Consider the following 144,179-nt stretch of genomic DNA (forward strand, 5'->3'; position numbering starts at 1 on the left):
ACTCATGCATGTTATAGACATTTTTGGGCACTAACCCCAATCAAACATGTCCATAAACCAAGGGCTCCTATGTCCCTAAAAGTGTTGTTCCATCCCCTAAAAGAACAAGGTCAGCTGATTACATCATCTCCCAGAAGTTCTCCATGAAAAACTACTCAGAACTGGTCAAAACTGGACCATCTCACCTGCTCCATGGTCAAAGTGTGATGCATCCCACCTAAATGCACACGGGAGGTGCGATGCATACTGAAAATCCCTTCTATGGGGTGCGATGGGTGAGAGTGGACAAATGGCAGAGACAGTTTGCGAGGTGGATGATCATGGAATCTTCCAGAAACTTCTCCTGTGACACTTGCCTCTCTGAATTCGCCCAGGGATGAGTAAGAGATCATCAATCTCCAAGTGGACTCAAGAACTATCAGAGAGAGGATACTAATCAAATCCCGGAAGTTGACTCACCCCCCTACAATCATCTATATATGTATCCCTCATCCCAGAGATCCAGGGGCTGGAATTTTGTATCTTGTAAGGAAGTGCTGTTGGTTTCTTGTTGGAATATCATAGTGTTTGGTGATCTAAGCTTTTCATGAGGTGAAAGAAGGGCTTTCATGCTGGAGGATGACGTTGGGTCAGAACAATTGGTTGTAATCCTCTTTGCTATTCTTGATTATTAATAAATCTATTCAAGTTTTCCTCCACATTCTTGTATTTTTGATGATATATGCATTTGTGTGGTCAATATATATCTGGTCCTATATTGTTTATGATTGTATCTATTCTTTGATAGTATTATGTTGCTTTGATTCCACAGGTGCTCTTTGAAGGTGGGTAGACGAAGGAGAAGCGGCAAGGATCTGTCCGAAAGGAGAGGAATCAAGCAAGGAACCAAGTGCAAGACTGAGGTTGGTGTCCTTCATTCCACTCTTATCTACTTTTCATAAAGGAAAACAAAAGTGGTTTTAGTTTGTTTGTTTCTAAGATAGCTACCAGTCTTAGTGGGACTAGCAGATCTGAGTGGACACTAGATTTCCCGATAACAAAATGGCGACTCCACTAGGGAGACAATAGATTGTTTGTTTGTCTATATTTGTTTGTTTTATAAACTTACAGACAGAGCCTGAAGTCAAGCAAGCTAGCCTTCGAACTGCATTTTCTATGAAAGTGCAAAGTAGATCAATGCTGCTTCAGTCTATCTCCTGGTTTTGTTTATAAACTGAACAATTGATTTGCAAACCTTCTAATTGCCCTAGTGGTGGCTCTATTAACCTCATTAGATCAGCCCCTATGATTTCTATTTACTGTACATCATTTGCTCGGCCTAAATCCCTGAATTGAGTTGCAAACTGTGACCAAGAGCCAAGTAAAGTCTCGTCCTGGTACCATCGCACCCTCTCTTCAAGGAAATCTAGATGCATCACACTTCCCGTGTGCAGTAGGTGGGATGCATCCTTGTTTCCCTGTGTTACAGGTGCGAAGATCAGAAAAGGCTAATTTTTTCCTCCAGGTCTTGGTTTTTCTTCACTCTTTCTAGATCTATTCTGGAGTTTTACTATCTGTGATCAGTATACCACTGTGGAAACCCCCTTCCTTTCCATCATTCCGCCTCCATTGTGCAAAGAACTATGAATGTTTTTATGTATTTTCCGCCATTTTCAGTTCTCTTTTACAAAGTAGTAGCATAGTCGAACTGTCGTCTTTTGGTTTGAAAGTGTTGCAAGTGTTGTTTTCAGTCAAAGAAAGGAATTCCATTGTTCTTGATGGTCGATTATACAGTTACTCTTGTATTTGATTTGAATTAGTAGTTTTTCAAGTGTTGAAAGCAGTTTTCAATTCGAAATATTAAAGTGTCGTCATTATCTTCCTTTCGTTTTTGAAGAGAAATCTGTTAGTACTATCGCTTTGAAAAGATAATTCAGATTTTTACTTAGCATTCTTCTTTTCGTTCACACATTAAGAAAGTTGAAAAAAAATACATGCATGTGCATTTGCATTTAGATTTCTTGTTGGTTTGATTTAGGATAGTGCATCTAGTGTGTGCTCTCTGCTCTATGTTGAAAGAATATCATCTCTCTTTCTTTAGTAGCTAGGATTTTCATTGCAAAAAGAAGATTAAACGATTGTTTATCATATTAGATTGCATTTTAGGAATTGTAAATCTACATCACGCGGTGAACCTGAAAGGAAAATTTCTTAAGAAAGATAAACTGTAAAATAAATTTAATGAACCTAAAAACGCTTTGGAACCTAATGCACAACATCTAGAAGTCTAGGCTAGAGACGTATTCTGGCATCGTAAAGCTTGGTAACTGTTGCTTTCACTATTGGTCGGGTGATTCCTCCTCTTTGAGACGACAAGTGCCAGTACAGACTTGGGCTCCCACGTACCATCGAGTATATATTGGGAGACCACAATAGACTATATCCTTTATCCATAGGAAGCTGTGTCTGCTGCCCTATCAAACACAATGCACTGAACACAACATTCGGGAAGATTGACTGTCGTACCGTAAAAAGTATTCTGCAGTTTTGCGATTGGTTTGGTAATCCCTCTGTCTAGATTTATAGAGTAGTATTTTTCGTTCCTTTTCAGACTCCTTAAAGGAAAAGGTCCATCTGAGCACTTGTCACTTCAGGCTCATTAAAAATCGAAGGCGACTAGAGTCATCTTTTGTTTTTTCTTGACTCTTAAAAATTGAAAAAACAAGTTGTGTCAAAGCGTCTAAAATTCATTTAATTCGGAAACATTTTCCCCTTTATTTTTAGTTGATCGAGTAATTTTCAATTGTGGAAGAAAGTCAATTGAAACCCCGTCGTTCACGGAGGCTTACAAGTCAACCATCTTTGTCCCCATAATCAAAACTATTCCAGACAAAACGAACTTGTTTAACAGGCTCAAAGTCCCCTGGTCCGGTTGGAACAAGTGTTCCGACACCCTCGAAGACTCCAGTTACTCCAAACATTTCTGGTACCCCTGCCTTTACAGAAGAAGTTCCACAGCCACAAGAGGATAGTAGAACTAATCCTAGTGTGGGGGTAAACGCTTCTATATTTGAACCGGCTCCATCCATAGCTGATTTGGAAGGTGTTGTTCCCCAAACATCAGTCGCTATAGAATCTATAACTTCTTCGGCACCGGAAATATTTTACGGACCTGATGGTCTACCTCTTCCACCCAGTTTGATTGCCATAGAATAAATTGTGGAGGATCCACCATCTAGTACTCCATAGCAATTTGGAGTAGGGGTCACTCTATATCCTTCTTCATCAAAAATTAGTCTACCATTATTAGAAGTTCCTGCAGAATCGCTAGGAAACCTTTTGGATAGATAGATATGTCTGAATAACTATCGACATCTAGGACTGTGTCATCTGACACAGCAGTGGCAGAACTCCCTTCCGCTACTCTGACAATGTTCGCTGGCGTACCTTCTGTCGCAACTAGTTCACAATCACTGGATGGGATCCATCCAAGGGCTGTTTCGATAGTATGGTCTGTTCCGTTTGTTCGTCCGGAATAATATCTGGAATCTCTTATGTTGAGTCTCAGCAAATTGATCCTTTGCAATGTCAATTTGGGCAATCCAGTCCTCAAAGGAAAATAATTCCCTTAAGCACCATATTACTGCCATATAGGGTGAAATATGCCCTTTTGTTGTCTCCTCCAGGAGGTAAAACATACAAGAGTTTCCAACAGAATTCAGGTTACGCTGGAATTACATCCAGTGGTTGGATGCCAATACTGCCTCAACAACCAGGAGTTGTGTACTCAATGCAACAAAGTTTGCCTATGTCAAATATCCCCACTACACCGGCTATTGTGACGATGTCGCAAGTACAAGCGTTACCTGTTGTATGCCAACCTCAAGTCTCTCAGGTCGCAATCCAACATCCCCTTGTCCCTCTGACACCACCATAATTATCGGTTAGTGGCTCCTTAACTGGAATGACACAGGCTCAAACGGGTACCATTACTCCTCATCTTGGTCAAACAGCCAGTATTGGACAACAACACATGGTCTCACAACCATAGCTGGTGCAATACCAACAACCACAATTCCAACAAGTTTACCAAGGATCGGAGCACCAAGTCTTTACAAGTAATGGGCAGCCGTATATTCAAAACGATCAATATCAACCATTTCATAATGGTTATGCCCATCAACCTTATCAAATTTATCAGCATCAAATGCACTATGCTGGTATGCAAAGACCCACTGCTCAAGCAATCCCATCTTATCCTGGGTATTCTTTGCCAAACTTGAATCAACAGCTGCCCTTTGTGGTGACTTTAGAGTTACCAGATCTAAATCAGCTAACAAACGATCCAATCGCTTACGCCCCTTGGTGGCCAGAGATTCCTCACAAAATTCCGTTAGATATTCCTAAATTTAATGGAAATCCGGGTGAAGACTTGTCGAATCATGTGATGACCTTTCACTTGTGGTGTTTGTCTAACACTCTAAATGATGATTTGATTAGGCTTCGCCTCTTTCAGCGAACTTTAACTGGTCCGGCGACAAAATGGTATATCGAATTTCCTAGGGCTTCGTTTGATAACTTCAGCGCTCTAGCCACAACCTTTTTAACCCATTTTCAGTTACCCATAAGGTACGAAATGGGAACAAAACTTCTTACCAATTTCAAGCAAATGACGACCACTCACATATCCGATCATATTCATGAGTGGCGACGTCGTCGTAGAATGGTAAAAACGTATGTTCCTGATCAGCTATTGGCTGAATGATTTATTAAGTCATTGTTACCTTATATTGTGGAAGATGCGGCAAAGGGAGGAGTCGTCACTGAAGAGCAAGTAATTTCTCGTGCGCAATATCTAGACTTGATCTATACTCAGTTTGACATGCTCTACGATAAAATCCTTGATGCTCCTAGACCAGAATTTTATGTTCCTCCATCTCCTAAATCAAACAAAGACTCTCATGTTGGGGACGGCGTGATAGGAACGACCAGCACAAAAACCGCAAAGGCTAAGTCGAAAAAGGCCTGTATGGTTTCAGGTCAAACTGCAAAAGAAGAACTTCTCACCTCAGAAGTAAATGCCGTATCGACTGACAAAGGCAAAGAAACCAAGCAACCAGGGGGCAAGAAGAAAAAGAAAGGGAAGAAGAATAAACAAGGAGAGTCGTCCCCCGAAAAATCTTCTACAAACCCTTCTGGAGACATGAAACCAAAAATTCCATGCCTAATATGTGATGAGGATCATTGGACAAGAGAGTGTCCGTATAAAGCTGAGCTTAGAAAATTCTTCAAGAATTCAAAATCCTCGGCAGTATTAACTGATCCGTTTCCAAATCCAGGAACAAATTTGGTTGCTAGTGACAATGCTTCCCTGTCCCAAGTGCTAAGGTTGTCAGTTTCGAAGCAACAAAATGATGCTTTGATATCGACAAGGAATAAATATTACGGGAATCCACAGCTGTCGGACAACAAGGCCAGTGATCAACCTAGTAGGTTGACAACAACTTCAACCGAAGTTGTGCCACCCATCATTCCTGAACTAACGATAAAGCCACCAAAGGGAGTGGTACACAAATCGACATTTAATCCTCATGCCAGAGTAGCACAACAGTATAATATAGTGGAGGATCTAGCCTAATTGCCATCCGCTATGTCGACACTTGAGGTACTGCAAAATTGCCCCTCCCAAAAGCAGGCTTTGTTATCAACAATAGGTGGGATTGACCCAACGGATTCCAATCTTGTGTCCTTTAATCACAAAGGATATGACCCTCAGTTACCAACTCAACTAGCTTTCCTCATTCAAGTGAAAGCCCTCAACAAAATTGTTCATTGAACAATTATTGATGGGGGCATCTACATGTATTATGTCGATGAGTTGCTAGAAAACTTTAGGATCTCCAACCTTGTCGCGATCTTTGATGACATTAAAAGCTTTTGATGGATGAACATACACACCTTATGGGATATTAAGTAACTTGCAAGTCGAACTGGGAGGCAAAACAGTAGAAATAGATGTTGAAGTAATTGATGGAAACCTCGATTACAACATCCTATTGGGAAGGCCCTGGATATATGCTATGGTAACCGTTGTGTCGACCTACTTCAGGAAGATTGCACTTCCCTTTCAAGGAGGAATTGCAATCGTCGACCAACAAGCTTTTCTCCCCAACAATTCACAAGTTACAGGAAGCATTCCGATGATCCATGGAAGCCCTCATTCACTTCAAAATATCGGAGTAGGCCTACTAAAAGACCCTATATTAATGGGGACTTTTGCCCTACTGCCTCCAATAAATCTGGTGGAAGTGGAAACAGTGGGAACCTGCAATATGATATCTTCTATTAAAAAGATCTCTGAAAATAATATTAACATGGATCATCTGCAGGTATTGCCTCCAAGCCCAATATAAATCTTGTAGCAATCAATGTTTCTAGCATGGGAGGCAAACCCAAATCAATGCTCATCAAGCGTTTAGATAGATAGGTCTAAGGAATATGGTACCCCTTCAGATCCTTGATCGCAAGTACATTATACAGATGAAGGAATTGTTCAGTCAATGATGATTCACTGGGCACCATGGGAAGATTACCACCATCGTTCCCATATTCTGAATTACAAAGAAGATACTCCTAGTGACCTTCATCATCCCTCAGTTTTTGATTTTCTATCAAATACTGTAAACACGGTGGATTCCGAGCGAAACTTGTCCAATATTGAAGAGACTATCGCCATAAATATCTCAACCAAAACATATGTTGTAGAGAATATTCATGTCGGCAAACTTTGTTCTCCTTCAGAACTGGAAATATATAGCGCTCTTTTTCACGAATTCAGAGATGTCTTTGCTTGGTCGTATAATGAAATGCCATGCATTGACTCGAGTATAGTTGAACACGAAATTAAGATGTATCCAAATGTCAAACCGGTACGACAACGGCTACGACAGGTGCACCCCAAGAAAGCCGCTGCCATCAAGGCAGAAGTTGAAAAACTTCTCCATGCTAGTTTTATTTACCCGGTTCCTCTAACCGATTGGGTATCGAATATTGTTCCTGTGATGAAAAAACAAGGAATGATTAGAGTGTGCATCGATTATAGGGATGTAAATCAAGCTTGTCCAAAAGAAAACTACCCTACACCCTTCATTAACTAGATAATTGATGAATGCGCCGGATGTGAAATCTTCTCATTTATGGATGGATTTTCCGGGTATAATCAAATAAATATCCGCCCACAGGACCAGTCAAAGACTGCATTTATTTGTCCGTGGGGCACATTTGCATATCGAAAGCTACCTTTGGTTTAAAGAATGTAGGGGCAACATTTCAGAGGGAAATGAATTATGCTTTCCATGACATCAAAAACATCATTCAACCATATCTCGACGATCTTCCGGCTCATTCGCAAAAGTGGACCGATCATCTGCAGCATTTGAGAGCGATATTTCTACGTTGCCGACGCTAAGATACGACTCAATCCACACAAATGTGTATTCTGTGTAAGTTCTGGTCGTTTACTTGGCTTTGTGGTCTCAAAAGACGAGATTCGTCTCGACCCATGTAAGGTTCAGGCAATCATTAATTTTCCTCCACCTTCAAATTTGCTTCAAATTCAGAAACTCCAAGGGAAAGCAAACTTTCTGAGGAGGTTCATTCCAAATTATGCCGAACTTGCTAAAGGTTATACTCGTCTATTGAAAAAATAAGTACCCTTTGTCTGGGACCAGTTTGCGCAAGCTTCCTTTGATGCTTTAAAGGAATCCCTAATAAAAGCATCATTAATGTACGATCCTGATTATCAAAAAGGCTTTAACCTGTATCTAGCCGCAGCGGATACAACCATCGCAATGGTTTTAGTTCAAGAAGACAATGGAATTGAACATCCTATATATTATTTAAGCAGAAACTTGAATGATATAGAAAGCAAGTACTCCTAAGTTGAAAAGCTGGCTCTCGCAGCTGTTCAAGCGATACAAAGATTTCGACACTATATCCTCTTTCGAAAAACTACCATTTTGTCAGATTGCAAACCCATGACTTATATATTGTCGCGACAGTTGCTGGGGGGAAAATATTCAAAATGGTAGCAATTCTACAAGAGTTTGATCTGGACTTTATAAAATCCAAATCAAAGAAATCCCTGGTTTTCGCGGAGCTACTATGCGATTTCCCATTGTTGTCCAACGATGTGACATCAGAAGAAACAATCGTGGACGAATCTTTGTTTCTAATATCTTCAAGAAATTCGTGGTATGGAGACATAATATTCTATCTCCAAACCCAAACATATCGGTCTAATACCTCACACTCGGAAAAACAACGCATTCGATACCAGGCAAAAGACTACATGATCGTCAGTGATACACTTTACCGTCATGGTGTCAATACAGTTCTGAGGAGGTGCGTCACCCACGAGGAGGCTGAAAAAGTCCTGAATGACTGCCATTCAGGCACGTGTGGGGGGCATCAATCTGGTTATGCCATGGTGCAAAATATTTTACGAGCAGGATACTTCTGGCCAACAATGTTTAGAGATTGCATAGCCGTAGTCAGAAGTTGCCGTGCATGTCAAATCTTTGATCGGAAAACCAGAATAACACCCGCACCACTGCGACCAGTAGTTTTTGTTGGGCCATTTGCAAAATGGGGCATAGATTTCATGACATGTAACCCCACCTCAGCCGGGGGGCATGGGTATATCATAGTCGTGGTAGACTATTTTACCAAATGGGCCGAGGCGATGCCTACATTAAACAACAGTAGCTAAATGGCTGCCCTCTTCTTTTTCAATCATGTAGTCTCCAGATTCGGCGTTCTACAGGCCATAGTCACAGGTCATGGATCACATTTCCACAATCACATGATGGTGGAGTTGGCTGCCAAGTTAGGGCTGTCCCGCGACAGCTCTACTCCGTATTATCCGCAGGCTAACAGACAAGTTGAGGCAATCAACAAGGTCCTAAAGCATATGCTACAAAGGATGATTGGAGTCCACAAAAGGAGTTGGCACCTGATCCTGTACTCAGCCTTGTGGGAATACTGGAGATCGGTGAGAAATGCAACTGGGTTTACACCTTTTTAATTGGTGTATGGCTTGGAAGCAATCTTACCAATTCAATGTGAAATCTCGTCCCTCAAATTCGCAGTCGACCTTCTCCCCAGAACTTTTGAAGAAGAGGCTCATTTCTTGGAACTAATCCAATTGGATGAAACCCATCGTGATGCAGAAATGAGTCAAGGCACAGTTCGACAAGAATGTCAAACCCTGTGTCTTCTCAGAAGGTGACTTGGTCTTACTTTACGACCAGGGATCCGACAAATTGGGAGCAGGTAAGTTCAAATCCTTATGGATGGGCCCCTATATTGTTAAACATGTATTAGAAAAAGGAGCTTATGAGTTAGTAGATTATGATGGGATTACTCTGGCGCAACCTCGCAATGGGTTGTACCTTAAGCGTTACTATGCTTGACTCAAGATAGTAACCCCTATGCTTTTGTTACATTTTTTTTTTCACTAAGGGTAATTGTTTTGGTTAAGTGATCCACTTTTACATCTGTTTCAAATGTCGGACCTATTGGAATCATTTGTTGGATATGCCGATGGAGTGAGTCATAGTTCGAAGAACCTATCTTTTGCGGCCTGGGCCATCTTCAATCCAAGCGGCGAGTTAGTGAGTTTCAAGGGGGTATGTATTAGTCGGTCAACGAACAATATTGCTGAATACAGTGTGTTGATAGAGCTCCTCTCTTATGCCATTACACGTGGCATACGCCGATTAGTCGTCAGGCTAGACTCACAACTCGTCATCCTACAGCTCATTGGTATCTACTCCGTACGGAATCCAACTATCTATCACATGTTCCTAAGGGTCAAGATTTTGGAAAGGCAGTTTGATTCTATTCAATATCAGCATATTTCTAGAAAACTAAACACATTAACGGACTCATTGGAAAATTATGTGTTAGATAGACATTTACAACATTTATAGAAGAAGCATTTCATCAAATGTTTGCATCAAGATCACGTAACTCAACCAAAATAAAGCTATGAAAATCAAAAATATAAATATAACTGTTTATGGTTCATACATAATATTATGTGACCAGGACAAAATCGGTCAAATGACCCAAAACTCAAAATGCTAGGGGGCACCCTAGTCTAATGATGCTGGTGATAACAAGTCATTGCTTGTGCAATCATGCGTAACAGCCTAGTCCATCGACTCGGCACGCCAGTAGTATGTGCTGCAACCTCAGGGGAAGCTCGTCAGTCCTCACATCCAGAATACCAAGAGTGAGGCCCTCGACCTGATCCTACAATGCTGAAATAGTCTCGGCCACATCAAGGTCGCGAAGGATAGCCCTCCCCACAGCCTCTCCGGTTGGAGCGGCAACTGGTACTCTTAGACGTACTACTGGTCTAACTGGTCCAACATCTGAATGAGCACATGAGTTTTGATTAGTCTTGATAGAAGAAAGCACAAGAACATTATAAAAAGAAATGATGAACAAAGATATGGTTAGAGAATTTACCAATAACACCCCACTGCTCACCAGCCGGCAGCACCAAATCTGGGTCACCCCGGAAATCCATACCAGCATATGGATACTCGGAAAAAACCATCTCCTAATGGTTGAAACACTTGAAAAAGGTATCAGAAAAGGAAACCTGGGATTGACCAGCATGTCGGGCCATAAGGTCGACCCATCTCTGCATCCGTGGCTCAGTCGGTGGAGGTAAGCCAAGTGAGATGTACTGCGGCTGCATTAGTGGGATCTTTTCCAAGGCAAAAGCGGTCAAAATAGAACCATAACCAAAGTTCTTCAATTTTCTGTTCTTTACCTTGGTCAGTTGTTCCTTCATCATAGGGAGTACTGCATCACACCAGTTGAACACCTTTGGTTCAAGGCATTCCAAGGTGTACTGCATAAAGGACCTGTTAGCTACGTGAGGAGCCGCACTACCAGCCAGTCTAGTAAAAGTGAACAGAATGGTCCTCAAGGATTGGTCATTGACATCTCGGATGTTGATCTTGCCATCCCTACTCAGCTGAGACCCTCTCTGCAATACCGGCGAATATAATATCTCATGGATTCGCCCCCATGGGCAGAACCTGATAATGAAAGAGGGGCACAACGCCTCGATAAACCGGTCAAAAAATAGATGTCTACAACAGTCAAGGGGATAGATTTGCCTATGATCTGAAACACCTGGTTGGTAGGATCCCATGCATAGAGAAGATATTACAACAAGTTGATTTGTTGCCTCATGCTAGAGATGCGGAAAAACTTGAACAAGTCGCAGTTTCGCAGTGTAGTTACTGTAACCGGATCATGTAGAGCAAGCATGTCCTCTTCTTCATGCTCTCTTTCTCGCCATGTAACAAATCAAAGTTCAAATGAAATGGTAAAATGAGGGGTAAAAAACCACTTTTAAATTACTTTTCACATAATTCGAGTAAAATATTAGTGTTTTAAACTCATTTTGAAACATATATTGTTCATTTCTAATTGGTTTGATGAAGCAATTGAACAGGCAGTACAACCTTTGAAGGAACAAAGTGATTAATGGTGAAATTAAATCAATGACCATTATCACGAGCAGATTTAACGCGAAATGCAAGCTCGTTACAAAATAAACATAAGAAATGAGAAAACGTTCTCCCAGAGTTTAAGCTCATTAAAAAATGAACCAATTCCCTGTAAATAACCATTGTGAATGCATTATCATCAGCTTTTGAGCCTTGGTCGTGTTCTCATCATCACCTCCACTCTGTTTTAGCCGATCATTCACCTCCATTTGATTGTTTACCCCTTTTGAGGAACAACTGCGAAGAGTGATCCTGTTAGCCATCCTTGTGACACTGCCGTGACTGGAAAATTCCAAACCTTACCTGGAATCAGCTACTACCCGAAAATTATCACTCGTTCCTCAAAAACGAGGCTCCTTTAAGCTCTTTTTAACTGACTCATAAAATATGAAAAGATTGTCGAGTAATTGGTCTCTCTAGCTCGTTAAAGTGACTGGAAGTGCTATCCCTCCTCTAGATTTTAATCTTTTTGGACCTGAGGGATTATTACACAAAAAGATCGAGCGCTTGTCTTGTTCGGCTCATTAAATTACCAAAAATTCATCCCTTTTGTTTTATTTTATACTTTTTCGGGCTTAAGGAATTATATGATGAAAAAGGATCATTGGAGTTTCCTTTACGTCCCTTTTTAGACTCTCTAAAATTGAAATGGACCGAGTTATCTTTGTTGTTAAACTCGCTAAAACCGAATAGCGACAAACTTGTCCGTACAGACAAGAACGAGTTTCACTGTCGCTAGGCTCGTTCAAATATAGTGACGAGTTTGCCCGAAGGGAAAATTATAGAAAAAGCATATGTTATCCTCCTCAAGCTTGACAAAAATAAAGAGGTACTGGTCAGCAATGACTGGGGAAAAATTGGGAAGAAAACTTGAAGAAACTTTATTGGTAGCAAGTCGCTCTTGAACATGACACTTTCACTCCGCATCTGAGTTGGGTTGGGTTGTTCCGTTCACTGGTCATATCACCATTGGTCCATCATGCCATCCACATTTGGGGTTTACGCTACCAATCCATCATGTCAGTGTCACCGATATGTTCAAGAGAAGTCACTCAGAGAATTCACCTGTGTCTCATCTGCTGCAATACATTCACGCTCCATTCTTTCATGACCGCCACCCTGAACCCTGTATCATCATACTGTTTTCACCTCCAAAATCATTTACTCCATTCCGTGTCGTAGATGTGGGATTCATTAAGGCCCTCCTATGGCGAGTCACTTCTTGTCGACATCAGCTCATTATCCAAGAAGTCGATTTAGGAACAACCCTTTCAGTACTTTGAAGCTTGCATGCCTCAATGGCAAGTTTCTCACTTCCGGCGACAGGTTTACATCAATGGCCTTCGACCGAAAGATTTTGTGTGGTGTTTGACACCAAGTCCCTTATTCAGACCCTGCGAATTGTACTGTAGTACCTTGAGGGTCATCATCATTATCTATGATTCCTCTCGCGCCTGTTAACAACTTACATCATTGGCTGGTAATCAGGCGATGTCTTTCCATGTTCGACTCTAGAACATCTTTCACATGGATCGACTTGTACTTTGAGTGAAGATTGAATGAGTTTGAAGACCCCAGATTTAGTTTCATACATCTGGGCTGCGATATATTCGGGAAAATAAAGACATAAAATGTACATTATTGCTGCACAGATGATCATCCGAATCAAAGGATGACGATTTTATTAGAATCATCAGCCTCCCACGCAGACGGTTTTCTGTCTTATGTACATGAAAATGAATTTATAAAGCTGAGCATGGGAATGCCCGCCTCAGCTAGATCATGAAAAATATTATGAAGATAATGTATTGTATTGTATCTTATTACAGGTCGCCTTCTAGCTCGATAAAACTTCGGATCCTCATGATAAAGCATTTCACCCGAAATCAAAAGATTAACGACCTCATGCTTTAGGGGGCAACTGTTATAGACATTTTTGGGCACTGCAACCCCAATCAAACATGTCCATAAACCAAGGGCTCCTATGTCCCTAAAAGTGTTGTTCCATCCCCTAAAAGAATAAGGTCAGCTGATCACATCATCTCCCAGAAGTTCTCCATGAAAAACTACTCAGAACTGGTCAAAACTGGACCATCTCATCTGCTCCATGGTCAAAGTGCGATGCATCCCACCTAAATGGACATGGGAGGTGCAATGCATACTGAAAATCCATTCTATGGGGTGTGATGGGCGAGAGTGGATAAATGGCAGAGATAGTTTGTGAGGTGGATGATCATAGAATCTTCCAGAAACTTCTCCTGTGATACTTGCCTCTCTGAATCTGCCCAGGGATGAGTAAGAGATCATCAATCTCCAATTGGAATCAAGAACTATCAGAGAGAGGACACTAATCAAATCCCAGAAGCTGACTCACCCCCCTGCAATCATCTATATATGGATCCCTCATCCCAGAGATCTAGAGGCTGGAATTTTGTATCTTGTAAGGAAGTGCTGTTGGTTTCTTGTTGGAATATCATAGTGTTGGGTGATCTAAGCTTTTCATGAGGTGAAAGAAGGGCTTTCATGCTGGAGGATGACATTGGGTCAGAAAAATTGGTTGTAATCCTCTTTGCTATTCTTGATTATTAATAAAGTTATTCAAGTTTTCCTCCACATTCTTGTATGTTTGATGATATATGCATTTGTGTGGTCAATATATATCTGGTCCTATATTGTTTATGATTGTAGATATCTGTTCTTCGATAGTATTATGCTGCTTTGATTCCACAGGTGCTCTTTGAAGCTGGGTAGACGAAGGAGAAGCGACAAGGATCTGTCAGAAAGGAGAGGAATCAAGCAAGGAACCAATCACAAGACTAAGGTTGGTGTCTTTCATTCCACTCTTATCTACTTTTCATAAAGGAAAATGAAAGTGGTTTTAGTTTGTTTGTTTCTAAGATAGCTACCAGTCTTAGTGGGACTAGCAGATCCGAGTGGAAACTAGATTTCCCGATAACAATGCAAAGACATCCATATATGGATGGAAGAGTGCCAGAGAGGTTGACATATTAATGCATGATGCTAGAGATAATGTGGATGCACCCACATCACAACACAAGTTGAGGAGGTCACAAGATCAGTACAATGGCTACATAGCTTGGATGAGTGAGAGTGTCGAGATTGAGCCATCCTGATTCTTGGAAGTAGTGTAGAAACCAGTATGGGTTGATGCCATGGCAAAGGAATATGAATCCATTATAAAAAATATTTTTTGGGAAGTGGTCCCAAGACCAACAGACAAGTTAGTGGTGAGTTCCAGATGGATTTAAAATGTAAATAAATCACCAAATGGAAGTGTGGAGAATCCCAAGGTCATATTTGTGGCAAAAGGGTTCTCTAATGTGGAGGGAATCGATTATGAGAAGAAATTTTCTCTAGTAACAAGGTAGTCTTCAATAAATCTATTCTAACACTTTTAGCACAGGTGGGCTGGAAGATACATCAGATGGATGTGAAAACAACATTCCTCGATGGTGTGGTTGAGGAAGAGGTGTACATTGAGTAGCTAGAAGGATTTGAGACCTTCAACAGACAGTAGCATGTGTGCAGACTCAAGCGAGCACTGTGTGGATTGAAACAAGCACCCCATGCATGGTATACCAAGATGAACAATTATTTCACCAGGTTGGGCTTCACAAAAAGTGAAGTAGATGCAAATATTTACCATATTGTGGTTGAAGGTAATTTTTTGATTATAGTATTATATGTTGATGATTTAATTCTAACAAGTGATGAGAAGCTGGTAAAATCTTGAAAAGAGGATATTACAAGAGAATTCGATATGAAGGACCTGGGGCTCATGCATTATTTCCTTAGTATGGAAGTATTGAAAATAGATGAGTAACTGTTTGTCTCTTGGGGAAAGTATGTCAATGAGACATTGAAGAAGTTTCACATGGAGAGAAACAAACCCATGGATACTCCTCTAGAAGGAAATTTGAGGAAGGAAGATGTTACTTAGGTGACGTAGTGGAGGCTACTATTTAGAGGAAGCTTGTGGGTTCACTTATGTATTGGGTGAACACACAATCGAACATATGTTTTATAGTTAACCAAATTAAACAAGAAATGGTTAAGCCAACACAAATCTATTAGAAGGAAAGTAAACATGATTTGAGATACCTCAGAGGAAACACTCAGTTTGGGATTTGGTACAAACGGACAGAGGGATTGATGCTTCAAGGCTTCACAGATGCAGATTGGACAGGGAGTCCATCCGACAGGAAGAGAACATCAGGGGGAATCTTCAGTATTGGGTCAGTAATAATTTCTTGGTATAACAGGAAGTAGAGATTATTTGCACCCAATTCGACAGAAGCAGAGTACATAACTACTAATCAAGCAGCTTGTGGGGCCATCTCGATGAGGAAGATCCTTGTTTGGTTATTTAGTCAGTAGATGGAACCTGCAATGATTTACTATGATAGTTAGAGTTGTATCCAACTCTCTAAGAATCTAATTTTTCATGATTGGTCCAAGCACATCGACACATGGTATCACCATGTATGAGATTGTGTTTAAAGGAGAGTCATGGGTTTGAAGTACATTCCTATAGAGGAGCATGATGCAAACATATTGACTAAGACATTGTCAAGAGTCAAATTTGAGTTCCATACAGGGAGAATTAGGGTAGCAGTTAATCCTTTTCTTATTAAGAGGGTGTGTTGAAAATGCAAGAAGAAAATCATAATTTAATTTTTTCCTTGAATTAAATTAGGAATAAAATTGTAATCCAACATCACATGACAACTTGTATTAGTTAACTAAGTTAATTTGACTTAGTTGGATCATTTAATTTTAGTTGAGGGTCTAACTTGAGTCATGTAGAGTGTCTCCTACATTATTGGAGCCCTGGTTGAGTTTGTTTTGAGTTTTAATTAATTAATTTAGTTTAACCAAGCTAAATTCAGTTAAACTAGTTCCAACAGATGGAGGAACTTGTAGGAGGTCAAATAATGGGGTGTTGCTTCATGTGTTCAACCAGTTAACTGATGATTCACTCATAAATAACTCATACATTTCAGATCTTAGAGTTACATAGTTGAGATTGGAGTTAAGGGACAATGTACTCTCAGTTGTATAATCATTCGAATTGTATAGGTGGTGCATGCAGTCAGAGGAAGGTCTATGAGAATTGTGCAATTCCAATCGAGGAATTTCCCTAATTAATAGGGACTAATTCCTAAGGAAAAATCACAAGGAAATATGGACTTGGCAAGCCAAAACTTGTTTAAGTATTGTCCTAGGCTTGTCTAGGAAACAATGAGGCAAATAAAGATAGTGCAGAGGTTGATTGGGCTTGAGAAAATAATTGTAACCTTCTCATATTTTCTGACTAATGCAATATACAGATAGTAGGGGTTTTCAGTTATAGATTTCCCTAGGAAATTATTGTGTAATGTGTTGATTGAATTATTTCCCTTTTATGCTTTGTGATTTCATAATTGTTTAATTGTTTCTACTGGTGAGTAGAGTAGATTCAAGCCTATTGTTTTAGTAGATTACAATTAGAAGTTTGCATCTACAAGGAATTTCTACATGGTATCAAAGCATAAATCACTCTAGAAGAGGAGAATAAGAGTTTTTCTTATGTAGGTGAAATCGAATTTACAAATCATACTTCAGAGCCCGCGAGATGTCATTCTCCTGATATAGACTCAAATATGCCTTTGAGGGTAGTTAGAACTATATTGCTTAGAAGGACAAGATGTAGTGTTGGAAGATAATGGGCTTAAGGAATTCATAGAAAAAGATATTCCTAAGCCTTTGACAACTGATGCTCAAGATTTGGCAGAGTGGAGAAAATGTGTTGCAAAGGTGAGAAGGATTATCCTAGAAGGAGTTCGAGATCATATTGTCTTGAACCTCCATGGTAAGGAGATGTTGATCTAAAGATGATCTGAGGTTGTCATTGATGTCATCCCAAGAAGCACCAGGGGCTAACCTGATCTTGCAAGGGAATTTTGACTTGAAAAATTACTCTATTTTGAGTCAAGGATCTTCTAGATAGACTCTACTCATCGAGATGTTTCCGTTGATATATGGCAGACCAAGTAATTCTTCACGGTTTGAGAGATACTGATGTTTGAAGTTAGTAACCCCTATTAGTGGGCTAAACCCCAATGGGGTTGTTGCATGGCACTCATAATTGGTTTTGGTCATTGAATAGTCATTAATTAATATTATTTTAAGCTCCTAAAATCCCTCCAACATTCTCTATAGAAGCCCCTCTCAACTCTATAAAAAGAAATCTCATATATCCTCCAAATGTAGTGATCTTGGAATTTTCGCGATAACTTCATTTATGTGAAGTATTAGATTCTGAGACTAAAACCCATTTGATTTGAAATCCTGATGAACATCATGACCAAATTTCATATCCTGTTTCGCTATATTTTCGGAGATATGATATGTGGAAGTTAGGGTTTGTGCATGGTTCCGAATTTCATCTCAAAGAAGTGACCTTGGGAAAATCATCATAACTCTCTTTGAGAAGAGGATTGCAATTCTGTAAAAATTGGTGGATATTTCACGGACTGTAGTTTTTTGTATATCAAATTTAGAGCCGACGGAGGAAACAATGACCTGTGGCACGCCGTGCAAGTTCGCTCTACTGAACTAGTCCATAATTAGGTCATTGTGAGAGATTGGGCATAACTTTGCCTTGAAGAGTACAAATCAGGTTAGACCCGTGGCATTGGAAAGAAGACATAGAGGGCTTCTATAGGACCAAAGATCACATGTTAGGGATCTGAAATCGCAAAGATACATCATATTAAATATCGTGCTCCTAGAAGGCAAGAAAAACTAGATCAAGTGTTGTCAAGGGGTGCAAAGGACCGGACTTTCTAGGGTAGCAAAGAGTAAGGTGCAACAAAACGATGCAGTAGAGGTAAGCTATAGGTAAGTATCTTCTGTATATGCATGCTCATATCTTACTTGCATTAGGTTCATTGTATTCTAATTTGTTGTTTTTTTTAGCACTGACATATGCTCTACAGGATGAGGTAAGTTTTGTTATTATCATGTCATGGGTATTTCCTTGAAGGATTTTTACAGCTATTATATATTCATCAAGATAAGAATCAATGCATAATATAATGTTCTAAAGAATGAGAAAGGGTAGCATGACAAGAGTAGCAATAAAGGTGTAGAATAGCAGTAAGAAGTTCACCACATGAAGTCTTCAAGTGGGCAGCACTGCATACAAACATTGTAAAAGTATCAATGTACAAAGTCATTGTAAAAGCATCTTTGTAAAAATTGTACAAGTGTCTATCTGCCAAGAGTTGAAGAGGTAGTTTCGAGAGGTCTAGGATCATCATTAGGTGGTTGTGTCATAGTTGGGGTTATGGTCTAGTCTGTCGTCTTCTTCTACATCATTCTATATCATTGTAAAGTGGACCATTTTCCCTGGTAGGGGAGTCCATTGTTCTTTTATTCTTCTACAGGGTGGTAGGGTGGTGCTAGGGTGAGTTGTAGCTCATTGGGTGTTGGGGCATCTGTTTAGTTGACTACTAAAGAATCCCAGGCATTGGAGCATCCATCCAATGGGAGCTGGAGAAGAATGCTTTTCCAGATTCTAGGAAGTTGGAGCTCTCTTTTCAGTTGGAGTTGAATATTAAAGAATTATTAGAAAAGCGTTCGGTGGTTTTTGACCTGGAGGGGGTTTTCCACCTAAAATTTTTGTGCCTCCTATGTTCTTTTATTCATTGTTGTTACTACATAAACATTAATGATAATTGAAGATTAACTAATGCTGTGAAAATATTTAAAAGTGCTAATTGATAAGGAATACTAATTCACCCCCCCCCGCCCCCCACCTCTCAATATTTTCCAATAATTGGTATTAGAGCCTGGTTCCTTCAATAGCAGTTTAACAATTCGAAGGAGATCATGGAGCATACCAAGAATGGTGTACCTCTATTCAATGAAAATAACTATGCACTTTGGAAAGGAAGAATGGAGGTCTATCTCTTGGCACAAGGTTATGAAGTATGGGACATTGTTCAAAATGGATTTACACCAACCGTGGATGAGCAAGGTAAGAATAATTTGGTAAATGATGCAAAAAAAAGAATATTATTATCAGTGAACTTATTGAATCTGCTTATCATAAGGTGTTGGCTTGTACAACCACCAAAAATGTATGGGACAAGCTTGAGTATATATAATCAGGTGACTCAAATGTCAAAGAAGAAAAGCTTCAAATCTACAGAGCAAAATTTGAGCAACTCAGAATGAAAGAAGATGACAACATTGCTGCATACTTCCAACACGTTGATGAAATAACCAACACTTTGGAAGGATTGGGAGAGCCTGTTGATGAGAAAACTATTATATGAAAGATTCTTAGAACACTACCAGGAAGATTCAACCCAAAGGTATCGGTCCTAAAATACAGTGCAAATCTGGACAAACTCAGCAAACAGTAATTACATGGAGTTCTCATAGCATATGAAATGAGACTTGATGAAGAAGAGGGTACTTGACATCTAGAAACTGTGTTCGCTGCATCTAAGAAAGCCAATAAGGACAAACAATGTTCAAAGGAAAAGACCTGCACGTGCACCTGCAAGTGTGATGAAAAGGAAGATGATGAAGAAGGTTTTTCCGATGGAGAATATGCTTACCTTATGAGAAAACTAAAAATTGGTAAGGGAAAATTCAAAGGTAAACTTCCATTGATATGTTTCAGTTGTGCTGAGGTTTGGCATTTCACAACAAAATGTCCAAACAGAAGTGATGGAAACTCAAAAGGAAAGAAAGACTTTAAGAAATTCAACAAGAAAGGCAAGAAGAAAGGATTCAAAAGGAACTTTCTCTCTAAAGAAGATAGCTCATCATCCGATGAAGACAGTGACAGTGAAGAAGAAGCCAATGAGAGAGTATTGTTTATGGCCAAGCACAATAAACAAGAGGTATCAAACAATGAAGAAGAAGGGTTGAACATAGAAGAATTTTGTAAGGAGGCAATCAAGCTTATAAAAGAGCTCAAGGTTGAGAAGATCCATTCCAACGCTCTTGAAGAACAAGTTCAAGGTCTCAAAATTGAAGTTGAAGAACACAAATGTATTGAAGAGTCACTTCAAAAGAAGTTGGAAGGAAGCAACCGAGAAAGGGAACCATTAGAAGCCAAAGTAGTCTTGCTATGTAAGGAAGTGAAGAAGGGAAAAACTATCCAAAACTATGCCAACAGCTCAAGGGTGTTGGAAGAACTCATCAACAATCAACAATCTTACAACGACAGAACTAGCCTTGGTTACAAAGAAGAAGAAGTAGGACCTTCTACAACAAAATACAATGAACCTATGAGATCTGACAGGCATGTAGACTTCATTGGACAAGATTCAAAAGAACAGCCTTGGAAGACAATTCCCCGATGAAGATTTCCATCCAGGTACTAACATATTTTTCATGGCTATTGTTATTCATGTGGAAAATTTGGTCATAAAGCTGTAGAATGTCACACGTACCCTAGGAACCAATACAATTCCAGGAGATCTGTCAAATATGAACCTCCCAGGGCTCAACGAAACATTAATAGGTTTGAACATTTAAGAAGTAATTTTTAATGTTACAAATGTGGAAAATTTGGACACATAGCCAGAGACTGCAGACTTGAAAATCCTCTAGAATAATCTTTGAAGCCACAGAATGAACGAACATGGAAGAAGAAGAACATTGATAATTGTGCTCTCGCTCTCAAGGCTCAAAACAACAAATATGTGTGGTATGTTGATAGTGGTTGCTCAACACATATGACTAGAGATAGAAATAAATTTGTATCTTTGAAAGAGAAGAAGGATGGAACTGTTTCCTTTGGAAATGATGGATCTTCAAATGTTATAGGATCACGTACCGTCAGTCTCAGAAGAAAAGATGCTCTAGCCAAGAATGTTCTATTGGTTGAAAACATGAATCACAATATGCTAAGTGTTGGAAAAATGTGTGATCAAGGACACACAATGCTATTCAACTCCACAAAATGTGAAATTAGGAAAGGCAGATATGGTAAAATTGTGGCTACAACAAGTCAAGCTCCAAACGACATATATGTTCTGGATGAAGCAACTAAAGCTTGTCTACTAGCTAAAGAAGATGAAAGCTGGTTATGGCACAAACAAATGGGTCACATAAATTTTGACAATCTTGTCAGGATAAGCCAAAAGGAAGCAGTACGAGAAATTTCGAAAATCTCAAAACCTTCGAACACACTATGTGAGGCTTGTTGGCATGGCAAGCCAACAAAATGCAAATTTAAAACACAAGAACACTTTGCATCACATCCAATGGAATTAATACATACTGATCTATGTGGTCCATTGGGAACAAAAGGCTTAGATGGAGAATTATATTTCATGTTATTGATAGATGACTATACCAGGATGATTGCCATCAGTTTCCTAAAGAAAAAATCTGAAGTATTTGAGTGATTTAAGATCTACAAGGAGTTGGTTGAAAATGAAAATGATTTAAAAATAAAGTATCTAAGATTAGATAATGGCGAAGAATTCACTTCCAAATTATTTAAGTAATACTGTGACGAAAATGGAATAAAAAGACAATTTTCAATAGCATGAACACCTCAGCAAAATGGAGTTGCTGGAAGAAAGAATAGAACCATACAGGAAATGGGTAGAACAACGCTGAAGGACTCAAAATTGGATGAAAAAATCTGGGTTCGAGCAATTGATACGACACTCTTCATTATCAACAGAAGTATTTTCAGAAATAATTGTAATAAGACCCCATATGAATTATGCACAGGAAAACCAACTAATGTAAAATATTTCAGAATCTTATGAGGAAAATTTTATATCAAAAGAGAAGATCAAAAGTTGGGAAAGTTTGAATCGAATGTTGATGAAGGTATTTTTGTTGGTTACTCACGCAAAAGAAAGGCCTATAAATGCTATAATCTAAGATGAAAACATATAGTGGAGAGCATAAATGTTACATTTGATGAAGATAGTGTTCTAACGAATATTGATGAGGATCTAGAATCTTGGAAACTTGAGACAGAGGTTGAAAAAGGTATAGAGAAAATTCTAGAACAAGAATCAACTGTTGTTAAATTGGCAACTAGGGCCAAAATCCATGTGGATCGGTTTATTTATGGCAGTTGATATTTTTATTGGATCCCTCTCATCGAGAGGTGTAGGATTGATCCAAAGATCATCTGATTCCGATAAGTATTTATGGAGATATGAATTTATTTTGTTTATGTAATTATTATCAAGCCGACCAGCCCTTATGTAGGCCCTAGAAGCCCAGCCGATGTGTCTATTCAACCTCTACATTTTTAGTATAAATAGAGGAGGATTTGAAGTCATTTGGAAACTCACTTCAAGTGATCTCCTCTCCACGTCTTGGGTTTTTGGAGAAGGAGATTCACACTAGATTACGCCGGCCTAGTATGATGCCCTAACAGAGAGCACAGTCATGAACTTATACGCTGTTCTAAGCAACCCTAATCGCAGTTAATGGATGCCTTTATATAGAGGATCATATACACTGTTCATAAAGGATTATATACGTTGTTGTCAAAGCACAGTTCATAGAGTATCTTACACGCAGATAATGATGACACGCAACCATACGCTGGGAACGCAATATATATATGCTTCGCTGTAGAAATATTATGGAGCACAATATATATATATATATATATATATATATATATATATATATATATATATATATATATATATATATATATCTATATATATATATATATATATATATATATGCGTTGTTCTCAAGGAACTTACACGCTGTAAGATAAATGGTGGACGCTGTAATAAAGGACACAGTCAACCGCAGTCATAATTCCACAGTCCTGAGGTGTAGCTGGAGTTATGTATACGCTGTGCAATCATACGCTGGGCAGTCATGTCATACATTGCAGTTATGGTTATATACATTCGCTGGACAGTCCTGTACACATCGCAGAGGTTATATATATACACGCAGAGGTCCTGTACACATCGCAGAGGTTATCTATATACACGTAGAGGATGCCAAAGACTCTTATATATACTCACAGATGTCTATTATGTATATTCGCTGAGGCCGCAGAGGTTTTTCGCTTTGGTATATGGTCTCGCATTTGTCTCTCTAATGTGGTATGGCATTCGCATGATATCCCTGGTTATAATGGCATATGATCACAATACTGTGATGGTATATGATATTGCTCTGGTGTGTAAACTGATACAAAGATGTATGGCATCAACGTTATATAACAGGTTCTCAATATGTATGATCTTGCTCCAGTTGTATATAGGGTCTTAATATGTATGTGGTCTTGATATGTATGGTCTTTATATATATGCTAGACTGTACATACGATGGGCAGTAATCGCTGGACAATATACGCTATAGTACATAAGTTATATATATACGCTGGACACATATATATAACGTAGTCTTGGGAAGCAACATGATATATTGTGGATGGGTTGTACAACGAATACATGGAGCATGGGCAGTAGCATGATGGGCAGCACTATGAGATCATGTGCATGGGCAGCACAATGATACATTAGCAGGGGCAGCAACATGATGATGATGCACATAGTTTGAGCAGTGTTATGATGGATAAGATCATGGACATGGACAACCGCATGAGGTAGTATGCAAGTGGTGCATCTATAAGACCAAATGCAACACGATGATAGGTGAAGGAGTCACCTTGAGAATCAGTTGAAGCAGAATGTCTTCAAATGATCTCATCGCTATACGAAATGATCTAAGCTAGATCTAGATAAGTCAAAGTGTTGACTTCTGTTGTAAATGTACTATCTCTCTCTCTCTCTCTGCTGAACTTTGAAGATAAAAGAAGATTTGATCAAAGGGTTTCCCCACACATTGTGGGGTTTGTCCCTGGCTTGCGCCATATCTTGTGTCCTCTTGCCTTGGCTTGTCTTCTGTGTTTTATATTTATGTTCTATCTGCAGTTTATCGTAATGCTGATGTGATTGCTAACTGTGAAAATTTAAATAAATTGCTCTAGCATAGAACATACCTAAACTTAACAACTATCAACCACGAAGAAGTAAATAATGATCAACAAGATATACAGGAATAACAACAACAAGCTCCTCCAAAGAGAACAAAAGAATGGATTCAAAAGAACCATCCATCAAATCAAATCATTGGTGACATAAATGAAGGAATTGGAACAAGAAAAGGTCAACAACTTCGTTCATCACAACAAGCTCACATTGCTTTTCTAGCAACCTTTGAGCCTATTAGTTTTGAGGAAGCCAACCAGAATGAACATTGGGTAGCAACTATGAATGAAGAATTGGATCAAATTGAGAAGAATAACACCTGGGAATTAGTTCCACGACCAAAAGATAAAAATGTCATTGGGACTAAATGGGTGTTCAGGAACAAATTGAATGAAGATGGACAGGTTACCAGAAACAAAGCAAGATTGGTTTGCAAAGGCTATGCACAAGTGGAAGGAATTGATTTTGATGAAACATTTGCACCAGTTGCTAGAATGGAACCCATCTAGATGTTTCTTGCCTATGCATGCTCAAGAAAAATAAAGGTCTACCAAATGGATGCTAAGTCAACATTTCTGAATGGAGAATTAGAAGAAGAAGTTTACATCGAACAACCTGAAGGTTTTCTACTATCAGAAAAATAAGACTATGTTTGCAGGTTAAATAAGGCTTTGTATGGTCTCAAGCAGGCTCCCAGAGCATGGTATGCTCGTCTTGATGGATATCTACGTCAACAAGGGTTTAAGAAAGGTACCGCTGATAGCAATCTTTATGTACAAATAGATAAGGATAATTTAACAATCGTTGAGGTATATGTGGATGATATAATCTTTGGTAGCAATGATGATCGACTAAGTAAGAACTTTGCTATAAATATGCAAAGTGAGTTCGAGATGTATTTACTTGGTGTGTTGACATACTTCTGAGGGCTTCAAATATCTCAGCAAGAGAAAGGAATATTTATATGTCAAGCCAAGTACATCAAGGAAATGCTCAAGAAATCCAAAATGGAAGATTGCAAACCCGCCCTTACTTCGATGGTAACAGGTTGCAAATTGAGCATAGATGACTCATCTAAGGATGTGAATTAGAGGTTGTAAAGATCTATTATTGGTAGTATTCTATATGTAACAACCTCCTGACTAGATGTTATGCAAGCAGTTGGACAAGAAGCAAGATTCCAAGCAGCACCAAAAGAATCACATAATATTGCCATCAAAAGAATTCTTCGATATCTAAAGGGCACAATAGAATATCGCCTATGGGATTCCAAGGGCAACAATCTCATTATTCAAGCCATTATAAATGCATATTGGGTAGGAAGCATTGATGATCGTAAGAGTACTAGTGGAGCAACATTCTATCTTAGTGGTTGTCTCGTATCATGGTTGAGAAAAAAGAAAACCTCAATCTCGTTATCTACAACAAAAGAATAATACATTGTAGTGACAACTTATTGTACTCAAGTCCTTTGGATGAAACAAATTTTGCAATATCTTCAAGTACAATTCAGTGAGCCTATTCCCATCTTCTATGATAACATCAGTGCCATCAGCATCTCTAAGAATCCTATCATGCCTTCAAAAACAAAACACATTCCGATAAAATATCATTTTGTTAGAGAACAAGTCGCTGAAAAGAATATAAAAATTGAATATGTTGGTACAAAAGAACAAATCACTGATATCTTCACTAAACCTTTACCTCGTGAAGCATTTGAATATCTTCACCAAAAGCTTCAGATTCTCCCAAGTTCTCATTAGATTTTCCTTATTCAGAAAATGAAGGGGGAGTGGAAGTGTGTATAGGTCTGCTAGATGGTTGTGCGTCAGGGGGTGTTACCCTTTTCCATTGATTTCAAAGGAGGAGAGAAGGCAGTAGGAAGAGGTTCCTTGATCGCAGGGGGAGAACTTGTGTTTCCATCAATGCCAAAGGGGGAGATTGTTGATCTAAATATGATCTGAGGTTGTCATTGATGTCAACCCAAGAAACACCAGGTGCTACCATGATATTGCAAGGGAATTTTGACTTGATAAATTACTCTATTTTGAGTCAAGGATCTTCTAGATAGATTCTACTTGTCGAGATGTTTCCGTTGATATATGGCATGCCATGTAATTCTTCATGGTTTGAGAGATATTCGTGTTTGAAGTTAGTAACCCCAGTTAGTTGGCTAAAACCTTATGGGGTTGTGGCATGGAACTCATAATTGGTTTTTGTCATTGAATAGTCATTAATTAATAATTTTTTAAGCTCCTAAATCCCTCCAACATTCTCTATAGAAGCCCCTCTCAACTCTATAAAAAGAAATCTCATATATCCTCCAAATGTAGCAATCGTGGAATTTTCACAATAACTTAATTTCTATAAAGTATTAGATTCTAAAATTAAACCCATTTGCTTCACAATTCTGATGAACGTCATGATCGAATTTCAGATCTTGGTTCACTACATTCTCGGAGATATGATCTGTGGAAGTTAGGGTTTTTGCAAGCTACTGAATTTCATCTCAAAGAAGTGACCTTGGGAAAATTGTCATAACTCTATCTATGAGAAAAGGATTGGAATTATGTCAAAAGTGGTGGATAGTGCACATAATTTAGTTTTCTGTGTATCAATTTTAGAGCCGAAGGAGGAAACAGTGACACATGGCACGTCATACAAGTTCGCTCTACTGAACTAGTCCATAATTAGGTCATTGTGAGAGGTTGGTCATAACGTTGTCTTGAAGAGTCCAAATCGGGTCAGACCCGTGGCATTGGAAAGAAGACTCAAAGGGCTTCAATAGGATTGAAGATCACATGTTGGGGATCTGAAATCACATAGACACAACGGATTAAATATCATGCTTCTAGAAGGTAAGAAAAACTAGATCAAGTGTTGTCAAGGGGTGCAAAGGACCAGACTTTCTAGGGAAACAAAGAGCAAGGTGTAGAAAAATGATGCAGCAGAGGTAAGCTACAGGTAAGTATCTTCTGTATATGCATGTTCACCTCTTAATTGAATTATGTTCTTTGTATTCTAATTTTTTTTTTTTTTTTTTTTTTCGTTTAGCACTGACATATGCTCTGCAAGATGAGGTAAGTTTTTCTATTATCATGTCATGGGTATTTCCTTAAAGACTTTTTACAGGTATTATATATTCATCAAGAGAAGAATCAATGCATAATCTAATGTTCTGAAGAATGAGAAAGGGTAGCATGACAAGAGCAACAATCGAGGTGCAGAACATCAGCAAGAAGTTCACCACACGAAGTCTTCAAGTGGGCAGCACTGCATACAGAAATTGTAAAAGTATCAATGTATAGAGTCATTGTAAAAGCATCTTTGTAAAAATTGTACAAGTTTCTATTTGCCAAGAGTTAAAGAGGCAGTGTCGGGGGTCTAGGATCATCATTAGGTGGTTGTGTCATAGTTGGGGTTATGGTCTAGTGTGTCATCTTCTTCTACATCATTCTATATCATTGTAAAGTGGATCATTTTCCCTGGTACGAGAGTCCATTCTTCTTTTATTCTTCTATGGGGTGGTAGGGTGGTGCTAGGCTGGTGCATGAAGTCACCAATAAGTTCAAGCCTGTGAAAACTTCAGGGTGGTAGGGTGGTGCTAGGGTGAGTTGTATCTCATTGGGTGTTGGGGCATCCGTCCACTTGGCTACTGAAGAATCTTGGGCGTTGGAGCATCCATCCAGTGGGAGATGGAGAAGAATTCTTTTCTAAATTTTATGTAGTTGGAGATTTCTTTTCAATTGGAGTTGAATATTAAATAATTATTAGAAAATAATTTGGTGGTTTTTGACTCGGAGGGAGTTTTCCACCTAAAATTTTTGTGCCTCATGTGTTCTTTTATTCACTATTCTTATTGCATAAACATTAATGATAATTGGAGATTAACTAATTCTCTGAAAATATTTAAAAGTACTAATTGCTAAGGAATACTAATTCACCCCTCCTCTCAGTATTTTCGAACAGGAGACTCAATATGTAATGTGGAAGTCCTTGACATACCTATTTCAGAACAATAGTGACCACATCAATCAGCATTGAAGGACAAGCTCAGGAAAATCAAGATGGAGAAGGGTGACACAATACCCAAATACTTGACCAAGTTCATCGAATACCGAGATGAGCTTGGAAGTGTTGGTGTTACAGTTCTGAAGATGATCTAGTCACCCTAGCACTTATAGGCCTTCCTAAGAGTTGACACAACTACTAGGATTCAGTAATTGGTAGGGAGAAGCTACCATAGTGGGAGAGTTTGTGGTTTGACATGGTGTAAAGAAGATATTTGGCAGAACACCAGAGATGGCTCCTCATCCAAGCATGATGATGACGAGAACTGTGACTTAGATGGAAACCCAAAGAAAGCAAAAGGGAAGTCATCCCATTCCAAATCAGATTCTAGTTAGGGCAGCAAGAAGAAGGAATTGTTGAAGATTAAATGTTTTCATTGTCATGAGCTGGGACACTATGCCACGAAGCTTGCACACAAGAAGACTGACAAGAAGCCCTCAAGAGGAGCAGGAGGTGAAGCTTTAGATTCACAATTCAAGTTGGATTTCACCCTCGTCACTTGCATGATGACATAGATGATGGGTAGTGTCTGGTATCTATATCATTCCATATGACCAACAACAAAGAATTATTCAGTGACTTGGAGGAGAAGGACCTCTAGATGCACATCAAAATAGCAGATGATGGAAGGTAAAGTGCGACCTATTACCGCTAAAACTAGTAGGGGACCTAAAGGGGATTCCTAAAGGGTCAAATGCTAGTCCGAGGGAAACAAATGGAGAATTAGCCCATTGTCACCTTAGCTAAGGCTTCCTACTATTTACAGACTTTCATCGATGGGAGAAGACCCAGTATATATGGAGTCACAAATGAAGGATAAATCAACAAGTGGATATCAAGTAACCCAAATAATCCATTTCCAGAATAGGGTCAAGAATGGAGCTTGCTTGCTTTCTAAGCAAGGTACAATGTATTCTAGGGGAAGGATGTGGGGATTTGAGGGTTAGATTTATGGAATATGACTTGTTAAATAGTTTCTCAATCCCTAAAATCCTTATTTAAATTGATGTCCCCAAATGGTTCTTAAAGAATTATGTTTTCAAAGAAATGGGACCACATGGGACTAAGTGGACATAACCTAGGTTAAGGGACAATAATTTAGCAACAAATGATGTTCTTAACCCAGAAAAGGATGGGGAAATATCAAAGCAAGAATTTTTAATTAAAGGTGTCAAATTGATCATATGAGGCACCAACCTTGGGGATACTAGGGTAAAGTTTGACTCAAAGCTAGGGCTTGAGTTTTTTCATGATTCCACTGTTGAAATGGCTTCAAAATTGGAGTAAGCCTAGAGGAAATACCAGGGCATGAGAGGCTAGGAGATCAAACTTTTTGATGGGATACTTTGTCAGGAAAATGATGACCTAGGTGATCCAACTCAGCTAGACCTAGAAGTTGGTAAGAGTTGATTTTTGAGTGACCACCTCTTGGTAGATAAGTGCCTTAGTCTTGGGATATTGGAGTCAAGGATAGATATGAATGAGGACCTTTGTTTCTTAGTCAAGGAGGCCTTAAGACTACCTCACTAGCCTTCTAGGGAAAAGGGAAGTAACCTTACAACTTTTATGCTTCAAATTGCAAAAGGTGTTGGATTATCAAGATGAGTTAGTTTATAGACTTATCCATGGGAGATTTCATTCAAATTTTCATGGACCATACATTGAGAGATGCTATATAGAGACAAAATTCCACAATAAAAGCAATAAATGCATGCAACAATTAGCCCTAAAAATAGTGAAATTTCCAATCCAATGAATATGACAAACTAAAAAAGAATAGCATTAAAAACATGTACGTACATGTAATAGAACATGTCCAACCATCCACAATTTGACAATAGAGAAGATCCATGACAAGATAAACCAAATCCAAACATCAAAATTCATCCATAAAGCTCCAATTCATCCTCCAAGAAAAAGTGTGAAATTCTCGAGAGAAGAGATCCAATCCAAAGTGATGATGATAAAATGAACTCGTATCACTTGTATTTATACACTAATGAGGAGTTAGAATTAGTCTCCTAGGCCTACATAGGCGCCAAAAATAAAATAATGTGTTAATAGCCTAACTTTTAGTGAGAAACCCACCAAACTAGCTCACAAATAAAATAATAAGCCTCTTAAGAGGTCAAATGAAAATAAATACATGTCGCAAGACCCTCCTAGAGGCCTGATGAGGTACATAGGCACCATAATGAAGAATAGGACCCTCAAAAGTGATAGACAAGGGGTTGTCCCCTTTTTATGCAAACAATAAACATGTGGTACTCTCAGTGGGTGTGGGGGCACAATAATAACCTCACAGGTCTCCAAATGTTTTGAAAATGCCTATATCATCTATAAAGGCTTTGATGATGTTGTAGGTGATGCCACATCATCCTATAAGTCCTGGGTCAGCTATCAAGTGCATGGTACATCTATGGGGCTGACTGGGCAAAGGTGAACCAGGTGCATCTTCCTCGTCCAATAGGTGAATCTCGAGCAATCTCTGAACATCCTCAGGGATCCATGGTGTGATGTGTACTACTATGGAGGCCCATGGATCTCAAAACACACCCTACATGTGCCAATTTATCTCTCTGGAGGGTTAGGACCCTATATAGGGAGACCAAACTCATGATGGAGACCATGTTCAATCATGCATAAGATCAAATGCGTCCCCTAGCCTTCCAGTGCAACAAGTCATTAGAGAAATAGAGTTAATAAGCTTACCAATCATGGACCATAGGTGGGGATTTCATAATCGTCTACCCTTTCATAATGGGCTTTGGGATGTGCCAATGTCTACCAAACTCCAAATGGGGTTAACCAAGTATCATATTAGGTGGTTTCTACTTCTAAAGGGGATAATATGTTCAAGGTACATCCTTTAAAAGGTGGTGGTATGTGATAGAGAAGTGAGTGAAGTAAGGATGAGAAGGATCAACCTTGTGCCACATGCTGGGGTGCAAGGGTAGCTAATAAAAGGGAATCCCATAATTGGGTTTATAGGGGGGGGGGGAATCGTGGTACATGAGTTACCCTGACCTTGATTTTTCCACCCTTCTTTATATGCTTTTTTCCTTTTTATGATTTTTCTTTGACTAACTGCTTGGGACTCAAGGGGTAAGAGCATGATGTGTGAGATATAGCATCGAATACCCTTTTTAAAGGTAGGGAGATTCGTTTCCCACCAGGGGTTTCAATAATCATGGGTTCCTATATGATGAAGGAAGCTCATAGAAGCTGTAGGAACTAGGGTGATGGCTGTGATGATGGGGTAGAGATCATGTATTGGATTTTTCCCACATGCTAAATGTGTTTTTCATGACCATTTTTTGAATTTTGTGGTACATTTTATTTTTGAATGTGGCCAATTATGATTTTATCTTTTTATTCAGCTGCATCAGCCTCCCGGACATCATTCCAGGCCTAACCCAACGTGTGGGCAAGGGGAAGGGGAATGTTAACCCTATGTGGACCTAGTTATGGAATGTGGACCCAAGTGGGAGAAATGATGAATGGGGTAATAATGAGTCGAAAGGGGGTAATATATGCGGATAAAGAAGTAGGACCACACAACCAAATCATGGTTTCCCTTGAAATACCATCCCTAACGCCGAATGGTCAGTAAAAGAGATCACACGGGACTAGAATCCAAGGTTAATATCCAAAAGGGGTCTAGCGTACAAGAGCATAGACCTAGCCCATTCTTTTCACTGGATCCCCCCATTAATCCATGCCCATAAGTGTCCATGATAAGAAAACTACAAAACTCAATTGCCAAATGACAAGGCATACCTTTAGGTTCGGGAAGTCCACCTTCAAACATACAATCATGGTAGATGGGTGAGGGACCACATGAATGGCTCATGCAATAGAGAAATAGAATAATGATCTAGTTGGTGGTTGCTGGCTACCAGTTGAGGACCATCTTGGAGAAAAAAATTTCTCCTAGGGATATCACAGACAAAATGGTGGGTAACATCTGGGTCCAACTGGGATGCGATATCTCAAAGAAGTGGACGAAGCTACTCGTATGGGAGGTCACGAGAACTCCAAAACTTTCTTGGTTATTGAAGAACTGTTACCTACACATATAATAGATGAAAAATACAGTGAAACATTCTTTTGTGACGTCTCATGATTGCACATGCTAAATGTTAGGCCATAAAATCAACAAAAAAAATATTCAAAGGTGCATCTATTCTACCATGCGAAATATCACATGACTTTAGATCTAATGCAAAAATAAACATGTAATGAATGCTACTTTACTATGATACAATGTCAAGTGGCCTCACAATAATACTCCTTTAGGAGTTGTCCGTTTACGGGGAGGGGAACAAACTCTCCATCTGGAGTTTCTAAATGATATGAGTTTATTCCCGCCACATAAATTATCTTGAATGGACCTCTCCTAAGGTTGTCCCACTTCTTGTGCATGCCAGGTTTTCCTCTTATTTTGTCCCAGAAGAGCACTATATCACCAATTTTGAATGCTTTGTGCTGGTTATGTTTAAAGGCATCTTTCATTTTATCATGACTACGACCAATTTGGTTAAAATATTTAAATCTATTTTCACCATTTTCAATTATTTGATCGATTCAAGATTGTATGTCATCTTGGTTATCGGGGAAATATTTCAGGAATTAAAGGATGGGTAGCTGCATTATGATAGGTAATTTGGTCTCAGAACCATAGGTTAAAACCAGTGGAAGCCTTCCCCGTTGTTCAGTTAACCCATAGGGCATACTCGATCTTGGTATCCCAATCCTTTTTATTATTGCCAATAGTTCTTTTGATAATTTTTATGAGGTTCTTATTGCTTGACTCAACCTGCCCATTTCCTTGAGGGTAACAGTTAGAAGAGTGTTATAATATTATGCCAATATTGTTACACAGGGATGTTACAGCCATGGATTCAAAAACTTTGGCGTTATCAGTGATAATCTTGGTGGAACACCGAAACTAGTAATAATTTTATCCTTAAGGAAATCCATAACCACCTAGTTAGTTGCTTTCTTTGTTGGTATTACTTCAACCCACTTGGTGAAATAGTTAGTAACCATGATGATCCATCTATTCCCGTTACTAGAATTTCCATTCAATTCACTGATAAAATATAAACCCCACTATTGGAAAGGTGCATCGGTAACGACATTTTTCAATGGCATATCTGCAAGGTGCTACTTCCTAGCAAATAGTTGGAAAGGTTGGAATAATTTTACAAAGTTGAGGGTGTCAACAAAAATGGTGGGCCAGTAATAACCTACCCTCAAAATATTATGAGTAGTGCTTCGGGCGACATAATGCCCACCACAAAAATCAGTATGGAATTTGTTCATCAATTTTTCAGAGTCTTCCTTGCTAATGCATTGGAGGATCACCCATCAGGACTCATCCATCCAAGGCCATATTGGGTCAAGCAAAACTTGAATGCTTTTAGTCTCAAAGCTCTTCTCTTGTGATCAATGAGGTTGGGGGGGGGGGGGGGGGGCAGATAGATTGCGTAAATAATAAACAATGTTTGTGTACCAGTCATTATTTTCGAGCTTAGTGGATGTATCACACAACTACTCCTCCTCCCTCCTCCCCTTCTTTAATGGCTTTGTTGTTACTTTCAGTAAGCATTTCAACCAAGCCTTGTCCCTTGATGACCTTCTTAGGGTGGATATCAAGGTCATATTCTTGGATTTTGGACACCCATTTTCCCCTAGACCCGAGACAATCAGATTGTGATAGCACATCCCTCACAGCAGGGTAAGGGACATATGCATATATCTTGTTGTACCCTACATAAGCCCTAAAGTACTTAAGGGATTTGACAAGAGCATATGCTTGTTTTTCAGTGATAGTATATCTTGTCTCAACATCCCTGAGAGGCTTACTCATGAAGGCCATAGGTCTCTCCCCTCCTTCATCATCCTTTTTCATGAGGATGCCAATGATAGTTTCCTTGGATGCAAAGTAGTATATGATGAAATACTTGGATTAATCGGGGCTAACAAGGATGGGAGCAAATACAATTATTTCCTTAATTTCTTCGAAGGCCTTATTTTTCATTTGGTTCCACAAGTAGGGAGTATCCTTCTTTAGGAGTTCATTCATAGGTTTAACAATTTCATCAAACTTTGGCACAAATCTTCTTACAAAGTTTATTTTACCAAAAAAGGATCTTAAAGTGCTTTGATCCTTAGGAGGGGGAATGCCTTTAATGGCTTGAATTATTTGAGGGTTAATGCTAATTCCATCCTTGGAGACTATGTTCCCTAATAGTTTACCTTTTTCATCACCGAATATTGACATCTTAGGATTCAGGGAAATGTTGTATTGCCTACATTTCTCAAATACATTTCTCAGGTTCTTGCAATGATCATGTCTTTGTTTAGAAGTGATGGTCAAATCATCTTGATAGATCTTAATGATTTTTCCAAAGAGGTGTCTAAAAGAAAAATCCATGGCTCTTTGGAAGGTAGATCCAGTATTGAGGAGACCAAACGACATCCTAAGATGAATGTATGTTCCCCATGGTGTGGTGAAGGTAGTTGTTAGGTGACCTTCACCCTTTACAATGAATTGGTTGTATCCCGAAAAACCATCAAGGAATGACATCATTTGGGATCCCGTTTTTCTTTGCAGGAGATTATCCATATTAGGAAAGGGGTAATTGTCCTTTCGACACACATGATTGAGATCCCTAAAGTCAATACACATCCTAATGTTTCTAGTCTTTTATTGGGTGATCACTGGATTAGAGATCCAAGATGAATGTTGTATAGGGGCTATTATTCGTGCATCGACCATTCTTTGGAGCTCTTCCTTGATGAAAGGCGCAAGCTCGGGGTTAATCCTTCTTAGTTTTTTCTTAACAACCTTGGCACTGATCCAAATTTAAACATGAATAAAAAAAATTATAGATATAACCATAAATATAGAGATGCAACAAAAATAACTCTATCTTTCATTAATATGAAATAATGAAATATGCTTACAAACAGAATGGAAATGAGACTAGCTCAGGTGATGGTAGCTTATCTCTGAGAAGCGATGTGGTGGTTACATGCCTTTGAACTGAGTTACAATGCAGCTCGAGGGCATTTTTATTATTGAACAATAAGAGAAAACCCTAAACAGCCAAAACCCTAACTTGAGGAGATGTAACACCAAGAGTTTATGGGCCCCGTTGGGTTTAGTTGGGCAACCAACTTCCCAAGGTCGTAACTTGGTCATATTATCTTTGTTTGATGCACAGATACCTCGTTGGAAATATATCTATAAGGAATACAATTGAAAACATGATTTCATTGTAATCACTTTAAGGAATATTTCCAAAAAAACGTCGTTTAGGGCCTCAAAACGACTCCGGAAGTTCAGGACCTGAAAACTGCCAAAAATAGTAAACTATGCTATAATTAAGGAAACTAAAAAACTGAAAGAAACAATGGTGGGGATCCATGTGGAATATGTGGGTGGCCACCAATATCCACCTAGATCAATCCTCCCCCCTTAGGAAGCAATGGTCTCCATTGCATTGAGTTCCTGCATGAGATGAGGAAACTTCTGCTGAACTTGGTCCCTAGTGAGCCATTTTCCTTGCTGCAGGAGTTGGCTAGATTTGACAACTCGATACAATTGGATCTTCTGCTAATGAGTGTTTTTGATCTACGTTTCCATGATCTGATTAGTTCCAGCTTGTTCCATGCAGTCCGGATTTAACTCTGTTGGTGTGAGTTGTTTTGCAATGTCAGATGTGTCCAGTAATGGTGGAAAGTATGGCCGAAGGCGATCCAAATTGAACACCAGGTATAGGCCAAGGAATGAGGGAATGCTGAGCTTGAAAGAATTATCTCCCAAAACCTTGGTGATGGTATATGGCCCATATCGAAGCGGGAAAATCTTGCGGCGGGGCCCAATGAGGCGCTCCTTCTGCAAATGTAGCCAAACTTTGTCGCCCACCTGGGACTTGTGTAGCACCCGATGTTGATCATGTCGTTTCTTGTACTTAACATTGGCTTTTTACAATATGTCATGGACCTATTGGCGAATGTGTTAAATGTGCTCAATGAAGTTATTTGCCTTGTCGGCTTTGGACTGGACATGAGCCGAATCTACTTGAGTCATTGCAAATGGTATGGCCACATCAATGGGACATAGTGGCTAGAATCCCAATCCCAACTGAAAGGGTTGTGGCCAGTCGAGCTGTGGAGAGCTTAGTTGTAGCTGTGCTAGACATAGGGGAGGCTCTCATCCCATGTGTGTGGATGCTTTGAGTTGTACATGCGCATAATATGTACGATCTTCCTATTGACAACCTTTGTCTTGCCATCAGTTTGGGAGGGAAAGTTGTGGACTTAGTGAGCTTGGTGTCCAGCATTGACCAGAGACTGCACCAAAATGTACTGAGGAACCTGCTATCCCGATCTACGATGATAGACTGTGGGATCCCAAAGTGTACCCACACTCGTTCAAACAAGAGTTTAGCAGTGGCTTCTACTGTGATACTCTTCTTGCAGGCCACCATAATGGCCATCTTTGAGAATCTGTAGACGACCACAAAAACATAATCGTTTCCATGCTTAGTAGAAGGAAGGCCTGACATGTAATCCATGGAAATGGATTCCCAAGGTTGACTAGGGGTAGGCAGTGGAGTGTAGAGACCTTGCTTCTTGATGGTCGGTTTGGCAATGGCACATGCAGTGTAGTATCTGATGTACTTCCCGACATCTTGTTGAAGATTCGGCCAATAGAAATACTTCTGCAGTATTTCCATTGTTTTCTCGACCCCGAAATGCCCAATGACCCGACTATAGTGCACTTCCAAAATCATCTTTGGATTCTCGCTTGAAGGAACACAAAGGTGTCCTAGGTGGCATAACATAGCATCCCGTAGGTAAAAATCTAGAACTTGCTGACCCTCCAAGGGTGTATTGTATGTGTGGCCAAATTTTGGGTCACTTTTGTAGAGAAGTGTCAAATCAGAAGTCTCGTGCCCATAAGAGTTAAGCACTGTGGTTAACGCCATGATTGGTGGTCGGCTGAGGTAGTCTGCAACATTATTTGTGTTTCCCTTCTTGTACTTGATATTCAAATTGAACTATTGTAGGTATGTGGACCACTTCTGATGGCGATCATTCTACAACTTCACTTGTGTTTTTATGAACTGAAGGGGTCGATGGTCTGTGTGGATGACCGTTTCCTTCCCCAAAATGTAATGCTTCCATTGTTGGCAGACCTGCACAATGAAATACATCTCTTCGTCATAAGTGGGATACTTTGGGACTGTGTCTGAAAGTGTCTCATTATGATATGCCACTAGATGCCCCTGTTGAGTAAGGACTACCCCAATAACATAGTTAGAGGCATCTATCTCGATCTCAAATGGTTGTTGCTAGTCTGGTAATGTGAGCACTAGTGCAGAGCAAAGGCAATGTTTCAACTCTACGAATGCCTTCTGTTGAGATTCAGACCAAAATAATTTTTCTTTCGCTCCTCCTTTGGTGACTTGACTCAAGGGCCGAGTGATATGAGAGAACCACAACATGAACCTGTGGTAGAAATTGGCAAGACCCAGAAAATTGTTGAGCTCCATCAGAGTGGTTGGGGCTAGCCAATATCAAATGACTTGGACCTTTGTTGGATCCAAATTTACCCCCCATTCATCAATAATGTATCCAAGATACTGAACCTGGGTCATGCCAAAAGTGCATTTCTCCAAATTGGCACATAGCTTGTGTTGCTGCAGTGTTTATAGAACTTGTTGGATGTGGTGGAGGTGCTCTTCCCAACTCTGGCTGAAGATTAAGGTGTCATCCAAGTATACCACTACAAATGAGTTGGTGAATGGCTGTAAGATCTCATCCATAAGCCTCATGAAGGTTGCAGGAGCATTCGTCAACCTGAAAGGCATAACCAACCATTCAAAAAGGCCCTCCTTGCCTTTGAAGGCGTTATTCCACACATCAGAGGGTTCGATTGGTACTTGGTGATATCCGTCGATATTTTTGAAATATTTTCCCCCCTTGAGCTGGTCCAGAAGGTCATAAATCTGCATGATTGGGTATATATTCTAGATAGTGATCTTGTTCAGATCCTAATAGTCAATACAGAGTCTCCAAGTCCCATCCTTCTTCTGTACCAACACAATCGGGCTCCCGCAGGGTGATGAACTCAGCCGAATGTGACCTTTCTATAACAACTCCTGAATTTGCCTCTTGATTTCATCGTTCTCCAGAACAAAGTGCCGATAGATTGGTCCATTGGGTAATGATGCACCTGGGGTCAGATCGATGGAGTGCTTGACCTGACAGTGTAGAGGCACCCCTGCGGGGGAGGTGAAGATGTCCTCGTACTCCTCCACGACCTTGTCCATCTATTGTTGCTGTGTGGAGGGGCCCTGCCTGGAGGTCGTGGCCACTTTCTTCTTCTTTCCTTGAGGGCATATCATCAGGAAAACAAATTTCCTAGTTTTTTGAAATGAGCTTACTGCATTGTTTTGCAGTAACCAAAGAGATGGTAGTAGGCGGTGCTACCTCCGGTATCCTGTACAACTTATTACCCAATGTAGCAATAACAACGCGAGGCCTTGAATCATACACAACATGTCACTTCCACAAGTATGGTTAGCTTAATAATACATCACAAACATGAAGGGGAGCAACATCACATAATACCTCATCCATGAAGGGCTTGATGCTGTATGGAAGGTGACATTTGGCTCATGCGCAGATCCCATCCTTGGTGAAGCCACCAGATGGTGTATGGTTGTGGGTGTGCTATGGTTGGTAAGCCCAACTGCTTCAAGACCTCTATTGCAATGAGGTTCTTTTGGATCTTGCTGTCGACAATGAACTGTAGCAATGAACCCTTTACCCACATCTGGGAGTGGAAGAGACACTCCTCCTCCTCTGGATCTTCGCGTTCCTCCTTCTCGATCTTTGTGGTGGCGATGGTGGCGTTGTGATCCACATCAATAATCTACTTCCCTTTGTCATTCCCATTCTTGGGTTCTCCTACTCCCTCGTCTTTCTTTTCTTTCCCCATGGGAGGCCATCAGGATCTCTGAGGCTGGTCTTGCAAAGGTTCGACCAGTTCAAGCCCTAACTCCTTGTATCCCGACCTTGTTGGGGACATGCAAAGAAAAATAGAGAAAGAGAAGACTGCTATGATACCACTTATTTAAATTTAAACATGAATGGAACAAATTATAGATATAATCATAAATATAGAGATGCAGCAGAAATAACATTATCTTTCATTAATATCAAATGATGAAATATGCTTACAAACAAAATGGAAATGAGACTAGCTCAGGTGATGGTAGCTTATCTCTGAGAAGAGATGTGTCAGATACATGCCTCTGAACTGATTTACAATGAGGCTCAAGGGCCTTTTTATTATTCAACAATAAGAGAAAACCCTAAACAACCAAAACCCTAACCCGAGGAGATGTAACACCAAGAGTTTATGGGCCCTGTTGGGTTTAGTTGGGCAACCAACTTCCCAGGGTCGTAACTTGGTCATATTATATTTGTTTGACACACATGATACCTCATTGGAAAGATATATATGGGGACTACAATTGAAAACGTGGTTTAGGTCCTCAAAACAGCTCCAAAAGTCTAGGGCCTGAAAAATTGCCAAAAATAATAAATTGTGCTATAATTAAGGAAACTGAAAAACTGAAAGAGACAATGGTGGGGGTCCACGTGGAATATGTAGGTGGCCACCAATATCCACCTGGAATAGGCACCCTCCTTGAAAGGAATGGTATGTTGGATGACCTCAAGGCTATAAGTTTTCAAATCATCATAGGACCAAGAAAAGACGTCCTTGAATTCCCTTAACAATTTCTCGAGCTCACTCTCTTCTTATTTGGATAAGCTTTTCCCGATTTTGACCATTTGAGGAGAGGTTTCAGATCCAAGGTTGAGGTCTAACGTGTCAGGTGATTCTTGGTCATCATTTTTAGTGATAGTAACAACATTCCTATAAAAGTGTTGTTCATTTACCAAACATTTAGTTTTCCTATCAGGATCTTCATGGTCTTGAAGGAAATTGGCTATGTCTTGATCATCTTCAAAAACAGGCCAATGTTCCTCATAGTCAGGGACAAAGGGTCGGGTGAATCAAGCCAGCTATATGCTTCCCTCTCTTGGCGATATCACTGCAAATGATTCTGGATTTCGATGCAACTATGGCTAGGGCATTGGCCATGTCATTGAGTCAACGATAAAGGGCCATGATGTGCAGCTCTTTAAAGCCTTTGATCATGCTAATGATTCTTTCCCTATAAGGTTTCAACTTTTCATCCTTCATTTCAAAAGCCCCCCCTATTTGTGAGATAACAAGGTCAGAGTCTCCAATTATGATTAATTGTTGAATCTCCCTTGATCAGGCTACCTCAAGTCCTAATAGGAGGGCCTCATACTCAACGATGTTATTGGTGCAAGTGAATTAGAGTCTCAAAGAAAATAACAAGTACTCCTAAAAACAGGATATGATGACAATGCCAGCCCCCGATCCAGCCCTAGAGTGTGCTCCATTAAAATACATTACCCACAAGCCATGGAGAGGGGACGTATTGATATGCTCATTTTTGAAAATCCTCCATTTTCCAAGTTTATTATCCTTTTATTCTAAGTCATTATCAGATTCTTGAGAGGTAACAATCATTGGGGTAGAGCATTCTTGTCCAGTGATGAATACATATGAGTTTTCTTCCCAAGGGATGTATATAGTGGAACTATCCTCACTGATGGACAAGTTAATATCTTAAATGATTTTTTTGATAGAATCATGCCCCAAGTTGGATTTGTTTTGACAATGATAATGTTTATAGAGAATTATTTCTTGGGATATGTATGGAAAAAGGTGCTTCTATATTTTACCAACCCACATACCCTAAATTCTTCATAGCTTAAAATTACCCTACCCAATCACTTCTTTGATAAGGTGATCCCAATATCTTTCATAATACTCAAGGGAATGATATGGATAGGACTCCCTGAGTTTAAGATGTAATTTCTCAAAGTGTGCCCGTTTATCCCCATAGTTACATAGAAAGGGTCAATCATTCTTAGAATCAATATTAGGGGAATTCTTGAAGTGGGGTCAGGAGGTTCCTTTGCCTAATTTCTTATTTCTTAGAACATGATTCCTTTGTTAGGGGGTATACCTTCACTTGAGAGAGGAGGCTCATCTTGGATTTGTATTATATTGATGGAATTATGCCTCATGGCTTCGTCAATGTCAAGCATCATGTTTTGACCTTGGAAGAGGCTAGAGGGTTTTTGTTTTGGACAACAAAGACTAACTTCCCTTTGAAGGCATTGAGGTAAGCTGTCATGGCTACTTCCTTTTGGGGGAGACATTTCTTGAGGGATAAAATGGATAATCATATTGAATCTTCGGTTGAACTCAACAATGGTTTCATCTTCTCTCTTTTCAATAGACAAGAGGTCTTGGTCTATTTGGAGCATGACCTTTTTAGGAAACCACATTTTTCTAAAGATTCAGACAAATCCCTCCCATGTCAATATGGAGGATGAAGGAAGGTTGAAATACCAATCCCAGGCATTTCCCATTAAGTTTGTAGCAAAGGAAATCATTCGGCTATACTCGTTGTATAAATCATCACATGTCTGATATTCAAATTTCATAAGATTTTCTTGGGGGTCTTCTTCCCTTTTGAACACAGGCTTTTCGGGGTCTTTGAGTACTATGAAAAACAGAGCCCTTTTCATAGAGGAAAGGTATAGAGTTCTAAATATCTTGTGCTTTTTTCTCAACTGGTTGACCCTTTTGTTAAAAAATGGAATATAAGGTTCATCATCTCTCCTTTGATGGTAACTCATACTCTCGGGATTCTCCATCTAGGAAAGAGAATTTGGAGTCATTATAGGAATGCTTTATAGATGTCATCAATGAATCAATTCCTCAATGATTCACTAGGGAGGTATGCCTTCTTTCTCCTCAGAAACAACACCAAAAACGTTATCGATCAAACTAGCAAGGGACCTAAAGGGGATTCCTATAGGGTCAAATGCTAGACCAAGGGAAACAAATAGATATTTAGCCCACTATCACCTCATCTAAGGCTCCATACTATTTATGGAATTTCACTGATGGGAGAAGACCTGGTACATATGGAGACACAAATGAAGGATAAATCAACAAGTGGATATTAAGTGACCCAAATAATCCCTTTCCAGAAGAGGGTCAAGAATGGAGCTTGCTTGCTTTCTAAGCAAGGTACAACGTATTCTAGGAGAAGGATGTGGGGATTTGAGGGTTAGGTTTATGGAATATGACTTGTGAAAGAGTTTCCCAATCCCTAAAATCGTTATTGAAATTGGTGTCCTAGATGGTTCTTGAAGAATTGTCTTTTCAATGAAATGGGACCATATGTGACCAAGTGGACCCAACCTAGGTTAAGGGGCAAGAATTTAGCAAAAAATGATGTTCTTAACCGAGACAAGAAGGGGGAAAGGATCAAAGCAAAATTTTTTACTTAAAAGTGTCAAATTGATCCTATTAGGCACTAGCCTTGGGGATACCAAGGAAAAGTTTGATCTCAGAGATAGGGCTTGATTTTTCTCACAAATCCACCATTGGAATGGCTTAAAAATTGGAAAAGGCCTAGAGGACACACCAGTGTAGGAGAGGCTAGGAGATCAAACTTTTTGGAGGGCTACTTTGTTGGGAAAATGATGCCCTAGGTGACCCAACTCGGCTAGACATAGAAGAAGGTGAAAAAGAGTTGAATTTTGAGTGACCACCTCTTGGTAGATCAATTCTTTAGTATTGGGAGAATGGAGTCAAGGATATATATGGATGATGACCTTTGTTTCTTAGTCAAGGAGGCCTTAAGACTACCTCGCTAGCCTTCTAGGGTAGAGGGAAGAAACCTTACAAATTTTATACTTTGACTTGCAAAAGGTGATGGCCTATCAATATGAATTCATTGATAGAATTATCCCTAGGAGATTTCATTCAAAATTACATGGCACATACATTGAGAGATTCCATATAGAGACAAGATTCCACAATTTAAGTAGTAAATGCATGCAACAAATAACCCTAAAAATAGTGAAATTCCCAATCCAATGTATATGACAAAGGAAAACAAGAATAACATTAAAATAATGTACTTACATGTAATAAAACATATCCAACCATCCAAAATTTGACAATAGATAAGATCCAAGACTAGATAAACCAAATCTAGACATCAAAATTCATCCATAAAGCTCCAATTCATCCTCCAAGAAAAAGTGTGAAATTCTCAAGAGAGAGAAGAGATCCAATCCAAAGTGATGATGAGAAAATTAACTCATATCACTTGTATTTGTACACTAATGAGGAGTTCAAATTAATCTTCTAGGCCAACTTAAGCCCCAAAACTAAAATAATGTGCTAATAACCTAACTTTTGGTGACAAGTGCACTAAACTAGCTCAAAAATAAAATAATAGGCCTCTTAAGAGGTCAAATGACAAATAATATGTCACAGGAACCTCCAAGAGGCCTGATGAGTTGCATAGGTGCCATATTTAAGAATAGGACCCTCAAAGGTGATGGATAAGGGGTTGGCCCCTTTTTCTCCAAACAATAAACCCGTGTTGCTCCAAGTGGGTGTGGGGGTAGAATATGAACCTCATGGGTCTCCAAATGAGTTGAAGATGCATGTAGATCATATGTAAGAGTTCTGATGATGTTGTAGGTGATGCCACATCATCCTACAAGTCTTGGGGCAACTTCCAAGTTCATGGTACATCCGTGGGGTTGACTGGACAAAGGTGAACTAGGTGCATCTTCCTCGTCCAATAGGTGAATCTCAAGCAATATCTAAACATCCTCGGGGATCCATGGAGTGTTGTTTACTATTGTGGAGGCCCATGGCTCTAAACACACACCCTACATGTGGCAATGAAAACCTATGGGGGGTTAGGACCCCGTATAAGGAGACCAAACCCAAGATGGAGACCATATACAATCCAACATAAGATCCAATGTGCCCCCTAGCCTTCTAGTGCAACAAGTCATTAGAGAAATCAAGTAAATGAGCTTACCAATCATGGACCATACGTGGAGACTTCATAATGGAATGCCCTTCCATAATGGGCTTCGAGATGTGCCATTGTCTCCCAAACTCCAAATGGGGTTAACCAATTATCCTATTAGGTGGTTTCTACTTCTAAAGGGGATAATATGTTCAAGGTACATCCTTTAAAAGGTGGTGGTATGTGATAGAGAGGTGAATTAAGTATGGATGAGAAGAGGCAACCCTGGGCCACATGGTGGGGTGCAAGGGTAGCTCAGGTGGCAGAGAAATGAGAAAATGAGCTAGCTGGTAACTACAAGTGGTTACTCGCTATCAACTGAGGACCATTTTGGGGAAAATGATTATCCTAGGGATATCACCCACAAAATGGTGGGTAACATGATTGACATTGGTATTGTTACTTTTTAGAGGGATTCTGGTTCTCCTCTCACATTCAAAGATGTCATGTATGTTCCGAGTTTGAAGAAGAATTTGGCTTCAATTACTATGTTGGAGGACCATGGCTACAATGTGAAGTGTATTCAAGGTTCGAGCGAGGAAGCTATACAAGCTGGATGTAGAAGATTGTACTGCTTTGAGCACAAAATAAGAGAAGGTGTAGAGCCGAGACATCGGTGAGTTGTGGCATAGAAGAGTGGGTCAGTTTAACCACAAAGATTTGAAGATAATGTAGTATATTTCTACAAGACTTCCTAAGGGTGCACTATAATAGAGAGATACATGAAAATTTTGTACATTGGGGAAGTAGACCAAAGCCACCCTTCATTATAAGTACAGTTGAGCGCAAGCAATCCTTGAAAGAGTTCACTCAGATGTGTGTGGACTGTTCTCGATAGCTTCCACGACAAAGCACCTATATTATGTACTAGTTGTAGATTATTTCTTAGGTAAGTGCTAGATTTTCTTCATGTAGAAAAAATATCAGAAGTTCTCTAAATTTTGTGAATTTAAAGCACTTTTTGAGAAAGACATTGGTAGGAAAGTGAAGGCTCTCATGAGCGATAATGATGGAGAATATGTGTAGAATTAATTCAAGAAATTCTCTGCATCAGAAGGCATTCAACAAGAGTTAATAGCACCCCATAAACTGTAATAGAATGGGGTGGCTAAAAGGAAGAAAAACAGGGCTTACCGTTGCACTTGTTGTTGGAAATAATACTGAGAGGGGGGGTTGAATCAATATTATCAAATTATTATCAATCTATCTTCCTTATTTATACTTTGAATAATTCTTCAAATATTGATCATTACTTTGTATGTCAGTATCATAAAATAATGAGCAGGAACAAGAAAAGCAAATAGTCACACAAAATAACACCAGATATAAGGTGGAAACCCAATGTGGGTGAAAACCACCTGCTGCAATATGTCTCTATCTTCTTTCAATTAGAAACTCCTTTTACAATGATTTTGTACTGGTGCAGTCCTTTACCAGTACGCAGGCTACAACCTGCAGAGAGCTACAACCCTCTCTCATTCTCCAGCTTCTCCTGGAAGGGAGCTACAACCCCCTTAGCTCTTGTACTAGCCAAGATACTAGTACGTAGGTGCTAGCCTACTGAAGGCTACAACCTTCTCTTTCTTCCAGGGACCACGTTTCATAAATTTTCAGACTGGATCCATGAACATCAATTTATCATCAAGTATATCTGCATCAAACAATCTCCTTTTCCCAATTAGCACTGAATCAAGTAAACACTTCTCTGACAACTGTACCCAGAACACAGTAACAATAACCACACACCAAATTCTGAACCCAGAATACTGCAGCAATAGACAGAGGCAGCTAGATCATAATTTAAAGATATACGCTACTTCAACAACTTGAAACCTGCGTGCAGATCTATAAAGGATAATTCATTCTTTCAAATATTCAGACACTAATTAACCCAGATTGTCAGATTTATAGATCAAGCATGCGCCTCATATAACAGATCAAAATCATGCAAAGATACTATTATTCAAGCATAAATATTATGACCCATCAAAATAACTTATCCTTCTTTATGCGCTAAGGTTCCTCCTTCATTCAGATCCAGATTTGCACCATAACCCAATCACAAATATTTCAGATCTAGCACTTATTAGATATTCAATTCATTCCATGATCCTTTGCCAAATGATCTCCTTCCTCTTTTATAGTCTTAGGCCTTCCACAATATCACGGTCCAAAACCATAGGATCAAAAAACTGTTGGACTAATACCATGAACCAACCATGAAAGTGCGTGAGATCAACACTTTTGGATGCAATACCATGAGCCAAAACCATAAGATCAAAAATTGTCGGACTAATACCATGAACCAACCATGAAAGTGCATGAGATCAACACTTTTGGATGCAATACCACGGACCAAAACCATAGGATAAAAAACTGTCGGACTAATACCATGAGCCAACCATGAAAGTGCGTGAACTTTTTCTCTACATGAAATAAACTTTTCTCTGCATAAAAGTGCGTGAACATTTCTCTCCATGAAATAAACTTTTCTCTGCATAAAAGTGCGTAAACATTTCTCTACATGAAATAAAATTTTCTCTACATAAAAGTGCGTGAACTTTTCTCTACATGAAATAAACTTTTCTCTGCATAAAAGTGCGTGAACTTTTCTGCACTATAATTTATCATCTGAGATGAGTGGGTTGCCATCAAGTACAACATATGTATCATAATGCCAACAATCTCCCCCTTTGGACTTGATGGCAACAACAACAACCAATCACTCTCCCCCTTTGACATCAAGGGCAAAGGGTTCTGCTCCCCCTAAGAACATGCTCCCCCTGACTATAAACCAGATTTGCAAAGAAGAATTATAATCCATCAAACACCATAAATGACCATGAAAGAGATAGAGACATATTGCAACAATATTGAGACCAGCATCCATGATCTCCTTCTGTACTTCCTCCATAATGCCAACAATGCATGATATGCTCCCCCTGAACCTGTGCCATTCGATCTTTGACCAATCCGCAACCCAACACATGTACGCATATACTTCAGATGAACCTTGCATACAACCAACAATCCGAAGAGATTCAACAACAAGATGATGCATCAACAACCCCCAACTTTTGCCTGAGGTATTCAAAGGTCTCCCTAGGCAATGGTTTAGTGAGTATATCAGCAACCTGTTCCTTAGAAGGAACATACTCCAACTTGACCTTTTGTTCAAGCACTTGTTCCCGGAGAAAGTGATACTTGATTGGTATGTGCTTGGTTTTTGAATGCATGACTGGGTTCTTTGAAATACTGATTGCACTTGTATTATCACATAAGATGGAGATGGGTGGTTTACAAGTGATTTGAAAATCCTACAAGGTCTGCATCATCCAAAGGAGTTGAGTGCAGCAAGATGCAGCAGCAACATATTCTGCTTCAGCTGTAGACAAGGCAATCGAACTCTGTTTCTTGCTGAACCAAGATACTAATCTGGAACCCATAAAGAATGCACCACCACTTGTGCTCTTCCTGTCATCCACGCTTCTGGCCCAATCTGCATCAGTATAAGCATGAAGTGTGAGATATGTATCTCTAGGATACCATAAGCCATAATTTTGAGTCCCTTGAAGATATTTGAAGATTCTCTTTACTGCCTGAAGATGAGTTTCCTTTGGATTTGCCTGAAATCTTCCAACTATTCCCACTGCATGCATGATTTCTGGTCGGGTACCTGTCAAATAAAGTAGACTTCCAATCATAGATCTGTAGGTTGGTTGATGTACTACTGCTGATTCATCATTTGCACTGAGGCTACATCCTGTGACCATGGGTGTACATACTGGTTTTGCATCTTCCATGCCATATTTCTTCAAAATCTGCTTGAGATACTTGGTGAGAGACAAGAAGATCCCTCCTTCCTTTTGTTGGATTTGCAGGCCAAGAAAATATGTCAATTCTCCAAGCAAGGACATTTCGAATTCTTTCTGCATCACCAAGGCAAAGCTTTGACTCATATATTCTTCATTGCTGCCAAAGATAATGTCATCTACATACACAACAAGTATCAGCAATTTGTCATTTTCAATTTTTATATAAAGATTGCTATCTACTGATCCTTTTGAAAAACCTTGTTGATGAAGATATTTGTCCAAACGATAGTACCAAGCCCTTGGAGCTTGTTTAAGACCATAGAGAGCCTTTTTCAATCTACATACAAGATTTGGATCATTTCCAAGAATGAAACCATCTGGCTGCTCAATGTATACTTCTTCTTCTAAGCCTCCATTCAGAAAGGCTGATTTCACGTCCATTTGAAATACTTGGAACTTTTTAAAGCTTGAGAGAGCAAGGAACATTCGGATGGCCTCAAGTCTTGCAACAGGAGAAAAATTTTCTTCAAAATCTATTCCTTCTTGCTGCGCATACCCTTTACAAACAAGTCTGGCCTTGTTTCTAATTACTTCCCCATTTTCATTCAACTTATTTTTGAAGACCCATTTTTTCCCTATAACATTCTTATCCTTTGGTCTAGGAACCAACTCCCAAGTGTTGTTCTTTTCGATCTGCTCAAGTTCTTCATCCATTGCTTTGACCCAAAATTCATCTTTGCATGCCTCTTTTACATTTTGTGGTTCAGTGGATGACAGTAATGCCAAATAGCTTGAAGCTTCTGCAATTGTTCTTCTTGTTTGTACACCTGCTTCTTTTTGCCCCAAAATCTGAGATTCTAGATGATTCTTCTGAACGTACCTGGATGGAGTCTTCTCTTCTACCCTTATCTTTTCCTCTGGTGCTTCTTGAGGTTCTTCTTCATCATTCTGTCTTTGAGGGTAGTCTTCATCTTTTTCGACATTTTCATGATTTACTTGCCTAGGAATGTATCCTTTTTCATCAACCACTACATCAATGCTGTCAACAATTCTTCCAAGTCTTTTATTGTAGCACTCATATGCTTTGCTATATGGAGAATAACCAAGAAGAATGCCTTCATCTGCTCTAGGTTCAAGTTTGCCAAGTTGCTCATCAGTATTCTTAATATAGCATTTGCTCCCAAAGATTTTGAAGTGTTTTACCGAAGGAGTCTCACCATACCAAGAGTTCATGAGGAGTTTGAGTGCTGTTCACTCGGACATTTGTTTTATTGAGAATAACAACCGCAACATATGCAACTTCACCCCAGAAAGTTTCGGGAGTTCCGGACTCATCAAGCATAGCACGGGCCATTTGTTGGACTGTTCTGTTCATCCTTTCCACCACTCCATTTTGTTGAGGAGTTCTAGCTATAGAGAATTCCCTTCTTATCCCATGTTCTTCACAGAAATCGAAAAATTCATTTGAGGTAAACTCCCTACCTTTGTCGGACCTGAGGCACTTAATTTTGTAACCTGATTCATTTTCAACCAAGGCTTTGAAGGATTTGAATTTTTCGAATGCTTCGTCTTTGTGCTTCAAAATTCCTAACCAAACAAACCTGGAGAAATCGTCAATGAATAATATCAAGTATTCTTCTCCTCGAGGTGACCTCATCTTGAAAGGACCACATACATCTGTATGGACTAGTTCAAGAGGCTTGCTGGCTGATCCTTCCTTCTCCGGGAAGTTGGTTCTGGTTTGCTTACCAAACTGACATGATTTACATATAGTGTTGTCTGGAATTTTGATATCTGGAAGACCACGAACTACCTGATATTTGCATGCCTTCCTTATTTGTGAAAAGCTTAGATGCCCCAACCTCCAGTGCCATAACCAATGTTCATCATCCTTGCTCAAATAGCATTGTTTTTGTCCTTCTTCAAATATGTATAGATTATTTGGAGTTCTTCTACCTTTGATCACTGTTTTCCCTGTATCAAGATCACGAACACTACATCCATTTGATCGAAATATTACCTCGGTTCCTTGATCGCACATCTGACTGACACTTAGAAGGTTATGCTTCAAGCCATCAACATACAAAACATTTCCATCTTTGACCTTTTCTTTTAACTGAGCTGTGCCTTTTCCTTTTATAGCTGCTGGAGTATCATTTCCAAAAGAAACTTTCTTTCCCTTTTCTAAAGCAGAATATGATTCAAGTTTTTCTTTATCACCTGTCATATGCTTCGAACATCCACTGTTGACGTACCATAGATTTTCCTGTCCCTCTGCATAAAAGGCTATCCCACATCTTTCTATTTGTGGTTCCTTTATTCTCCATGTTCTGGTGCTTGAGGCTTGTTCCTTTGTCTGCTGAAACCTGCTCCTGCATTCAGAATCTTCATGACCAAAGTTATTGCAAATAGAACATTCAACTTCATTTTCAAGAGCCGAAAAGTTGTTATAGGTCCTTTTTGTAATCCCGATCATACTTCTTTGTTTTTGAGCTTCTCTAGTCATGATTGTTTTATATGCAACACATTGAGCTGCTTTGTGACCAAAGTTATGGCAAGAGAAACATTGCCCATTGAAGAAACTTCTGCGATTATGAAATCTACCGGCCAAATGATTGTAATTTCTATTATCATCCATTCTTGAAGCAAATTGAGAAGATTTTACCTGTGGTTGGTTGTAGCTTTTGTTCATCCTTAAGACAGATTGCCCCTGGTTTACCTGATAGTCTTTGTTAATTCTTGATGTAATTCGTCCCTGCTTTACTTGGTGATCTCCATTGTGCTTTTGCTCATTCCTTCTTGCTGCATCAAGATAACTCTTTGAGGTGGATGCTTGAGATGTTTCTCCAATATACCCCAGACCTGTCTTGTTTAGCGGAGAACACTGTACATTGATGATCTCATCCAGAGTTTCAGATCCTTTGGCAAACTTAAGATTAATAGCCTTTTTTTTCTCAATTTCTTTTCTAAGGCCAACAATTTCACCTTCTAACTTTTCAAGATATTTTTCTTTTTCATCAATTTGAAATTGTAGAGTATCAATGATCATATTCTTTTCTTCTATACATGTCTTAAGTCTAGAAATCTCTTCATAAAAACTATCCACATCTATAGCATCCATGTAATCATCATCTTCAAATTCCATTAAAATTTTATAGTCATTACCTCGTTCATCTTCATCACTATTTGATGGACCATCACTGTCTTCATGAGTGTAGTAGCTTTTCTTATTTGCATTCTGTTTCTTGTTCCATCTGGTAGGTTCCTTTCCTTTGTCAATCTTATCCTTATGAGGACATTTGGCAGCATAATGACCTACTCTTCCACAAGAAAAACATTTAAAAGGTAGCTTACCTCTGAACCTTCCAGTACCCCGTTGAAGATTTCTGACAAAATTTGATTCTTCTTCTTCTTCTGGCACGTGACTTGATTCATAGTAGTCTCCTTTGCCTGAAGCCTTAAAAGCAGCTTCTCTCCTGTCTGATAGACCTCCTTTTCTCATTTCATAAGTAGTTAGAATTCCGTGTAGCTGAGACATAGTAAGAGTTCGTAGCTTTTCCTTTTCTTCTATTGCAGACACTTTAGATTCAAACTTGGGGGATAATGATCTTAGGACATTTTCAACCACAACAACCTCTTTTATTTCTTCACCCAAGTTTTTCATACAATTAACAATCTCGTCTACCCAAAGGAAATAGTTAGCCACACTTTCATCATTATACATTCTGAGATTCTCATACTGAATCCTGAGGGTTTGAATTTTTGCACGTTTTACCTATTCATCTCCTTCGTAGCTCAAAACAATCTTGTCCCATATTTCTTTTGCGGATTTATATTGCATAACCTTCACAAATTCAAATTGAGATCGACATCCTAGAAGAGTATTAACTGCCTTTGCATTTGTTTCATATTTCTTCTTCTCAACTGAATCTGTAGGAGTAGCTGATGGAAAAGTATACCCTGTTTCTATAATGTCCCATACTTCTGTACCCAAAGATTGAAGATAGGTAGTAACTCTTACCTTCCAATATACGAAGTTTGTTCCATCAAAAATCGGTGGCCTGATTGATGCTTCCCTCTCGTAGTTGCTCATGATGTTAGATCTTCCTTCAAGCGGTCAAGCTTCTTCAGAAGGACCTGCTCTGATACCAATTGTTGGAAATAATACTGAGGGGGGGGGGGGGTGAATCAGTATTATCAAATTCTTATCAATCTATCTTCCTTATTTATACTTTGAATAATTCTTCAAATATTGATCATTACTTTGTATGTCAGTATCATAAAATAATGAGCAGGAACAAGAAAAGAAAATAGTCACACAAAAGAACACCAGATATAAGGTGGAAACCCAATGTGGGTGAAAACCACCTGCTGCAATATGTCTCTATCTTCTTTCAATTATAAACTCCTTTTACAATGATTTTGTACTGGTGCAGTCCTTTATCAGTACGCGGGCTACAACCTGCAGAGAGCTACAACCCTCTCTCGTTCTCCAGCTTCTCCTGGAAGGGAGCTACAACCCCTTTAGCTCTTGTACTAGCCAAGATACTAGTACGTAGGTGCTAGCCTACTGAAGGCTACAACCAATCTTTCTTCCAGGGGCCACGTTTCATAAATTTTCAGACTGGATCCATGAACATCAATCAATCATCAAGTATATCTGCATCAAACAATCTCCTTTTCCCAATTAGCACTGAATCAAGTAAACACTTCTCTGACAGCTGTACCCAGAACACAATAACAGTAACCACACACCAAATCCTGAACCCAGAATACTGCAGAAATAGAGAGAGGCAGCTAGATCATAATTTAAAGATATACGCTACTTCAACAACCTAAAACCTGTGTGCAGATCTATAAAGGATAATTCCTTCTTTCAAATATTTAGACACTAATTAACCCAGATTGTCAGATTTATAGATCAAGAATGCGCCTCATATAACAGATCAAAATCATGCAAAGATACTATTATTCAAGCATAAAGATTATGACCCATCAAAAGAACTTATCCTTCTTTATGCGCTAAGGTTCCTCGTTCATTCAGATCCAGATCTGCACCATAACCCAATCACAAATATTCCAGATCTATCACTTATTAGATATTCAATTCATTCGATGATCCTTTGCCAAATGATCTCCTTCCTCTTTTATAGCCTTAGGCCTTCCACAATACCACGGTCCAAAACCGTAGGATCAAAAAACTGTTGGAATAATACCATGAACCAACCATGAAAGTGCGTGAGATCAACACTTTTGGATGCAATACCACGAGCCAAAACCATAAGATAAAAAACGTCGGACTAATACCATGAACCAACCATGAAAGTGCGTGAGATCAACACTTTTGGATGCAATACCACAGACCAAAACCATAGGATCAAAAACTGTCGGACTAATACCATGAGCCAACCATGAAAGTGCGTGAACTTTTTCTCTACATGAAATAAACTTTTCTCTGCATAAAAGTGCGTGAACTTTTCTCTCCATGAAATAAACTTTTCTCTACATAAAAGTGCTTGAACTTTTCTCTACATGAAATAAACTTTTCTCTTCATAAAAGTGCGTGAACTTTTTTGCACTATAATTTATCATATGAGATGAGTGGGTTGTCATCAAGTACAACATATGTATCATAATGCCAACACTTGTGGGCTGAAGCATGCAACACAACTAGATATGTGCAGAACAAGAGTCCTCATCAGATTCTCAGGATGAGTACACCAAAAGAAGATTTTTCAGGTAAGAAACATGATGTGGCACACTTTAGGATCTTTGGTTGATTATTTTACTGTTATGTTACCAAGGATGCAAGGAAAAAGCTAGAGACAACATTTGAGTTGGGCATATTTGTGGGGTACACTGATACATGTCACAACTATTGGGTGTACCTATCATCTCAGAGGATGGCAATGGTTTGTAGAGATGTGAAGATCGATGAAGAGAAGGCCATGAGATGTTCCCTTGAGAGGGAGCTTCATTTATATGAAGATGAGGATATTTTAGCTCCAAAGTAAGAACCTCAGGATGATATGGAGCTATGACATGCAGAGGAGCAGAGAGTGGAAGCACCTACTCATGCAAAGACTTCTAGAAATGGAAGGAAGTAAACCAGAGAGGTTGAAATATTGATGCATGATGCTAAAGGGAATGTGGATTCACCCACATCACAACACAAGTTGAGGAGGTCACCAGATTAGTACATTGGCTACATGGCTATGATGAGCGAGAGTGTATAGATTGAGCTATCCTCATTCGAGGAAGTAGTGCAGAAACCTATATAGGTTGATGCCATGGTAGAGGAGTATGTCTCCATTGTCAAATTTTTTTTTTGGGAAGTGGTCCCAAGACCAGTAGACAAGTCAGTGGTGAGTTCCTGATGGCTTTACAAGGTAAAGCAGGCAACAGATGGAATTGTGGAGAAACACAAGGCCAAATTTTTAGCCAGAGGGTTCTCTCAGGTGGAGGGAATTGATAACGAGGAGACATTTTCTCCAGTAGCAAGGTACTCTTCAATCAAATCTATTCTAGCACTTTCAACAACGATGGGATGGAAGATATATCAGATGGATGTGAAGACAACATTCCTCAATGGTGTGGTTGAAGAAGAGGTGTACATTGAGTAACCAAAAGGATTTAAGACCTTAAATAGAGAGTCACTTGTGCGCAGAGTCAAGTGTTGTATGGATTGAAAAAAGCACCCCGTGCATGGTACACTAGGATTGAAAACTATTTCACTAGGTTGAGTTTCACCAAAAGTGAAGTAGATGCAAACCTTTACCATATTGTTGTTGAAGGTAATTTTTTGATTTTAGTATTATATTTCGATGATTTAATTCTGACAGGTGATGACAAGTTGGTAAAATCTTGTAAAGAGGATATTGCAAGAGAAATCGAGATGAAGGACATGAGGCTTATGCATTATTCCCTTGGTATGGAAATATGTGTTAGAGTAGGTTAGTTTTTCAAGTTGAAAGGTATTTCGAAATTAATTTTTTTCTGTCTTAAAGGAATTCAAATCAATAAACATGTTCACTATCATGATTTGATCTCTCATTGCCTAAAGAGTCATCACGAGTTGGGTCATCACTCTGGCCATCAAATTAATTTATTAGGAAGGAGATGTCTATGTATGGGAAGCTATTGAAATAAACCACTGAGTCTAGGTATTAGGTAATGATAGGATGGTTATATGTTAAAGGTGTTTGCAGTCGAAGGAAAGATCTCAAAAGTTCCTAATCATAAATGTCCCAATATATTCCCCTGTCAAACATTCTATTTACCCCTTTGCCTATCCCCTAGTTCCCTCATCCTCCAATTATTTTTCCCTTATTCCCCAATGTTTGCATGATTCCTATTTCTTATTTTAGGCCTACACATTCACCCCCATTTTATCCTAACTACAAATCCCTAGGCCTAAATACCCCTTCCCTAAGCACCATCACATACTATGATTGACTCTTGTCCTTTTTCACCTCCAACGAACTTTGGTTACAATTCCATCATTTCTAAACTTTTCGCCATCATACAATACTCAAATAAATGATCACCTTAATATGTGATTTTCAAGTGGAACACGAGTTAACTGTGTTGGAATTATGATTCTGGTTTGGCTCTATGGTACAGGTGTTGTACTTGATGGCAACTCACTCAAGTGGCAAAATTCTGTTCAGGCTCTCAAAATGATGGAAAATAAGAGGTTCGTACGTGCATTGTTCAAAAGGTGCGGACCCACAGGTTCGTCATCCAGGAAGTGCAGACATACTCGCAGGTTATCCATTCATAAGGTGCGGTCCCCTAGTTCACTCACTCCAATGCAGAGAAGCGCACTCTCATGGGGTCTCTTATGTTTGGCCCTTGGTATTTAGCCCGTTGTTCATGATCCTATGGTTTTGGCCCTTGGTATAGGATCTAAATTATTTGAACCCCTGTTTGGATCCCTTGTATTGGTTTTCGATGGTTTTGTCCCATGGTTTGAATAAGGGCTTGCCTATAAAAAAGGAAAAGAGATCACTTGGTTATACACTTGTGAAAATTTGAATATCTTAAGATCTGAAAGTTTGGGTGATTGGTTTTAAAAGCTAGATCTAAATCAAGAAGAAAATTTAAGGCGAATCTATTGATAAGTCGTGATCTCTCGAGCGCATGATCAGATCTGTGGATCTGACTGACTGTCGTACATTGGAGGACTATTAATTTGGCCCTAATCAGAGGTTCGCAGGTGATCCACGGCGTGAGTGCGGGGCTACGCATCGCAGGAGAAGGCACAGTGCGGAGGTACACAACACAGCAGAAGGCGCAATGCGAGGTACACAGCGCAGGAGAAGGCGTAGTGTGGAGGTACGCAGGGAAACAGAAGAACAAGTCGCGGACGTACGCTGTCAGGCGAGCAGTTCAGGTGCGGATCTGAGCAGGGGTACGCAGGGAAGTAAAACGAGTGGTGCGGAGATACGCAGAGTAGTAGATCGACCAGGTGCAGATCTGCGCAGTTTAGACACAGAAGAGCTACGGGTATTCGCAGGCCACTATTGGTGAAGTTGCGGACCTATCTTGAAACATTTATTGGCTGTATTTTATCTATTGCTGCAGAGTTATGGGTTTAGATTTCTGGTATTACTTTTCTGTTTACAGCATTCTGAGAAGTTGGGTGATTCATTGATTGATTGTATAAGGATATTGGGTGATTTGCATGTACTTGATGATTATTTGATCTTCTTGGATCCAGTTTGAAAATTAATGAAACGTGGTCCCTAAAGAAGTAAAAGAGAAAAGGGGGTTGTAGCTCCCTTCCAGGAGAGACTGGAAAATGAGAGAGAGTTGTAGCTCTCTGCAAGTTGTAGCCTTCGTACTGGTAAAGGACTGCACCAGTACAAAATCCTTGTTAAAGAAGTTTCTAATTGAAAGAAGATAGAGACATATTGCAGCAGGTGGTTTTCACCCACATTGGGTTTCCACCTTATATCTGGTGTTCTTTGGTGTGCTCATCTATTTTTCTTGTTCTTGTTCATTATTATATGGCATTGACATACAAAATAATGATCAATATTTGAAGAATAAATTAAAGTATAAATCTGGAAGGCATATTGAAAAGAATTTGATAATACTGATTCACCCCCCCTCTCAGTATTATTTTCAACAATTGGTATCAGAGCAGGTTCTTCAGAAGAAGCTTGATCGCTTGAAGAAAGATCTTTCATCATGAGAAACTACGAGATTGAAGCATCAATCAGGCCATCGATTTTTGATGGGACAAACTTCGTTTATTGGAAGGTAAGAGTTACTGCCTATCTTCAATCTCTTGGTACAGAAGTCTGGGATATCATAGATACATGGTATACTTTTCCATCAACAACTCCTACAGATCTGGCTGAGAAGAAGAAATATGAAACAAATGCAAAGGCGGTTAATACTCTATTAGGATGCCTATCTCAATTAGAATTTGTTAAGGTAATGCAGTTTAAATCTGCAAAAGAGATATGGGACAAGATTGTTCTGAGCTATGAAGGAGATGATCAGGTAAAACGAGCAAAACCTCAAACCCTGAGAATTCAGTATGAAAATCTCAGGATGTATAATGATGAAAGTGTGGCTAACTATTTTCTTCGTGTAGATGAGATTGTTAATTGTATGAAAAATTTGGGTGAAGAAATAAAAGAGGCTGTTGTGGTTGAAAAAGTTTTAAGATCTTTGTCCCTTAGGTTTGAATCTAAAGTTTCTGCAATAGAAGAAAAAGAGAACCTACAAAGCCTTAAAATGTCACGGTTGCATGGAATTCTAACTGCTTATGAAATGAGGAAAGGAGGTCCATCAGATAGGAGAGAAGCTGCCTTCAAGGCTTCAGGCAAAGGAGAGTACTATGAGTCAGGACACGTGTCAGAAGAAGAAGAAGAATCAGATTTTGTCAGAAATCTTCAATGGGGTACTGGTCGTTTTCGAGGTAAGTTACCTTTCAAATACTTTGCTTGTGGAAGAGTCAGTCACTATGCTGCCAAATGTCCTCACAAGGATAAGATTGACAAAGGGAAGGAACATGTTAGATGGAACAAGAAACAGAATGCAACTAAGAAAAGTTACTACACTCATGAAGACAGTGATGGCCTATCAAATAGTGACGAAGATGAACGAGGTAATGATTATAAACTTTTAATGGCCTTTGAAGATGATGATTACATGGACGCTATAGATGTAGATGGTTTTTATGAAGAGATTTCTCGACTCAAAATATGTTTAGAAGAAAAAGATATGATCATTGATACTCTGCAATTCCAACTTGATGAAAAAGAAAAATCTCTTGAGAGGTTAGAATGTGAAATTGTTGGCCTTAGAAAAGAAATTGAGAAAACGAAGGCTCTTAATCTTAAATTTGTTAAAGGATCTGAAACTCTGGATGAGATTATCAATGTACAGTGTTCTCCACTAATCAAGACAGGTCTGGGTTATAATGGAGAAACATCTCAAGCATCCACCTCAAAGAGTTATCTTGATGCAGCAAGGAGGAATGAGCAAAAGCCCAATGGAGATCACCAGGTAAGGCAGAGACAAAGTACATCAAGAACAAACAAAGACTACCAGGTAAACCAGGGGCAATCCATCTTAAGGGTGAACAAAAGCTACAACCAGCCACAGGTAAAAACTTCTCAATTTGCTTCAATAATGGATGACAATAGAAATTACAATCATTTGGCTAGTAGATTTGATAATCGCAGAAGTTTCTTCAATGGCCAATGTTTCTCTTGCCATAACTTCGGTCACAAATCAGCTCAGTGTGTTGCTTATAAGACAATCATGACTAGAGAAGCTCAAAAACAAAGAAGTATGACTGGGACTACGAAAAGGACCTATAACAACTTTTCTGCCCTTGAAAATGAAATTGAATGTTCTATTTGTAATAACTTCGGTCATGAAGATTCTGAATGAAGGAGTAGGTTTCGGCAAACAAAGGAACAAGCCTCAAGCACTAGAACATGGAGAATAAAGGAACCACAAATAGAAAGATGTGGGATAGCATTTTATGTAGAAGGACAAGAAAATCTATGGTACATTGACAGCGGATGTTCGAAGCATATGACAGGTGATAATGAAAAACTTGAATCATATACTGCTTTAGAAAAGGGAAAGAAAGTTTCTTTTGGAAATGATACCCCTGTAGCCATAAAAGGAAAAGGAATTTCTCAGTTGAAAGAAAAGGTCAAAGATGGAAATGTTTTGTATGTTGATGGCTTGAAGCATAATCTACTAAGTGTCAGTCAGATGTGCGATCAAGGAATAGAGGTAATATTTCGATCAAATGGATGCAGTGTTCGTGATCTTGATACAGGAAAAACAGTGATCAAAGGCAGAAGAACTCCAAATAATCTATACATATTTGAAGAAGGACAACAACAATTTTATTTGAGAAAAGATGATGAACATTGATTATGGCACCAGAGGTTGGGGCATCTAAGCTTTTCACAAATAAGGAAAGCATGCAAATACCAGGCAGTTCGTGGTCTTCTAGATATCAAAATTCCAGACAACACCATATGCAAATCATGTCAGTTTGGTAAGCAAACCAGAACTAACTTCCCTGAGAAGGAAGGATCAACAATTAGGCCTCTTGAACTAGTCCATACAGATGTATGTGGTCCATTTAGGACAAGGTCACCTCGAGGAGAAGAATGCTTTATATTATTCATTGACGACTTCTCTAGGATGGTTTGGTTGGGAATTATGAAACACAAGGACGAAGCATTCGAAAAATTCAAATCTTTCAAAGCCTTGGCTGAAAATGAATCAGATCAAAAAATTAAGTGCCTCAGGTCTTACAGAGTTGGGGAGTTTACCTCAAATGAATTTTTCGATTTTTGTGAAGAACATGGAATAAGAAGGGAATTCTCTACAGCTAGGACTCCTCAACAAAATGGAGTGGTGGAAAGGATGAACAGAATGGTCAAACAAATGGCTCGTGCTATGCTTGATGAGTCTGGGACCCCCGCAAACTTCTGGGGTGAAGCTGCTTTTGCTATGGTTGTTATTCTCAACAAAACAAATGTCTGAGTGAACAACACTCAAACTCCTCATAAGCTCTGGTATGGTGAGACTCCATCGGTAACGCATTTCAAAATTTTTTGAAGCAAATGTTATATTAAGAATAATGATGAACAGCTTGGCAAACTTGAACCTAGAGAAAATTAAGGCATTCTCCTTGGTTATTCTCCCCACAGAAAATCATATAAGTGTTACAATAAAATACTTGGAAGAATTGTTGACAGCATTGATGTAGTGGTTGATGAAAAAGGATACATTCCTAGGCAAGTAAATTATGAAAATATCGAAGAAGATGAAGACTACTCTCCAAATCAGATTGATGATGAAGAAGGACCTCAAGAGGCACCAGAGGAATAGATAAGGATAGAAGAGAAGACTCCATCTAGGTACGTTCAGAAGAATCATCCAGAATCTCAGATTTTGGGGCAGAAAGAGGCAGGTGTACAAACAAGAAGAACAATTGCAGAAGCCTCAAACTGTTTGGCATTACTCTCCTCCACTGAACCACAAAATGTAAGAGAGGCATGCAAAGATGAATGCTGGGTCAAGGAAATTGATGAAGAACTTGATCAGATTGAAAAGAACAACACTTGGGAGTTGGTTCCTAGACCAAAAGATAAGAATGTCATAGGGACAAAATGTATCTTCAAAAATAAGTTGAATGAAAATGGGGAAGTAATTAGAAACAAGGCCAGACTTGTTTGTAAAGGGTATGCTCAACAAGAAGGAATAGACTTTGAAGAAACTTTTTCTCCCATTGCTAGATTTGAGGCCATCCGAATGTTCCTTGCTCTCTCAAGCTTCAGAGGTTCAAAGTATTTCAAATGGACGTAAAATCAACCTTTCTGAATGGAGACTTAGAAGAAGAAGTGTACATTGAGCAACCAGATGGGTTCATCCTTGGGAATGATCCAAATCTTGTATGAAGACTAAAAAAGGCTCTCTATGGTCTTAAACAGGCTCCAAGGGCTTGGTACTACCGCTTGGACAAATATCTTCATCAACAAGGTTTTTCAAAGGGATCAACAGATAGCAATCTTTATATAAAAATTGAAAATGAAAAATTACTAATACTTGTTGTGTATGTAGATGATATTATCTTTGGCAGCAATGAAGAAGCTATGAGTCAAAGCTTTGCCTTGGTGATGTAGAAAGAATTCGAAATGTCTCTGCTTGAAGAACTGACATATTTTCTTGGATTGCAAATCCAACAAAATGAAGGCGGGATCTTCTTGTCTCAAACCAAGTATCTCAAGCAGATTTTGAAGAAATATGGCATGGAAGATGCAAAACCAGTATGTACCCCCATGGTCACAGGATGTAGCCTTAGTGCAAATGATGAATCAGCAACAGTGCATCAACCAACCTACAGATCCATGATTGGAATTCTTCTTTATTTGACAGATACCTGACCAGACATCATGCATGCAGTAGGAATAGTTGGAAGATTTCAGGCAAATCCAAAGGAAACTCATCTTCAGGCAGTGAAGAGAATTTTCAAGTACCTTCAAGGAACTCAAAACTATGGTTTATGGTATCCTAGAGATATAGATATCACACTTCATGCTTATACAGATGCAGACTGGGCCGGAAGCGTGGATGACAGGAAGAGCACAAGTGGTGGTGCATTCTTTATGGGTTCCAGATTAGTATCTTCGTTCAACAAGAAACAGAGTTAGATTGCTTTATCTACAGCTGAAGCGGAATATGTGGCTACTACATCTTACTGCACTCAACTCCTTTGGATGATGCAGACCTTGCAGGATTTTCAGATCACTTGTACTCCACCTATCTCCATCTTATGTGATAATACAAGTGCAATCAGCATTTCAAAGAACCCAGTCATGCATTCAAAGACCAAGCACATACCGATCAAGTATCACTTTCTGAGGGAACAAGTGCTTGAACAAAAGGTCAAGTTGGAGTATGTTCCTTCGAAGGAACAAGTTGCTGATATACTCACCAAACCATTGCCCAGGGAGACCTTTGAATACCTCAGGCAAAAGCTGGGGGTTGTTGATGCATCATCCTGTTGTTGAATCTCATCTGTTTCAGAGATTGTTGGTTGTATGCAAGTTTCATATGGGGTATACGCGTATATTTTCTGGGTTGTGGATTGGTCGAAGATCGAATGGCACAGGTTCAGGGGGAGCATATAATGCATTGTTGGCATTATGGTAGAAGATCTTGGAGGAAGTACAGAAGGAGATCATGGATGCTGATCTAAATAGTGATGCAATATGTCTCTATCTCTTTCATGGTCAATTATGGTGTTTGGTGGATTATGGTTCTTCTTGAAGAAGTTTCTTTCCTTTTGCAGATCTGGTTTATAGTCAGGGGGAGCATGTTCTCAGGGGGAGCATAACCCTTTGCCCTTGATGTCAAAGGGGGAGAATGACGTTGAGGATCTTGAGGTTGCCATCAAGTCCAAAGGGGGAGATTGTTGGCATTATGATTCTGGTTTGGCTCTATGGTACAGGTGTTGTACTTGATGGCAACTCACTCAAGTGGAAAAATTCTGTTCAGGCTCTCAAAATGATGGAAAATAAGAGGTTCGCAGGTGCATCTTTCAAAAGGTGCGGACTGTTACCGGGAAAAGTGTCTATTTAGAACTGCTCTATCCCACTAAGGTGTGACAGCTACCTTAGAAAAAAACAGAGAAAAACTACTTTTGTATTTCCTTTATGAATTATAGATAGTGAGGAATAGAAAGAACCAACCTGTGTCTTGCACTAATCCTTTGATCCATTCCCTCTCTTCTTTGATAGTCTCCAGCTATCTGCTCCCTTGCTTACCCAACTTCACAAAGTATCTGTAAGATCACAGAAGAAGAGCACTATACAAAGACATGGATCTATATTCATAAACAAATTAGGATTAGATTTAAGTTAACCATACAAATGTAACAAGCATCAATGATACAAAAGCATGGAGGAAAACCCAAATAGTTTTTATTGATAAACAAGAAAAGATCCAGGAGGAGTTACAACCAGTGGTTCCGACCCAACATCAACCTCCCAGCAAAGAAGCCCCTCTTCACCTCAAACAAAGCATAAATCACCCAACAATCTGATGTTTGTCTCTAGAAACCAACAGCAATTCCTTACAATATGCAAAATTCCAGCCTCTGGATCTCTGGGATGAGGGATCCATATATAGATATCTGTAAGGAGGATGAGTCAGCTTGAGATTTGATTAGTGTCTTCTCTCTGTCAGTTCTTGCTTCCACTTGGAGACTGAGGGCCTCTTACTCATCCTTGGTCGAATTCAGTGAGGCAAGTGTCACAGGAGAAGATTCTGGAAGCTTCCGTTGCCTTTCCACCTCGCGGAATGACACTGTCATTTTTCATTTCTCACCCATCGCACCCTACAAAAGGGAGTTTTGAAATGCAACGCACCCTCACAGTGCATTTGGGTGAGATGCAACGCACCTAGCCAGTGGAGCAACTGCAATGATCCTATTTTGACCAATTCTGAGCAGTTTCTGGTGGAGAACTTCTAGGAGAAGCTGTAATCCGTTGACCTTGTTCCTTTAGGGGTTAGAACAACACTTTTAGGGACTTAGGAGCCCTTGGTTTATGGACATTTCATGCTTGGAGTTGTAGGGCACAAAAATTTCTATAACAATTGCCCCCTAAAGTATGAGGCCGTTAACCTTTTGGTGTCGGGTGAAATGCTTTATTATGAGGATCCGAAGTTCTTTCAATGCTGGGAGGAGACCTGTAATAAAATACAATACAATACATTATCTTCATACTGTTTTCATGATCTAGCTGATGCAGGCATTCCCATGCTCAACTTTATAAATTCATTTTCATGTACATAGGACAGACAATCGTCTAAGTGTAGACTGATGATTCTGATAGAGTCATCATCCTTTTGCTAGGATGATTATCTGTGCTGCAATGTTGTACATTTAATGTCTTTATTTCGATGAATATATATCGCATCCCGGATGGATGAAACTAGATCTGGGGTCTTCAATATCGTCCGATCTTCACTCGAAGTACAAGTCGATCCATGTGAGAAATGTTCTGAAGTTGAACATGGAAAGACATCGCTTGATTACCAGTCAATGATGTAAATTGTTAACAAGCGCGAGAGGAATTACCGATAATGATAATGATCCTCAAGGTACTGCAGTACAATTCACGTGGTGTGAATAAGGGACTTGGCGTCGAACACCACGCAAAATCTTTCGGTCGAAGGCCATTGATGTAAACCTGTCGCCGGAAGTGAGAAACTTGCCATTGAGGCATGCAAGCTTCAAAGTACTGAATGGGGTGTTCCTAGATCAACTTCTTGGTTAATGAGCTGATGTCGACAAGAAGTGATCCATCACAAGAGGGCCTTAATGAATCCCACATCAATGACACGGAACGGAGCAAATGATTTTGATGGAGGTGAAAACGATCTGGTGATATAAGGTTCAGGGTGGCGGTCATGAAAGAATGGAGTATAATGTATGGTAGTGGGTGAGACACGAGTGACTTCTCTGGATGACTTCTCTTGAACATATCGGCGACACTGATGTGATGGATTGGTAGCATTAACCCCAAATGTGGATGGTATGGCGTGACCATGGTGATGTGACCGGTGAATGAAACAACCCAACCCGACTCGGACACGGAGTGGAAGTGTCATGTTCAAGAGCGACTTGCTACCAACAAAGTTTCTTTGAGTTTTCTTCCCAATTTTTCCCCAGTCATTGCTGACCAGTACCTCTTTATTTTTGTCAAGCTTGAGGAGGATAACATATGCTTGTTCTATAATTTTCCCTTCGGGCAAACCCATCGCTGTGCTTTAACGAGCCTAGCGATAGTGAAACTCGTTCTCGTCTAAAGACAAGTTTGTCGCTATTAATCTTTTTAACGAGTTTAACGACAAAGATAACTCAGTCCTTTTCAATTTTAGAGAGTCTGAAAAAGAACATAAAGGTAACTCCAAAATTCCTTTTTCGTCATCTAATCCCTTAATTCTAAAAAAGTATAAAACAATACAGAAGGGATGAATTTTTGATAGTTTTAACGAGCCAAACAAAACAAGCGCTCGATCTTTTTGTGTAATAATCCCTCAGGTCCAAAAAGATTAAAATCTAGAGGAGGGATAACACTTCCTGTCCCTTTAACGAGTTGGAGAGGTCAATGGCTCGGCAATCTTTTCATATTTTACGAGTCAGTTGAAAAGAGATTAAAGGAGACTCGTCTTTTGAGGAATGAGTGATAAAACGGGTAGCAGCTGATTCCAGGTAAGGTTTGGAATTTTCCAATCACGACAGTGTCACAAGGATGGCTAGTGAAATCACTCTTCGCAGCTGTTCCTCAAAATGGGTAAACAATCAAATGGAGGGGAATGATCGGCTAATGAAAAAGTGGAGGTGACGGTGCAAACATGACCAAGGCTTTAATGGCTGAAGTACTACATTCACGATGGTTATTTACCGGGGAATAGTTCATTTTTTAACGAGCTTAAACGTGGGTGGAAACATTTGCTCATGTCTTATGTTTATTTTTTTTTAACGAGCTTGAACTATGTGCTAAAACTGCTCGATGCGGGTTTATTTTTTAACGAGCTTGAACCCTGCGGTAACACTGCTCGTGGTGGTTTTATTTTTTAACGAGCTTGAACCCTACAGTAACACTGCTCGTGATAAGTTTGCATGCCCCTAGCATAATAACACAAATCGAGGTGCATGTCCCCCAAGCTTCATTCATTCAACTTGGTGGTTGGAATGAAGGTTTACCTCCGAGATCTTTGAAAGACTCGACTTTGATTTTACGAGATCGTAATCAAAGACTCGATTTGGAAAGTGAGTCGTTTCATTTTTTAATGAGGTTGACACAATAAAAGAACTATCCTCATGACTCCTTGTTTCATTTTTTAACGAGGTCGACACAAGATAAGAACCGTCCTCGGAATCCACCGTATTTACAGTATTTGATAGGAATTCAAAAACTGAAGGATGATACAGGTCATCTTGATTATCTTCTCCACACTCCGGAAGAAGGGAACAATGGTGGGAATCATTCCATGGTGTCCCTTCAATTACCATAGATTGGACAATTCCTTCGTCGGTGACATGCACTTGCGACCAAGGATCTGAAGGGGTACCATATTCTCTGGACCTATCTATCCAAACGCTTGATGAGCGTTGATTTGGGTTTGCCTCCCACGCTAGGAACATTGATTGCTACAATATTTCCGTTGGGCTTGGGGGAAAAACCACTGCATGATCCATGTCGATATCGTTTTCTGAGATCTTTTTAGAAGATATCATGTTGCAAGTTCCTATCGACGCTACTTCCGCCAGATTGATTGGAGGTGGAAGAGCGACAGTTCCCATTAGTATAGGATGTTTTAGTAGGCCTACTCCGATATTCTGAAGTGAATGGGGGATTCCATGGATCATGGGAATGCTTCCAGTAACTTGAGAACCATTGGGGAGGAAGTTTTGTTGATCGACGATTGTAACCCCCCCTTGAAAGGGAAATGCAATCTTTCTAAAATAGGTCGACACAACAGCGGCCATGGCATATATCCATGGTCTTCCTAGTAGGATGTTTTAATCAAGATTCCCATCGATGACTTCAACATCTACTTCTATCGTTTTCCCCCCTAATTTGACTTTCAAGTTACTTAGATACCATATGGGGTATATGTCCTTCCGTCGAATGCTTTTAATGTCGTCGAAGATCGCGACAAGGTTGGAGATCCTAAAGTCTTCCAGCAACTCATCGACATAATGCATGTAGATGCCCCCTCATCAATAATCGTTCGATGAACAATTTTGTTGAGGGCTTTCACTTGAACAAGGAAAGCTAGTTGAGCTGGTAATTGAGGATTGTATCCTTTATGATCAAAGGATACAAGATTGGAATCCTTTAGGTCAATCCCACCAATGGCCGATAATAAAGCCTGCCTTTGGGATGGGAAATTTTGTAGTACTTCAAGAGTCGACATAGCGGATGGCGATTGGGCCAAATCTTCCACTATGTTATAATGCTGTGCCGCTCTAGCGCGGGGATTAAATGTCGACTTGTGTACTACACCCTTTGGCGGTTTTATCGTCAATTCAAGAATGGTGGGTGGCGCAACTTCTGTCGAAGTTGTTGTCGAACTACTTGGTTGATCTTTATCTTTGTTGTTCGACAGCTGTGGATTCCCATAATCCTTGTTCCTTATCGATATCAAAGCATCATTTTGTTGCTTTGAAACTGACGACATTAGCACTTGAGACGGGGAAGCATTTCCACTTTCAACCAGATTTGTTCCTGGATTTGGAAACGGATCAGTTAATACTGCGGAGGTTTTCGAATTCTTGAAGAATTTCTTAAGCTCAGCACTGTGTGGGAAATTCGCGGTCCAATGATCCTCATCGCATATAAAGCATGGATTTTTTGGTTTTCTATCTCCAGGAGGGTTTGAAGAAGATTTTTTAGGTGACGTTTCCTCCTGTTTCTTCTTCTTCCCTTTGCCTTTCTTCTTGCTTCCTGGTTGTTTGGTTTCTTTGCTTTTATCTGTCGATACAACATTTAATTCCGAAGCAAGAAGTTCATCTTTTGCATTTTGACTTGAAATCTTACGGGCCTTTTTGGATGTAGCCTTTGTCGATTTCGTGTCTGTTGTGCCAATCACGCCATCGCCGACATGAGAGTCGTTGTTTGATTTAGGAGGAGGAATTGAGAATTCCGGTCTAGGGGCGTAAGTTATTTTATCGTAGAGTGTGCCAGACTGAGTATAAATCAAATCCAGATATTGCGCACGAGCGATAACTTGCTCTTCTGTTACGACTCCCCCTTTCGCCACATCTTCCGTGATGGAAGGCACTAATGACTTGATAAACCATTCAGCTAATAGTTGATTGGGGACATACGTTTTTACCATTCTACAACGACGTCGCCACTCATGTATATGATCAGATATGTGAGTGGCCGTTGTCTGTTTGAAATTGGTAAGAAGTTCTGTTCTCGTTTCGTACCTTATTGGTAATTGAAAATGGGTTAAAAAGGTTATGGCTAAGGTATTGAAGTTGTCGAACGAAGCTCTAGGCAATTTGATGTACCATTTTGTCGCTGGACCCATTAACGTCCTCTGAAAGAGGTGAAGTCTTATCGAATCATCATTTAGGGTGTTTGACGAACACCATAGATGAAAGGTCATCACGTGATTCGATGGATCTTCACCCAGATTTCCATTGAATTTAGGAATATCTGATGGAAGTTTATGCGGAATCGCTGGCCACCAAGGGGCGTAAGCAATTGGATCGTTGGTTAACTGGTTTAAATCAGGTAACTCCAAAGTTGCCACGAATGGTAACTGCCGATTCAGGTTAGGTGAAGCATACCCAGGGTAAGATGGGATTGCCTGAGCAGTTGGTCTTTGCATACCGGCATAATTCATTTGATGCTGGTATGTTTGGTAAGGTTGGTGGACATGACCATTGTAAAATGGTTGGTTTTGACCGTTTTGAATGTACGGCTGTCCATTGTTAGCAAAGATTCGTTGCTCAGAACCTTGGTATACTTGTTGGAATTGCGGTTGTTGGTATTGCACCAGCCATGGTTGTGAAGCCACGTGCTGTTGCCTGATACTAACAGTTTGACAAAGATGAGGGGTAATTGTACCTGTCTGAACCTGTGTCGTTCCACTAGTCGGCGATTGTGGTTGAGTCGCAGGGTCAAGGGGCTGTTGCATTACAGCCTGAGAAACTTGAGGTTGGCCTACAACAGGCAGTGCTTGAACTTGCGACACCGTCACAATAGCTGGCGTAGTCGGGATATTCGACATAGGTACGCATTGTTGCATTGAGTATACAACTCTTGGTTTTTGAGGTAGTACAAGTACCCAACCACTTGAGGTAATTCCAGTATAACCTGAATGTTGTTGTGAACTCCCGTATGGATATCCTCCCGGAGGGGATAATGAAAGGGTATATTGCCTCCCATACGGTGGTAATCCAGAACTCAAGGGAATTGTTTGCCCTTGGGGACCGGACTGCCCGAATTGACCTCCAAATGGATCAATTTGTTGAGACTCAACATAAGAGTTTCCGGATATTATTCCAGATGAACAAACAGGAACAGACCATACTGTCGAAATAGCCCCTGAGTGGGCTCCTTTTAGCGGCTGAGAGCTAGTCAGGACAGATGGTATACCGGTGAACATTGTCGCAGTGATAGCAGGGAGTTCTGCTGTCGCTGTGTCAGACGACACAGTCCTAGATGTTGACGGTTGTTCAGACATTTGTAGTCTATCCAAAAGATCACCTAGCGATTCTACAGGAGCTTCCGCTGGTGGTAGACTAACTTCTGACGAAGATGGATATAGAGTGATCCCGACTCCAAAGTGCGTTGGAGTACTTGTTTGAGGATCTTCTACAATTTCTTCTATGGCAATCAGACCAGGTGGAAGGGTAAGACCGTCAGGTCCGTAAAATATTTCTGGTGCCGAAGAAGGGGTGAAATTGTCAGCAACAGATGTTTGAAGAGCAAGACTCTCCGAACTGGTTGTAGATGGAACTGGTTCGGTAACGCAAGTGTTTACTCTCAGACTAGGATCAGTATCACTGTCCTTCTGTGGCTGTTGAACTTCTTCTATAAAGGTAGGGATTCCAGAAACGTTTGGAGTAACCGGAGTCTCTGATGTCGTTGGAACACTTGTTCTAACTTTAATAGGAGATTTGGAACCGGTTAAATGAGTTCGCTTTGTCCGTACTGGCTTCAATTCCAGAGACAAAGACGGTTGACTCGTAAGCCTCCGCGAACGATGGGGTTTCAATTGACTTTCTTCCACGATTGCGGATTACTCGATCAACTAAAATAAAGGGGAAGTATGTTTCCGTTCAAAATAAATTTTTAGACGCTTTGACACAACTTATTTTTTCAGTTTTTAAGAGTCGAGAAAAAACACAAGATGACTCTAGTTGCCTTCGATTTTTAATGAGCCTGAAGTGACAAGTGCTCAGATGGACCTTTTCCGTTAAGGAGTCTGAAAAGGAACGAAAGGGACTACTCTGGAGATATAGGTAGAGGGAGTACCAAACCAATCGCAAAACTGCAGAATACTTTTTACGATACGACAATCAATCTTCTCGAATGCTGTGTTCAATGCATTGCGATCGATAGGGCAGCAGACACGCTTCCTAAGGATAAAGGATTTAAGCCTATAGGGGTCTCCCAAAATATACTCAACGGTACGTGGGAGCACAAGTCCGTACTGGCACTTATCGTCTCAAAGTGGAGGAATCACCCAACCATCAGTGAAGACAACAGTTACCAGGCTTTACGACGCCGAAATATGTCTCTAGCCTAGACCTCTAAATGTTGTGTGTTAAGTTCCAAAGCGTTGTTAGATTCATTGAATTTATTTTAAGTTGATCTTGTTTATGAAGTTTTCCTTTCGGGTTCACCACTAGATGTAGATGTAATTCCTAAAATGCAATCTAAATATGATAAACAAACTTTTATCTCTTTTGTGCAATGAAAATCCTAGCTACTAGGGGAAAAGAAAGACAGAATCTTTTCACAGAGAGCAAAGAGCACACTGTAAATGCACTTTCCTAAATCAAGCCAAACAGACTGTCTATATGCAAATGCACATGCATGTATTTGTTTTCGACTTTCTTAGTATTGATGCTAAAAAGAAAGTTGATGTACAAATCTGAATTTCTTTTCAAGCAACAAATATAAACAAGCTCTTTTCGAAATAAAAAACAGAGATGATTACGACACCTTACGATTTTGAAATGAACACTCGTTCTTGACACTAGAAAATTGCAAATTCAGACCAAAGGCAATAGTAACAGTATAATCGACCATCAACAACAATCAAACTTTCTCCTATGATCGAAATCGACACTTGCGACAGTTTCAAATCAAAGGACGACAGTACGATTATTCTACTTTTGCAATGGAAAACTGTAAACGACTCAACAAACACACAAAAACATCTACAGTTCTTTTGTACAAATGAGGCGGAATAACAACAAGGAAAAGAGGTTTCAAACAGACATATACTGATCATAGGCAGCAAAATTCAGGGATAGAAATGGAAAGAATGAAGCACAAGAACCACAACTGCACAGAGCCAGTCTGATCAACGCACCTGTAACACAGAGAATCTGAAATGCAGCGCAGGTTTCCCCTTCGGGAAGTGCGCTGAAATTCAGGATCTCTGAACAGTACCTGCGCTGGGCCAGAAATGAGACTCTATCCGGGTTCCGGGTCACAGTTTGCAGTTCAGTCCTGGGTTTTTGGCCGAGTAAAAAGCAATCAGTAATGCAACAATCAGGCGTAGATCTAAGGAGGATCTAAGAGCTATCACAAGGGCAATTAGATAGTTTGTGAATCAGCTGTTTAAACCATAAACAGATCCAGTGAATGGATTGAAGCAGTAGTTATCTACTTTGCATTTGTTATGGCAAATGTAGTTCGAAAGCTACTTATAAGTTTATGAAACAAACAACAAAGAATGATACACAAACAAACTAATTAGACATTCCCCAGCGGAGTTGCCATTTTGTTACCGGGAAAAGTGTCTATTTAGAACTGCTCTATCCCACTAAGGTGTGACAGCTGCCTTAGAAACAAACAGAGAAAAACTACTTTTGTATTTCCTTTATGAATTATAGATAGAGAGGAATAGAAAGAACCAACCTGTGTCTTGCGCTAATCCTTTGATCCAATCCCTCTCTTCTTTGATAGTCTCTAGCTACTTGCTCCCTTGCTTACCTAGCTTCACAAAGTATCTGTAAGATCACAAAAGAAGAGCACTATACAAAGACATGGATCTATATTAATAAACAACTTAGGATCAGATTTAAGTTAACCATACAAATGTAACAAGCATCAATGATACAAAAGCATGGAGGAAAACTCAAATAATTTTTATTGATAAACAAGAAAAGATCCAGGAGGAGTTACAACCAGTGGTTCCGACCCAGCATCAACCTCCCAGCAAAGAAGCCCCTCGTCACCTCAAACAAAGCATAAATCACCCAACAATCTGATGTTTGTCTCTAGAAACCAACATCAATTCCTTACAATATGCAAAATTCCAGCCTCTGGATCTCTGGGATGAGGGATCCATATATTGATATCTGTAAGGAGGATGAGTCAGCTTGTGATTTGATTAGTTTCTTCTCTCTGTCAGTTCTTGCTTCCACTTGGAGACTGAGGGCCTCTTACTCATCCTTGGTCGAATTCAGTGAGGCAAGTGTCACAGGAGAAGATTCTGGAAGCTTCCATTGCCTTTCCACCTTGCGGAATGACACTGCCATTTGTCATTTCTTGCCCATCTCACCCTACAGAAGGGAGTTTTGAAATGCAACGCACCCTCACAGTGCATTTGGGTGAGATGCAATGCACCTAGCCAGTGGAGCAGCTGCAATGATCCTATTTTGACCAATTCTGAGCAGTTTCTGGTGGAGAACTTCTGTGAGAAGCTGTAATCTGTTGACCTTGTTCCTTTAGGGGATAGAAAAACACTTTTAGGGACTTAGGAGCCTTAGTTTATGGACATTTCATGCTTGGAGTTGTAGGGCACAAAAATGTCTATAACACGGACCGCAGGTTCCCCGTCCAGGAAGTGCGAACATACCCGCAGGTTATCCGTTCATAAGGTGCGGTCCCCCATTTCACTCACTCCAATGCAGAGAAGCGTGCTCTCGTGGGGTCTCTTATGTTTGGCCCTTGGTATTTAGCCCGTCATTCATGATCCTATGGTTTTGGCCCGTGGTATAGGATTTAAATTATTTGAACCCCTGTTTGGATCCCTTGTATTGGTTTTTGATGGTTTTGTCCCATGGTTTGAATAAGGGCTTGTCTATAAAAAAGGGAAATAGATCACTTGGCTATACACTTGTGAAAATTTGAATATCTTAAGATCTGAAAGTTTGGGTGATTGGTTTTAAAAGCTAGATCTAAATCAAGAAGAAAATTTAAGGCGAATCTATTGATAAGTCGTGATCTCGCGGGTGCATGATCATATCTGTGGATCTGACTGACTGTGGCACATTGGAGGACTGTTAATTTGGCCCTAATCAGAGGTTCGTAGGCGATCCACGACGTGAGTGCGGGGGTACGCAGCACAGGAGAAGGTGCAGTGCAGGGCAGTGCAGGGGTATGCAGCGTAGCAGAAGGCGCAGCGTGAGGTACGCAGCGCAGGAGAAGGCGCAATGCGGAGGTACATAGGGAAATAGAAGAACAAGTCGTGGAGGTACGCTGTTAGGCGAGCAGTTCAGGTGCGAATTTGAGCAGGGGTACGCAGGGAAGCAGAATGAGTGGTGCGGAGATACGCAGAGCAGTAGACCAACCAGGTGCAGATCTGCGCAGTTTAGACACATAAGAGCTGCGGGTATTCGCATGCCACTATTGGTGAAGTTGCGGACCTATCTTGAAACATTTGTTGGCTGTCTTTTATCTATTGCTGCAGAGTTCTGGGTTTAGATTTATGGTATTACTTTTCTGTTTACAGCATTCTGAGAAGTTGGGTGATTCATTGATTGATTGTATAAGGATATTGGGTGATTTTCATGTACTTGATGATTATTTGATCTTCTTGGATCCAGTTTGAAAATTAATGGAACGTGGTCCCTAAAGAAGTAAAAGAGCAAAGGGGGTTGTAGCTCCCTTCCAGGAGAGACTGGAAAACGAGAGAGAGTTGTAGCTCTCTGCAAGTTGCAGCCTGCGTACTGGTAAAGGACTACACCAGTACAAAATCCTTGTAAAAGGAGTTTCTAATTGAAAGAAGATAGAGACATATTGCAACAGGTGGTTTTCACCCACATTGGGTTTCCACCTTATATCTGGTGTTCTTTGGTGTGCTCATCTATTTTTCTTGTTCTTGTTCATTATTATATGGCACTAACATACAAATTAATGATCAATGTCTGAAGAATAAATTAAAGTATAAATCTGGAAGGCATATTGAAAAGAATTTGATAATACTAATTCACCCCCCTCTCAGTATTATTTCCAACAAACTGTCCAACTCATTACATCAACGACTTATTTGAAATCATTGCAAAAGCCGCAAATTTTCTTCATGACTGATCACAGGTGATGGGATCATTCTTCCTACAGGAAATGGGTAAATTGGTGGTATTATGATTCAAAGGTCATAGAGGATTCATGCATTGTGTTGTGTTTTTCTACACAGAGTGGGATTGTGTCACAGGCCAGCTATCAATGCGCAAGTTCGACTTCGAGGATTGGAGAGGTAGGAATTTAGTCACCTTGCCTAAATTCTCACCCCTACATATCCTTATTACTGCTGTCGAAACAATGTCTTTTCCTACTGAAAACATTATGCTGCACACACTCTATTTGGCCTAGAAAATACATATTCACTCCTAGAATTGTTGTTGCATGCCATAGATATGAAATGATGTCATTAAATGATTGTTGAGGGGTCCAAGTTAGTTGTTTTATAATTATAAAATTTTCCTGATTTCATTTGTCCCTATGAAGTCTCTCTGTCACTCTAGCTTTGTCATAGCTGTTGAACCAATTTTGCGCTATCACCCTTGATGAAGTTTTTTTTTTGGGTCTGTACATGTAACCCTATCTTAAGTCAAATTCATTATGCCAAGTAGTGAGATAGGATGGCCCCTACTTACAGTAAAAAGGGTGGAGACCTTGTACGTACAAAGCCCAGTACTTTGAGCTTGCTAAACTCATCCCCTGCCATTAGAGTAACATTTGAAAATGTAGGGTGTATTCCTTCTGTCAAAGGGTCCAAAAAGTAGGTTACAATACTAGATTTGCAAGTTTGTTTGATCCTAATTTCCAAGATGGCAGAATAAAAATAGGTGACCTGGAGATTCTATTGACTGAGAAATTTATTGTTGATGCAACCAGCCTCCCTATAGCAGGGGAGAAGTGGTTTAAAGGTGATGAATTAGACATTTTGGCTTACAAACAGTTTGTAAAGACAGAGTTCCTAGACAAGTTTGCCTCCACTTTCACAAGTATTTATCTTTAAGAGAAGTATGTCAACCTTATAAAAGTTATTCAAAGATACTTCAACTATGAATGCATGTTCAGTAGGATTTATCAATACCATCTCAGGTTATTATGGAATTTTACAGAGAACAAGCGAATGAATATCCCTTATTTTTTGCTCAAGAGTTTAGAAAGAATGGCTACCAAAGTACAAATTCCAAAAGACAATCATGCTTCAAGTATTTTTCACTTCTCTTTAATCAAAATCTTAGTTAAGCATGCATTTGAGAGGAATAAAATGTTTTGGTATGATTTCCTTGCTAGTGTTGATTTGTTACCACAAACTAGGTCACCATCAGTGAAGACAGATAAGGAAGAGCCCAAGTAGAAAACCCAAAAAAGGAAAGAATACATTCAACCATGCAGATGAAACCTATAAATAAGGAAGGTGAGAAGCCAAGAAAGGTAACTGTAGGCAAACTAAGCAAGAAAGCTAAAGCGCAAAGTATGAATTTTGACAAGGTAGTCAAAGAAGTAAAAGAGCAAGTGACATCAGCTCAACATGCCAAAGTTAAAATCAAATTGAAGACACAGTGCAAGATGAGTTTGTGATGAGACCAAGGATAAGGTCTAGAGTCAAAAAGTCCCAGGAAGAGGCAGCCCTTCAAGCAATAGTGGAGATTTCTGAAGACAAGCAAGTAGATGTGCAAGTTTATGACAAAGTGGATGAAGTTAAGGGCCCTAAAACAATACAGTGAGACCATGAGGAGGACATAGCACAACCTGAAACAAGTGCTATGCATTATGAAGAGAAGGACCCTAAAATGAAAAAGATGAAAGAGGCGATTTTGAAATATCAAATGAGAATAGCCTTTTTGAAGAAGAAGAACAAAAATTTAAAGGAAGCAGTTAAGCCAACAATGGACAAGTCAAAGTCACCTACAACAGTTTCCAAGGGAAAGGAGAAACATGTAGCTTTTGCTGAGCAGGCTAAGAGTGTTGCAGTAGAGCCTAGTGGCTTAACATTTAGGGCTTTCAAGTCTAAGTTCAAATATGTGCAACAAATAAAGTAGATAGCTTGGGATCCTAGAAGACCCCCCTTTAATCAATGGAAAGAGTATCAAAGGTGCTTGGAGGAGTTAGAGGAAACTAAAGACCAGGTGAACCATTTCAGGCAGTAGAATTTGGAGTATAAAAACTCCATTCAAGATATTCTTGAGAACTGTGACTATGAAGTCACAGAAGCATTTGTCAGGTAAAATTGATTCAGGGTTTGAGTCAAGTTTGACCTGGTTAAATAGTAGTGGTTTTGGGCACATGGTATAGTGTACCCATGGTATTATGGTTCGTGGTATTGCATTAAATGGAGCCTATAAAAGGTTGTGAATACTTCATTGTAAGAGAGGTAGGGAGGTGAGTGGTGAAGGCTCAATTGGTCGGATTGGCCAGGGTTTTGGCCAATGCTAATGAGATCTCATTGGGTTGGGTTTTTCCCAGGATTTGGAGTTTTCCTGGATAAATATTATGTGTATAATATTTATGTGTATTGTTTCTGGTTATTTTATTATTCATCTCTGTAAATATTGGTAAATCTCGGTAATAGTTTATCTCTCTATTGTAAATTTCTTAACAACTAGTATCAGAGCTATGTTGTCTTCAGAAGGATGTTTTTTGTTGCCAATGGTTTGTATTGGCATGGTAGATAGAGAGATAATTGAGTTTTTCTTGCAAATTTGGATGAAAAGCCATAGGTTGTGAAGCAAAGCTGCACACTATTGGGTCATGAGAGATTCAGTGGATGAGGAGGATATGTGCAGGTGGATTAATTAATTGATGAACCATGTACCTAAAAAGAACACCTAGATAAATGGCGGTTACAACAGTGGGTGACCCATGTAATCTGATAGATGGGTTCTATTTATATGGACATTATGTCATATGTACAAAGACAACAACGAGGGTAAACAAAAAAAATAAATCATTATAATGGAGTGAAATTTTTAATTTTCATGTAAATGGGCATACTGCGGTAAGACCTGGTAAGGCATGTGTACCCCTAGGTAATTACCGGTAAAGTCTGGGTTAGACCTAGGTAATAGGGGGATGTCAGGTTAATAAATCCTTGGTAAATTTTTTGAAGGGGGTAAGGGCTAGAGTGAGTAGGATTGTCTCACTTAGTAGCTTTTGGCTGGATTTAGTCAAGGAACCCCAAGTCAATTTTAAGGGGGGAATTTTGAGGTAAAATTGACTTGGGGTTTGAGTCAAGGTTGACCTAGTTAAATAGTTATGGTTTTGGGCACATGGTATAGTGTACCCATGGTATTATGGTCCATTGTATTGTATGAAATGGAGCTTATAAAAGGATGGGAATACTTCATTGTAAGAGAGCCTGGAGGTGATTGGTGAAGGCTCATTTGGCCAGATTGGCCAGTGTTTTGGCCAATGCTAATGATATCTCATTGAGTTGGGTTTTTCCCCAGATTTGGGGTTTTCTTGGATAAATACTATGTGTATAATATTTATGTTTATTGTTTTTGGTTTTTTATTATTCCTCTTTGTAAATCTCCGTAAATCCCAGTAATAATTTATCTCTCTGTTGTAAATTTCTTAACAACATCCAAATCCCTTGACAAGAGAAAACAATTTGTCAATTGGTCCCAAATGATTAGGAGGCAATGCAAGACTTTATATGCTAGAAACTTAGTCTTGAATGCTCCATTGAGAAGTATGAATCAAAGCTTGGAGGAGGCATGAAGATTGATAAAGAGATATGAAGGAGCAACTGTGATACCTCCTCTTGAAAGGTTGCCTAAATTGGATTCCAAACTCATGACTAAAGTCAAGCCCACCATGTCAGCACCTGTTGAACAACATCACTTTACTTCTCAGACCCCTAACACTAAGGCTTCCAGTAGTAAAGTGTCAAACAAGAGAAAAAGGAGGTGATCAAGCCTCATTTCTTATTTTCAAGTTTTGTGTTAAGTTTATGGTATTTTAATATTATGGATTTGATATGTTGAGCAACATAGAGTATCATGATGGTATTCAGGAGGACTGGGAGGCACTCAGTGAACAATTGCAGAAAATTCGCTGCGCAACCACTATGCAGGCCACACTCAGACCATCACACGCATGCTGGATGGTAGCCACCTATCAGGTTTTAAAGAGGCTGACGTGGGGTACATGTGGTGTCCAACTCATCTCCCTAGTAGCTTTCCACGTGCCATTTCTAGAAGGATGAAGTTTCAGGTGCTGCGCAGCTGCTACAGAGGCTTTTTGAACAATCAGAAAAAAAACTTTTGGTTTTTTACTATTTTTAGTCATGATGATCAGTTCGAAGACATATTGATTTATTTTGTATTAAAAAGTTTGTTTTTTGTGGACAAAAGATACTTTATTATTTATGTATTGAGGAAAGGCATTTAGAAAAACAACAATTTTATGTTTTTTTTAGTTTTGGACTAATCCTCTCTTCGATCGAAGATGCAGGGAACTTAGACATATTTTCATCCTATATATTGATTATATATTTGATGAATGAATATAGAAGAGGTTGTTGTTGGTTTCACTATTGTCGGGAAAATTATTGTAGTTTGTTCTTGTGATCTAAATTAATGCATTTGCTTGAATGTCGAAGAGATTCCAGTTGAGTTGCAGAGATACTTATGGTATGCATGTTTTAGAAAAGTTTTCTTCTTAGTTTATATGTCATCCTGTTGTTTTATATTCTTAAACTGATTTGAAGGTGTATGGAACTGTTGCACTTGAATTCATTTCATATGCTCATGTCTGACTGTACCTAATATTTTAGTTTGCAAATGGAATATGTATGCCTTTAAAAGTTTTGTGTTTTCTTCTTGATAGTCATTTATCTAATTTGCAACAATGAAGTGTCACTTATTTTGCTAATTCCGATGAATGTCTTGATACCCCAGGCTATATGGATGAGGAAGATCCTTGTTGGGTTATTTGGTCAATAGGTGGATCCTACAGTTATTTACTGTGACAGTCAGAGCTATATCAAACTCTCTGAGAATATAGTTTTTCATGATTGGTCCAAGCATATCGACATCTGGTATCACCATCTACGAGATTGTGATACCACTATAAAAGGTGGCTTGGATCTTAGTGGGTCTGTATTACATTCCTATAGAGGAACATGATGCAAACATATTGACTAAGACACTATCAACAGGAAAATTTGAGTTCCATACAGGAAAGATCGGGGTGGAAGATAATCCCTTTCTTATTGAGAGGGCGTGTTGAAAATGCAAGAAGAAATTCCTAATTTAATTTTTTCCTTGAATTAAATTAGGAATAATATTGTAATTCCACATCACATGACAACTTGTATTAGTTAACTAAGTTAATTTGACTTAGTTGGATCAATTAATTCGAGTTGATAGTCTAACTTAGTCATGCAGAGTGTCTTCCACATTAGAGGAGCCTTGGTTGAGTTTATTTTGAGTTGTAATTAATTAATTTAGTTTAACTGAGTTAATGTCAGTTAAACTAGTTCCAATAGATGAAGGAACTAGTAGGAGGTCAGACAGTGGGGTGTTGCTTCATGTGTTCAACCAGTTAACTGTTGATTCACTCATAAATAACTCATGCATGTTAGATATGAGAGTTACATAGTTGAATTTGGAGTTCATGGATAGTGTACTATTAGTTGTATAATCATCCAAATTGTATAGGTGGTGCACACAGTCAGAGGAAGGACTATGAGGATTGTTCACTTCCAATTGAGGAATTTCCCTCATTAATAGGGGCTAATTCCCAAGGAAACAACACAAGGAAATAGGGACTTGGGCAAGACAAAATTTGGTTAAGTATTAGCCTAGGCTTGTCTAGGAAGCAGTGAGACAAATAGAGATAGTGTAGAGATTGCTCGGGCTTGAGCAAAGCATTGTAATCTTCTCATATTTTCTGACTAATGCAATATATAGATAGCAGGGGTTTTTAGTTATAGCTTTCCCTAGGAAATCATTGTGTAATGTGTTGATTGAATTATTTCTCTTGTATTCTTTGTGATTTCGTGATCATTTAATTGTTTCCACTGATGAGTAGAGTAGATTCAAGTTTATTGTTTTTGTAAATTAGAATTAGTAGTTTGAATCTACAAGGAATATCTCCACATAGCAATGCTCTAATTCATGAGAACTAGGCACAACAATATAGAATAGTTCTTATGAATAATTCAACATCACAAACCATTCAAATCTAGCAAATGAGATGGATCCTTGCCCAGACTTAAGCTATTAGAGGAAATTTGATTTTAAAAGGTTAACATTGAATTTCCATGTCATAATGTGTAAGCCAATAAAAATCTTTTAAAATTCAAAAGAGATACAGGTGTGACTAGGCTCTCACAATTATTTTAATAATATAATTTACCTATCTTAAGCATGAATGGTGCCCAAGTGACCCAAAGCTACATTAAATATTAAAAATAAAATTAATATCTTATTCTATAAAAGTTATAGTATCGATAATATTTTTAATGATGCGTAAGTAATTTAAATTTTAAATTCACTTTTTTAATTAAATTTTATTAAATCTTGTGTAAAAAAAATAATTTAAATATAAAATATATATACTATTTTTTTCCCCTAGGAAAAATCGTAATTTCATGAGTAAAAAGAAATTACATTTTGTAGATGCATGTGAGCATATTCCAGAACATAACAGAGACTTGTCTGTCATCATCAAAAATTGAGATAGGAGTTCAAATTTTTTTTACCTTTGTTCCACGCAGGGAGGTAACAATGACTGTAATATACTATAAGGAAATCGACTATATATAAAAACTGAAAAGTCTATCAACAGAAAATTAAATAGTGATATCCATGAAAGGTCGGTGGTAGTATTGATAGTGTTCCCCATCTCACTGTTCCCAAATCATCTAGATGCCCGAATCCCTGTTCGCTGCTTCTTTGGAAAGGTTGTCAGCAGCTGTGTTCCGCTCCCTGAAAATGTGTTTGCATGCAAAAGAGTCTAAGGATGAAATCAATCTCAGTGACTCATCCAGTATATGTCTCAAAGTAAAAGCAGAGCATCTAGAGATTCTATTCAGCCAATCACAAATAATTTTAGAATCCCCAAATAATTGTATATCTCTATAGTTTTTCTCCAATGAAAATTGTATGAGGAATTTAGCAGCTAATAATTCTCCAAAGTTATTAGTGCCTCTTCTAAATCCCATGAGTATGTTGTATGAATGGTGTGGGCTGATATGTAGAATGGCCCCCCCACCACATCTAGTCTCCTGTGCAGCCCCATCGAAAAAGGTCCATGGCTTGATGTGATCAATTGATTAAGGAATTATACGTCTATTCCTCGGGGGAGATGGATCCTCTGGAATGAGGGAGTAGTCAGCCAAGACCTTGGCCGCGATAACAGTCCAGTGAGGGGGAAGGTTTTGGAAAATCTATTTATTTCGGGCGATCCAAATGGCCCAACCGAACAAAAGAGGTATGTTACGCTGCTTGGTGGCTATGACGGAGGTAAACCAATTCTCCAGGCCTCTGAGATAGATGCACTAGTCTAATTAATTTGTGGAGTAACATCAGGTAAAATAATATTCCATAGCTTATGTGATTCAGAGCATTCGAGGAACAAGTGTTTCACTAATTCATTGTTGCATTTGAATAGGTAGCACTAGTGAGGTCCAAACTGTGAGCGCTTGAGTAAGTTATCACCAGTTGGAATTTTGTTCCTCAGAATAGACCCATAAGTAGCCTAGTCCTGGGGGGGGGGGCTTAAGCTTCCAAAGATGTTTCCACCATGCTTCAATGGTCTGTGGTTTTCGAGATTCTGTCAGCATTAAATATCCATATTTGGGAGTGTACCTCCCTGTTTTTGAGAGGGCCCATATGATCTCATCTTCTCCCTCAATAAGATGTGTGCTTCAGTAAGTGCTTGAGTATAATCATCCCAGAGTTGTGCCCATTGAGGTGGGATATTTAATTGGTGAGCAGATTTCTAGGCCTGATGTAGAAAGGTGGAATTTTCTCCATCCGCAATATGAGCCAGATGAGTGATATTATTATCCTGTAGATGATTTGTGAGTTTAACAGGCAGTTTGTGCATGTTCCCACATCCGATCCATGGGTCTATTCCAACTCGTACTTTATCTCTTGAGTGGATTCTCCAAATAAGTCTAGCTCTGATGGGATCCAAATCCTTAATCACAGCCTTCCAGATAATTGAAATCCTTGTAGTGCTTCTTTGGGGCCTCCTAATCCAATCCAATATTTGCATCAAGACAATGTATTTTGATGTGGTCACCTTTGACCAAAGGTTGTCAGAAGATACTAAATGCCATCCAAGCTTAGCAGCCAGAGCATAAGAGAAATCGTCAAGTTTCTTTATACCCCATCCCCCCCATTTTTTTGGAAAATTAAGGGAATCCCATTTGACCCAAGCAAAAATCTTTCCCGGCTAGCTTCCCTTCTAGAGAAATTTGCAGCAAAGGGCTTGTATTCTGGTGAGAATACCCCTAGGAATCCAAGCCAGTGACATCCAACAGACAGGAGTGTCTTCCAAGACACTCTTAATGAGAGTGAGTCAGCCAGCTCGAGATAGGTATTTGAAATACTAGATATTGATTCTTTTCTCCATTTTAGGGATGAGCCATTTCCAGTCTGCTATCTTGTAGCCCAAGGGCTTCAAGTTATACCCCAGGTATTTCAGGCCATATTCAAGACTCAGATGAGTGAACCGGAAGTGATGAAGTGCGAAATGGATCTCATGTTGTGTACATTCAATTGTAGTTAGAGTTGATTTAGTATCATTAATCAACATACCTATTGCCACTTGAAATAAGGAGAAAGTGGCTTTAATATTAGTAAGATCTACAATACTGCCATTGAGAAATATCAGAACATCATCCAAAAAAATAAGACGTGTGAGCATACAATCATTTGAAATTTTAATCCCCTGTAGTCTGCCTCTTCTATGCTCATCCTTAGTAAGCCTACTGAGTCCCTCCATGACAAGGAGAAAGAGTAATGGTGAAAGCGGACAGCCCCGTCACAAACCTCTTTCAGAAAAGAAGAAAGGGGATGCACTTCCATTTATCAAGACACTAAAGGGAATGTTAGTTATACAACTCATGATCCATTTGATATATATGAAGGGAAAACCCAGGTGGGTTAATAAAATTCTAATGTATAACTAATTAACTCTGTCAAATGCCTTATATAAATCAACTTTAAGGATCATACCTTTGCATTTCCTGATATGTAGGGTATGTAATACTTCCTGTGCAGTGCCCACAACCTCATGAATCTGTTGATCTTGGAGAAAGGAAAATTGTTCTGGAGAGATGTGTTTGGAAAGTATGGGCCGCATTCGGTTGGCAACAATCTTTGCTATAATCTTGTAGATGTAGTTGCAAAGAGAAATAGGGCGATATTCATCATAGGAGGATGGGTTATTAGATTTAGGGATGAGCGCAATAAAGGTAGAGGTGATGGATGCCTTTCTATTTCCACTGTTCCTTGTGTCCTCGATGACTCTTAGCAGATCTTCACCTATGGTTTCAAAAAAGTCCAAATACAACTCAATTGACCATCCATCAGGTCCAGGTCTCTTGTCTCTTTTAAACCACTTCAACGTGGCCTCCAGCTCACCCAATGTAACCTCTTTAATTAGATCTCTTTCCCCTTCTTGCTCCACAAACCGTGGAAAACGTTGTGCAACTCATATGATGTTTGCTAGATTTGCTCCCCGAGGGGCACGATAAGATCTTTTGAAATGAGAGGTTGCCAATGAAGCCAGTTGCAGAAAGGTGTTGACAACTTGTCCCTGTTCATTCTGAAGCTTCCATATTGTAATTATTGCTTTCCTTCCATTTGCAAACTTGTGATAGAATTTGGTGTTTGCATCCCCATCCTGCATCCAAATTTCCCTACTTCTCAATCTCCAGACTTCTTCATGATCCTTAAGGATTTTCCCTCTAGCTATGTATAGGGATGTAATCCTCTCCTTATGTTCATTTGAACTGTATAATCCTCCCTGTTCATTCTTAAAGACATTCAGCTCAGATTCTATCTGTCTCAGGGAGTGGTCGTCCTGTGTCCTTTTATTGTATGCCCAAGATTTGGACATCTTCTTTAGCTCTGCAAGATTGTGAATAAAACCATTTGTGATGTGTCCCCCTGCCCTTGGTGGGTTTGCTTTCCAGAAATCAGTAGCCATGCTGACATATGATGCTTCCCTGAGCTAGGCAGAACATAATTTAAAAGGTCCCTTGGGCTTAGCCCTGCCCACCTTCAATTTCCATATGAATAGGTAGGTGATCAGAGATTCCACCCGATCCTACCCATTGTCTAATGTAGAATCCTAAATCAAGTGCATTCTCATTGACTAAGAAATGATCAAGTCTGTGGGCTAGGTCATTCACCTCGTTTGATTATTTCACTAAGTAGCTTGTATCTTAGCTGTAGGGATGTCTATCAGGTGATGGAAATCCAACGTGGATGAGAAGTAATCCGAGAGAGGATCTATTTGCGCTCGGTGTCCCCAGGACTCAAAATTTCTGATTGAGAAATTGAGATCCCCTCCAAGTATCAAATGATCTGATAGAAATAAATTCGAACCCAGGAGATTATCCCAAAAATTGGGTCTGTGCCGACAAAGCCCATAAATATTGAAGATTCTGAAATCCATTCCTAGATCTACTGAATGAATGTCAACTTCGATATGTCTAGCCCCTCCCCAAAAATTGAGCAATTTGATAGTACGAGAATTGTATCCCAAAGAAATACCCCCAAATCTTCCATGTGCATCCAAACAAATAAAAAACCACCAAGGAAACATTCTCTGATGGGTAAGGGTAATATCAGCAGCAGGACCAAGAGTCTCTTGTAGAAAGATTATGTCAAGTGAGTCTGTTGCGATGGAGTGCTAGTTTTTTGTTAGGCCTAGCAATCCCTAGACAATTGTAAGAGATAATCTCCATGGAGGGGGTTCAACAGGGGTTTCTCTTGCTCTAAGAACCCCAAGAATAGTAGATTGCTTGCTTGAAGCTATCTCATCGCCAACCAGACATCTAGCTTTAGAGAGGGAGGATGTTTGGCCTCTATGGAGTTTATGCGAAGGGGGGGAGGGTATTATGTCGAGCCCGATATGATCCAAAGCCCGACGCTTGGATTTTGAACGGGTCAGATATCCAGATGTTGGGGGGGCTTGTGTTGTAGATGAGGGTGGAGGTGGAGGGGAAATCGACAGTGAGGGAGGGGTGGGAGAGAAGACGGGGTGAGTGGAAGAAAAATTGCAAGAAACCAGGATAGAGGCAGTAGGAATGGAAGCAGAGCCCATACCAATAGATAAACCAGATGATAAGATATCATGTAAAGGTGAGCTATAAAGAGATGATGAAGTGAAAGAGATGCTCTTACCCGAAGTGACCGAATCTCCGGAGGCCGCCAGGGTTCGGGCTGGAGGCGGGGAAGGAGGTCTAAGGGGATGCCTGCCACGCTTCTTTAGGGTAGCTTGTGTAGAGGCTGTCACATTTGCTGCCAAGACTGTCTGTGCTTCTGGCATCCCTTTTGTAGATTCTGTATTCCAGGATTTCTCCCCTTGCAAATGAGCCTCCTATGCCAATGGATCCTGAACCGGTGTCTTTTTGCTCACCCTTCCATTTAGGGGGAAATATTTGAATAGATGCCCCACCTTATGGCATCTCCTGCATCTAAATGGGACTCCCTCATAGTCCAGAATCTAACTCCTTGATGCATTTCTCCACTAGATGTTAATGTGTTCCAATAAGCCATCAGTGAGATTCAGGTGAACCAGTATCCTAGCAAAATCCATACGCCTCATGATCTGAAAGGAACCATCGAAAGTGAGGTAGGTGCCAATAGCATTCCCTATCCACTTGAAAACATCCTCCATCCAGAAATGTAGCGAGAGCCCCTGGAGACATACCCAAATAGGCCCAACATCTACCCTTTCTTGTTTTGGGTCGAACATCGGCGACCATATCCTAAGAAGCACTGGCACTTGATCGATATTCCAAACTGTGGAGAGTACCTAGTTTGTGTGTGCTAGGTAGCTGAACTAAAGTGCAAACCATCCTTTAACAAATGTTTGAACCTTTGGGGGGTATTTCAGATGATGACCCTAAACCTCTGAGGTCCATTGTTGTAGTTGTTCCACACTAAAATCTCTACCTCCAACATGGCCTACAAGCAATTTCTTTGCTATGTCCATGGAGTCCAATAACTGTGTGTCCTTAGTGAGCTTTAAGAAAACCTCATAATTCCATAGCTTTAGACACATTTTCCTCCTTGAACCCCCGTTTATTCTAGCAGCAGATTTTTCAGATTCGGAGAAAGGTCAAGCAACCGATGAGATTGGGGGTGCCCTAGTTCTCGATGGGGCCGTCGACGGTATGGAGGTGAAGATGCCAGGGATGGGGCAAATTCTAGTGATATTTCCCAGGGAAGGAGCCACCGAAGTCAAATGGGCAGACGAGACGGGCACCTGAGAAATAGATACCAAGGGGAGGACTGCAGAGGGTATGCAAGAGATAGATGAAGGCGGGTTCGATCCCTGGACGTACCCAAGGGTTTGCTCATTAGGGTTAGTCGGTGGATCTGTAAAGGCCAAAGAGTTCAGGAAGAGCGGCTGCAAAATGTAGTTAGGTAAAGACGGGGCATCTTCAAGCAGAGTCACATATGGAATGCGAGAGCCGAAGATGGCAGGAAGGGCTTTAACTTCGTGGGAGAGCTCGCTATCAAATGAGAAATATCCTGCCGTTGTGGTCCTCGGATGCATCTATATGGGAACATCCTTCGAAGGATCTGCAGAATAATCTATTAGCTCATCCATAATTGTCATAACTACAAGTTGCCAGCTGCCTGCAGAGTCGATGTTACAGGAATGGAGGTAAGTCGGTGAGGGTAAGTGGTGGTCCAAATCCAAGTTGCCTAAAAACCCTAAAACCAGATTATCGTGCCCAATGCTAATGAAAGGTAAAGAAAAATAGGGAGATGCAGGGGAGAATCCGTTACGGGTGCAGTCGGTAATGCCATACTGCGATCTCTGAAAACTGCAAATGGTTCCTGTAGTGAAACCCTAACCCCATCACTCTTCTCCCTTTCCCTTTCTTATTCTTCTTCCTTGCTTGCCAAATCAATATATTTTCTTTGTTTTACTGAGAAACTTGCTTGTCTTGTAGTTTCGTAGAAGTGAAAAGCCTTTGTTATGTCATCGTCCATAAAATATATATAGTATTATTTGATAAAAGTACATTTATTTTGTTAATTTTAATTTTAATTTTAATTTTAAATTCACTTTTTTGTATTTAAATTTTATTAAATCATGTGTTAATAACTTAATTGAAATGTCATATATTTTGTTATTTCATTTTAGTGATGCATAACTAATTTAAATTTAGGTAATTTAAATTTACTTTTTAAATTTAAAGTTTATTAAACCTTGGGCTAATATATTAATTTAAATATAAATTATATACATTTATATTTTGATAAATGTCACATTTATTTGGGTAATTTCAAAAAAAGTAAAATAATAAAATTGATATATTAAAAAATTGTCTACATGGAATTATTTTATTATTTTCTTAATTTTTTCTTAGGTGGCTGTTTTTGAGTTCAAATTTCCTCTAATTTGAAGGATGTGATTGCTTCACTATATAGCAGACCTTCTTTAAGCTTTATTTGGATAATTGGAATTGTGTCCTAATATTGCCTTCAACTAGAATTTGATATTTAAATTGATCTTTGCAATATGTCATGGATTTATTTTTGAGATCAAGTGTACCTATTTTGTGCCTAAATATTCCTCCCACTAAATTATTGATTTCTTCTTTCTACCTTTTTACTGATTTGTCTCTTTGAATTTTATTCCAACACAATCTTCAGTTGTAGTTAAAAAGGGATCTTCAAGAAGACTCCAACAACCCTTATGGTGTAAACCCTAACACGTCCTTAGAAAATCTTTAGTTATAATTTTTTCTTTATCATATTACAAAGATAGAATAGAGAAACATTGTCATAGAAATGCATTAGACAAAGCCTTGAATCAACCACTGAATTGATTACTTCGTGACTGCAGATAGCTTTTGAACTTTGTCTCAAAGCATGCCATATAAGGTTTCCAATGATGGTATCTTTTCATTGAAGGGAAACAACATATAGTTCAAATTTTAGTGCTTAGATATTTCCTTGAAGGTGAGGCCTAATGTAACTTCAAAGATATTTTAACCACTGCCTTGAAAACACATAAATTTGGCACATGATACAATACTGATATATTAGGGTTTACAAAAAACCACTTCATAAAGCTTGATCACAAATCAATTTTAAGGGTTTAGACTTTCCCTAACATAGTGGGGTCAAACACTTCAGAATTATTCCTTAGGTCAAGTCTTTGATGTTCAATGAATGGATCTGCTTCATGTTACAAAGATAACAATTTCCTCAGGACAAGTGATGGAATAAGTGCAACAATTGATTCCTAAATACTTTATAAGATTGTCAAAAAAATCTAAAATTCACCCATAACTATATTCAAATTGGGTCAACGAAATATCCTCAGAAAGATAAATGAAATTGCCTCAGGTTTGCCACCAAAATGAAGCCTCAAGACTTTCGCACTAGTTACAAAATTATGGCCTTAGATACATGACTATGGAAGTCTAAATAAGGGTCTCAAGGGGGGATGGTATATGTTTTAAATATGCCCCATCCAGAGCCACAATAATGCGCCAGATCTCATATTACTAGCAACCTCAACAAGCCATAAAATATCAACAAATATTTCTTCAGAAATGTCTTAGAATAGTATCCTCATATTTTCCTTAGAAGGGGTAGAATGACCTCAAAATATGTCACATTAATTAGGCAAGTGATCAATGAAATTTTCATGGAATTTAGCCCTTCCTCAGAGGTGTTAGTTCCACAATCTTATGAGTGAAAAACACCTAAACCCAAACAAAAAAATAAATCCCAAGGACTCCTCCAAATTCAACCTTCTTTTGTTTGCTTAGTGTGACTACTCAAAGGCCACAAAGCTTCATGAAATATAAGATGTTGAGTTTCTATGCATTTGTGGAGGATCCAAGCCACCTTTTATAGTGATGAAAAGGGCTTTCAAATGGAGACGCCTTAATAGAAAAGGAGGGATGTTGACTTCAAAATTTGAATTTAAATTTGATTTTGGTGCCAAAATCCCCAACAAACATTAGTGCCAACCTTATTTCAATTTTTTATTTTTATCCTTAATAAAACCCTCTTTTGACTTTGACTAGGATAGTCCCATTTAAATTTAATTTTCTTGGATAATAAAAAATTTCTTGTAGCACATCCTTTGGGGTTCCTTGACCACTGAATAGAGTTCCAACCTTTAATCAAGCATATCTCCTCAAATGTGAGTAATTATGAGACTTACCACCTACCATTAGAATTGAAATGATGAGGAAAATTAGATGATGATGATCCCAAGTCCAAACATAATGATGTTTCCATCAAAATTCTCATCAATTGCAGAGCATCTAGGTCTTCCTAGGGCTTCTTACCATTTGGAGCTTCCAATCAATGCAAACTAGATGATTATTAAGAGCATTCAAGGAATGATGTTAACATCAATGGAAACACCATTCAACACATCCATTTATTCGAGCAGTTTTGTCCACTACTTCAGAGATGGGGTGGAGGATACATCAAATGGATGTGAATAATGATTTCCTCATCGAGGTGATTTAGGAGGAGGTGTGTATTGAGAAACCTCAGGGTTTTGGGTTGCATGGGAGAGATTCTATTGTATGTAGGTTAAAGAAGGCCCTTTATGGGATGAAGCAAGATTTGCACACATGGAATGTAGGGATTGATGGATATTTTATTGGTTTTTGCTTCACCAAGAGTGAGTCAGATCCCAACTTTTACTTTTTACCCATTAAGGGTGAACCACTAATATTGGTATTATATGTGGACAGTCTCTTCTTGATAGGATTAAAGAAGATTATAGGGATGTGAAAGGAGGATATTTCTTTGGAATTCAACATGAAGAACATTGGCTTGATGCACTACATTTCGGGATTGGAGGTGTGGTAGTAGCCAAGAGAGATTTTCCTTGGGTAGGGCAGGTATGTAGTGGAGACCTTGAGGAGATTCAAGATGGAGGAGTGCAAGTCTATGTATACATCTATGTTCACTGACCTAAAAAATCTGAGCACTTATGATGGTGAATTAGTGGATCCCACACTGTATAGATAAATAATAGGTTCTTTTATGTATTTGGACAATACGACAGTGGATATATGTTTTGTTGTGGAAAAACTCAACCAACTCATAGTGGATCTGAGACAAGTTCATTGGGTAGTAGGGAAGCATGTTTTGATCAGATACCTATGAGGGACAATAGACTTTGGAATGAAATATGTCAGAGTTGGAGGGGTGGAGCTACATGGATACACATATTCTGATTGGGCAGGGAGTGTGGTGGATAGAACGTCCACATTTGGATGTTGTTTTAGCTTGGGATCAACCATGATCTCATGGATTAGCAGGAAGCAACAATCAATGTCTCTCAGTTCAATAGAGGAAGAGTACATGACATCTAGTATGGCGAGTTTTGAGGCATTTTGGCTTCACAAGATGCTTGCTAGATTATTTGATCCACAGATGGGGCCAACGATGATACTCAGAGTTACATTAAGCTCTCTAAAAATAATGTGTTTCATGTTCGGTCCAAGCATATTGAGATCATATATCACTTCATCGGAGATAGGGTCAAGAGGGGTGCTATGAGACTGCAATACCTTTCTATAGAGGAGCTAGTGGCCGTTTTTCTCACGAAGCCTTTAGTGAAGGGAAATTTCGTGAAGTACCAAGATAAGATGGGGGTAGTGGATAATCCCTTCCTTGCAAGGAGGGAGTGTTGATTTGAGTAGCTTCAAAGGTATTCTACATCGAATTTGTGTCAAAGCACATAAAAGCCATTATTTCCCCTTCTAGTGATTTATGTTTGCTTTCCTAAGTCTAACTTAGAAAAATGATGACAATTAAACTAAACTAATTATTTTGGACTATTGAGTTATTTTATAAGGATACATAATCTAATTATTAAATGAATTAGAAACAATATCAATCATTGATCTCCATGATGGTTTTAGAAGGGATATTGCAGTTAGGGATTTAGATTCAATTAAGATTATAAAGGGAGCCTAGTGAGGAGATAAAGACAATAAAAATAGCACAAGTTGTGTGAGTGAGTCATCACAAAGATAAATTTTCTTTGTAGTGTGAGTGGCTTAGTGGACTAGTGCATAGAGAAGGAGAAGTACAAATGGGTTCATGCGAATCCAAGGAGGCCGAGTAGGAGGATATTGGAGGGCTAAGTTACCGGATCAAGATTGTATTTATCTAAAGGAGGTTGAGTTTCTGGGGTTTTCTTATTGCACATTAGTGGTAGGGCACAGATCGAGTTGCTGGAGGCTGAGTTCTTCAAGATGGTTTCATCCATAGGCAAAATTCCCTGAGGTCGATTTACCTGGGATGAATTCATTCTGAAGGAGCCAAGTTACAAGTTCTACATTTGTACTTTTCCTTATATATCAATGTGTTGAAAAACCTAGATTTTCTAGATAATGAAATGAAAAAGAATCATTGTGGGTTGATAAATTTTGCAATGATTAATCGATCTCTCTGGTTTATTTGCGCTACATATTTTTAATTCTAGAAGTTAGAAATACCAGTGATTTTATTTTTTAGTAAGCCAATATTTATTTGGGTTATTAAATAAATTGTTGGGGACAAATTAATTTTCCATGAGATAATAAATCTAGATGGTATTAGAAATTAACAATTTGTACACTAGAAACCATCACTTGTAGCAGATAATTATATTAAGATAATCCGATTGACAAAGTTTTGCAAAATAAATATCTCACTGTTATGAATATTAATGGTCTGAAAGAAGAATCTATAGGACAACCTAGTTGCTCTCGATAAAGTTCATGGGTAGATATACTCACTACTGGTTTTGACCAAAGTAATGTACAAAACATAGAAATCGACTCCTTTCTTTCAGCTAATCAAGAGGATAAACTAACTATTTTGAGGTAGAATATTGATACCCTTGAATGAGATTACAAGAAAGTTAAGGGAGTTCATCCTTCTATATCTGCCCATCATATATACATCAAAGAAGACCAAAAACCTATTCATCATCCCCAAAGGTGAATTAACCCTACACTAAAGGACATTGTAAAAGAAAAATTACAGAAATTGTTAGATGCAAGATTCATCTATCCAATATCGGGTAGTGAATGGGTATCTCCCTTAGTTATTATCCCTAAGAAGAAGGAAAAATGGATAATCTACATTGATTATAGGGAAATCAACAAATCCGCCATGGAGGACCATTTTCCCTTGCCATTTATTGGCCATGTTTTGGATGTTTTTACAAGGAAAAATTTCTCTTCATTTTTGGATGGATTAATCGAGCATAATTTGCTCCAGTTTAGTCCTAAAGACCAGGATAAAACCACTTTCACATGTCCATATGGGAAAATTTCCCCACATGGTTCTTCCATTTGGTCTATGTAATGCCCCTACTACATTCCAAAGGAATGTATTGAGCATTTTCTTTGATCTTATACATAACACAATGCGAATCTATATGGATGATTTTATACCCTATGGGGATGATTTCCAAAGAGCCCTCTCCAACCTATGCAAAGTTTTGAAAAAGTGTAGAGAAGTAAATCTCTCCTTAAGCCCGGAAAAGTACCCATTTTTTATAAATGAAGTAATAGTTTTAGGGAACTTGCTCTCTGCAAAATAAATTCAAGTAGATCGTAATAAAATAGCAATCATTAGAAAAAATATTGTTCCTAAAATATAGAAATATGTTATGAGTTTTTAGGAATTGCTAGGTACTATAGAAGATTCATAAAGGATTTCAACAATATTGCTTCACCTTTTTTCTTTGTTAACAAAAGATTCAAAATTATGTTGGACCAACCTATGTTAGAAGGTATTTGAAGAAATAAAAAAGACATTGATGATTGCACCAGTTCTTAGAGGTCCAAATTGGACCTTTCCCTTCCATATCCACGTTGATTCATTAGATTAAATCATTGGGGTAGCTTGAACGTAAACTTCCTTATGCCATTAATTTCATTTGCAAGAATCTATCTAAGGTTGAGCTTAACTACACAGTCATCGAAAAATACTTGTTAGCTATTGTACATTTTTTGAATAAATTTAGAGACTACATCAATGGATATCAGGGGTTTGTTTATAATGATAATGAAACAATTAATTATTTGATGAATACACCTAATTAAAAGGATCATATAATTAGTTGTTAGTGCTGCTAGAACAATTTGATTTGACTATTATTGACAAACTTGGGTGAGAGAATGTTGTTGCATATTTTATTTCAAGGCTAACTTTGTTTGAAAAAATGAAGAAATGGTGGATGACCAACTTCCCAATGAGAATATATTTCCATGTCACTCTTATCTCCATGGTTTGTTAACATAGCTAACTTTTTAGCTGTTGGATGATTTCTCCCTCATTTATTTTCAAAGGAGAGAGCAATATTATCAAGAAAAATGCCCCTTATACTTAGATTGGGGCCTAATCAGATATTGAGAAGATGTGTGAGGGACGACGAGGTTTATGACATCCTCTCATCTTGTCATGATGGACCTTGTGGGGGCTATTTTATGTAGAAAATCTATATGTAGGTTAACCCGATAATGCAATATAGATCAAAGAAGAATACTATAACCTAATTCTACTATCAATTTTCGGCAGCTTAAAGATCGAGCTAAACAATATAACTAGAAGAAGAAGAATCAATGCACAATACACATGAAAATACTTTTGGGAAAGCCTCAGCTAAAAACCCCACTATCTGTATTATCATACAAGGTGGAAATACATAGGAATAATACAAAGCCTTAGCTCTCACAGCTAGCCAACTCTCAATACAATCCTCACATATGTTCATAGGCAATCTTGGCTTCTCTCAAACCTTTCTCTCTTCCATCCAAGCTCTTATTTCCTTGTGTTGTTCCTCTAGGATGATTCCTTCTGCACAATCCTCAAGGAATGATTCCTTTTGCATGCATTAGTTTTCTTTATAAGAAAACACATGCAACTGATAGTACATTTTCCTTGTCTTTAATCTCAACTGGGTCATTCTCAAAATAGACATGCATGAGTTTCTGATGAGGGAATCTCCAGTTAACTGGAGTACACTAGTTGAGTAAATGCATGCATCAACTGACTGTTAACTATCTATTAGTTCCTCAAATAGTTTGGAACTAATTTAACTGGACTTAACTCAGTTAATTGAGTTAACTAATTACAACTCAAATATAAATCAATCTTATCTCCTTAATTTAAGGGATAACTCTTGCATGACTTCAAAAAAACTTCTATCTTGAATTTCTCCAACTAATTAAGTCAAAATAGCTTAATTAATTATTTCCAAGTAGTTGTTAAGACTAAATTAGGTTTTAATTCACAATTTAATTCAAGGACAAATTGAATTGGAATATTCTTGTTGCCACATTTCAACACTCCCTCTCAACAAGAAAGGGATTATCTGCCACCCCGATCCTATCTCTATGGAACTCAAATTTACACTTTGACAATGCCTTTGTCAAAATGTCGGCGTCTTGCTCCTCTGTCGAAATATACTGAGCAACATGATCCTCTTCACTACATAGTCTCTAAGATGATGATACTAGATGTCGATGTGCTTGGACCTATCATGAAATACTGGATTCTTAGAGAGTTTGATACAACTCTGATTATCACAATAGATCATAGTTAGATCCATCCTTTGATCAAACAAACCAATTAGGATTTTTCACATCTAGATGGCCTCACTTGCTACCTCACTTGTAGCCATGTATTCTACCTTTGTCGAGCTGAGTGCAACCGACCTCTGTTTCCTGTTGTACCAAGAAACTGCCGTTGAACCAAGGTTGAAAATCCCTCCTAATGTGCTCTTCCGATCTGATGGACTTCCTGCCCAATCTGCATTAGTGAAACCATGTAGCTTCACTCCCTTTGTTCATATGTACCACAATCCATATTGAGATGTGCCTCTGAGGTATCTCAATACATGCTTTGCCACCTTCGAAAACAACTTGGTAGGTTGAACCATCACTTGACTCAGTTGGTTCACCGCATAGCACAAATATGGTCGTGTGTTCACCAAATACATGAGTGAACCAAAAAGCTGCCTATACGCAATAGCTTCCACTACTTCTCCTGAAGTAGCATCCTCCTTCCTCTAGTTACCAGCTAGAGGAGTCTGCATGGGCTTGCACTTCTCCATGTGGAATCTCTTGAGTATCTCATTGGCATACTTGCCCTAAGACACAAACAACTCCCCATCCTTCTGCCACACTTCCATGCCAAGGAAGTAATGCATGAGACCCATGTATTTCATCTCGAATTCTCTTGCAAGGTCCTCCTTGCAAGATATGATCAACTGATCATCACCATTCAATATGAGATCATCAACATAAAGTACGACGTCAACAACTTACCTTTCACCACGATGTTGTACAGGTTCGCATCTGCTTCACTCTTTGTGAAGCCCAACCCAATTAAGTAGTTGTCTATCCTGGTGTACCAAGCACGAGGTGCTTGCTTCGGCTCGTACAATTATCTCTTGAGTCTGCACACATGTGACTCATAATCAAAGGTCTCAAAACCTTACGACTGCTCTATGTACACCTCTTCCTCAATCTCGCCATTGAGGAATGAAGTCTTTACATCCATCTGATGGATCTTCCAACCCATCTATGTTGATAGTGCCAACATCAATTTGATAGATGAGTAGCTTGCGACAGGAGAAAAAGTCTCATCATAGTCAATCCCCTCGACCTGTGAAAAGCCACGGGCAACAAATTTTTCCTTATGCTTCTCCACACTACCATCAGAAGCTTTCTTTACCTTGTAAAGCCAACGGGAACTCACAACTGACTTGTTCTCTGGTCTCAGAACCACGTCCCAAACACTGTTACGAACTATGGAGTCATACTCCTCCACCATAAAATCAACCCAAATCCGCTGCTGCATTGCTTCCTCAAAGGAAGATGTCTTGGTTTCAACACATTCCCTATCAAGGGCCATGTATCCAGTGTACCTCTCAGGTGACCTCCTTTGTCCGCACTGAGAATATGGTGCTCCCACATTCTCTCTCGCATCCTGCAACAATATGTTAGCTTCTCTTGTGTGCTTCCGTCTATCTCTGGAAGACTCTGCTTGAGTGGATGTCTCCACTCCTGGAGCCTCTGCATGCGGCTGCTCCACATCTGTCTGAGGCTCCTCCTCCTTAGGAACCAACAGTTCCTCCACAGCCTGTAGTTGGAGCTCCCTCTCAAGGGAAACTTGCATGGCCTTCTGCTCATCAAAATTGAGATCTCTGTGAACCACTTTCCTCCGACTGGTAGGAAAATACACCCGATAGTTGTGAGCTGTATCATTGTACCCCACAAGTATCACCAAATTTCCTGTCAGCTCCAGCTTCTTCCTTGCATCCTTTGTCACATGGAAATATGCCGATGAGCCAAAGATCCTGAAGTGACCCACATCTGTTCTCTTGCTGGAGAAATATTCCTTTGGTGTCTTCATCCCAAGAAAGTGATGCGGGCTTCTATTATGAAAATAGACCATTGTGTTGCATGCCTTAGCCCACAAGTGAAGTGGTAGGCCTTGGTCATACAACATTTCCCGAGCTTCCCTTATAATAGTTCTATTCTTCCTCTCGACCACCCCATTCTGTTGTGGGTTATGAGGTGTCATCAACTCTCATTTAATTCCTTCCACTGCACAGAAGTCCTTAAACTCTTGAGAGACATATTCTCCACCATTCTCGCTTCTCAAGGCCTTGATCTTCTTCCTTGACTCTTTCTCGACCAAAGCTTTGGACTCACAAAACTTTGTGAAAGTTTGGTCCTTCTTCTGCATGAAATAAATCCAGCATTTACGAGAATAGTCATCAATGAAAATCACAAAATACCTTTGCTTCACCTGTGGATGCCGTCGAGAATGGTCCACACACATCAATATAAACTCACTCTAAGATAGCCTTTGCTCGACTATCTTGATCATGAAAGGAAGACTTGGTGTACTTTCCCAAGGTATAACCTTTGCATGTGTCAACTTTCTCAAGTTTACCTTTGGGAAGTCCTGTAGATATCTGTTGCATTATTTTCAAAGCCCCATGATGTAAATGGCCCAACCAATTGTGCCACAACTTGCCAATGTCTTGGCTTTGCACCAATTTTGCTTTTGTAATCAATGCTTCACAATCATCTACCTCTAGTTTATAGAGATTCTTAACCTGAATCCCTATCCTCTTGGTCTGACCCATGGCTATGTGTCTTAGGAACACCTTTCCTTTACTAAAGAGAACATCGTAGCCATTTTCCTCCAACATTGTGACCGATATCAATTTCTTCTTCAGTCTAGGCACATACATCACATCTGTCAAGGTGATAGGAGGTTCATGCTCCCTCTAAAAAGCAACCGTGCCCACTCTTGAAACACTATACCTTCCATCGTCACCCATCTCTATGTGCATCTTGAGGTATTTCTCCTCCAAGGCATTGAATAAACTTTTATCACTGGTCATGTGGAATGAGGCTCCACTGTCAAGATACCAAACACAACCCATCATCGATGACACCATGCATGAGATGAGGGTAAAGTCCATTTCGAACTGAGAGGCTAATGCCTCACCTTCCAATCCTTCCGAGGATCCCTTCTTTGACTTCTTCGATGGGTAATTAGTCGCATATTATCCCATCTCATGACAATTAAAGAATCTCACTTTAGACTTGTCACCCTTCTTCCCTCGACGAGAAGAATTCAATTTGGAATGGGAAGCCTTCCCCTTCCCTTTCCTTGCCTTACTTTCTAAGGACAGATTTTCTTCATCATCATCCTTAAATGAAGAACCATCTCGTGTGCTCCTCCTGCTCTCCTCCTGCATGAGATCCGACCACAATCATTCCTAATCCGGTAGTTTCTCCCTTCCATTCACGGAGTCTTGGTAGCTATTCTAGCTCTTTGGAAGGCCAAGAAGAGTGAAGCTCACCATATCATCATTGAAAGTAGTTATTCCCACACTCCTAAGCTCATCTCTGTAGGTGATGAGCTTGTTCAGATATGTGGAAATATTATCGCCCTTCTCCATCTTGATTCTTCGAAGCTTATCCTTGAGCGCCAATTTCGTATGGTCACTACTGTTCTAGTGGAGGTTCTTCACTGTCTTCCACATTGAAAATGGAGTATCCTTCCCATGGAGATTCGAGACAATATGGCCCCAAACTCCCTCAAGGATGATCCATCTCGCCTTTGCCACACACTTCTTCCACTCAGCCAACTCTCATGCATTAGTTGAAGCTGGATTTTGGATGCCTTGATCAATGAATTCCTTAAAGCCATTCTCTTCTAATAAAACCTCCATTATATCTTTCCATGCTATGTAATTCAAGCTACCTTCTAAGGAATACTCGAATCTCAAGCCATAGAACACCATTGGCCAACCTTGAAATATCATATGAACCTTGAAATATGATATGAATTCGATTTGCACCTGCAACCTTGAACTTCAAACTTCGAATGCTCTTCTCAGTATACTATTCACAACTCTGATACCATGTAGAAATTTCTACAAATCTAGCTCTGATACCATGTAGAAAATCTATATGTAGGTTAACCTGATAATGCAATATAAATCAAAGTAGAATACTATAACCTACTTCTACTATCAATTTGCAGAAGCTTAAAGATCAAGCTAAACAATATAACCAAAAGAAGAAGAATTAATGCACAATACACATGAAAATACTTTGGAAAAAGCCTCAGCTAAAAACCCCACTATCTGTATTATCATACAAGGTAGAAATACATAGGAATTATACAAATCGTTAGCTTTGATAGCTAGCCAGATCTCAGTACAATCCTCACAGATGCTCACAGGAAATCCTAGCAACTCCCAAACCTTCCTCTCTGCCCTCCAAGATCCTATTTCCTTGCGCTGTTCCTCTGGGATGATTCTCCTTCAACCAAGTGGAACACACTGATCTCACACTCTGTCAAAACTGCACAATCCTCAAGGAATGATTCCTTCTGCATGCATGAGTTTTCTTTATAATAAAACACATGCAATTGATAGTGCACTATCCTTGTCTGTAATCTCAACTAGGTCTTTCTCAGAATAGACATCCATGAGTTTCTGATGAGGGAATCTTCAGTTAACTGGAGTACACTAGTTGAGTGCAACATGAATCAACTGACTATTAACTCTCTATTAGTTCCAAAAATAGTTTGGAACTTATTTAACTGGACTTAACTCAATAAACTAAGTTAACTAATTAAAATTCAAATATAACTCAATCTTATCTCCTTAATTTAAGGCTTATCTCCTTAATTTAAGGGATAACCCTTGCATGACTTCAGAAAGACTTCTATCTTGAATTTCTCTAACTAATTAAGTCAAAATAACACAATTAATTATTTCCAAGTAGCTGTTATGACTAAATTCAATTTTAATTCACAATTTTAATTCACAATTTTAATTCACAATTTAATTCAAGGACAAATTAAATTGGAATATTCTTGTTGCCACATTTAAACATTTTTTTGCGAAGAAGACAACTTACAAAATATTGCAAGAATGATACGATTAGCCTACCCTTTATAGAGATTCCCAAAGATATACAACACAATGTGATGAATGCCAAAGGATGGGGAAACCTACTCAGAGGGATGTAATGCATTTACAACCTCAAATGAATTTTGAGCCATTTGAGAAGTGGGACATGGACTTCATTAGCCCTATGGATCCTACATCTAGACAAAAGTGTTACACCATTGTGTGTACAAACTATTTGACCAAGTGGGCTGAGGTAAAAGCATTTAAGGGAACAATCTAGAAAAAGGTTATTGAATTCTTGAGGGAGAACATGTTCTACAAGTTTGGTTTCTTAAGAGAAATGGTAACAGACCAAGGATCCTAGTTCACTTCCAATCTGATAGAGGGATCATGAGGAAACACCATATCAAACACATAAAATCCATCCCATATCACTGTCAAGCAAATGGGAAAGTGGAGGTCATTGATAGATCATTGGAAAACACTATGACTAAGGTTGTTAGCAGCAACAAAAAATATTGGGCAAAAAGGCTTATTGAGGTCACCTCGGCCTACAACACCACCTAGAAGACCACTAATGGGTTCACCCCCTATGAGTTGGTATATGGAAAGCATGCCCTGTTATCCATTGAGTTTTAATATAACATGCTAAGAATGGTAGCAAAACTTGACATGGATCTCACCAAATCACAAGAGCCAATCCTGTAGAAATTAAATGCACTCGATGAGTAAAAAGTGCAAGCCCTACTACACACCAAATTAGTTCAGATTCAGAGAAATATCTAATATGATAAACATACCAAGTATAGAGCTTTCCAAGAGTGTGGTTGGTCCCTCATGAATAGATGGATGGGACTTATTTTGGTAGAGAAATGTTATGATAATGGTTTAGTTCAAATCAAGATAATAGATGAGGAACATATGGCACCTCTAGTAAATGGCTACAGGTTAAAGTTCTTCAAGAAGACCCTCTCAAGGGATGAGTTTACTGATTCAATAATCAAAGTGTTGGATGTGATTGAGAGAATTATATATCCCAATCCATTCAGCCTCTAATCAACATAGAAAAGAAGAGAAAAATTAAACAAAGAGAGAAAAAAAAGGCAAAAACACTAAAGTGAAACCCTCCTTTGAGGCACTTGAGGTTGGCCAATTTCTTGAAAACTTCCTTGAGGAAATGTGTGAGACTGATAAAGAAAAAAAGAAATAAATATCCCTAGTTGAAAACTTACCTTAAGTCACCTAGGCTAAACTTACTAGTTGAAAACCTCAATGAGGTAGCTAGTGGGCCTCAAAAAGGAAAAAGAAAAAATAGAAAAAAGAAAAAATAGAAAAAAGGAAAAAGGAATAAGAAAAGAACAAGAAAAAAATGATAAATGATAAAAATAAAAGTTGTTTTCTTACTCTGATGAATGTGCATGTATTACATGAAAAAATCATGCACGGTTGAGTAAGTAGGCTAACTTGCACATCTGGCTCTAAGCATCGATGCACCCATCTTTAGAAAAATGAGTAAGCCTCCCTACATTATTTTCATCCATCCATAGAATCCACACATCATTTCCAAGTTCTTTTTATTTTTTTTTGTCCACTTTCCTGAGTTGTTATAGGAAAGTCCTGTATTGCTACAATATATCACATAATTCATAAAAAGACACATGTCAAAGGTTTTCTTTTCCTACAAGCAAGGAAAAAGACATCTTGAGCTTCCTAACACCTATCCACTCCACCAACATGTCTCACCCCTCATTTTTCCTTTCACCGACCATCATTTTCAATTCACATCACATCAACATCCACACTTTTTCCACTCAAATACCAACAAGAATATTTCCAACACCACCACTAGTCTCTCTTTGAATTATCAAAATTTTGTGGCGTCTTAGAAAGGTGAAAAAATGAGTATGAGGATTTTTTTGTCACTACTATGGGAAACTACACAATCCTATAGCAACCTTTATAAACCCTACATGCCCAAGTCTCTGACATTTTGAAATTTCAAAATATTCAAAAGCAACTCCAAGATAAGAAAAATCATTATGATCAGCTATAGGATCTTTGATATGCCATTATAGGGTCTCTTGTCCACCAATAGATGTAGAAAAAGCACCAGAGTATCCAACATTAGCATCAAAGTCACCCATAGCAACATGAAAAGAACCAAAATCTTCAGCATAATCATTAAAGGCAATAAAAAACAATGGCTAAATCTCTATAAGAGTCATCATAAGCAACCATAAAGTAAAAAACAATGACATCTATGTCACTTGAAAAAGAATTAAAGGTAGGGCACTGATATTCATCTCTCAAACCTTAGCCTTTGAACTTATCCTAAGCTTGAGGAAACGTTAAAAGTGTAAGAGGAACTTATAGCCAAACTTAGTTAGTAAGAGGTATCAACCACATCTAACAATGGACTTCATTTTTCTCTAAGACACCCACATGGGTGGGAGAGAACAATAAAAAGGTTGAAAAATACTTGAGAAAGTGGGCCATTATCGTTTACTCATGATAAAGGGTGTGGAGTACGAAGAAGTAGGTGGGGGCCAACTCACCATTGCGTGTTGATCCCATCCCCTCACAAAAACCTCAACAAATTCCACCCAATTCAAATTGCATCAAGATTTTATTTCATGCTATACCATTTAAAGTCCCAACAAGGACCCACCATCACTACAATAGATCAACATCACTGCCAAGCTTTCAAAATAATATGCCACAGGAACCTACAGTCGTTTCTATAGGAGATAGAAAAATTGTGATGAGAAGACAATATTTTTCCCATAATGGCCACAAAAGCTTTGAAATACTTGAAAGGCAATGGGATATTTAAGAGAAAAATAAGTAAAAAATTTCTCCCTAATGACATTTAGTAAAAGTGTTCAAATTATCTTAGTTATCCAGGGATGTTTTCTACATTACATAGTCTGAATTCAAAGAGTCAAGTAGTTGGGTGGTCTGATTGTTTTAAAAAACAAAGTTTGACCAATGTTGATGAAGTTGCATGGGGTGAGTAGTCAACAAGTCTTATCTTCTTCTATTCCTTGAAAAAACCGCACATCTCTCCTTGGGTGCATGATACTCCGCTGCCATAGGAAACCCTAACTCTTGTAGCAGTATAGGACCTACACTACATTATACAAAGTTTGTTGCTCAAATTTGTGTGTCAAAATACCTATGATATAAGAATACTTTATTCAGACATCAAATTTTAAAACAATATAAAATAAACTTTCCTACCCATTTCACTTAACTTTAATTATGTTTAGAATCTCTCCTTATACATATCTTATGAAATTCTAGTGTACCGGTAAGTGATCTAAATATTCTTCAATTTTTACCAAATCATATATCTTTGTGGCCCTTCAAATGTTCCCTTCCTATGATTATCCTCGATTAAAATTTATTTTCCAATGAAGGCCATAAAAAATTATTTCCTTCAAGGGAAAACTGAATTTTCATATTACCCTCCACCACCATTTCCTTACACCTTCCTCTCTCTAAAACCTTACTTGGTATCTTAGTTTATTTGGTTACATTCATGTATATTTATTACTTTACCATATTTTTTCATCCTAAAATTTTAGCTTTATAGAATGATGCTTGAGATTAGGGGCATATCATTTCCACTTTTCTACTAAATCCTCCAAGATGTCTAGTCAAGTATTTAATTCGCAGACTTGATATGATTGAGTGACCCATCAACAACCACATTTTCTAAGATAAATATCTCAAGAGAATGAGATACACATTTTAAAGGCTTTTAAAATCTAAAGTTTCTTGAGAATCACATCCAAGTATATTTCCCTATAATATCCTTGTTTCCTTTGTCAATTTTCCATACTAGCCATTTATCGATTCTAGGGTAATCCTTGACTAAGTCCTTCCATACTAGAAATTCCCTCCATTTTACTTCTTTCCCAATCCAATCCTTTGTAGAACCTAGAGCTATATATTTAGTTTATTTTTCCTTTCCCAAAATAACTTCATTTTTAACCATCCTCCACAATGTTTTTCTATTAGAGCCTAACCAAACAAGTGAATATTGTTAAGGCCCTACTATCTCTCCTCTTCAGATCTTGCTATTTTCTTCCAATTTACTGATTGAATGCTTTCTTGTTCCATTTCATTTTTCCATAAGAAGCTAAAGAATTTTTTTATTATTTTCTCTAACATTCTTTTTGTAGTATGTGCCAAGAATAAACAATACATTGATATTGATAAAGGGATATATTTCATCAATGTTAGTATCCCACTGCTAGATAGTCATTTGTAACACCAATTTATCACTCTACCTTCAATTTTTTCACAAATCCACCCCTAGTCTATAAACCTATATCCATTATTACTCCAAAGTAATTGTTACTCTTATATCTCCGCTCTTGGCCATAAACTTACTTTGAATATTGGGTCTACTTTTCTTTTCGACCTCAAAAAGAAAAAGGGAAAAAGGGATAGAAGTTGATAGCCGGAGATCCTACAGTGAAACATTTGAAAGTAAAAAAATGATTCATATTTTAAACCTCAAGAAAAGGAATAATATGAGAAATGTAGAATTTTCTAACACCAATTATCTAATTGTTCTCCTACTTCATTAAAGAACATTGAATAATTTTACAAGTTTATCACATTTTAGTTGATTTTCTTGTATACATCTAAAATTGCCTTCTACATTTTTAATCCTCTTACTAATATTATATAAAGAAATATTACATCATCTAATAATAGTAAATGAGTTAGAGAATAATGAATTTCCCATATTTATTCCCTTTATTTTCCTTCCCTTCTACATGCTCTTTCCATTCTACTTAGTCTTTCAACAACTAGGTGGAATAGAGACGGTAAAAATTTGCAACATTTCTTAGACCCCTAGAGGCATATAAGAAGCTTGAAGTTGACCCATTTTCGAATATTATAAATGTAGCTAAGGATATGCACCATAGAATCCAATTAACCACTTAATTCTTTATTCAGATATGCATCAATAGAAACCTTAAATACAACTAGTTTACTTTGTCACAATCTTTCGCAAGGTCAAGCTTCATCACCTAGGCGACATTTTAACTCTTATTGAATGTAGATATTCTTGGGTCATCCCCACTATATTAGGGAATTTTTTGTTATGCAACAAGCCAAACTACTCTTCTAAATTGATTTTAATAAGATCCCTTTGAGTTTGTTTGCGAAAATTTTAGTTATGACTCTATAAAGATAGTTACATAGGGAAATAGGCATATAGTTATTTAAGGATCCAACTCCATTTTTTTTAGGGAGTAGTACTATGAATTTAGTATTCAAGACCCCCAATAATTTTCCATAAGTCCTTGATTCCTTCATTATACTTAATATTTTTCTTCTAGAAATTCACAAAGCCATAAATGAAATTTCATGGTCCAACCATCTAGATTTGAAATTTTAGATTTTTTGATGAAATATAAAACTATTTCCATCTCCTCTTTGGTTACCTCTCCCTCTAATTCATAAATTTTTTGATCATTTATCATCATTGGGAAGAAAAAATGACTTTTCAAATCTTTATAATATTAGTGTTTGAAGGCTCTTGAAATGTATTACGCCTTCAACAATAAATTCTGAGTGGTATCACTTCAGATCCTTATATTGTCTTTAGTTCCCATTTAGTATTAATGATATTTTTGTATTTTGTGGAGCTCTAGCAAAAAAATGTATTCTCGTCACCTTTTTTAACCATATTTCTTTATTCTTCTGTCTCGATTCTTTATTTTCATTATCCAAGACATTTCATTTTATTCCTTCTAACTTTCTCAGATTAATTTTTTCTTCAACAATAATAGCCCTTCCTTATTCATATCATATATAAGCTTGATAATCTATTTGAAACAACTATTTATTTGCATTTCTCATATTTGTTCTTTTCCCATGTTTCCACCACTTTCTTGACATTTTAAACTTATTATACAAATTGATATATTGCAGAGTTTCCCAACTCTAGGTTATACCTTTTCTAGGTATGCCTTATTTTACCCCTAAATATTTGTTCCTCTAGGCATGTAGGATTAAATTTGAAAAGCCCAATATATTTTTAATCATATTTTTCCATTTGAAGAAGGATTTAGAGATGATATCATGCCCCTCCTTCTCCAAATCACAGTATCAAACCATCTATTTCTTATAGAATGTTTTCTATTACTAGTAATCTATCCAAAAATTTTGACATCCTACCTCTTTCATTCTATAAATTACTCTAGTTTGGAACAAATCTAAGGATTCTACATCAGACAACCCCAATTCATCCAAAATCCAATTAAAAAAGTTAGCCATAGGGTTCATCCTAGCACCTTGCCCCCATATTTCACTTTTTCAACATTAGGTGAGATCTCCTCATATGATCACATTTTAATCTTATAAAATCCTCTATCATTTTTATGTTTTTTATAGAAATCCTTTCTTCCTTGTTAGGTCCATGTAGGTTAAAAATTAAATACACTTTCCCAAATTATTTCTCTTTAAAGAAGTTTATATTCTCACACGTAAGAAAGAAGGATTCATAAATTCCATGGTTTCATTCAAACCTTTTACTATCTCCCCTCACTATCCTTCTGAGTATATTGATTTGAAGGCCCGATACTTAAATATTATAGATAATATATCTATTTCTTTCACACCTTCACACATGGTTTCTTGAATTATAATGACATCTATAAATGGAAACCATCTCTTGAAGGCTAACCTCTTGTGGGTACTCCCTATTCCTCGCACATCAAGGAAAGGATTTTCATTAGGGAACCTTATTAGAGGTTTTCACTACTCCAAGTGAACCTTTTATGGCTATTTTATTTCTTTCTATGACCACTATCTTGGATTTTTTGTTTGTCATTGAGGTCATAAATGATTTCTTCTAGTATGATGGGTGAAATAATTGCAACATGACTATTAAAATCCTTAGCTACAAATTTACATTTCCAACCTAAGGTTCATATAAAATTAAGAGATAATGTGCACCATATGTGAAGTTACATGCAAAAACCTATTTAAGAAGGAGGAGACAACTTCAACCTAAGACTGCAAGGACTATTTCATCGAAGAAAAAGACTAAAAAGTAATTGGACAATGTTCAAATGTAGTCTACAAATTGACTAAATGAAAGATGGAAATTAATCGAATAGAAAGAGCCACACAAATAACTTTAGAGAACCTATGAATGAAAGGATTGATACTACTTATATTCACATAATTGAAAGCTAAAATGAAGAGTCACAAAATCTAATTTATAATAATAAACCAACTATAAACTAGATTTGAATCTACTTAAATTACCATACTAAAGCATGAGAAAATAGAGATAATCCTTTTTGAAAAGTTGAAATAATACAGTGTTATTAGATCCTCCATATCAATGGCATAATACCATGAAATAACATGCTAGAATTTTCTATAGGAAACAAAAACTAGTTATAGAAATTAATACATAAAATGAAATGTAAACAAGATAAACATCAAAGAGGAATGAAATGAAACATCAATATAGAGGTTATTTATTCAATCTTGAATGGGACCAAATAAAGTATTTTATAGGAAACCTAAAAGGTTACCAAAGCCAATAAATTTAGAAAGAAACTTTTTTCATTAGCATAATAATTCATAACAACACTACATCTCAAAAAGGTTTGAATTATTAGCTCTAAAAGAGTTGAAAATTCTGAATAGATGACTAAGACAATCTAGGGATAACATCTAACTCCTACTATGCTAGAATATTACATCAATAAATCCTTGATTGAAAATATCATGTATTTAGGATCCCTATAAAGAAAGACCAAAGTTCTACTTATTGAATCCCTTTCTAAATCACCATCTCTCAACCAAAAATTCAAATGGATATTATGCTAGATTCGTGCCTTGGTTGATTGAAGGCATGGAAATAATTTCAAGGTTGATGAGGGGACACAATCCCTCTTTTATCTCATGCAATATTGGTGTAGGACCTAAAAATTCAACCTACTTAAGCCATATATTAGTGTATCCATAACGAATCATAAAATCATGAAAAGCATGGAAAAACTAGGATACATCACACACTAAATTATGCAACTCTTTTCACAATCAATCAATAGCACACAACCCAAAACAATTATATTAATAATGATCAAGAAATGTTCATAGGGTAAAAATTTTATCAACATATCTCATGATACTACAATAGGGAATCCATCATCACCCCTTAGCTTAATTTTTTTCTGTTGGAAATAATACTGAGAGGGGGGGGGGTGAATCAGTATTATCAAGTTCTTTTAATAAATCTTCCCTATTTATACTTTGAATTATTTTTGCATGTCAGTAGCATAAAATAATGAGCATGAACAAGAAAAACAGATAGTCACACCAAAGAACACCAGATATAAGGTGGAAACCCAATGTGGGTGAAAACCACCTGCTGCAATATGTCTCTATCTTCTTTCAAATTAGAAACTCCTTTTACAATGGTTTTGTACTAGTGCAGTTCTTTACCAGTACGCAGGCTGCAACCTGTAGAGAGCTACAACTCTCTCTCGTTTTCCAGTCTCTTCTGGAAGGGAGCTACAACCCCCTTCTTCTTTTCTTTCAAGGACCACTTTTCATAAATTTTCAAACTAGATCCATGAACATCAAGCACAAGTAAATCACCCAGTCAACTGCAGTAACCAGATCAACAGTAAACTAAACCCAGAACACCTTATCAACAGAGAAAAGTCAGTCAAATAAATGCCTTAAGACAGATACGCAATTTTTCTTTATCTGGCATGCGTTGCTACGCACTTCACCTTCTGCACCTCTGCGTATCCACGCAGAGAGCCTTGAGCTGCACTGCGTATCCACGCACTGTTCCTTTAAACGCGCCGCATACCTTCATTGTGCCCACGCATCCACTGCTTCTATCACGCCGCGTACTACTAATGTAGCCACGCACTCTCAGATACTATCGCGCCGCGTATCTACGCACCTGCGGCTTCTATAGCGCCGCGTACTTTCACTGTGCCTCCGCACCTGAACCTCTGTCGTGCTGCGTACCCACGCACTGCGCCTTCTTCTGCTCTGTGTACCCACGCACTGCGCCTTCTTCTGCTATGCGTACCCACGCACTTGCATTGTTAATCACCTGCATACCTCTGATTAGGGCCGAATTGGCAGTCCCCCAGTGTGCCACAGATAGTCAGATGCCCAGATCTGATCATGCGCCCGAGAGATCACACTTCATAGATTCATTTTCAACTTTACTTTTATAGATCAAGCTTTTAAACCGATAACCCAATATTTCAGATCTTAAGATATTCAATTTGCAAAAGATACATTAGCCAAATGATCTCCTTCCCTATTTATAGTCAAGCCCTTATTCACACCATGGGACAAAACCATCAATAACCAATACAAGGGATCCAAATCGGGGCAAAATTAGATCCTATACCATGGGTCAAAACCATAGAATCAAGAATGGCGGGCTAAATACCACGGGCCAAACATAAGAAACCCCACGTGAGCGCGCTTCTCTGCCTTGAAGTGAGTGAACTGGAGGTACGCACCTCATGAACGGGTAACCTACGAGTATGAACGCACTTCCTGGCCAGCGTACCTGCGGGTACACACCTTTTGAACCATTCACCTGCGTACCTCTTAATTTCCAACATTTTGAGAGCCTGATCAGAGCATTGCCACTTGAGGGTGTTGCCATCAAGTACAACATTTGTAACATAGAGCCATACCAGAATCATAATGCCAACAATCTCCCCCTTTGGACTTGATGGCAACCTCAAGATCCTCAACGTCATTCTCCCCCTTTGACATCAAGGGCAAAGGGTTATGCTCCCCCTAAGAACATGCTCCCCCTGACTATAAACCAGATCTGCAAAGAAGAACCATAATCCACCAAACACCATAAATGACCATGAAAGAGATAGAGACATATTACAGCAATATTCATACCAACATCCATGATATACTTCCTCCATAATGCCAACAATGCATTATATGCTCCCCCTGAACCTGTGCCATTCGATCTTCGACCAATCCACAACCCAGCAAATGCACGCATATACCCCAGATGATCCTTGCGTACAACCATCAATCAGAAGAGATTCAACAACATGATGATGCATCAACAACCCCCATCTTTTGCTTGAGGTATTCAAAGGTCTCCCTGGGCAATGGTTTGGTGAGTATATCAGCAACTTGTTCCTTAGAAGGAACATACTCCAACTTGACCTTTTGTTCAAGTACTTGTTCCCGGAGAAAATGATACTTGATCGGTATGTGCTTGGTTTTTGAATGCATGACTGGGTTCTTTGAAATGCTGATTGCACTTGTGTTATCACATAAGATGGAGATAGGTGGTGTACAAGTGATTTGAAGATCCTGCAAGGTCTGCATCATCCAAAGGAGTTGAGTGCAGCAATGTTATAGAAATTTTTGTGCCTTACAGCATGAAGCATGAAATGTCAATAATCTAAGGGATCCAAAGTCCCTAAACATGTTGTTCCTACCCCTAGAGGAACAAGGTCAGCAAACCACAGCATTGAATATCAGTTCTCCACCTGAAAACACTCAAAAACAAGCTAATTCTGGATCATGTCAACTGCTCCACTGAGCATCTGCGCTGAATGTCAACTGCTCCACTGTGTACCTGCGCTGAATGTCAACTGCAAAGAAGGCTACCTGCGCTAGGCGAGTTTGGACAAGTGGCACAATCATTCCTCAAGGTGTCAATGCCCAGGAAGCTTCCAAAATGACACTTGGATCAGGGAATTCGACTGGTGATGAGTAAGAGGGTCTAGATCTCCAAGTGGAAGCAAGAACCTCCAAGTGGACTCAAGAACTGAAGAATAACTAAAGTGGGAGAGGACACTAGTCAGCTTCATGCCAAGCTCAAGCTGACTCATCCTTTCTCCAAAACTCCTATATATAGAGCTCTCTCATGAGGTCTAAGGAGGCTGGAATCTTGTGAATGTAAGGAAGTGTTGTTGGTTTGAGTATAGAACTATTGGGTGATTTGCTTTGAAGGAGGTGAAGAGGAGATTTCTTTCTGCTGGGAGGTGATGCTGGATTGGGCCTTTTATGGTTGTATCACTTCCTGAACTTTACTTCTTCCATTAATAAAGCATTTGAGGTTCTTCTATATGCATGTGTCTCAATGATGTGTTGTTATACTTGTATATTTGATTTATTCTAATCCTTGAATCAATTATGAATGTATGCTTCTTGTAGTCTCCCTCTCTTGTTATTTTGCAGGATCTTGGTGTAGCTGGGCCAGTGAAAGAGCAAGGAGCTGGGAGCAAGCAGCAAAGAGAGAAGATTGGATCAATCATTAGCGGAAGACATCGGTTAGTGGATCTCTTCCTCCTCTCTCTTACATCTCATAAAGAAGTAGTCTCAAATAGCTTTGCTTTGATTGTTGCTGAGGTACTATCACCCTTAGAGTGGGATAGGGTCATTCCGTATTGGATACTTTTCCCAACAACAAATTGGCGACTCCGCTGGGGATCGTATCTTGTTGGTTGCTTGTGTTTTTGCTATTCATTTCTTAAACACAGAGAGTACCGAATCGAACTGCATTTGGATCTTTCAAGTGCAAAGTAGAGGGCAGCTACTCTGGCTCAGTTTCTGGGCATGTTTATGATTTGAAGAGCTGATCCACAAGGACTCGGAATAGCTCTTAGTGATAGCTTTTCATCCTTTAGTGTGTACTTGATTGATAGCTTCTGATTTGGCCAAAAACTGTTGATTTTTGAGCAATCTGTAACCCGGAAACTGAGAAAAATGAGATTTTCTCTCTTCATTGCAGGCACTGTGAAGGCAGTCTGCATTTCATCGCAGGTCCCGAAGGGGCTACCTGTGCTGAATGTCAAACTGACAGTGTACTACCTGCGCTAAACCAGTTTTGCCTTGTGCAACTGGGGTTCCCTGCTTTCTGTTGCCCTGTTTTCATCCTTGTTTTTGCAGCCTGTTATCAGTCAATGTACCTATCTGAAACCACCTTTCTTTGCCACTATTCCGCCTCGGTTGTATAAAGAAACTGTATTTGTTCTTTGTGTATTTCTTACATCATTTGCAGTTTCCCATAACGAAAGTGAACTAGTCTTGCTGTGGCCTCTTAGATCTAGACCTGTGATAAGTGTCGTTTTGATCTTAAGAGTTAGTTTGTTTGCTGTTCATAGCTGATTGAGCTTTTGCTTTCGTCATATGGTTTGAATTTATGTATTTCTAGTGTTGAAACAAGTAAATCTTAAGGTGTCTTTTGATTTTGGACAAAAGCTTGTTTGCTTTCACTTGAAATTGAATTCAAAGTTATACAACAGCTTTCTTTTTGTAGTACATCAACATTAAGAAAGAGAAAAGAAATACCTGCATTGTGCATGTGCATTTTGACAGTTTGCATGTTGATTTAGGAAAAAGTGCATTAGTGTGTGCTCTATGATCTGTGTGAAAAGATGATGTCTTTCTTTTCCCTCAGTAGTTAAGATTTTCAAAGTTGAAAGATTGAAAAGCTTGCTTATCATCTTAGACTGCATTTAGGAGTTGTACCATACATCTCGTGGTGATCCATAAAGGCAAACTGCTAAACAAGATCAACCTTAAAATAAATTGAATTTACATAACAACGCTTTGAAACATAACGCAAACACATAGAGGTCTAAGCTAGAGACATGTTCCGGCGTCGTTAAACGTGATATCTTAGCATTGAGTGGTTGGGTGATTCCTCCACGGTGAAGCGATAAGTATCAATACGGACTTGTGCTCCCACGTACCGTCGCATATATATTGGGAGACCCCTATAGGAACAAAGCCTTTATCCATAGGAAGCCGTGTCGGCCGGCCTACTGATCACAATGCAGTGAACACAGCATTCACGAAGATCGACCACTCGTACCGTAAAATGTATTCTGTGGTTTTGCGAAAAGTTTGGCACACCCTCTGCCTAGAACTCCAGAGTAGTTTCTTTTGGCCTTTTTCAAACTCTATAACTGAAAAAGTCCATCCGAGCATTTGTCACTTCGGGCTCGTTAAAACATCGAAGGAGACTAGAGTCATCTTTAGCTTTTTCTCGACTCGTAAAAAGTGAAAAAGCAAGTTGTGTCTAAAGCGTCGTTATAAAATTTATTTTAAACGGAACATAATCACCTCCTATTCCCGCGTTGATCTGTAGGTTGAGAACATGGAACGCACCAACCAAGGAATTCCACATGATGGAAATCCTAGTCCTTTCTCCTCTTGGGGAGAAGTTGGTGCGCCCCACATGGCCACATTGTCGCTTCCAGGACTGACAATTGGCCTGCCAATTTGGCTATTCTCAACCAATGTAGTTCAGAACACCATGGTTCCTGAACAGTCGAGTCAACAGTTAGATCAGTCTAGAGCTGCCCACCAGCCTTCTACTTCCTATAACTCTTCCTCCAATCCTTCATCTTCGCAAGGTAGAGCCGGCAAAAGCCAAGCTCCCATGGAGAAGAAGGAGAAGAAGAAGAGAGAGAAGAAGAAGAAGGAGCCTAAGGCGACTGGGGCAAGCAAAAGACATCTGACAAAAATCCACACACAGCACAGACCGGGCCTAAATCGCCATGTGTCATATGTAGAGGAGACCACTTCCATAGAGATTGTCCCTGTATTCCCCGGATACTAAGGGACTGGTCCCATCGTTTGCACAATTCAGGGGCATCAACCTCTGATAGCCATGTTGAATGCTTACCGTCAACCAGCGAAAGTGAAGGTTCAAGACAAAGAGGGGGAGCAAGATCCCCCTGCAGACTGTGTGAAGGCGATCATGCCATCCACCGTTGTCCCTTCTTAGACGAAGCGAAGAGAGTTTTGGAAGATCGTCCGGTTTCACCGTTGAGACTTCCTCCTGGATACAAAAAACTCGTGCCAAGTCCTTCGCTGGTTGAGAATACAGCTGGCCCGCTCAAGTGGTCAGCTGAAGCGTCAGTCATTGAAAATGAACCTACTTAATCCAGACCGGACGAAAGTCCAAAGGTCGAAACGGCAGTTGACCCGGTTCTGCCTTCAGAGGTTTCATCTTCAAATGACACCGTCAATGAAGATTCATCTTCAAATGACACCCTCACTGAAGAGAATAAGGATGACACCATCCAGATTCTTTTCATCAACACAGACTCTGATGAGCATCAGGGCAATGCGCCCATTCCTTTATCGCAGGAAGGAACATCGTCAGCGTCATGTCCGGCCGTGTATTCGGTCCCACCACCAAGCAACCTGGTTGTGTCCTTTGATTGGAACCAACTAGGCAGACCCCGGCTGCCAGCCAGTATACCATTCAGAACCATAGTCCAAATTTATAGAATGGTAATGGCCGGCACTATCATTGATGAAGGGGCATCTGTGAGTATCCTTTCCTCTATTGCTTGGAAAGCACTGGGTTCCCCGGCGCTTTTGCCTGAGATAAGAAATCTCTCGGGTTTTGATAAAGGAACCAGTTGACCATTAGGGATCCTCCCCAATGTACCTGTTACATTGAAAGGGAAGACCGTTCAAATGAACGTGATGGTCGTTCAAGGACCCTTGGATTATAACCTACTCCTTGGACGAGACTATATATATTGCATGGGAGCAATAGTCTCCTCACTCTTTAGAGTAATGTGTTTTCCACACGAAGGAAGGATGGTCAAGCTCGTAGACCAACTTTCATTTTCGGCATCACGCATCGCAAATAGTCACATACCAACCCTGAATGGTCTATTCAATCAAGAAATGTCTCCACCCCCAGTCCTCCTTCCCGATGAGTGCGAGTGATTCGGAAAGATGGGACTGGAACCCAGGGGGCATGCATCCTGGTCTGCTTCGGGCAGAAGAAACCTTGGGTATAAGGTAGAATTTCCGCGAGAGAATATGACTAGTCCGTACCCCGTCCATGGATGGAAGAGGGGTTGTTCTAGAATAGGATTCTTTTGTCAAGGTTACGTGTTTGACAAAGGTCATTCACCATTGTCTACTTCGGTAGACAGTGCCGAGGAAATGTTTTCGTTTGAAGAAGTTAACAAAACAATCTTTGGGTAACCAGAAAGAGGCCAGCCTCACCCTTTAAAACAAATGTTTTGATGGATAAGTAGGGGCAGCCTTGAAATTGTATTTTATACCTGGGGGCATGCAAACCTTTTGGAGTGCAAGCTAAGAGCGGTTATTTATCTGTTTTTGGGATTAGCCGTTTCCGAACTTGCATAAAGAAAGGATGAGAGGGAGCATAACTTTGGTAAGGCGCCAACTCTATAAAAAATGGGATCTTACAGGGGACATTTCTTATCTTATGATTGGTATATTCGAGCAGTTTTAGCATAAAGTTCATGCTCGTTAAAAAATAAACGCAAGATCCGAGCAGTTTTAACGCAGTCTTCATGCTCGTTAAAAAATAAATATAAGCAGTGAGCAATGTTTCCTCCAGAGTTTAAGCTCATTTTTAAATAAAAAATGAACCTCTCCCGGTAAATAAACACCGTGATCGTAAATTTATCAGCCATAAAAGCCTTGGTCGTGTTTTGCACCTGCCACCTCCACTGTCATTTGGCCGATCGTTCACCTCCATATGATTGTTTACCCATTTTGAGGAACAGCTGCGAAGAGTGATTTCACCTAGCCATCCTTGTGACACTGCCGTGATTGGAAAATTCCAACCTGTACCTGGAATCTGCTGCTATCCCTGTTTATCACTCGTTCCTCAAAAGACGAGTCTTCTTTGAGCTCTTTTCTATTGACTCGTAAAATATGAAAAGTTTGCCGAGTTTTGGCCTTCCAGCTCGTTAAAAGGACCGGAAGAGCTATCCCTCCTCTAGATTTTAATCTTTTTGGACCTGAGGGATTATTGCACAAAAAGGTCGAGCGCTTGTTTTATTCGGCTCGTTAAAGTTATCGAAAACTCATCACTTTTGTATTGTTTTATACTTTTTCGGACTTAAGGGATTAGATGACAAAAAAGGAATTTTGGAGTTAACTTTCTGTACCTTTTCAGACTCTCTAAAAATGAAAAGGACCGAGTTTTCCTTGTCGTTAGGCTCGTTAAAATGATTAAATAGCGACAAACTTGTCTTTAGACGAGAACGAGTTTCCCTATCGCTAGGCTCGTTAAAACATAGCGATGGGCTTGCCCGAAGGGCAGATTATAGAACAAGCATATGTTATCCTCCTCAAGCTTGACAAAAATAAAGAGGTACTGGTCAGAAATGACTGGGGAAAAATTGGGAGAACCTCGAAGCTTTAATGGTAGCAAGTCGCTCTTGAACATGACACTTTTCCTCCGTATCACATCGGGTTGGGTTGTTTCATTCACCGGTCTCATCACCATGGTCTCGCCAAACCATCCACATTTGGGGTAATGCTACCGATCCATCGCATCAGTGTCGTTATATGTTCAAGAGATGTTGTTCAGAAAGAGTCAACCGTGTCCCATCCACTGCCATACATTATCCTTCATCCACCCATGATCGCCACCCTGAATCATATGTCACAGATTGTTTTCACCTCCATTAAAATCATTAGCTCCGTTCCGTGTCAATGATGTGGGATTCATTAAGGCCCTCCTTTGACGGATCGCTTCTTGTCGACTTCAGCTCATTATCCAAGAAGTTGATCTAGGAACACCCCCCTCAGTACTTTGAAGCTTGCATGCCTCAATGGCAAGTTTCTCACTTCCGGCGACAGGTATACATCAATGACCTTCGACTAGAAGATTTTGCGTGGTGTTCGATGCCAAGTCCTATATTCACACCACGTGAATTGTACTGCAGTACCTTGAGGGTCATTATCATTATCGGTGATTCCTCTCGCGCTTGTTAACGGTTTACATCATTGACCGGTAATCAAGCGATGTCTTTCCATGTTCGACTTCAGCGCAATTCTCACATGGATCGACTTGTACTTAGAGTGAAGATCGAACGAGTTTGAAGACCCCGGATCTAGTTTCATCCATCCGGGTTGCGATATATATTCAGGAAATATAAAGACATTTGACATGTACATCATTGCAGCAGATGATCATCCTTCTCAAAGGATGATAATTTCAGCAGAGAATTATCAGTCTACCATCAGACGATCATCTGTTATATCTACCAAAATGAATTTATAAAGCTGAGCAAGGGAATGCCCGCCTTAGCTAGATCATGAAAGAAGAATGAAAAATAATGTATTGTATTGTATTTTATTACAGGTCACCTCTCAACGGTTGAATGAACTTCGGATCCTCCTGATAAAGCATTTCACCCGATAAACGACCTCATACTTTAGGGGGCAACTGTTATAGACATTTTTGTGCCTTACAGCATGAAGCATGAAATGTCAATAATCTAAGGGATCCAAAGTCCCTAAACATGTTGTTCCTACCCCTAGAGGAACAAGGTCAGCAAACCACAACATTGAATATCAGTTCTCCACCTGAAAACACTCAAAAACAAGCTAATTCTGGATCATGTCAACTGCTCCACTGAGCATCTGCGCTGAATGTCAACTGCTCCACTGTGTACCTGCGCTGAATGTCAACTGCAAAGAAGGCTACCTGCGCTGGGCGAGTTTGGACAAGTGGCACAGTCATTCCTCAAGGTGTCAATGCCCAGGAAGCTTCCAAAATGACACTTGGATCAGGGAATTCGACTGGTGATGAGTAAGAGGGTCTAGATCTCCAAGTGGAAGCAAGAATCTCCAAGTGGACTCAAGAACTGAAGAATAACTGAAGTGGGAGAGGACACTAGTCAGCTTCATGCCAAGCTCAAGCTGACTCATCCTTTCTCCAAAACTCCTATATATAGAGCTCTCTCATGAGGTCTAAGGAGGCTGGAATCTTGTGAATGTAAGGAAGTGCTGTTGGTTTGAGTATAGAACTATTGGGTGATTTGCTTTGAAGGAGGTGAAGAGGAGATTTCTTTCTGCTGGGAGGTGATGCTGGATTGGGCCTTTTATGGTTGTATCACTTCCTGAACTTTACTTCTTCCATTAATAAAGCATTTGAGGTTCTTCTATATGCATGTGTCTCAATGATGTGTTGTTATACTTGTATATTTGATTTATTCTAATCCTTGAATCAATTATGAATGTATGCTTCTTGTAGTCTCCCTCTCTTGTTATTTTGCAGGATCTTGGTGTAGCTGGGCCAGTGAAAGAGCAAGGAGCTGGGAGCAAGCAGCAAAGAGAGAAGATTGGATCAATCATTAGCGGAAGACATCGGTTAGTGGATCTCTTCCTCCTATCTCTTACATCTCATAAAGAAGTAGTCTCAAATAGCTTTGCTTTGATTGTTGCTGAGGTACTATCACCCTTAGAGTGGGATAAGGTCATTCCGTATTGGATACTTTTCCCAACAACAAGCAAGATGCAGCAGCAACATATTCTGCTTCAGTTGTAGACAAGGCAATCGAAATTTGTTTCTTGCTGAACCAAGATACTAATCTGGAACCCATAAAGAACGCACCACCACTTATGCTCTTCCTGTCATCCACGCTTCCTGCCCAATGTGCATCGGTATAAGCATGAAGTGTGAGTTCTGTATCTCTAGGATACCATAAGCCATAATTTTGAGTCCCTTGAAGATATTTAAAGATTCTCTTCACTGCCTAAAGATGAGTTTCCTTTGGATTTGCTTGAAATCTTCCAACTATTCCCACTGCATGCATGATGTTTGGTCGGGTACCTGTCAAATAAAGTAGACTTCCAATCATAGATCTGTAGGTTGGTTGATGCACTGCTATTGATTCATCATTTTCACTGAGGCTACATCCTGTGACCATGGGTGTACATACTGGTTTTGCATCTTCCATGCCATATTTCTTCAAAATCTGCTTGAGATACTTGGTTTGAGACAAAAAGATCCCTCCTTCTTTTTGTTGGATTTGCAAACCAAGAAAATATGTTAGTTCTCCTAGCAAGGACATTTCGAATTCTTTCTGCATTACCAAGGCAAAGTTTTGACTCATAGCTTCTTCATTGCTGCCAAAAATAATGTCATCTACATATACAACAAGTATTAGCAATTTGTCGTTTTCAACTTTTATATAAAGATTGCTATCTGCTGATCCTTTTGAAAAACCTTGTTGATGAAGATATTTGTCCAAACGATAGTACCAAGCCCTTGGAGCTTGTTTGAGACCATAGAGAGCCTTTTTCAATCTGCATACAAGATTTGGATCATTTACAAGAATGAAACCATCTGGCTGCTCAATGTATACTTCTTCTTCCAAGTCTCTTTTCAGAAAGGCTGATTTCACGTCCATTTGAAATACTTTGAAGTTTTGAAAGCTTGAGAGAGCAAGGAACATTCGGATGGCCTCAAGTCTTGCAACAGGAGCAAAAGTTTCTTCAAAATCTATTCCTTCTTGCTGCGCATAGCCTTTACAAACAAGTATGGCCTTGTTTCTAATTACTTCTCCATTTTCATTTAATTTATTTTTGAAGACCCATTTTGTCCCTATAACATTCTTATCCTTTGGTCTAGGAACCAACTCCCAAGTGTTTTTCTTTTCGATTTGCTCAAGTTCTTCATCCATTGCTTTGACCCAACATTCATCTTTGCATGCCTCTTTCACATTTTGTGGTTCAGTAGAAGAGAGTAATGCCAAATAGCTTGAAGCTTCTGCAATTGTTCTTCTTGTTTGTACACCTACTTCTTTCTGCCCCAAAATCTTAGATTCTGGATGATTCTTCTGAACATATTTGGATGGAGTCTTCTCTTCTACCCTTATCTGCTCCTCCGGTTCTTCTTGAGGTTATTCTTCTTCATCATTCTGTCTTTGAGGGTAGTCTTCATCTTCTTCGATATCTTCATGATTTACTTGCCTAGGAATGTATCCCTTCTCATCAACCACTACATCAATGCTGTCAACAATTCTTCCAAGTCTTTTATTGTAGCACTTGTATGCTTTGCTGTGTGGAGAATAACCAAGAAGAATGCCTTCATCTGCTCTAGGTTCAAGTTTGCCAAGTTGCTCATCAGTATTCTTAATATAGCATTTGCTCCCAAAGATTTTGAAGTGCTTTACCGAAGGAGTCTCACCATACCAGAGCTCATGAGGGGTTTGAGTGCTGTTCACCCGGACATTTGTTTTGTTGAGAATAACAACCGCAGCATATGCAGCTTCACCCCAGAAAGTTGCGGGAGTTCCAGACTCGTCAAGCATAGCACGAGCCATTTGTTGGACTGTTCTATTCATTCTTTCCACCACTCCATTTTGCTGAGGAGTTATAGCTGTAGAGAATTCTCTTCTTATCCCATGTTCTTCACAGAAATCGAAAAATTCATTTGAGGTAAACTCCCCACCTCTGTCGGATCTGAGGCACTTAATTTTGTATCCTGATTCATTTTCAACCAAGGCTTTAGAGGATTTGAATTTTTCGAATGCTTCATCTTTGTGCTTCATAAGTCCTAACCAGACAAACCTGGAGAAATCGTCAATGAATAATATCAAGTATTCTTCTCCTCGAGTTGTCCTTTTCCTGAATGGACCACATACATCTGTATGTACTAGCTCAAGAGGCATGCTAGCTGATCCTTCCTTCTCCTGAAAGTTAGTTCTGGTTTGCTTTCCAAACTGACATGATTTGCATATGGTGTTGTCTGGAATTTTGATATCTGGAAGACCGCGAACTGCCTGATATTTGCATGCTTTCCTTATTTGTGAAAAGCTTAGATGCCCCAACCTCCAGTGCCATAACCAGTGTTCATCATCCTTGCTTAGATAGCATTGTTGTTGTCCTTCTTCAAATATGTATAGATTATTTGGAGTTCTTTCACCTTTGATCACTGTTTTACCTGTATCAAGATCACGAACAAGACATCCATTTGATCTAAATATCACCTCGGTTCCTTGATCACACATCTGGCTGACACTTCGAAGATTATGCTTCAACCTGTCAACATACAAAACATTTCCAGCTTTGACCTTTTCTTTTAACTGAGCAGTGCCTTTTCCTTTTATAGCTGCAGGAGTATCATTTCAAAAAGAAACTTTCTTTCCCTTTTCTAAAGCAGAATATGATTCAAGTTTTTCTTTATCACCTGTCATATGCTTCGAATATCCACTGTCAATGTACCATAGATTTTCCTGTCCCTCTGCATAAAATTCTATCCCACATCTTTCTGTTTTTGGTTCCTTTATTCTCCATGTTTTAGTGCTTGAGGCTTATTCCTTTGTCTGCTGAAACCTGCTCCTGCATTCAGAATCTTCATGACCAAAGTTATTGCAAATAGAACATTCAACTTCATTTTCAAGAGCCGAAAAGTTGTTATAGGTCCTTTTTGTAATCCCGGTCATACTTCTTTGTTTTTGAGCTTCTCTAGTCATGATTGTTTTATATGCAACACATTGAGCTGCTTCGTGACCAAAGTTATGGCAAGAGAAGCATTGTCCATTGAAGAAACTTCTGCGGTTATCAAATCTTCTGGCCAAATGATTGTAATTTCTATTGTCATTCATTCTTGAAGCAAATTGAGAGGATTTTACCTGTGGCTGGTTGTGGCTTTTGTTCATCCTTAAGACGGATTGCCCCTGGTTTACCTGATAGTCTTTGTTTGTTCTTGATGTAATTGGTCCCTGCTTTACTTGGTGATCTCCATTATGCTTTTGCTCATTCCTTCTTGCTGCATCAAGATAACTCTTTGAGGTGGATGCTTGAGAAGTTTCTCCATTATACCCCAGACCTATCTTGTTTAGTGGAGAACGTTGTACATTGATGATCTCATCCATAGTTTCAGATCCTTTGACAAACTTAAGATTAATAGCCTTTGTTTTCTCAATCTCTTTTCTAAGACCAACAATTTCACCTTCTAACTTTTCAAGATATTTTTCTTTTTCATCAATTTGAAATTGTAGAGTATCAATGATCATATTCTTTTCTTCTATACATGTCTTGAGTCTAGAAATTTCTTCATGAAAGCTATCCACATCTATAGCATCCATGTAATCATCATCTTCAAATGCCATTAAAAGTTTATAGTCATTACCTCGTTCATCTTCATCACTATTTGATAGACCATCACTATCTTCATGAGTGTAGTAGCTTTTCTTATTTGCATTCTGTTTCTTGCTCCATCTAGCAGGTTCCTTTCCTTTCTCAATCTTATCGTTATGAGGACATTTCGCAGCATAATGACCTACTCTTCCACAAGGAAAACATTTAAAAGGTAACTTACCTCTGAACCTTCCAGTACCCCGTTGAAGATTTCTGACAAAATTTGATTCTTCTTCTTCTTCTTCTTCTGGCATGTGACTTGCTTCATAGTAGTCTCCTTTGCCTGAAGCCTTGAAAGCAGCTTCTCTTCTGTCTGATGGACCTCCCTTTCTCATTTCATAAGCAGTTAGGATTCCATGTAGCTGAGACATAGTAAGAGTTCGTAGATTTTCCTTTTCTTCTATTGTAGACACTTTAGATTCAAACTTGGGGGACAATGATCTTAGAACTTTTTCAACCACAATAGCCTCTTTTATTTCTTCACCCAAGTTTTTCATGCAATTAACAATCTCGTCTAGCCGAAGGAAATAGTTAGCCACACTTTCATCATTATACATTCTGAGATTCTCATACTGAATCCTGAGGGTTTGAAGTTTAGCACGCTTTACCTGTTCATCTCCTTCGTAGCTCAAGACAATCTTGTTCCATATTTCTTTTGCGGATTTATATTGCATAACCTTCACGAATTCTGTTTGAGATAAGCATCCTAGCAGAGTATTGACTGCTTTAGCATTTGTTTCATATTTCTTCTTTTCGGCTGAATCTATAGGAGTAGCTGAAGGAAAAGTGTAGCCTGTATCTATGATATCCCAAACTTCCGTACCAAGAGATTGAAGATAGGCAGTAACTCTTACCTTCCAATAATTGAAGTTTTTCCCATCAAAAATTGGTGGCCTGATTGATGCTTCCCTCTTGTAGTTGCTCATGATGAGTGATCTTCCTTCAAGCGATCAAGCTTCTTTGAAGGACCTGCTCTGATACCAATTGTTGGAAATAATACTGAGAGGGGGGGGGGGGGTGAATCAGTATTATCAAGTTCTTTTAATAAATCTTCCTTATTTATACTTTGAATTATTTTTGCATGTTAGTACCATAAAATAATGAGCATGAACAAGAAAAACAGATAGTCACACCAAAGAACACCAGATATAAGGTGGAAACCCAATGTGGATGAAAACCACCTGCTGCAATATGTCTTTATCTTCTTTCAAATTATAAACTCCTTTTACAATGGTTTTGTACTGGTGCAGTCCTTTACCAGTACGCAGGCTGCAACATGCAGAGAGCTACAACTCTCTCTCGTTTTCCAGTCTCTTCTGGAAGGGAGCTACAACCCCCTACTTCTTTTCTTTCAGGGACCACTTTTCATAAATTTTCAAACTGGATCCATGAACATCAAATGATCATCAAGCACAAGTAAATCACCCAGTCAATTGCAGTAACCAGATCAACAGTAAACTAAACCCAGAACACCTTATCAACAGAGAAAAGTCAGTCAAATAAATGCCTTAAGACAGATATGCAATTTTTCTTTATCTGGCATGCGTTGCTACGCACTTCAACTTCTGCACCTCTGCGTATCCACGCAGAGAGCCTTGAGCTGCACTGCGTATCCACACACTATTCATTTAAACGCACCGCGTACCTTCACTGTGCCCACGCATCCACTTCTTCTATCGCGCCGCGTACTACTACTGTAGCCATGCACTCTCAGATACTATCGTGCCGCGTATCTACACACCTGCGACTTCTGTAGTGCCGCGTACTTTCACTGTGCCTCCGCACCTGAACCTCTGTCGCGCTGCGTACCCACGCACTGCGCCTTCTTCTGCAGTGCGTACCCACGCACTTGCACTGTTAATCACCTACGTACCTCTGATTAGGGCCGAATTGGTAGTCCCCCAGTGTGCCACAGATAGTCAGATGCCTAGATCTGATCATGCGCTCGAGAGATCACACTTCATAGATTCACTTTCAACTTTACTTTTATAGATCAAGCTTTTAAACCGATAACCCAATATTTCAGATCTTAATATATTCAATTTGCAAAAGATACATTAGCCAAGTGATCTCCTTCCCTATTTATAGTCAAGCCCTTATTCACACCATGGGACAAAACCATTAATAAACAATACAAGGGATCCAAATCGGGGCAAAATTAGATCCTATACCATGGGCCAAAACCATAAAATCAAGAATGGCGGGCTAAATACCACGGGCCAAACATAAGAAACCCCACGTGAGCGCGCTTCTCTGCCTTGAAGTGAGTGAACTGGGGGTACACACCTCATGAACGGGTAACCTGTGGGTATGAACGCACTTCCTGGCTGATGTACCTGCGGGTACACACCTTTTGAACCATTCACCTGCGTACCTCTTAATTTCCAACATTTTGAGAGCCTGATCAGAGCATTGCCACTTGAGGGTGTTGCCATCAAGTACAACATCTGTAACATAGAGCCATACCAGAATCATAATGCCAACATTTTCACACCCTTGTGAAAATGAAAATATGATGTAGTTTTTGTTGTTTCCACTCTTTCTAATTCATTTCTATTGTTCTCTGCAAACTTTCCTCAAATTATATGCCACAAATTGGGTAATGGAACCCTTTCCAAATACCTGACACCTTTCTCCACTTTCTCTCACTCTTCCCTCTCTTTCACCCCATTTTCTAATGTCGGTGTAGAGTGTAGAAGGAGAGATTAGTTGAACCTAAACCCAATCCAATTGGGGTTGATATTCCTAAAATGATTTCTTGCACAATTAAGCCTTAAACAACATATATTGCAATTTACTAGGTGAATAAGGTTCAACCCTCTTAAGATCATGTGGAAATGCATTCCATCTTATTTGACATTCTTGGGATGCCTATTCCCTTGAAAGTATGATCATATCATCAAAATGGGAAATTTCCCCTATTTTATTTTCCTTTAGGATTGGAACATGGTCCAAATTAGATGTGAAGGTCATATGGTCAGTAGTAAGCTCTTATGTTTTGATATCCTCTGCCTTGATCCATAGGGGAATTTTTTTTAATTATTATTCTATATTGTTTAGGATGTAAACCACCCTCATTTCTCATGGTGAATCCAATAAATTAAAGCTATCAACTAAAATTCCCTTACATATGGATTGCGGGTCCATTTGTAGGGGTGTGGCAAGACAAAATTTTGTAATTAAAACTCACACAACTATGCCATTATTCAACATTTCTCTCTTGGCATGTGTCAAGAAAATTCTTAGGGTTTTCCACCTTGAAGATAATCTACTTTACCAATTTGGTCATATAGAATTTATACCAGTTGTTCCTTGAGGATAAGGTTATATAATATTGTTGGTTGCTTGCACTTTACAATTTCCTTTGTTATCCATGTCATCTTGGAGATGGATTCTTTAATTACTTACACTCTCTTAGTTTGTTTGGATAGGTCTTCCTTCAAGGAATTATTTTTTTACCTCAAGCTACCTCTTGATACCAATATTATACATTCTCATTATTTTGAATTTCTCTTATAATTGTTTTAGCTATTATTATAAGTAATTTGTGATGCTATTTCTTCTAGCCTCCTTCATATTGTACTTTTATCTCTACCAAGCTCTTCCATTTAAAATCTTTAGGTTTTACTACCTCCAATTCACTCAAGGTGAGCTACATGTCTAGATCCATTTATGGGGTTGCTACCTTTTTCTCTTCTTGTCCTCGATGTCTAAAATGGTGGTGGAGATAATTTTGATAATTTTGGGGATTGTTTGACACCTTTTTATTTCCCTTCTAGATGTTTATCTACCCTTTCCTATAGCTAGGGTATTCTCATTGATCTTCAAAGGACTATTCTCTAGGGTGCCCATCTTGATCAATGTGGAAACCACTTCATTATATTCATATTCTACCTTTATCTTTATCTAGAATTGTTTTCATTTTGATCCCTCTTCCTTCCCAACCTTCTTTCTCCTTGTATTCTTTTTTGGCCTAGGATCCTTAATAATATATTTAGAGGTTAAATTTTTGTCTCTAACCATATCCACAAATTCCTCGCCAGGGACTTGGATAATTTGTCTCTCCAAAGCATCATACACTACAAGTTTAATGAGCCCTTTGTGGGCCAATTCCTCTTATTTTCCCCTTTTGACCTTTGAACTCATATCCCTTAACTATTGTAGCAAAAAGAAAGAGACACTGAGATTTTCCTTAGGCTCTAATGAAACATATTCCTCAACTAATATAAGAATATAAAATGGTATGAATTAATCATACTCAATATTCATTCCCAAGCTATATATTTTAGTGAGTGATATACTACTTCATCCCAAGGTTCTAGGAAACTTTCTATCTTGGTCCCATTCTTGTTTTCTTCTTGTTTGGATAACTTAGGAAGATTAATTTCTTGGAATCATTGGCTGGGTTATTATAATTATTATCGTAGAATATACTTGTGGGAAGTCTCAAAAATCTACTTATAAAAACCTCATTTACATGCCCTCATCTCTATCACTTTAGGATTTTTACATACCTTGGAGGCTTTTATGTACTCTCTCCTATTGAAATTACCCCCCATAATTCACTTTAGTTTCATATTTTGGGTAGCTTATAGGGTTGTATATGCTACTTCATCCCAAATGTATAGGAAAAATTCTCTCTTGGCCCCATTCTTATTCTCTTCTGGTTCTTGATAACTTAGGAAGAATACTTTCTTGGCATCATTAACTAGTTTCTTGTCATTATTATCCTAGAAAAGACCCATGGGAAGTATGGAAACTTTAATTATGAAAAAATTATATATATTCCCTAATATCTATCACTTTAGGATTGTTATATTACTTAGAGGTTTTTGTTGACTCTCTCCTATTGAAACCAACCCCCATAATTCACTTTTGTTTCCTATTTTAGATAGATCATAGGGTATTTTTGTTGTAGAGGTTGAAATTCATGCCTATTTCCTATTTTTAATCTCAATTCTTCTATTTTTCTCCTACACTTGATCACTCTTCTCGATCCCTAGCTGTGTTCCACAATGAGATACTCTCAAGCAAAGTTTCTCCCAAATCTGAAAGATGTTGGCCTGTTTGATTGTCCATCAAGTCCTTCCATGCACCCCCATGTTTTATTTTTGTTATGTACCTTATCATCTATTGAAAAATACCAAACCATCATGCCCAAATGACAACAACAAATTCTTCCACATAATATGGCTACGAATTTACACAACTTTAAAACCCGAAAATCTTGTTACAAAATGATTAGGTTGAAAAAAAGGTGGATTACAATATTGATGAAATGGATGACATGGAACAGATTAACAAAGTGAATAGAAGACAATATATATGGAAAAATATTTGAGGGTTTTCAAGGGAATTGTGGAGACACTTCTCTGGGGGTTTAGTTTGAAGGGATAAATTAGCCTTGGCTTGCAAGTCAATGGTATACAAAGGAAAATCAAAGATTAGAGTATAGTATAGAAGAAGTGTAGATACCAAGAGGCTTGAAATGGTGTATCTATATATATATATACAAAAAAAAATTCCCCTTGATTTTTGTTTTTTCCTTTGTGCACTTGCACTTGCTTGAGACATACAAATTTTCCATGTCTGCATAAATAAGTAGTAATGTAGGTAAGGATACATTTGTTTGAAATTGGTTATAAACAACAATATTTTCTAATTGGGAGGGGATTTAGTCCACATTAGCATTAATTATGACATTATTTTTTGTATAAATATATTTTCATTACTTGTGGGATATACTTATTTCCTTATCTAAATGTCAAAGTTTGTCTTATCATAATTAAGTGTAACATGGGTAGTTTAATGTTATTGTAGCAATTTTACTATAAGGTGATTCTTCTTCATTGATTTTAATGGTATTTAAAAATATAGATGATAATCTTGGTAACATTAGATTAGTTCAATTATTTTAGCAAAGACTTTGTTCAGCTTGAATATGCATTCCCTTATTTTCATCATTGGATTTTTGTTTATTAACAAAAGAAAATGTAAAGCATGGTCCATAAATATCAAACATGTGTGTGAATTTTTAATGAATTTTGGGATGACATATGTGAAGTAGAGGAAGATAGCAGGACCTAAGAAGGCTACTTCAAATAAGGATCTAGTCATATTGAAGAATAAAAACAATAAAATCATATGCCTTGACTAATGCATTTGTAAGTGAAGAGGTGAGCCATGATATTGTTTCCATTGCAGATGCTTATGATTCTCTAAATAATTTAAGACAATTTATGAATCACACTCAGAATTGGAGCTTATGCAACTACTAGCGAAACTCTTCAACCTAGAGTTGAAGGATGATGACCCCATGGCATTTGATTTTGAGAAAAAAACCATAATACATGCCATATATGCCACTAGAGTAAATATAAATATTTCTCTCATAACCTTTGTTAAGTCCCTCTACCCTAAGTGCTCTCATTATCTCGAATTGTTGTAATCTAATGAGAAAATAAGTATATTACGTTTGAATATTTGGTGGAGAAAGTTAAAAAATGTGAGAAATGTTGAAGAAAGTGTAACTAGGTTCGGTCTTCATATGGACTAATTAATTATTAGTCTATGTAATGAAGAGACAAAGAAAAAATATATTTTGTAATACTTGCCTCATGGGTTTCATGAGAAAGAAGTTTATAGGTCAAAGTCTTCTTCTTGATGTCTTTAGGGATTTGCCATATTGTCATAAATATAGTTTAGAGTCATGAAGTATTGTTACACTAGGAAAAGGGAAATTTATTGAAGTAATTATATGCTCCAACACCTTGTCAAGAAACTCCATAAAGTCGGCTCAAATATGATTAAAATATCCCTTTATGAAGTCGGCCTACCCACAGAAGATAAGTTGGCCTAGAAGAGGAAGACAATCCATATATATAAAGGTGGAACTACGTCCTCATTTGAATAGTGGATTCGATAAAGCTCTGAAATCAAATGCGAAGAAGAAGTCAATGTTCCAATGCATTAATAAAAGACAAATCAGTGAAGAACAAAAGGAAATATAACATAGTAATTTGAGAATTATGCTTTGGGTCTATACCTACCTCACATCAATGAGATAGACGGAGGTTCACTTCAAGAAAGAGGTAGTCACAACCTTTGATATCTAGTGGTCACGAAGTTTGTTATCTAGTGTTGGAAAGAATTACAAACAAGGAGAGACACAAATTCTATTATCTAGTGCTGGAAAGAATTGCGAACAAGAAGAAACCATACCACAGAATTAAGGGACTGTGAAGTACAGAAAGGAGAGACAACAATAGTTGTTGTCTTGATCTAAAACAGACTGAAACATATACAACAAGAAGGAAAGTCTTCCACAGTAAAGATAATAACTTGACCTGGTGTATCAAGTGTGTAGAAAAGAGATTGAAAATGGATTCTTCAGAAGACTGAGTTTAAAAATAAGCAAAAATGGAAAGAAGCCTACTATAAAAGGCTATTAGACTCAGGACAGAGTTTACCTAGTTATGGTGCAAACTAGTGCAAGAAGTGAGAAACATAAGGTGACTAAAAGGAGAAAATGACAAGGTATTGGAAGCATGATAAAGTCAAGGGTCTAGTGTTTGGAATTTGTCAATCAAGGTTTCAACAAGAGAAATTCGAAGAAGGATTTTCCTCTCTAGGAGAGAGAGGTTTTGCCATGGCGAAGAGCCAACATCTTGTGTTCTTGTCTCTTGCGTTTTTGGTAATTGTTCGATGATGTAAGAGAACATACAATAATAATAATAATAAGAATAATAAGAATAATAAGAATACCATGTTAATAATAAAAGTAAAAGTACTTCACAAATTGTTATCATTGCTAGAAGAATCTAATCATATTTCAGATGCCCTAGATTCTTCAACATGGTATCAGAGCTAAGGTTCAGAATTCAAAGGAAGGGAAACAAAGAGACATACAAGGACCAATCTTCAAGGGTATCAAAACAAGTTGAAGGGTTTTTCCAAGATTGAATGATCAAGCTTACAACAAACAATCTACAACAACAAGGGTTTGTGTCTCCACAACCATCATCAAAATGCCACCAAGACCCTCGTCAAGATGTTTACAAAGCAAGGTAACTCAAAGGATCTCAAAATCAAAGATCACCTCATCTTGAAACAGGTTGAAACCCTAGCAACAATCTTGATCTACTCTACTAAAGAAGGTAAATCATATTGAAGAAGAAAAATAATTGTCATCACCTTCTAGGCTATAAAATAAAGGATCATTTCCTTGCCCTAGAAGAAGTTCATCCAAGGGAAGCAACAAATCATCCTAATTAAAAGGGATAAACCTTTTCCATTGAAGAAAGGTTTTCATTCGAAGAGAAGATCATCCAAAAGGAAACTCCAATACATCTTCTCCAACTAGCATCAAATTGATCAAGTAGAAGAGTTCATCTTCACTTGTAAAGTAAGTATCTTTCATTTTTATAATCAAGTTTGGTTAAATGACTTCATGATTGCAAGGAGATCTATGGATTGAATGGGTCATCAAATTCCCTTGCATGAAATGAGGAGGATTGTCATAATCCTCGTATATAAGTTAATGAACATATGTTAAAATTGGAAACTAGGGCCAAACTCCATGTGGGTCATCTTATTCATGGTTGATAATATTTTTATTATATTCCTCTCGTAGAGAGGTGTAGGATTGATCTAAATATCATCCGATTCTGATAAGTATTTATGGAGATATGAATTTATTTTGATTATGGAATAATTATCAAGTTGACCTACAACTCATGTAGGCTCAGAAGCCCAACAGTCACATCTATTCAAACATCAACAGTTGTGTATAAATACAGGAGGTATTTTCCTCATTTGGACTCACTCATCTCATCACATCTCTCTCTCTCTCTCCTGCACAGAAAAGAGGCTCTTCTCTACTGCGCAGAAAAGAGACTCTCTCTCACACATGTGGAAGGAAGGACACAGTTTTAGGACAGCAACTGTAGAACCTAAGTTTGACCAGCATTGACCAGAATACTCCCTCCTTAGAACTGCACTATAGGTCCATCTGGATCTCCTCTGAAGGCTGCATTTTTTCGTGGTGGAATCAAGCCGATCCAATGGTCGGTTTACAAGGTATTGTTTGCCCTAGTTTGGGACTAATCTAGGGTTTGCTGCTGCTAATGTAAATCGGATTTATGTACTATTTTTCTTTGCTGGATTATTGAAGAGAAAGGAAGATTTGATCAAAGGGTTTCCCCACATTGGGGTTTGTCCCTGGCTAGCCACCACATCTTGTGTCTCTTGTCTTGGCTTGTTTTCTGTCGATTGTTTAATGTTCTATCTGCACTTTTCTTTATGTACATGTGATTGCTAATATGTGGACAATAATAAGAAAGATAATTAAACTGTTATAAGCATAGAACATACCATAACCTAACATGGTATCAAAGCTGAGGTGAAGAAAAAGCCCGAGCAAGAGCAAGAGAAATCACCAAAGAGAAGATTGGCAAGCCTATCCTAAAAGAGCTATGGGGTCCTCATCACTCTCTCCTGCCGAGGACAAGCTCCATGAGAAAGTTGACTATCAAGGATGGAAGATGTCTATCGATCTAACCCTAGAAGATCAAGGAGTGTTCGATCATGTGAGAGGAAATATTGTTGAGCCTCCATCAAATGCATCCGCTGCTGCCAGGAAAAAATGGAAAACTGTAGAATTCAAAGCAAACAAGATCATCCAGGATTCTATCGATAAGCACTTGGTGGCCTACATCTCCGACCTGAAAACCTCCAAGGAAATCTACGATAGACTGGTGAGTTTATTTAAATTTAATGATGCAAATCATGTTTTTTTTCTTAGAAATAAGCTGAAGGAAATGGAACTCACGACTCTTGGAGGACTACCATCTGAATGGTACGTGTTTAGGACTACTCTTCTGAACAATAATGTAATTCTTGGTTTCGAGGAATTAATGGCTAGATGCATTCAAGAAGAAACAAGGGTTGAAGAGCAAGAAATTCCCATGCCTAAAGGTCCTCCTGTTGCTTTTTCTTCTCATTCTAAGAAAAGGAAAAATTCCAGGACTAAATAAAAAAGAAAGGCTGGACCTAAGGGTGGAAGAAAAGGATGATGTTAGATTTGCGATAAAGTAGGTCACTATGCATGGGAGTGCCCTGATAGAAAGGACTCACACTAGGACAATGATCAAAATCCCTCTCATAGTAATCAAAGGAATGGAAAATTCAATAGCAAAGGTAAAAGGAATGTTGGTAATCAAAGAAGAGCACAACCATTCAAGAAGGCTAGAAATTCCAGGTATGAATCCAACATTGTTGAAAATAATAAGGATGAATATTATCTACCAGCTGCTTTATCTACCTCTGCTCCTTTAGACTCAATGGGAATTTGGCTCATTGATAGTGGTGCCTCAAGGCACTTCACTGGTTACAAAGAAGTTCTCCATAATCTGATAGAGAAAGAAACTATTGTCCTTGGAAATAATATTAAATATCCCGTGAAAGGTGTAGGCAATGTCTCTCTCAAATTGAATTAAGGTAATACGATCCAATTACACGATGTATTATATGTACCTGACCTCAAAAAGAACGCGTCGTCCATTTCAGAAATGGAGACAAAGGATACAAGGTGGCTTTCAGTGATGGCAAGGTACGTGCATGGGAAAACAATATTAAAGATGCTTTCACTCTTGGGTTTCAAGTTTATTCATTATATCAGGTCGGAGGAAGTTTGCTAGGTTTCATATCTTATGACACATCTCAAGCCTTGATCGAGAATCAAACCAAAAAGAAGATCAAGATCTTAAGGACTGATAATGGGACTGAATATAAATCTAATGAGTTTCATGACTTTTGCAAAGAGGCTGGCATCAAGAGGGAGACTACCACACCATATACTCTTGAGAAGAATGGTGTGGCAGAAAGGAAGAACTATACAATTGTGGAAGTTGTCTATGCCAAACTCCGTGATTAAAGATTTCCGAAGATTATATGGGTAGATGATGTAACAATGCCCGATGTGAGGAACCCATCGATCCTATTGATCCACCTGAGCCTTCCTCTTTTAGGAAGAGGCCCTCTTGGCTTAGGGGACTACTCGATGATGCTAAAGGACACACTGTACCCCGAGGAACCTTCTGTGAAAGTAAGAAACCCAACAAGTATCAGGGATACCTGACCATCATGAGCATGATCATACAAAATGAGCCTTTATCATTCTTAGATGTCGTCAAGCATCAAGTATGGAAGGATGCTATGACCGAAGAATATGAGTCTATAATGAAGAATGATGTCTGGGAAGTAGTTCCCATACCCCAGGACAAGACAGTTGTCACTTCTAAATGGATTTATAAGATAAAGCATGCAGCAGATGGAAGTACGAAAAAATATAAGGCTCGTTTTGTTGCTCATGGCTTCTCCTAGAAGGAAGGTATAGACTATGAAGAGATATTTGCACCTGTTTCCAGATACACGACCATCTACTCGATCATAGCCCTTGCGGCTTCACAAGGATGGAATCTACATCAGATGGATGTCAAGACAATGTTCTTGCATTGCTCGATCAAAGAAGAGGTCTACGTGGAGAAACCTGAAGGATTTGAGATTTATGATCTAAAATCTCATGTATGCAAGTTGAAGAAAGCTCTCTATGGGCTGAAGCAAGCACCCCGAGCATGGTATGAGAGGATCCATAGCTACTTGATGAAGCTGGGATTCACTAGGAGTGAAGCTGATCCTAACCTTTACTTTAAGGTTGAATATGAAAAACCTCTCATACTGGTGCTGTATGTTGACAACCTCTTCCTAACAGGTGCAAACCCTCTCATTCAAAAATGTAAGAGGGAGTTGGTTTCTGAATTTGAAATGAAGGACCTAGGACTGATGCACTATTTCCTAGGACTTGAAGTCCGACAGAAGCCAAGGGAGATTTTTCTATCTCAAGGAAAATATGTGGTGAAAATATTGGAAAGATTCGGTATGGTGCATTGCAAGATTATAACTACCCCGATGGAGCTTGACTTTAATAAGTTAAGCGGTAACGCTGCTGGACCTGTTTTACGAAATGCCACCGAGTATCATCAACTTGTCAGAGCATTAATGTTCTTAGTGAACTCCCATCCAAACTTATGCTTTGCACTCAACATGTTGAGTCAACATATGGTTGAACCTCACCACATACACAGGACTAGTGCCAAGAATCTGTTAAGATATCTTCGTGGCACAATCAAATATGGGCTAAGATATACTTTTGGAGATGTGAGACTACTTGGATACATTAATGTTGATTGGGCAGGTAGTGTGGTGGATCGGGAGAGCACTTCTGGGTGTTGTTTCTCCTTGGGATCTGCTTCGATATCCTAGATTAGCAGGAAGTAGAAGTCGGTGGCTTTGTGCACCGCTGAAGCAGAGTATATTGCTACTAGCATGGCCTCCTGTAAGGCAGTCTAGTTGCGGAAGCTCTTCAGTGAGATGTTAGGATTTATAATGGATACCATCGTGATCCTATGTGACAACCAGAGTGGGATTCGTTTGTCAGAGAATCCTGTATTTCATGATCGCTATTAGAATATCGATATCGGGTACCACTATATTCGAGATATGGTGCAGCGGGGAGCAATAAGGCTCCAACATATCAGTACAGATGAACAAGTCGCTGACATTCTGGCAAAGCCCCTAGAGAAATTCAAATTCCTGATTTTCCGAGAACAACTTGGTGTTGTTCAAAGACCCTTTCACGAGGGTCTTGTATGATTCATTGAGCTCTGAGATCTCCAGGGGGGGTGCGGGGTACTTCTTGGAGCGACATATGATCACATGGTGTTTCACCATCCCCTAGTGGTATACATGTACACCCCATGGCGACTATGTAGCAGGATGATTGGTTCTCCTGTGAGGTCTAGATGCTGTGTTCTCCATGACAACTATGTAGCAGGATGATTAGTTCTCCTGTGAGCTTTGGATGATGTGTTCTCCATGGCGTTTATGTAGTAGGATGATTAGTTATCCTGTGAGGACAAGATTGATTAAGTTCTCCTATCGAGGCACCCTACCCATGCAGTTTGGGACTCATGGGAAGTACCTCTCATCTAATCAATGAGCAGGGAAATGAGGATAGGGACCATAGTAGTATCAATGGACGCATCGTTATATCTACCATACTCCCTGGCGAAACTAGTGTCTTTTCGATCGACTAGCCCTCTAGGTTTGGCAGCTACCATAGAAACAAACAGTTTAAAGCAATTTGCGATTTCCTCTATGTATGAGAGATAAGAGAGAGGAGAAGGAACCAAATTGGATCTTCCACTTAACTCCTTGCTTGATCTCTATCCCCCTTGACAAAGCTTTCAACTTCTCTTTGTACTTATCTTGCTTGGAGAGTACCTGTAGAAACACAGTAACAAAGAACTATCAAAGCATCTCGATCTATTATATCATAATCATTATGGAATCAGAAATATAATGAACATACAATGGAATTCACAAATTGTTGGCATTATGACACATGTTTGGCACTATGAAATAGGTGTTGTCCTTGATGGCAACTAACTCAGATGACAGATCACAGTTCAGGCTCTTAGAAAGAAGGAAAAATAGATATACACAGGTTCCTCTTAACCAAGTTGCGTATACATGTGGGATCGCCGATCAAAAGACGCGTATGCATATGCACGCAATTTCATGCAAGGAAAAGCACGTACATGTGGGAAAACATTTTTTTTAGTCCATGGTATTTGGACCTATGGTTTTGGACCATGGTATCTCGTCCGAAGTGTTGAACCCAGGTATTGGGTACCAAGTATTAGTTCTAAATTGTTTTAGACCAACATATTGAGTAAGGCCTAAGGCTATAAAAGGGGAAGGAGATCATTCAACAAAGGCACTCAAGGATTGAATATCTTATGAAGAGAAAGATCTAGAATACTGGTCATTGGGTTATGGTGCATAGCTGGATCTAAATCAAGGAGGAACCTGAGTGCTAGAAGAAGGATAAGTTCTTTTGATGGGTCAAGATCTTAAGGCTTGAAGAGAAGTATCTTTGTGTGATTTTGATCTGTTATATTTGGCGCATGACTTGATCTATAAATCTAATGATCTGGATATAATTGATGTCTGAATAATTGAAAAGGGTAAATTATCTTTTATAGATCTGTACGTAGGTTTAGCATAGCAAAGGTGCATATACACACTGGTTCGGTAATTCAAAACAGTGTATATGTAGGTTTGCCTTAATACAAAAGTGTATGCATGCATGTTCTACATATTGAAGTAACGTACGTCTCATAAAATATGTTTTAGCTACTTCTGTTTATTGCTGCAGTGGTTTGGGTTTAGGATTGGTTTCTGGTTACTGTTACTGTATTCTGGTTACAACATTCAGAGAAGTGATTGTTTGATTCAATTTTGTTTGGTGCAAAGGAGATTGGTTGATGTAGATAAGTTTGATGTTTGATTGATGTTATTGATGGATCCAGTCTGAAAATTTATGAAATGTGGTCCCTGGAAGAAAAGAGAAGGTTGTAGCCTTCTATAGGTCAGCACCTATGTACTAGTACATCAGCTAGTACAAGAGCTAATGGGGTTGTAGCTCCCTTCCAGGAGAAGCTAGAGAACGAGAGAAGGTTGTAGCCTTCTATAGGTAGAAGCCTGCATACTGGTATGAGACTGCACCAGTACAAAAATATTGTAAAAAGAAGTTTATTATGAAAAAAAGATAGAGACGAATTGCATCAGGTGGTTTTCACCCACATTGGGTTTCCACCTTATATCTTGTGTTCATGTGTGTGATTGCCTGTGCTGTTTACTGCACTTGATTACTGTTTTATGGTTCTGATACACATATTAAGACCAACTAACTAAATTAGAAGTCTGCAAGATATACGCGGTTTTCTCTAAACACAATTGCATATATATGTAGGTTTAATTAATAGAAGTAGTGTATGTCAATTTGTTTATGGAAATGAAAAATTGTTAAATTGATAATACTGATTCAGCCCCCCTCTCAGTATTATTTCCAACAATTGGTATCAGAGCAGGTCATTCAGAAGAAGCTTGATTGCTTGAAGGAAGATCTTTCATCATGAGCAACTACGAAAAAGAGGCATCCATCAGGCCACCACTCTTTCATGGGAGCAACTTCATCTATTGGAAGGTAAGAACCACAACCTATCTTCAATCTCTTGGTACAAAAGTTTGGGATATCGTGGAAGGAGGATAGACATTTCCATCAGCAACTCCTACAGATATGGCTGGTAAAAAGTAGTATGAAACAAATGCAAAGTATGTCAATACTCTATTGGGGAGTCTATCTCAATTAGAATTCGTCAAGGTTATGCAGCTCAAAACCGCCAAAGAAATATGGGACAAGATCATTCTAAGCTATGAAGGAGACGATAAGGTAAAACGTGCAAAACTACAATCTCTCAGAATTCAATATGAAACTCTAAGAATGCACAATGATGAAAGTGTAGCTAATTATTTCTTACGTATAGATGAGATTGTTAATCGCATGAAAAACTTGGGTGAAGAGATAAAAGAAGTTACTTTAGTTGAAAAGGTTTTAAGATATTTGTCTTCTAAGTTTGAATCAAAAGTTTCTACCATAGAAGAAAAGCAGAATCTTCAGAGTATCACCATGTCACAGCTGCACGAAATCCTAACTGCTTTCGAAATGAGAAAAGGGGGTCCATCAGACATAAGAGAAGCTGCATTCAAAACTTCAGGAAAAGGAGAATACAATGAGTCAAGACATACATCAGAAGGAGAGGAAGAATCAAACTTTGTCAAGAACCTTCAATGGGGTTCTGGAAGATTCAGAGGTAAGCTACCTTTCAAATGCTTTGCTTGTGGAAGAGTTGGTCACTATGCAGCCAAAGGTCCTCATAATGATAAGCTTGATAAAGGTAAGGAACTAGTTAAATGGAACAGAAAATAGAACGTAAGTAAGAATAACTATTATACAAATGAAGACAGTGATGGACTTTCAAATAGTGATGAAGATGAACATGGTAATGATTATATACTTTTGATGGCTTTTGAAGATGATGATTTCTTGGATGTTGTAGATGAAGATGATCTCTATGAAGAAATTTCTAAACTTAAAATTTGTTTAGAAGAAACGAGTATGATTATAGACACTTTGACATTCCAACTTGTTGAAAGAGAAAAACACAATGAAAAGTTAGAATGTGAAATTGTGGGACTTAGAAAAGATATTGAGAAAACAAAAGCTCTTAATCTTAGATTTTCTAAAGGATTTGAAACATTAGATGAAATTATCAAAGTGCAGCGTTCTCCTCTAATCATGACAGGTCTTGGATATACTGAAGAAGCATCTCAAGCATAGAAGTCATCCACCTCCAAAAGTTATCTTGATGCAACAAGGAGAAGTGAACAGGTTGACAATTGTCAACAAAAGCATAAAGCAGATCACCAGGTAAATCGAGGTCAATCTACTTCAAGGATGAACAAAAGCTACAACCAACGGCAAGTAATTCATTCTTAATTTGCTTCAAGAATTGATGTCAATGGAAACTACAATCGCCGGATCGATAGATTTGATAATCACAGTCTTTAATGGCCAATGTTTCTCATGTCATAACTTTGGACACAAAGCTACTCAATGTTTTGCCTACAAGACCATCATGATTAGAGAAGCACGAAATCAAAGGAGTGTGACTGGGATCATGAAGAGAACCCACAATAACTTTTCTTCTCTTGAAAATGAAATAGAATGCTCTATTTGTAACAACTTCGGTCCTGAAGATTCTGAATGCATAAGTAAGTTTCAGCAAAAATTTAAGGAGCAAGCCTCATTGGGTCCCAAAACATGGAGAAGGAAAGAACCACAACCAGAAATATGTGGTATAGCCTTATATGCAAAAGGACAGGAAAATTAGTGGTACATTGACAGTGGATGCTCGAAACATATGACAGGTGATAAAGAAAAACTCCAGTCATATAGTGCCTTAGAAAAGGAAAGGAAGGTCTCATTTGGAAATGATACCCTTGCACTCATAATAGGTAAAGGCTTTCTTCTTTTGAAATAAAAGGTCAAAGCTGGAAATGTTATGTATGTTGATGGTTTAAAGCATAATCTATTGAGTGTTAGTCAAATGTGTGATCAAGGAAATGAGAATGGATGTATTGTTCTCCAAATAATTTATACATACTCAAGGGAGGAAAACAACAATGCTATCTAAGCAAGAACTATGAACACTGGCTATGGCACAGAAGATTGGGGCATCTAAGCTTCCCTCAGATAAGGAAAGCATGCAAATATCAGGTTGTTCGCTATCTTCCTGACATCAAAATTCCAGACAATACAATATGAAAATCATGTCAATTTGGTAAGAATACCCGAACACATTTCCCTGAGAAGTAAGGATCAGCTGGTAAGCCACTTGAACTTGTCCATATTGATTTATGTGGTCCATCAAGGAAAAAGTCACCTTGTGGAGAAGAATACTTTATATTGTTCATTGACGACTTTTCCAGGATGTGTTGGATAGGACTTCTGAAGCATAAAGGCAAAGCTTTCAAAAAGTTAAAAGATTTCAAAGCCTTGGTTGAAAATGAATCAGATCGTAGAATCAAATGCCTCAGGTCTGATCGAGGAGGGGAATTTACCTCGGATGAATTTTTCAAATTTTGTGAAGAACATGGAATAAGAAGGGAATTGTGTACTGCAAGGACTCCTCAGCAAAATGGAGTAGTAGAAAGGATGAACATAATGGTTCAACAAATGGCTCATGTTATGCTTGATGAGTTTGGAACTCCTGCAACCTTCTGCGGTGAAGCTGCATTTGTTGCTGTTACTATTCTCAACAAAACAAATGTCCCGGTAAATAGCACTCAAACTCCTCATGAACTTTGGTATGGTAAGACTCCTATGGTAAAATACTTCAAAGTTTTTGGAAGCAAATGTTACATCAAAAGGACTGATGAAAAACTTGGCAAGTTTGAACCTAGAGCATATGAAGGAATTCTCCTTGGTTACTCTTCTCGAAGTAAAGGATATAAGTGTTACAATAAAAGACTTGGAAAAGTTGTTGAAAGTATTGATGTGGTGGTTGATGAAGCAGGCGAAAATCCAAAGCAGATAAAAACCGAATATTTTGAAGATGAAGAGGAATATCCTTCAACTTCAAATCAGACTAATGATGAAGAAGAAACCTATGAGGCACCAGAAGAATAGATAAGGGTAGAATAAAAGAGTCCATCTAGGTACGTACAGAAGAATCATCCAGAGACTCAAATTTTGGGGCAGAAAGAGGCAGGTGTTCAAACAAGAAGAACTATAACAGAAGCTTCAAGCTATCTAGCATTGCTCTCTTCCGTTGAACCACGAAATGTAAGTGAAGCATGCAAAGATGAATGCTGGATCAAGGCCATAAATGAAGAACTTGAGTAGATTGAAAATAATAACACTTGGGAATTGGTTCCTAGACCTAATGATAAGAATGTCATAGGGTCCAAATGGATATTCGAAAACAAGCTGAATGAAAATGGAGATGTTATTAGAAACAAGGTCAGACTTGTTTGTAAAGGGTATGCTCAACAAGAAGGTATAGAGTTTGAAGAAACCTTTGCATCGGTTGCTAGACTTGAAGCCATAAGAATGTTCCTTGCTCTTTCTACCTTTCATAATTTCAAAGTATATCTAATGGATGTGAAATCTGCCTTTCTAAATGGAGACTTAGAAGAAGAAGTGTATATTGAGCAACCAGATGGATTCATCCTTGGAAATGATCCAAAAATTGTATGCAGACTCAGAAAGGCTCTCTATGGTCTTAAACAGGCTCCACAGGCTTGGTATTATCGTCTGGACAAATACCTCCATCAACAAGGTTTTTCAAAAGGATCAGCAGATAGCAATCTATATATAAAAATTGATAATGATAAATTGCTAATACTTCTTGTGTATGTTGATGATATCATCTTTGGGAGCAATGAAGAAGCCATGAGTCAAAACGTTTCCTTGGTGATGCAGAAAGAATTTGAAATGTCCCTCCTTGGTGAGCTCACATATTTTCTTGGTTTACAAGTCCAACAAAACAAAGATGGTATCTTTCTATCACAAACCAAGTACCTCAAGCAGATCTTGAAGAAATATGGCATGGAAGATGTGAAACCAGTATGTACCCCTATGGTAACAGGATGCAGCCTCAGCGCAAATGATGAATTAGTAGCAGTACATCAACCAACCTATATATCCATGATTGGTAGTATGCTCTATCTAACAGGTACTTGATCCGGGAACAAGTGCTTGAACAAAAAGTCAAATTGGAGTATGTTCCCTCCAAGGAACAGGTTGTTGATATATTCACCAAACCACTGCCTAGGGAGACATTTGAATACCTCATACAAAAGCTTGGAGTAGTTGATGCATCATCTTGCTGTTGACACTTATCTGTTTCAGAGAAAAGTGGTTGTACGCGAGTTTCATGAAGAGCATCTGCGTACATACACAGGTTTCGGTGGATATAGTCACGTATATGTGGTTTGAAGAATATCAGTGGGCTAGACTGGGGATGAAAAGAGTCTAATATGGGTCTGACAGAGACCATCTGGCACAGGTTCAGGGGGAGCATTTACTTCTAATAATGCATTGTTGGCATTATCTTAGAAGACCTTGGTACTACTTCACAATTGTTTCTGATTCAAGTGGAACAGGTGCAGAGGGAGATCATGGTTGCTGGTCTGGATGATGATTGACAGATGCTGTTGATGATAGTTGCTAATGACTATCATAGTCTTGTCTTAAATATTTAGTCTCTATGTCATGTATTTCTTTTATTATCAAGGTCATGTAATGACCTATCTTGTTTCCCCACTATGTCTGGGATGGACAATGTAATGTTCTTGTTTTATCGTGTATAAACTTTTGGTGTATCCCCACTTGGTTCGGTGGATGAGTCAATCTTGGTACATCCCCACTTGGTTGGAGATGGATGTATGTATGAGTCTTTGGTGATAGGAGGGTCACTTATGATGTATAGAGTAATGTTCTTTCTTGTAGAACATCTTTTTGCAGACCTTGCCTACAGTCAGGGGGAGCATGGACAACACAACAGAGCAGAGATTTCAACATGTACTCAGGGGGAGCATAACCCTTTGCCCTTGATGACAAAGGGGTAGAATGACTTTGAGTGACTTGGGGTTGCCATCAAGTCCAAAGGGGGAGATTGTTGGCATTATGACACAGGTTTGGCACTATGATACAGGTGTTGTCCTTAATGGCAACTCACTCAGATGATAGATCATAGTTCAGGCTCTCAGAATGAAGGAAAAAGAGATATACGTAGGTTCCTCTTAACCAAGCCACGTATTCATGCGCGATTGTCGATCAAAATATGCGTATGCGTATGCACACACTTTCATGCAAGAAAAAGCACGCACAAGTGGGAAAAATTGTTTTAGTCCATGGTATTTAGTCCTTGGTATTTGGACCTATGGTTTTGGACCATGGTATCTCGTCCAAAGTGTTAAACCCAGGTATTGGGTACCAAGTATTAGTTCTAAATGGTTTTGGACCATGGTATTGAGTAAGGCCTAAGACTATAAAAGGGGAAGGAGATCATTAGGCAAAGGCACTCAAGGATTGAATATCTTATGAAGAGAAAGATCTGGAATACTGGTCATTGGGTTATGGTGCATAGCTAGATCTGAATCAAGGAGGAACCTAAGCACTAGAAGAAGGATAAGTTCTTTTGATGGGTCAAGATCTTAAGGCTTGAAGAGAAGTATCTTTGTGAGATTTTGATATGTTATATTTGGCACATGACTTGATCTATAAATCTCATGATCTGGATATAACTGATGTCTGAATAATTGAAAAGGGTAAATTATCTTTTATAGATCTGTACACAGGTTCGGCATAGCAAAGGCATGTATACACACCAGTTCGGTAATTCAAAATATCGTATACGCAGGTTTTCCTTAATACAACAGCGTATGCATGCAGGTTCTACATATTGAAGTAATGTACGTCTCATAAAATATGTTTTAGCTACTTCTGTTTATTGCTGTAGTGGTCTGGGTTCAGGATTGGTTTCTGGTATCTGTTACTATATTATGGTTATAGCATTCAGAGAAGTGATTGTTTGATTCAGTTTTGTTTGGTGCAAAGGAGATTGGTTGATACAGATACATTTGATGTTTGATTGATGTTATTGATGGATCCACTCTGAAAATTTATGAAACGTGGTCCCTGGAAGAAAAGATAAGGTTGTAGCCTTCTGTAGGTTAGCACCTACGTACTAGTACATCAACTAATACAAGAGCTAAGGGGGCTGTATCTCCCTTCCAGGAGAAGCTGGAGAACGAGAGAAGGTTGTAGCCTTCTGTAGGTAGAAGCCTGCGTACTGGTATGAGACTGCACTAGTACAAAAATATTGTAAAAAGAAGTTTCTTATGAAAATAAGATAGAGACGAATTGTAGCAGGTGGTTTTCACCCACATTTGGTTTCCACCTTATATCTTGTGTTCATGTGTGTGATTTCCTATACTATTTATTGCACTTGATTATTGTTTTATGGTTCTAATACATAGATTAAGACCAGCTAACTAAATTAGAAGTCTGCAAGGTATACGCAGTTTTCTATAAACACAGTTGCGTATATACATAGGTTTAATTAATAGAAGTAGTGTATATCAATTTGTTTATGGAAATGAAAAATTGTTAAATTGATAATATTGATTCACACCCCCCCCCCCCCCCCCCCCCCCACCTCCCAGAATTATTTCCAACACAAATAAAAACATTCACAAATACATAATTGTATGGAGGAAAACTCAAAGAAATTTATTAAATAGAAGGGAGAATTAAAACCTAGTTGTCTGATCCAGCATCATCCTCCCAGCGTCAAAGCCCTCTTCACCTCATGAAATAGCAAAATCACCCAACAATACATTTCTCTTTCTCAAATACAAACTATCAACACTTCCTTGCAATTCACAAAATTCCAGCCTCTAGATCTCTCAGATGAGGGATCCATTTATAGATGTGTGAAAGGGTGTGAGTCTTCTATGGTTTTTTGATTAGTGTCATTCCACTTGGAGATTTCTTGGATCTCTTACTCATCCCTGGGTGAATTCAGAGAGGCAAGTGTCATAG

The sequence above is a fragment of the Pinus tabuliformis genome, chromosome Q (assembly GCF_031772625.1).
Source record: "Pinus tabuliformis cultivar Carrire ecotype Pingquan chromosome Q, CPIR1, whole genome shotgun sequence".
Taxonomy (NCBI): Eukaryota; Viridiplantae; Streptophyta; class Pinopsida; order Pinales; family Pinaceae; genus Pinus; species Pinus tabuliformis.